The following is a 144,179-nucleotide window of genomic DNA, read 5'->3' as shown; positions in this document are numbered from 1 at the left end:
CTCTGTGCACGTTAAGCAATGGCTCCCCAGCTCCCTTTGCCCCAGCTTCTTGTAATCTCTATTCTACTCTCTGTCTCTATAAATTTGCCTAGTCTAGGTCCCTCCCATAAGTGGAATCATACAATATAGTCCATTTACATCTGGCTTGTATCACTTAGCATGACGTTTTCAAGGTTTATCCATGTTACAGCCTGTATCACAACTTCATTCATTTTTATGGCTAAATAATATTCCATTGTATTTTTTTAATTTTATTTATTTATTTATTTTTGGCTGCGTTGGGTCTTCATTGCTGGGTGTGGGCTTTCTCCAGTTGCGGCGAGTAGGGGCCACTCTTCGTTGTGGTGAGCGGGCTTCTCATTGCGGTGGCTTCTATTGTTGCAGAGCACGAGCTCTAGGCACCTAGGCCTCAGTAGTTGCAGCACGTGGGCTCAGTAGTTGTGGCTCATGGGCTCCAGAGCGCAGGCTCAGTAGTTGTGGCGCACGGGCTTAGTTGCTCCACAGCATGTGGAATCTTCCCGGACCAGGGCTCAAACCTGTGTGCCCTGCATTGGCAGGCAAATTCCCAACCACTATGCCACCAGGGAAGCCCTCCATTGTATTTTTACTTTAGTATTTGGTTGAACAAAGTATATATTTGACTTTATTTCTTACTTTCTTAAGTTTCAAATCTATTTGATTTCTATTTTTATTGAGGTAATATTGTTTTATAACACCATATGTTTCATGTGTACAATATTATAATTTGACTTTTGTATACACTATAACTTGCTCACTCACCACCAGAAGTCCAGTTTCCATCCATCACTGTGAAATGGGAGCCTTTTTGGCTTGAAGACTATTTTGTCTCATATAAGTATAGTTACACACACTTTCTTTTGGCTGTCATTTGTTTGGAGTATTATCTTCCATCCCTTCACTTTGAGCCTGTGTCCATCATCAGACTGAGATAAGTCTCTTAGAGATAGCGTATAGTTTTATCTTGTTTTTTAATCTACCTCACCACTGTGTGTCTTTCAATTGATGAATTCAATCCATTTACATTTAGACTGATTGTTGATAAATGAAGACTTTGTACTGCCATTTTATCTTTTGTTTTCTGGTTGTTCTATATCTCCATTGTTCCTCTTTCCTTGTGTTTCTGTTTGCCATTTTAGTTTGGTGGTTTTCTATGATGTGTTTCTCCACTTCCTTTTTTTTTACATTTTGTGTTTCTGCTCCAGGTTTTTTTGTAGTTATCATGTGGTTTGTTTAAATGTCTTATAGATAAAATAGTCCTTTTTCTGCTGATAGCATCTTATCTTCATTTGCCCATACAGGTTCCATCCTTTTATTCTTCTCCTTTTATGTTTTTTTCTTGTCACAAATTATCCTTTTTTATGTTGTTAGTTTGTTACTAAATTGAAGTAGCTATATTTATTTTTAATGTTCTATTCTCTTTTACCTTTACATATGACCTAGAACATATGACTTAGCAATTCTGTTATAACTCCTATTTTTTTACCTGAGATATGAAAACATATGTCCACACAAAAACTTGTACACAAACATTCGTAGCAACATTTTTATAATAGCCCAGAATGTCTACCAATTGGATGTACAAAATGTGGTATATACATACAATAGAATATGATTTGGCAATAATAACAGATGAAGTACTGAATGAAGTACAACATTGATAAACCTTGAAAGTATGCTAAGGAAAGAAGTCAGTCACAAAAGATAACATATTGTGTGATTACATTTATATGAAATGTCCAAAATCAGCACATCCACAGACACAGTAAATAGATTATTGGTTTTATAGGACTGAAGGCGGGGGTGTGTATGGAGAGGGGAGACAGAAGGACTGCTAATGGGTATGGTGTTTCTTTTGGGAGCAATTAAAATGTTCTGAGATAATGTGTGGTATGCTTGGACAACTCTATGAGTATACTAAAAATCATTGAATCGTATATTTTAAGTGGGTGAATTTTATGTTATATAAATTACATCTCAATAAGACTTTTTAAAAAAAAAACACAAGAGGAAGGAAAGATGGGAATACAGAAAGGACCATCACTGTTTATTTTTTAAGCTTTTTGATGGTTCTACTAATATCTGCAATTACCCCCCTGCCTGCAAATGTGGGATTGCTTCTGATTAACTATTTCTGGGTGATGGATGTGGAGATTCAGATGCAGATTCATTGATTTTCACTTGACTTTTTCTTCCATAACTGCTCTTATTCCACAGATCAGTCAACCAATGTAAGAGTTCTGCCTGCAGTTAAATATAGTTCATTTGAAAAAGAATTGAAAGAGTATATTACATATACTTGTGGTCACACTCATGGTCCTTCATCAGAGTACCCAGCCCCTCTTTAATAAATTGGCTCTAGTTCTGTTGATAGGCTTACATCTGAAAACTGTACAAAGAATTGAGATTTCCCATCACACCTTCTGATGTCTATTCTATTTCCCCCCTGGTTTTATAAATAAAGAAACACCTCATTGGATACACATCTATCTCTGCCCTGAGAACCGTATGATCTTTTAACCATTCACCATAAATTCTTGCTGCTAAAATAATTTTTTTTATCAATCAGCATAATTCATTCAATTCCCTCAGACTATTCAGTGATGCACTTTTTAAATTCCTTCCCCTAAGCGTGGCTTGGACCTAGTGACTTGCTTCTAACTTGCATATAGCAAAAGTGATGGAATGTCACTTCCAAGATTAATTACAAAAAGGCTCTGACTTTCATTTTGCTCATACTCTCTTGCTGTCATACTCACTTACTCTAATGGGAATGAGCTGCCATGTTTTAGAGAGCCCTATATGAGGATTCACATGGCATAGAACTGGGAGGGGCATCTGGCCATTAGCCCTAAAGGAACTAAAGCCTTCATTCCAATAACCCACAAGTACTGAATCCCACAAGCAGCCATGTGAGTGAGCTTGGAAGTGGTTCTTTACTCAGTCAAGCCTTCAGATGAAATGACAGCCATAGTTACACCTTCATTGCAGGTTTTTGAGATATCCTGAGCCAGAGGACCCCTCTGAGTAATGCTTCTATGTCTGATCCATAGGAAATGTGAGATAATAATGTTTGCTGTTTTAAGTAGCTAAGTTTAGGAATGATTTGTTCCAGTGCAATAGACTCAAAACCGTATTGATGCTCAAAATATCTGTGAGTCAATGAAAATTTCAAATTAACAATAGAATGTGATGCAAATAAGAAATTTCAGCTGGTCTCCCAGTAGGAGACAGTTATGTATTGATCCATCCATCTTGACTGATGAATCAGTAACAGATTTTGAAATGGGTGATGGGCTGTGGAAAAGTTGGCTTCAGGAAGGGCCTAAAATGACACTGGTCAGTTCAGTTAACTCATCTCAGATAGATACATCTCAGAGAGAAGTGATGAAGACTTACCTTTAAGCACTTATATCCAGATTTCCATGGGAGTACTATGACAGATGGAACTGTACTGTTGGCTGGAGTGGGTTGATGAACACAGATTCCTACATAGATTATAAAAAGAAGTAAATGACACTGAGAGTTTGTGATGAGAGCAAATAGGATAGATAGCTTTGCAGAAGGATTGATAAATAAACTGTGGGAAGAGGTTGGAGAGTGAAATGGGGTGAGGAGGAGAGACTGATAGGGAAAAATTAGAAGAAGGGGTTAGTAAATGAAAGAATAACAAATATTATTAAATGAGTGTATTGCTTTTGGACACTCACCTAAACTTTCTTTGGCACTCTACTCTCATCGAGACCACTGAGTATCCTCACAGCAAGCAACTGTTAAGAGAACAGCAGAGACTATATAAATGGGATAAAATACAGTTCATTCTTTCCTCCTGTTGCCACTTTGCTTTTGTCTTCCTAGATTCCAAGATGGCTGACAATGGTGTATTTGATGCTATGACACCTACCATAATGGAGATGAGCAAAGATCCCACAAACTTCTACATAGGGCCACCTCTGTGGTGTATTACCTTTGTTTATATGTCAGTTGTGTGTGTGTAGTGCAAATAACCTGGCTTGATCTGGTCAAAGACTTCCAGTGCCACGGGAATATCTCTAAAACCTGTGTAGCAGAGTGTTATGAGAATCATTTCACTAGACCTGTCCTAGGAGTTTGGTATTTGGTTGGCTTTGCCTTTTCCTCCATCACTTTTGGGATGGAATTTTTTGTTTCGCAGACTACGTGTAAGGAAACTAAGGTGCTTAAGAATCAGTCTTTAAAAGAGAGCTCCAGCAGCACTGACGACAAAGCAGACCATGTTAATACAAAAGAAGATGAAATTTTTGACTTATCTAGGGAAAAGCCCCTGCTAGCCATGTACCTTTGTCTACTTTTTTGTACAGTTTTCTGTACAGGTGATATTCTTGGTCATTATTATTCACTATCACCTACCACTGATTAAAAACTCCATTTGGTGCAGTACCCACATGTGTCATGGACCTTATACATGCATGGTGATGGGGACACAAGGAAAGATAATGTCCATGATACTTCTGGCTACAGTCTCAGTGGTTATCATGACTTTCTGTATTATGCTCTTCCTATACACCATTAATGCATATGTAACTCTGTCTAAGAAATACAGAGTCTCTATAAAATCCTGACCCTAGCCCTGATGGTCATCACTGCTTATGAAATATGGAATGCATGCCAAAGAGGCCTAGAGTGGTCTTAAATTGAAGCAATACATTTTTAATCCTTATTTCATGTTCCCAGAATATGGGAACATAGATAATTTACACCTTAGAAAGATAAAACTTGGAATATGATAAGCCTGTTTTCTTCTCATATGGGTAATCACTTTATTTCCTAAAGAAAAAATTGAAATAGCTTTCAAAATATTTCTAAGTAAGGAATCTGAGGACATTTCACCCTACCAGTTTTTTGTTGGTTTGTTTGTTTTTTGCGGTACGTGGTCCTCTCACTGCTGTGGCCTCTCCCGATGCGGAGCACAGGCTCCGGACGCGCAGGCTCAGCAGCCATGGCTCACGGGCCCAGCCGCTCCGCGGCACGTGGGATCTTCCCAGACCGGGGCACAAACCCGTGTCCCCTGCATCGGCAGGTGGACTCTCAACCACTGTGCCACCAGGGAAGCCATCACTATCAGTTTTGTCATCCCAGCATAATGAAATTTTAAGATCTATTCTTTTCCATTTAATTGATTGGTAATTTAAGAGTAACATTGAGAGAATTTACATAATGAGAATTATAGAGGGAGGGGCACAGTGGAAAATTACAGATAATCAAACATTATAGCTTCTTTAGTGTATTAGTATAGTAGCTGCTACCACTTACACCATTCTTAAAATAGTAGCTTCTAAAGTTTCCTTAATACTTACTTAAGTGAACCTCAATGCAGATGTTTCAAAGAAGGTTAATTCCAAATACTTTGTATAAGTAGAGAAAATAAATGAATTAGAAAAATTGGAAATAGTACGTTCTTAGAGCTTCAAAGGAAATGATTGAGTTTCAGATATGCATTGAGAATAGGGAAATAAAAAAACAAAAGTAGCGCATATGCTTCTGTACTTGAACTATATCTATTTCCCTTGGCACTTTTTTTCATTATTATCATCTTAGTTTCAGCAAGTTGAACTAATATATATAGAAGTGATTACAATTTGAGAAGCAAATTCTTTATAGAATGATTGAAGATTCTACATTGGTGAAAGACTTGAAATACAGTCACAGCTGCTATTAGTGGGGTATGAATACATTTGGGGGCCAGGGAAATATCATATCAATCTTCAAAGGGCAACAGAAGTGGTTCCTTATGAACAAAGGTGGCTCATCACAAAATAAACAGCAACTTTGAACATGAGATTAGAAGATATTGTATGGATATATGTATTTATAGAGTCAGGCATTGACAAGTAGCACTTGAATGGCAGCCTGAGAATCCCTTTTAACATATGGGGTTGTTTTGAACTCTATCCAGAGTCAACAAAGTGAATTGGCGGATTAACTTCTGGTGATCGGTGTGCCCTTCCTCTTAAGCTCCTCCTCTCATGCTAGCTATGGATTATGCTTTAAATGATCCCAGATGTTGTAACCAAGCAGGACCCTATGAGGCCTTCCCAGAATAGACCCCCCCCATGTCCTCTGCCTGTCTTTTGTTTGTAGTAAAACTTTAGTCAAGGAATAAATTTAATCAGAGAAGTGAGAAAATGCAGAAAGAAAGGAAATCAGTCAAGCAAGCCAAAAAATAATAATACTTTAGCCGTTCAACGAAGTCAAGGACCTTTAATTCTACCTTAAGTACTATAGATAACATTCTGAGCCATGTCCTTTGAGCTGTTTTGCAGACACTGAAACCCCTACCGGGTGGAAGAAGTTAACTGTATGCTGCCCACAAGCACATAGACCCCAGACCAGTTGGAACCAGAAGGCTGATGACACTGCTTCCCAATTACCTCACCATCAACCAATCAGAAGACTGTCTATGAGTTGATCAGGCCCTGCTCCTTGAACCATTACTATAAAACTCCTCACTACCCCCTCCAGGGTGGGACACACGCTTTTGAGGGCAGCCCACTGTGGCCCCCTTTGCCTGGCAAAGCAATAAAGCTATTCCTTTCTACTTCACCCAAAACTCTTTCCCAAAATTCAATTCGGTGTCAGTGCACAGAAGCCGGATTTCAGCATCAATGTCTATAATTTTTGACAAAACGATACAAGACACAAAGTAAATGATCTTCATTGCCCGTTTTGGAAATATCTAAATCATATCTTCTCCATAGAAATTAAATAACTATCATGTTATGAACTTGCCATGTGTAGGTAAATTCTCCTCAGGTCTAATATCTGTCCAATTTTCTCCATCATCACTCTCACTCTTAGTACATGATCATGTCTCACTCAGGTGTTGCCTAATATTACATTATATTATTATATCTCGCAATATTAGTTGCCTAATATCAACTCCCTCCCATTCTCCACACTGTGGCCACAGGCTTTCTGTGGCAAACTTTGTTTTTCCACTTCCATACTTTGATTCCTCATTTTTCTAAGAAAAATCTTAAACTCTTTTAACACTATTTACAAAATCCTACTTTCCAAAAAAAAAAAAAATCCTACTTTCTTAAGTCCCTATTTAGCAATCTAATCTCATTTTTGACCATGACCTCTCAACACAGCCACACTTCATACTCCACCCAGATTAGATTGCTTTTTTGAAAAAAAATGAAGTAAAGTTAATTTACAATACAATATATTTCAGGTATACAACATAGTAATTCAATATTTTTATAGATTATGCTCCATTTAAATTATTATAAAATATTTGCTATACCCCTATGCTGTACATTACATCCTTGTATCTTATTTATTTTATACATAGTAGTTTGTACCTCTTAATCCCCTACTCCTACCTTGCCCTTCCACCTATCCTTTTCCACACTCATAATCTCTACTTTTTCTCTGTATCTGTGTATCTGTTTCTGTTCTGTTATATATATTCATTTATTTTTCAGATTCCACATATATGTGAAAATGTACAGTATTTTTTCTTTCTCTGTCTGACTTATTTCACTAGGCATAATACCATCCAGGTCCATCCATGTTGCAAATGGCAAAATTTCATTCTTTCTTTATGGCTGAGTAGTACTCCATTGTATATATATACACATCTTTATCCATTCTTCAGTTGATGGACACTTAGATTGCTTCCATATCTTGGCTATTGCAAATAATGCTGTTAAGAACATTTGGGTACATACATCTTTTTGTTAGTGTTTTTATTTTCTTCAGATATATATCCAGGAGTGGGATAGGTGGACCGTACAGTAGTTCTATTTTTAGTTTTTTGAGAAACCTTCACACTGTTTTCTATAGTGGCTGCACCAATTTATATTCCCACCAACGGTTCCCTTTTACATTCTTGCCAACATTTTTTATTCGTGGTCTTTTTGATGGTAGCTGTTCTGGTAGGTATGAAGTGATAACTCATTGTGATTTTGATTTGCATTTCCCTGATGATTAGTGATGTTGAGCATCTTTTCGTGTGCCCCTTTTCTCTGAGTCCCCTCGCAGGAGCACCAGTCCTGACCCGATTGTTCTTCTACCGTTCCTACCTGATTACGTGTATATCTTTCTTACAGCCTTGGTTTTTAGGAGTCCTCCTACTCCACCACCTAGATACCCACCTTCTGTTGGATTGCCTTTTACATATTATAATGTTCTCTTTGACCTCTCAGCCTTCACACATGCTTTACCTTCCAACTGTGATAATTTTCAAAACAAGTGCCTCTCCAAATCTCTTCATCTACCTATTTCTACTATTGCCCTGTTCTCAGTTTATATGCCACTCCCTGCAGGAGGACTTCCTTGATCTTCCAAGTCTGAATGCAGGGTCTTATTCTGTGTTCTTACCTAATCAGAGCACTTACAACAATGCCTGTTTATTTGCCTTTATCGTCCACTAAGGTACAACCTCTTCACAATACGTTATATGTCTTGTTTGCTTCCTAACTTATACCCAAGGATAAAGCACATCATATATGTTGAATAACTATTTGCTGAAAAAATTCTTAAGTGAAACATAACTGTTGCCTGTGTGATAAAAATGAATTTAGAAAAACCAGTGTATGATCTAGAGAAGTATTAGAAGGTGAAATAATTTCTTTTTAAGTCTCAGATACTCATTTAGAAATTCAATTGAGATCTTAGAAGCCAAGTTACACTTATATGGCATGGGAAGAGACATATATAGGATCTAATGGCTTTTTTATGTTATTTATTTGTCTTAATATACATACAGTAAAACTCACTCTTTCTGATGTACAGTTCTGGGTTTTGACAAATGTGTAAAATAGAGTAACTACCACCACAATCAAGATACAGAACAGTTCCATTAGCTCAAATTTTCCTCTCATGCTGTTCCTTTGTAGTTAACCTCTCCCCTCCACCCAAAGCACCTGCCAATTACTTTTCCATTCTCCACACCTATAGTTTTGTTTCTTCCAAGATGTCAAATAAATAAAACATACAAAATATACACCATTGAGTTGACTTTTCACTTGGCAAAGAGCATTTAGGATTTATCTACAACATTGTATGTCTCAAGCTTGCTCTTTTTTAGGGCTAAGTGATATTCCATTGTATGGATATACCACATTTTCTTTATTCACTCACCAACTGAAGGGCATTCGTAGTTATATAGAAATTAGGCCATTATGAATAAAGCCACTATAACTACTATAAACACTCACATACAGGTTTTTGTGTGGACATAAATTTTCATTTTTCTTGGGCAAATACTTTAGAATGGGATTGTAGAGTAGTATTATAAATGCATGTTTAACTTTATAAAAAACTGCCAAACTTTTTTCCTAAGTGGCTATGCCATTTTGATTCTCACCAGAAATACGTGAAAATTCCAGTTACTTTACATCCTTGCCAAGATCTGAAACTATTAGCTTAATTTTTATTTTTAAATAAACTCATTTTTAAGTAACTCTGTCTTACTTAGGTCCTCTTCCAGGTTTTATAATCATTCCTGTTTCTCATGACCCACAAGATTTATTTAAGCTTTTATACTTGACCCAAAGTGTGTTCCAAATCCCTTGTGAACGTGTAGATCAGGCATGACTGGTCACTCACAGCTGTAGTTATAAACCAGTTTCCTATACCTGATCTTTACATTTGATCATGTCTGGTTTCTAACTCTCCCCAGTTGTCCATTCATCATCTCATTTCCACCATTGCTTCATTCCTTTCATTTCAGGTACAGCTCCATTATCTCAGCAATATTCTGATTTCTTTGGATCTTGGTTCTCCTTCCTCTGGATCTCTGTCTCACTTACACTGTCTCGAGCTTCCTTGAGTAAACCCCCCTTTTGATTTCATTTGACGTTTGGACTCACTACTACAAACAATATTTTCATTAGAATCTTACCTCAAAAAGGTGTTGTCCAATGTGGCTCCAGTATCTAGACTGCCATATTCCAGCCACATAACTATCTTCAATCTTGCAAACTTCATGAACATTGTTTGCCTATGGTCTCTAATCAAGTAAGATGTTAACTTTTGATGTAATCGGTCATACAGTTTTCAAGTCCACAATGGATTAGATATAGCAAGTCTGAAGATGTTAAGGGAGAAAAAACTCGAAGAAGTGATAGCAATAAAAAGAAAGCCAGGGCTTCCCTGGTGGCGCAGTTGTTGAGAGTCTGCCTGCCAATGCAGGGGACACAGGTTTGTGCCCCGGTCCGGGAAGATCCCACATGCCGCGGAGCAGCTGGGCCCATGAGCCATGGCCGCTGAGCCTGTGCGTCCGGAACCTGTGCTCCGCAACGGGAGAGGCCACAACAGTGAGAGGCTCGCGTACTGCAAAAAAAAAAAAAAAAAAAAAAAAAAAAAAAAAAGCCAACATAGTAATAAATCAAAAGATACAACTGTTTCAGTCTGGAATTAAATAGTTCAGGAGCAAACAATCATTTACTACATGTCAATACCCCATTTCACTATTTTCATCTGTGTACAGAAAAGGTCATTTATAATGATGATTCTGAGTGGTTAAAAATTGTCAAATTGGGCTTCCCTGGTGGTGCAGTGGTTAAGAATCCGCCTGCCAATGCAGAGGAGACGGGTTCGAGCCCTGGTCTGGGAAGATCCCACATGCTGTGGAGCAACTAAGCCCGGGCTCCACAACTACTGAAGCCCTCATGCCTAGAGCCTGTGCTCCACAGCAAGAGAAGCCACTGCAATGAGAAGTCAGTGCACCACAACGAAGAGTAGCCCCCACTCGCTGCACCTAGAGAAAGCCCGCACACAGCAATGAAGACCCAATGCAGTAAAAAATGAATAAATAAAATAAATAAATTTATTTTAGAAATTGTTAAATTATCTTCAGTATATTCTGATTAAGAAAGAATGAAAATAAGTATCATTTTTAGAAAGATGTCCACCAAATGTATGTAAAACAAAACAAATTTTTTAAAACACCTTATAACAGTAATTAAATTACTTGAAATAAAAAAAAACCCTTTTTCTCACCTTGAGAAAAAAACTATAGTCTCTGAAAATAAATAAAGAAATGAGAAAGAAGAAAGCAGTCCCTGACATTTGGGAGCTGGCCTGATACTCACAGCTAGGCCTTAGTTTTCTCCTGCTGAGCATAAAAAATTTCAAAGGACATCAACATTAGACAAGGTCACTTCATGACCATGACGGATCAAGATAAAAATAAGACCACTCCACAATCATGAACACACAACAAAAGCATGAAAGCATGAACATTGTTCAAACCACAAAAATGACCACACATCCCCATACACTGGCTAATACGAGTAACTGCTGCTTCTTTACCAAATAAAGCTTTCGTCTTTCTAGTTCTCCTTCCTTCTAGAAAAGATTTATTAAGATAATCATAGAATTATCCCCACTTTCTGACAACATTTAATCCAGAGAGAAGCCGTGCCTCCTTAAACTCTCCCCAAAATCATCAACACAAGCTCAAATGCTACAGTAAATAACTTCTAACATCCTCATATGGAGCCCTGCAGTGTTCCCCAAGGTGTGCATTTTCCCTCACTACAAAGAGAAATAAACACAAATTCCTTAGCTGCAGCTATGTTTCTGGTGGTCTTTGGATGGAGGACATTGACAGAGGGCTGAAGGTATGCTGGTTAAGAGACTGCTGTCAGAAATAGGGTCACAGATGTAGAAAACAAACTTATGGTTACCAAGGGGGCAAGGGGAGAGGGATAAATTGGGAGACTGGGATTGATATATACACACTACTGTATATAAAATAGATAACTAATAAGGACCTACTGTATAGCACAGGGAACTCTACTCAATACTCTGTAATGACCTATATGGAAAAGAATCTAAAAAGGAGCGGGTATATGTATATGTATATGAATAAGTGATTCACTTTGCTATACAGCAGAAACTAACACAACATTGTAAATCAACTATATTCCAATAAAAATTAACTTAAGAAAAAAAGGGCAGGCTTCCCTGGTGGCGCAGTGGTTGAGAGTCCGTCTGCCGATACAGGGGACATGGGTTTGTGCCCCGGTCCAGGAGGATCCCACATGCCGCGGAGTGGCTGGGCCCGTGAGCCATGGCCGCTGAGCCTGCGCTTCCGGAGCCTGTGCTGCAGGAGAGGCCGCAGCGGTGAGAGTAAGACGCAGAGATCACCTTCCTCCCCACAGATACACCAGAAATACATCTACATGTGGTATAACTCCTACAGAACACCTAGTGAACGCTGCCAGAAGACCTCAGACCTCCCAAAAGGCAAGAAACTCCCCCACGTACCTGGGTAGGGCAAAAGAAAAAAGAAAGAACAAGAGACAAAAGAATAGGGACGGGACCTGCACCAGTGGGAGGGAGCCGTGAAGGAGGAAAGGTTTCCACACACTAGAAGCCCCTTCGCCCGCGGGTGGTGGAGGGGGGAGCTTCGGAGCCGCGGAGGAGAGCCCAGCAACAGGGGTGCGGAGGGCAAAGCGGAGAGATTACCGCACAGAGGATCGGTGCGGACCGGCACTCACCAGCCCGAGAGGCTTGTCTGCTCACCCGCTGGGGCGGGCGGAGCTGGGAGCTGAGGCTCGGGCTTCGGTCGGAGCGCAGGGAGAGGACTGGGGTTGGCGGCGTGAACACAGCCTGAAGGGGTTAGTGCGCCACAGCTGGCCGGGAGGTCCGGGAAAAGTCTGGACCTGCCGAAGAGGCAAGAGACTTTTTCTTTCCTCTTTGTTTCCTGGTGCGCGAGGAGAGGGGATTAAGAGCGCTGCTTAAAGGAGTTCCAGAGACGGGCGCAAGCCGCGGCTAAAAGTGCAGACCCCAGAGACGGGCATGAGACGCTAAAGCTGCTGCTGCCACCACCAAGAAGCCTGTGTGCGAGCACAGGTCACTATCCACACCCCTCTTCCGGGGAGCCTGTACAGCCCAGCACTGCCAGGGTCCCGGGATCCAGGGACAACTTCCCCGGGAGAACGCACGGTGCGCCTCAGGCTGGTGCAAGGTCATGCCGGCCTCTGCCGCCGTAGGCTCGCCCCACATCCGCACCCCTCCCTCCCCCTGGCCTGAGTGAGCCAGAGCCCCCGAGTCAGCTGCTCCTTTAACCCTGTCCTGTCTGAGCGAAGAACAGACGCCCTCCTGCGACCTACATGCAGAGGCGGGGCCAAATCCAAAGCTGAACCCCGGGAGCTGTGCAAACAAAGAAGAGAAAGGGCAATCTCCCCCAGCAGCCTCAGGAGCAGCGGATTAAATCTCCACAATCAACTTGATGTACCCTGTATCTGCGGAATACATGAATAGACAACGAATCATCCCAAATTGAGGAGGTGGACTTTGAGAGCAAGATTTATTATTTTTTCCCCTTTTCCTCTTTTTGTGAGTGTGTATGCATATTCTTCTGTGTGAGATTTTGTCTGTATAGCTTTGCTTTCACCATTTGTCCTAGGGTTCTATCTGTCCGTTTTTGGTGGTTTTTTTTTTTTTTTTTTACTTTTCAAAAAAATGTTTTTCTTAATATTTTTTATTTTAATAACTTTATTTTATTTTATCTTACTTTATTTTATCCTTTCTTTCTTTCTATCTTTCTACTTTTTCTCCCTTTTATTCTGAGCCATGTGGATGAAAGGCTCTTGGTGCTCCAGCCAGGAGTCAGGGCTGTGCCACTGAGGTGGGAGAGCCAAGTTCAGGACACTGGTCCACAAGAGACCTCCCAGCTCCATGTAATATCAAACGGCAAAAATCTCCCAGAGATCTCCATCTCAACACCAGCACCCAGCTTCACTCAACGACCAGCAAGCTACAGTGCTGGACACTCTATGCCAAACAACTAGCAAGACAGGAACACAACCCCATCCATTAGCAGAGAGGCCCCTTAAAACCATAAGTCCACAGACACCCCAAAACACACCACCAGACATCGACCTGCCCACCAGAAAGACAAGATCCAGCCTCATCCACCAGAACACAGGCACTAGTCCGCTCCCACCAGGAAGCTTACACAACCCACTGAACCAACTTTAGCCACTGGGGACAGACAACAAAAATAACGGGAACTATGAACCTGCAGCCTGCAAAAAGGAGACCCCAAACACAGTAACATAAGCAAAATGAGAAGACAGAAAAACACACAGCAGATGAAGGAGCAAGGTAAAAACCCACCAGACCTAACAAATGAAGAGGAAATAGGCAGTGTACCTGAAAAAGAATTCAGAATAATGATAGTAAAGATGAGCCAAAATCTTGGAAATAGAATAGACAAAATGCAAGAAACATTTAACAAGGACCTAGAAGAACTAAAGAGGAAACAAGCAACAATGAACAACACAATAAATGAAATTAAAAATACTCTAGAAGGGATCAATAGCAGAATAACTGAGGCAGAAGAACGGATAAGTGACCTGGAAGATAAAATAGTGGAAATAACTACTGCAGAGCAGAAGAAAGAAAAAAGAATGAAAAGAACTGAGGACAGTCTCAGAGACCTCTGGGACAACATTAAACGCACCAACATTCAAATCATAGGGGTTCCAGAAGAACAAGAGAAAAAGAAAGGGACTGAGAAAATATTTGAAGAGATTATAGTTGAAAACTTCCCTAATATTGGAAAGGAAATAGTTAATCAAATCCAGGAATCACAGAGAGTCCCATACAGGGTAAATCCAAGGAGAAACACGCCAAGACACATATTAATCAAACTGTCAAAAATTAAATACAAAGAAAACATATTAAAAGCAGCAAGGGAAAAACAACAAATAACACACAAGGGAATCCCCATAAGGTTAACAGCTGATCTTTCACCAGAAACTCTGCAAGCCAGAAGGGACTGGCAGGAGATATTTAGGGTGATAAAGGAGAAGAAACTACAACCAAGATTACTCTACCCAGCAAGGATCTCATTCAGATTTGATGGAGAAATTAAAACCTTTACAGACAAGCAAAAGCTGAGAGAGTTCAGCACCACCAAACTAGCTTTACAACAAATGCTAAAGGACTTTCTCTAGGCAAGAAACACAAGAGAAGGAAAAGACCTGTAATAACAAACCCAAAACAATTAAGAAAATGGGAATAGGAACATACATATCGATAATTACCTTAAATTTAAATGGATTAAATGCTCCCACCAAAAGACACAGACTGGCTGAATGGATACAAAAACAAGAGCCATATATATGCTGTCTACAAGAGACCCACTTCAGACCTAGAGACACATACAGACTGAAAGTGAGGGGATGGCAAAAGATATTCCATGCAAATGGGAACCATAAGAAAGCTGGAGTAGCAATTCTCAGACAAACTAGACTTTAAAATAAAGACTATTAGAAGACACAAAGGAGGACACTATGTAATGATCAAGGGATCGATCCAAGAAGAAGATATAACAATCGTAAATATTTATGCACCCAACATAGGAGCACCTCAATACATAAGGCAAATACTTACAGCCATAAAAGGGGAAATCGACAGTAACACATTCATAGTAGGGGACTTTAACACCCTACTTTCACCATTGGACAGATCATCCAAAATGAAAATAAATAAGGAAACACAAGCTTTAAATGATACATTAAACAAGATGGACTTAATTGCTATTGATAGGACATTCCATCCAAAAACAACAGAATACAGATTTTTCTCAAGTGCTCATGGAACATTCTCCAGGATAGATCATATCTTGGGTCACAAATCAAGCCTTGGTAAATTTAAGAAAATTGAAATTGTATTAAGTATCTTTTCTGACCACAATGCTATGAGACTAGATATCAATTACAAGAAAAGATCTGTAAAAAATACAAACACTTGGAGGCTAAACAATACACTACTTAATAACGAAGTGATCACTGAAGAAATCAAACAGGAAATCAAAAAATACCTAGAAACAAATAACAATGAAAACACGATGACCCAAAACCTATGGGATGCAGCAAAAGTAGTTCTAAGAGGGAAGTTTATAGCAATACAATCCTACCTTAAGAAACAAAAAACATCTCAAATAAACAACCTAACCTTACACCTAAAGCAATTAGAGAAAGAAGAACAAAAAAACCCCAAAGTTAGCAGAGGGAAAGAAATCATAAAGATCAGATCAGAAATAAATGAAAAAGGAATGAAGGAAACGATAGCAAAGATCAATAAAACTAAAAGCTGGTTCTTTGAGAAGATAAAAAAATTGATGAACCATTAGCCAGACTATCAAGAAAAAAAAGGAAAAGACTCAAATCAATAGAATTAGAAATGAAAACGAGTAACAACTGGCACTGCAGAAATACAAAGGATCATGAGAGATTAATACAAGCAACTACGTGCCAATAAAGTGGACAAACTAGAAGAAATGGACAAATTCTTAGAAATGCACAACCTTCCAAGACTGAACAAGGAAGAAATAGAAAATATGAACAGACCAATCACAAGCACTGAAATTGAAACTGTGATTAAAAATCTTCCAACAAACAAAAGCCCAGGACCAGATGGCTTCACAGATGAATTCTATCAAACATTTAGAGAAGAGCTAACACCTATCCTTCTCAAACTCTCCCAAAATATAGCAGAGGGAGGAACACTCCCAAACTCATTCTATGAGGCCACCATCACCCTGATACCAAAACCAGACAAAGATGTCACAAAGAAAGAAAACTACAGGCCAATATCACTGATGAACATAGATGCAAAAATCCTCAACAAAATACTAGCAAACAGAATCCAACAGCACATTAAAAGAATCATACACCATGATCAAGTGGAGTTTATTCCAGGAATGCAAGGATTCTTCAATATACGCAAATCAATCAACGTGATACACCATATTAACAAATTGAAGGAGAAAAACCACATGATCATCTCAATAGATGCAGAGAAAGCTTTTGACAAAATTCAACACCCATTTATGATAAAAACCCTCCAGAAAGTAAGTAAAGAGGGAACTTACCTCAACATAATAAAGGCCATATATGACAAACCCACAGCCAACATCATCCTCAATGGTGAAATACTGAAAGCATTTCCACTAAGATCAGGAACAAGACAAGGTTGCCCACTCTCACCACTCTTATTCAACCTAGTTTTGGAAGTTTTAGCCACAGCAATCAGAGAAGAAAAGGAAATAAAAGAATTCCGAATCAGAAAAGAAGAAGTAAAGCTGTCACTGTTTGCAGATGACATGATACTATACATAGAGAATCCTAAAGAAGCTACCAGAAAACTACTAGAGCTAATCAATGAATTTGGTAAAGTAGCAGGATACAAAATTAATGCACAGAAATCTCTGACATTCCTATAAACTAATGATGAAAAATCTGAAAGTGAAATCAAGAGAACACTCCCATTTACCATTGCAACAAAAAGAATAAAATATCTAGGAATAAACCTACCTAAGGAGACAAAAGACCTGTATGCAGAAAATTATAAGACACTGATGAAAGAAATTAAAGATGATACAAATAGATGGAGAGATATAGCATGTTCTTGGATTGGAAGAATCAACATTGTGAAAATGACTCTACTACCCAAAGCAATCTACAGATTCAGTGCAATCCCTATCAAACTACCACTGGCAGTTTTCACAGAACTAGAACAAAAAATTTCACAATTTGTATGGAAACACAAAAGACCCCGGCCAAAGCAATCTTGAGAACAAAAAATGGAGCTGGAGGAATCAGGGTCCCAACTTCAGACTGTACTACAAAGCTACGGTAATCAAGACAGTATGGTACTGGCACAAAAACAGAAATATAGATCAATGGAACAGGATAGAAAGCCCAGAGATAAACCCACTCACATATGGTCACCTTATCTTTGATAAAGGAGGCAGGAATGTACAGTGGAGAAAGAACAGCCTCTTCAATAAGTGGTGCTGGGAAAACTGGACAGGTACATGTAAAAGTATGAGATTAGAACAGTCCCTAACACCATACACAAAAATAAGCTCGAAGTGGATTAAAGACCTAAATGTAAGGCCAGAAACTATCAAACTCTTAGAGGAAAATATAGGCAGAACACTCTATGACATAAATCACAGCAAGATCCTTTTTGACCCACCTCCTAGAGAAATGGAAATAAAAACACAAATATACAAATGGGACCTAATGAAACTTCAAAGCTTTTGCACAGCAAAGGAAACCATAAACAAGACCAAAAGACAACCCTCAGAATAGGAGAAAATATTTGCAAATGAAGCAACTGACAAAGGATTAATCTCCAAAATTTACAAGCAGCTCATGCAGCTCAATAGCAAAAAAACAAACAACCCGATCCAAAAATGGGCAGAAGACCCAAATAGACATTTCTCCAAAGAAGATATACAGACTGCCAACAAACACATGAAAGGATGCTCAACATCTTTACTCATTAGAGAAATGCAAATCAAAACTACAATGAGATATCATCTCACACTGGTCAGAATGGCCATCATGAAAAAATCTAGAAACAATAAATGCTGGAAAGGGTGTGAAAAAAGGGAAAACTCTTGCACTGTTGGTGGGAATATAAATTGATACAGCCACTATGGAGAACAGTATGGAGGTTCCTTAAAAAACTACAAATAGAACTACCATATGACCCAGCAATTGCACTACTGGGCATATACCCTGAGAAAAGCATAATTCAAAAAGAGTCATGTACCAAAATGTTCATTGCAGCTCTATTTACAATAGCCCGGAGATGGAAACAACCTAAGTGTCCATCATCTGATGAATGGATAAAGAATATGTGGCACATATATACAATGGAATATTACTCAGCCATAAAAAGAAATGAAATTGAGTTATTTGTAGTGAGGTGGATGGACCTAGAGTCTGTCATACAGAGTGAAGTAAGTCAGAAAGAGAAAGACAAATACCGTATGCTAACACATATATGGAATCTAAGAAAAAAAAAGAAGTCATGAAGAACCTGGGGTAAGACAGGAATAAAGACACAGACGTACTAGAGAATGGACTTGAGGATATGGGGAGGGGGAAGGGTAAGCTGTGACAAAGCGAAAGAGTGGCATGGACATATATACACTACCAAACGTAAAATAGATAGCTAGTGGGAAGCAGCCGCATAGCACAGGGAGATCAGCTCAGTGCTTTGTGACCACCTAGAGGGGTGGGATAGGGAGGGTGGGAGGGAGGGAGATGCAAGAGGGAAGAGATATGGGAACATATGTATATGTATAACTGATTCACTTTGTTATAAAGTAGAAACTAACACACCATTGTAAAGCAATTATACTCCAATAAAATAAAAGAAAGAAAAGGCGAAAGAACCAGTTAAAAAAAAATGTGTTGGCCCATATTTCCAATACAGTGTTAAGTAGTAATGGAAATAGTGAGCATTCTTGACTTGTTCTTGACTTCAGTTGGAATTTCACAGCATTTCCCCTTTATATTAGACTCTGGTTTCAGGAATTACCAATTCCTATTTACTAAGGTTTTTATTAGGAATGAATATTGAATTTTGTCAAGAACTTTGAATGCTGAAGGCATTTATGGAGATAAATATAATTTTTCCTTTTGATTAAAAACAGAAAATAGCGTTTGAGGCATCAGATATATATAAAATAGAGTTTAAGAGGCATGGAATAACACTATCTGTTTTACAACCCCAAAAGGGGAGACAGAGACTAGGGGGCAAAATATTTGAAACAATAATGTTTGAGAATTTTCCTGAAATAATGAAACTTAATTCACATATTTAGAAAGGCCAGAATATCCTAGGCAGGATAAAAAAAAAAGAGAAAAGAAAAGGAGATCCACATTTAGTCATATTGTTGTGAAATCACTGAACCAGAGAAAAAGAGAAGTAAAAATAGCATTTCATTACAAATCAGGTAGTTGCAAGTTAAATAAAAAATACCATTTCATAATCTCAAAGTCACGAAATTAAGAGCCTGACAATGACCAACTTTTGATAAAGATGTGGTGCAATGCAAAATTTTATAAATAACTATTTTTTTTTTTTTTTTTTTTTTTTTTTTGTGGTACGCGGGCCTCTCACTGTTGTGGCCTCTCCCGTTGCGGAGCACAGGCTCCGGATGCACAGGCTCAGCAGCCATGGCTCACGGGCCCAGCCGCTCCGCGGCATATGGGATCCTCCCAGACCGGGGCACGAACCCGTATCCCCTGCATCGGCAGGCGGACTCTCAACCACTGCGCCACCAGGGAGGCCCTATAAATAACTATTGATATTAAAAACAAATAAAATCTTGATACAATTGTATTTATTTATTCTTTCAATAAAAAAATATTGAACACTTATGATGTCTGAACTGTTCTATGCTCTAGAAATACAGTGATGAACAACCAACTAATTCTATGTCATGTGGAGCTTATATTCTAATGGAGGGTGGTGAAGTTGTTCTTGGGAAAGCTTGACACATTCTCTACAATTTGGTGATAACTTATAAAGAGAGCTTGTACCTTTTGAAGGCAGGAAGCTGCTGGAGCTGTCTATACCAGCAAGGGAAAGTGTTTCATGATGTAGCGTGCCTGGAAAGAAGAGGAAGAAGAAGACCCCTGATTTCCTTGACTCCATATGAAGGCCCTCAAGAGTGTAAACAAGAAGAAAGGAGCCACATGGCTGCTCAGACAGCTTCCAAGTGAGGAAATTTCTCACCTTGAGCTATGGGTGTAAAATTCATTTCTTTGAGGCAGTATTAGGTGACAGAGACAAAAACTGAAACATGCCTCAAGAAAATTAGGTGCCAAAACTACACGTTATACCACTAGGGTGCAGTGGAACCAAAATAAGCCTAAGCAAATGCTTCCTCACCAGGAATCATTGGCCAAAACCATAAAATGACCACTCTCCTCTCTGTTTCTCCTCCGTGTGCCCTAAAACAGAGATGCCAAATGCAGAAGCTGGAAGGAGGAGGCTATTTCAAAGAGGAAGTGTATTCAAAGAGCAGAACACATCCTCCTTCCTTTGTTGCAGATCCCTCAGGCCATGGCCTATGCCTGTGGTGCAGTGGGTTAGAAGATCCATTGGAGAAGGGGAAAATAAATATAAATAAGATATGTAAAATTGGCTTTAACAAACAGAATGCAACAGCACATTAAAAGGATCATACACCATGATCAAGTGGGGTTTATTCCAGGAATGCAAGGATTCTTCAATATACGCAAATCAATCAATGTGATACACCATATTAACAAGTTGAAGGAGAAAAACCATATGATCATCTCAATAGATGCAGAGAAAGCTTTCGACAAAATTCAACACCCATTTATGATAAAAACCCTGCAGAAAGTAGGCATAGAGGGAACTTTCCTCAACATAATAAAGGCCATATATGACAAACCCACAGCCAACATTGTCCTCAATGGTGAAAAACTGAAACCATTTCCACTAAGATCAGGAACAAGACAAGGTTGCCCACTCTCACCACTCTTATTCAACATAGTTTTGGAAGTTTTAGCCACAGCAATCAGAGAAGAAAAGGAAATAAAAGGAATCCAAATTGGAAAAGAAGAAGTAAAGCTGTCACTGTTTGCAGATGACATGATACTATACATAGAGAATCCTAAAGATGCTACTGAAAAACTACTAGAGCTAATCAATGAATTTGGTAAAGTAGCAGGATACAAAATTAATGCACAGAAATCTCTGGCATTCCTGTACACTAATGATGAAAAATCTGAAAATGAAATCAAGAAAACACTCCCATTTACCATTGCAACAAAAAGAATAAAATATCTAGGAATAAACCTACCTAAGGAGACAAAAGACCTGTATGCAGAAAATTATAAGACACTGATGAAAGAAATTAAAGATGATACAAATAGATGGAGAGATATACCATGCTCCTGGATTGGAAGAATCAATATTGTGAAAATGACTCTACTACCCAAAGCAATCTACAGATTCAATGCAATCCCTATCAAACTACCACTGGCATTTTTCACAGAACTAGAACAAAAAATTTCAAAATTTGTTTGGAAAAACAAAAGACCCCGAATAGCCAAAGCAATCTTGAGAACGAAAAACGGAGCTGGAGGAATCAGGCTCCCTGACTTCAGACTATACTACAAAGCTACAGTAATTAAGACAGTGTGGTACTGGCATAAAAACAGAAAGATAGATCAGTGGATCAGGATAGAAAGCCCAGAGATAAACCCACGCACATATGGCCAACTTATCTTTGATAAAGGAGGCAGGAATGTACAGTGGAGAAAGAACAGCCTCTTCAATAAGTGGTGCTGGGAAAACTGGACAGGGACATGTAAAAGTATGAGATTAGATTATTGCCTAACACCATACACAAAAATAAGCTCAAAATGGATTAAAGACCTAAATGTAAGGCCAGACACTATCAAACTCTTAGAGGAAAACATAGGCAGAACACTCTATGACATAAATCACAGCAAGATCCTTTTGGACCCACCTCCTAGAGAAATGGAAATAAAAACAAAGATAAACAAATGGGACCTAATGAAACTTCAAAGCTTTTGCACAGCAAAGGAAACCATAAACAAGACCAAAAGACAACCCTCAGAATGGGAGAAAATATTTGCAAATGAAGCAACTGACAAAGGATTAATCTCCAAAATTTACAAGCAGCTCATGCAGCTCAATAGCAAAAAAACAAACAACCCGATCCAAAAATGGGCAGAAGACCCAAATAGACATTTCTCCAAAGAAGATATACAGACTGCCAACAAACACATGAAAGGATGCTCAACATCTTTACTCATTAGAGAAATGCAAATCAAAACTACAATGAGATATCATCTCACACCAGTCAGAATGGCCATCATCAAAAAATCTAGAAACAATAAATGCTGGAGAGGGTGTGGAGAAAAGGGAACACTCTTGCACTGCTGGTGGGAATGTGAATTGGTACAGTCACTATGGAGAACAGTATGGAGGTTCCTTAAAAAACTAAAAATAGAACTACCATATGACTCAGCAATCCCACTACTAGGCATGTACCCTGAGAAAACCATAATTCAAAAAGAGACATGTACCAAAATGTTCATTGCAGCTCTATTCACAATAGCCCGGAGCTGGAAACAACCTAAGTGTCCATCATCGGATGAATGGATAAAGAAGATGTGGCACATATATACAATGGAATATTACTCAGCCATAAAAAGAAACGAAACTGAGCTATTTGTAATGAGGTGGATAGACCTAGAGTCTGTCATACAGAGTGAAGTAAGTCAGAAAGAGAAAGACAAATACCGTATGCTAACACATATATATGGAATTTTTAAAAAAAATATCATGAAGAACCTGGGGTAAAACGGGAATAAAGACACAGACCTACTAGAGAATGGACTTGAGGATATGGGGAGGGGGAAGGGTAAGCTGTGACAAAGGGAAAGAGAGGCATGGACATATATACACTACCAAACGTAAGGTAGATAGATAGTGGGAAGCAGCCGCAGAGCACAGGGAGATCAGCTCGGTGCTTTGTGACAGCCTGGAGGGGTGGGATGGGGAGGGTGGGAGGGAGGGAGATGCATGAGGGAAGGGATGTGGGAACAGATGTATATGTATGACTGATTCACTTTGTTATAAAGCAGAAACTAATTTAAAAAAATTGGCTTTAAGATAGATAAGACTAGAGTGGAAAATTTTTTGTTGGTGGTCATACTACACAAACTTCCCCAACCAGGGATTGAACCCATGCTCCTGCAGTGGAAGCACGGAGTCTTAACCACTGGACTGCCAGGGAAGTCCTAGAGTGGAAATTTAACAAGTGTAAGTGACCTGAAAACCAAGGGATCTGCCAAAGTATTATTAAAATATCTGGTACTCAGCAGGGAAGAGAAGTTTGACACAGCACAATAGAGGACATTGTTTGGAAATAATAACGTCGTATCATGTACACACCCCCTCTGAGTTGTGACTGCTCAGTCACCTGATTGACCAGCTGACGGTTACCCAAGTCTCTCTATGTAGATACACAATATCTCTCTCCACCTACAAAAAGCTGGCCTGAGTAAGCTATTAGCAAACACATAACAGTTCTGATGGGTTAAACAAGTTTTTGTGTTAACTTGAGGGCCTATTTATTTCTATGGGGAGATATTTTACATATTCTAAATAATTTAAAGATTATTTAGTACTTATTAAAACTAATACTTTGGAAGCACACACAGTTGAAAATTAACAATTCCATATATCTATCCTAACTTAACTAAAGATGACCATTTCCACATGGAAGCAACCTAAATGTCCGTCAAAGAGGAATGGATAAAGAAGATGTGGTAAATATATACAATGGAATATTACTTGACCATAAAAAGGAACAAAATTGGGTCATTTGTAGAGACATGGATGGACCTAGAGAGTGTCATACAGAGTGAAGTCAGAAAGAGAAAAACAAATGTCGTATATTAACATATACATATGGATTCTAGAAAAATGGTATAGATGATCTTACTGGCAAAGCAGAAATAAAGACACAGACATAGAGAACAAATATATGGACACCAAGGGGGGAGGGGTGGGAGGAATTGGTAGACTGGGATTGACAAATATACACTATTGATACTGTGTATAAAATAGACAACTAATGAGAACCTACTGTATAGCACAGGGAACTCTAGTCAATGCTCTGTGGTGACCTAAATAGGAAGGAAATCCAAAAAAGAGGGGATATATGTATATGTATAGCTGATTCATCTTGCTGTACAGTAGAAACTAACACAAAATTGTAAAGATACTATACTCCAATAAAAATTAATTTTAGAAAATGATGGCCATTTCCACTCTCCTTAAAAATTCTGAACTCTTCTGTTCTCTTTGAGACCTTCTAAATCTTCACAGTTAGCCTTAGAAATTTCCAAATATTTCATCTGGTCATTGACAGTTGAACAGACCTGGGGAAACAAAAATTTCTCAGAATTTCTATGAAACACTCTCCTTTAACTTACACATCAACAGTCCCTCTACAACATGAAATTCCCAACAAATTTTATTGTCTTGGGATAATATAACTAAAGTGAAAGCAAAGCATTTCAGAAGCCTCTTAAAATTATATTTTGCCTTGAGAAAGAACTGAATCAGATTATTCACAGGCATTGAATAAATATTATTACAACAGCCTGTTTCACTCCTTAGAAACATGTTCCCGAGTTTTAAAACAGTTACACATAAAGATGTAAATTATTAAATCTGTTTGTAAAGTATCATTCATTGCAGCTCTCTGTTAATGTTGACCAGAATGCTCTATTGGAAAAAATCCCATGCCTCAAAATTAACCTAAGAAGGGACAGCTATTTAAGAAATGTATATGATTAAATGATAGAATAAGGAAAATTTTCAAAAGTTTCTTCTCCCAAAATTGTAACACTGAGCAATTTGGTAATTTAAAACAAAGAAAAACAAACAATCCAAGATGCAAAAATCAAACAATCAAAACAATATTAAAAGTCAACCAGGACCCCTGCAACTGCTTGTAAGCCCAGATCTCACCCTCTCTCCTTTCACTGGCCTATACCACTGGGCTGACTTACAGTTGGCCCCTACATCTACATACCTACTTGCCCCTGGGCTTACTCCCATCACTGACCTCCACTGCCAAACACATACCCATGGGGAGACTGTACAGCCACAGGAGGGCACATTGACAGCCATGGCCTCTACAGTTGCTTGTGGGCCCAAATCCGACGCTGCCTCTTGTCACGGGGTGTAGCACTGGGCTCACCTGCAGGTAGGCCCTCTAGCTGTATATCTGCATTCCCCCAGCCCAATCCCCATCACCAGAAGCCACTGCCATGAGCCCATGGTGGGAATCTGCAGCCACAGGAATGCACACCCACAGCCAGGGCTCCTGCAGCTGTGCCCCTGCAGTCGCCAGTGCAGTGGCCCCAGCACTACATATGTGTTTAAAACTGGCCCCTGCCACTATACAGGCACCTACAGGTGGCCCCTTCAGCTGAGTGTATGCACATCATCAGCTCCAGCCACTACAGCTGCCAGTCCTGGTCCATACTGTTGGACCTGGAGGTGCTACTGAGGATCCCAATAGCCTATATAGTCTCTGCAGGACCCCACTCCCTCAGTGTTCACCAAGGACCACACACTTGTTGATGATGTAGACCTCAGTGATCTGAGCTGGTGAGTCACCATGACCCCTTCACCAAAATAAAACCAACACAAGCCCCCACATTTGATGATCTGCACCTCTAGACCCAGGGTCAGAGCACACTCCAGCATGCCGCCACCTACAGGTGAAGGTCTTTCCTTACCAATCATACCATAAAATCTGGAAGAGGTGACTACTTCTTGAAATGTGCAGATACATATGCAAAGCTACAAGGATCACAAAGATTCAGAGAAACATGACACTACTAAAGAAACACAATAGAAAAGAAACACTGACAGATGTTTTTCAAGCTGAAATGAGAGTATGAAAATATACAAACACACCAGTAAAGGTAAGTTTAGAGTTTCATTCAGAATGCTGTAATTGTAATATGGTAGTGTGTTAACTACTTAACTCTACTATAAAGGTTAAGGGACAAGTGTATTGAAAATAGTTATAGCTACAATAGCTTTTTAATGGATAGAAATATGTAAATTGTGACATCAAAAAAATAAAATGTAGGTGAGAGAGTAAAAGGGTAGTTTTTGTATGCAATAAAAATTAAGTTGTTATCAATGTAAAATACTGTTATATCTATAAGATAATTCAAATAAATCTCAGGTAACACACAACAAAAACCTATAATAGTTCACACAAAATAAAGAGAAGGTGATTGACAAGAGTTTAATGAGAGGACTGTTTACAAGGTGTGGGCAGGGTTAAGGAAGCCAACAATGATGATGAAGCATCCGGGAGCTAGCAACAGCTAGAGAGGGATTATCCACGCACCCTATGACCTGAAGAGCAAGGGCTGCCATCACTACTAAATCTAGAGAGAGGATTCAGAACTGTAGGCAAGAGACTTGGATAGGCTCTGTACCCTTCAGCAGAAGAATACAGCCCCCCTCCCATGCCCTGAAGGTGCTTCCCATGGTCAATCCTAACCAGGAAGCCAGAGAACAGGGGAACCCACTGATGTCCTCCATAACGGTCAGCCTCTCAGGGCTCAGAACAAGGTGCAGAGGGTAGAGATTGGATTTGGAAGCAAATGGGAAATATTCACCACAATTAAATTGTATACTGTGAAAGTGTCACTTACTCCTAAATTAGTTTACAAATTCAATGTATTTCTATGTTAAAATATTATTTTTTGAAACAGGACTTTAAATTTTTCCCATAAACCTGTGATGCAGAACAAAAGTGTGGAAATTAAAAGCAATGAAGGTGTATATGTCTTACCAAATAGTTAAACACATTAACACACTACAATAATAACATAATTTTGAATCTAGTGAAGGAATAGTCCAGTAGTAATGTAAATATGTAAAAAGGGAATTTGATATACAAAACATGTGTATTTCAGTTATATGTGTAAAAATAAATAACCACTTATAAAATATTAAAGATGGATTCCTATGTCAATTCTTACATAAAATAAATTTCAATATTATTTTATAATACTGGTGAATAATTTATCATCTTGAAGTGCAGAAATCTTTTCTAAGCATAGCACAACATAAAGGAGTCATAAAAGAGATCTTAATAAATTTTACTACCTGAAAGTGTAAAAGCTTCTATACCACCACTAAATAAATAAATAGATAGATAAATAAATAAATAAAGTCAAAGGCAATAAACTGGGGAAATATTTGCCCCACATGTGAATAATATATGGATAATTCCTAAATATGTAAAGTACTTTTACAAATCAATAAGAAACAGATGAAATATACCCTCTCCAAAATTATCTATAGTTATGAAGAGTTTCTAAGAAAATAAAGACAAACAAGTTGAACTAAAAGATTATTAACTTCATTTATAATTAATGAAATGCAAAAAAAGATTGAGATAACATTTTCTGTCTCTCAGATGCGATATTTTAAAGTTTGATAGTGTCCAATGTTGGTAAGGGTTTAGAGAAACTTGTAAGTTATATACTATTAGGTAAGCGTGTAATTTGGTACAGAATTCTTAGATGGCAATGTATTGTTGTCTATTATAAATTTTAAACATGTGTACTTTTTAATAAGACAATTCTACCATTAGCAATTTATCCTGTGACTATAATCAAACAAGTATACAAAGGTAGGAGATGTGCTGTTGCCTCTAGGCTACCTTATCATCCAGAATCTGCATTTTCACGGAGGCCTTACCCTCTATCTTTGGAAGGCCAAACAGCTGAATGTCTACCCGTAGGTCATTTCTGGAGCCCCATGATTTGTGTGTCATCATTGTTCACGTAATCACATAGGTAATCATCTTATTTAACCAATGTCAATAATATAAACTTAGCATTTGTTTGGATTTATTAATATTTGTACATTTGTTTAAATATAATCAAGCCTTTGACCTGTAAGTTGAATCAAAAACTCTTTACATGATTTATATGTTGAAACTCTTTTCAGTGTGATGAAATATAAATCTGTATGTATTATCAATAATAAAATGCTACAGTAATGGTTTTGAAAAACCTGCTAAATTTATATACAAAGTTAAATATCAAGAACTTCATTTAATAATTAACTAATATTAAATAGAAACTTTTATTATAAAAGTTCTTTATTTTAAAATTATAAAGTTAATAAGGACATTGATAGTAGATACACTATTTAAAAAGTGAATTATCTTTGATAAAATCATTCATAAAAATTTAAATAATATACTTAACACACATTTATAAAATTTGAGAAAGTAATACAAATGTAATAGAAATTAATTGTACCATAATTCTAATCTTTGAAGAATACCTCTGTTAGACATAATAATCTTTAAAAATGAAATAAATGATTTTTGACACTTAATTTCCATTTAAGTCTTTTAAGAGGAATTCTATTGGGGAATCTTTCACATTTTACAAGGATAAATTAGCAGCAGAATATCAATTTTGCCACCTCAAAATATCATAAGGGAGAAAAATTCATGAAAAATCATATGTAATAAGGAAGAATGTTTCACTGTTGTTAAAGAATACGAATAAGAAGGGATTAAAGAAAAGTGAAGTATCCAAAAATATCTTGTTCTCTAGTCTCCCACAAGGAAGAGGAAGTGTCTGTCTCATATGGAAAATTTGTGGCATTGTGGTCACAAGAGTAATATACCACCTGCCCTGTTGAGTAATTAATGTTCCTACACTATAATGTCCTCGTGTTATATTTACATAATAAGGTTTCAATATTAAATTATAATGAAAAGAATTGCCTTCAGACAAAATATAAGATTTATTTTTATATCCCAGAAAGTTATTCTGTGAAAGCTCAAGCCAAGTATTGATTTTAACACTTGGCCATGAATCACTGAGCAGAAAATTGTTCACCTGCAAATATGTGTAAAGTTGTTGTCGCCTCATTTGTTAGAGTGACAAAAAACTGGACATGGTTTAAATGTCCTTCAAAAGTTCCTGGTCTATAAATTATGGAAAATTTTAAACGTTAGAAATAAGAAGATAAACTCGAAATACATTGATGAATATAAAAGTAATTTTCAAAGCATAAAAGCATGCATGGTATGATCTTATCTGCATAAAAATGGATAAATGAATAAATGAATACTGCATAAAAATGAATATACAATATATAGAAACTGCACTTATATATAAACTTTAAAAAATCTCTCAAAGTAGATACAAGAAATTGTTGACTGTGATTGACTTTACAAGCATGTACTAAGGATAGATGGGAGGTCTTTTACCTGTCATATTTTTCTCATATTATTAACTATAAAAATATTATTTTTATAATTTGGGAGAAAGTGATAAAACAAAGGATAAAATCATATACATATTTTGGGTGGTTAAAATGTGATGATTAATTATTAATATTGTTAATTATATATTCATTAAATTATTAATGCATAATTATTTATTAATATTGATTCCTGCTGATTGATAATAATAAATAATGGACTGTGGTCAGTGTGATTTATCATTTAATAATTCATATAACTCACCGACTAGATAATTTCTCTCTTTTTACCAGTCAAAAGCCATTTGCTGATAATTCACATTAAATTGCATATGTTTACAATATAAACGTGTATAATTTTTAAACATTCTCTAATTAATCTATGTAACTGTTAAATGGAGAATGCAGAGGGAATTGACCAATACACTGAAACAATAAAAAGTCCTTTTGCAAACAGGGATATTTTCAAACACATAGGAAGTCTGTGAGTCATTGGGTGTGGGGATTACCAGGTTTTATATATATATATATACATATATATATATATATATGTATATATATGTATAACTAATGTGAATTTAAATATTATATAAATATATATATAGGAAACTAACATGAATTTAAATCAACTGAGACCAGTTGATCTTATTCTTAAGTATTTTATAGTAATGGGACATTACTATATCCAGCTAATCTTCCAGAAAGACACTATATTCTAATGTGTAATTGAAATTGCTTCTTCTGACATTCAAATTCATTTTTTCCATTAGGAGAAATAGGCTACAATATAAAACAAAACCCCCCAAATAATCCAGAACAATAGAATTAAACTTCTTACTGAGCCTCCAAAGTCTCAGAAGCTGTGTTATGATGTAAGAAATTGAGCTGAGTTTCAAAGTATGTATTCATGCTACATGAGGCTTTCAACTGAGTTGGACCTGTAAAATAGCCTATTGGTCATCACTCGATAAAAGACATATAAATCCACAATAATAGACTGTTTAAGACCTGCAAATGAAAGAGGAAGGAAAAACATGACAGATGAAAAGAAATTCACATCACTAAGGTATAAATACATATACTATGTGCCCAGCTCTGTGCCAAATGGTGTGTCTCCTTTTCAGTTAACGAATGGGTAAAAGTAAAGATCAAAGTGAATAGAAAACTAGAACTACCATATGACCCAGCAATCCCACTCCTGGGCATATACCCTGAGAAAACCATAATTCAAAAAGATACATGCACCCCAATGTTCATTGCAGCACTAATTACAATAGTCAGGACATGAAAGCAACCTAAATGTCCATCAACAGAGGAATAGGTAAAGAAGATGTGGTACATATATGCAATGGAGTATTACTCAGCCATAAAAAAGAACAAAATGATACCATTTGCAGCAACCTGGATAGATGTAGAGATTGTTATACCGAGTGAAGTAAGTCAGACACAGAAAGACAAATATCATATGATATCACTTATATGTGGAATCTAAAAAAAAGGGTACAAGTGAACTTATTTACGAAGCAGAAGTAGAGTCACAAATGTAGAAAACCAAGTTATGGTTATCAGGGGATAATTGAGAAGAGAGATAAATTGGGAGATTGGGATTGACATATACAGCTATATATAAAATAGATAACTAATAAGAACCTGCTGTATAGCACAGGGAAATCTACTCAATACTCCGTAATGGTCTATATGGGAAAAGAATCTTAAAAAAAAAAAGTGGATATATGTATATGTATAACTGATTCACTTTGCTGTACACCTGAAATTAACACAACGTTGTAAATCAACTAGACTCCAATAAAAATTTTTTTAAAAAGAGACCAAAGATCAAAGTGAAATTGGGAGTGCAGAGGTAAGCTCCACAGGTGTCAAGGAAAAATTTAGGGATGAGTTAAGCCTGGAAGAAAGCAGAAAAATTTTATCGAGCAAAATAAAACAATATATGTATATTTTGTGTGTGTGGTGCGCGGGCCTCTCACTGTTGTGGCCTCTCCCGTTGCGAAGCACAGGCTCCGGACGCGCAGGCTCAGCGGCCATGGCTCACGGGCCCAGCCACTCCGCGGCATGTGGGATCTTCCCGGACCGGGGCACGAACCCGTGTCCCCCGCATCAGCAGGGGGACTCTCAACCACTGCGCCACCAGGGAAGCCCTAAAACAATATTTTTTAAGCCCCTCATATCTCCCTAAGGTCAGTCTGTTTTGTTGGTACTTAAAATGTTATCATTTCCCCATTCTGTTGTTTCCTGGAGTGAGGAGACTGATTTGCTGCCCAATAAACTCCCTGTCCTCCTTATGCAATAAAGGAAATCCTGACTTAAACACACAGCCACAGAGCAAGTTAATTTTCTTAAGTCTTAGGGTTGAGCTTCCTAAAATACAGTTAAAGTATTCATCCTTAAAGATTCTTTTTCTTTGAATCTTATCAACAAAACACTCTTATACTTAGAAACTGAGGAGAGAGACAGAGAGGAGGAGGGAGAGACAGAAAGAGAAAGAATGGATTCATCCAAATCATCTGCATCACAAAGCACAGGTAAAATTTGCAACTATCCCATTTCTTTCATAGATCTTTTTGTGGAAGACATGTTAAATATGTTGGGGATAGGACAATAGAAAATATCCAGTAGAGTAAAAGAGGAGAGACAGAGAATGAAAGAGAGGAAAATAAAAGAGGAGGGTTAGAAGACTAGATGTTACACTGGATTGCTGGAGATTGGGTTTAGGGAGAGCTATGCTTTCCATAGTTCATTGTGTCCCATTGGGCAAGTCACTTCACATCTCTGCAACTCACTCTCCTTGTAGGTAAAATGTGTGATGGGAGGGAGGAGGAGAGGAACTGCTAGATCATCAATGTTTTATCTGACTCACTTACAAAGGACTTGGTCAAGGAGACACTGAAAAGAGGAGTGCAGGAGAGAGACAGGAAAATCAGGGAAGAGGGAGAAAGAGAGAGAGAAAGACAGGGAAAGAAAGGGAGAAATCTGGGAGAGTTTGAAAGGAAAAATTGCACATCTATCCAAGTCTATGAGTCAGAGTCTTAAAGTTCGTAATGAATTACTCCAGTGGTTGTATAAGTGTGGTCCCCAGGCCAGCAGCGTCCTCAGCTCCTGGGAACTTGCTGGTTCCATACCAGCTCTACTGAATTTTTAACTCTGGAGGTGAGGTCCCACAATCTGTGTTTTAACAAGCCCTCTAAATGATTCTGATGCATGTTGAAGTTTGAGAATTACTCAATATAGACAATGCAAGTAGAAGGAGAGAAGCAGGGTAATAGGAATTTCTTGTATCTCTTTTGTAGATTTTAAGGGAAGATTGACCCTGTCTATGTCTTTCTCCAGAAAGAGGATGCTTCTCTTCCCAAGTGTTCTTATGGACCGTTGCTGGGCTCTGCATCCTGCTACTGAGTGCCTGTTTTATCACCAGATGTGTTGGTGAGTTCTGAAGGTCAAATTCAAGCTCCGTGGTGAATATTAGGAGTGAATTCTTCCTTGTTGCCTGTGAGTTCTCTTCTCCCACAAAGGGTATTTCTATTCCAATTTCCCCCCTATTTATCTCAAGCCAGAAACCCCAACCAGTATAAAACTGTTACCCAATTTCAGTGACCTGTGACACATTTTTCACGGTACGCATCTTTTATCTCCTTAGTGGCCCTGAGTCCCCCACCCACACCCCCGTACCCTTGTTATTAGTGTAACCCTGCTCTGAGATCCTAGCCAGAGGCGCAACAAATCACTTCTTGGAAGGAAGGTTTGAGAGGTTAGACTTGGCGTAAGAGAGAGCGCAAACACATTTGTTTTCTTTGGGTCTTTGGGCCTGAAAAAAGTACGTTTACTTTCATAAATCAGGAAAACCATGAAATGTGAAATCTCTCTTCTTTCTTTGAGTAAGTAAAGCTCGGTTCCTCTCCATGCTGAAGGAAAAGTAGATAGTAAGGAAATATCATAATTATTGGTACTTTTATAACTACAGAGATGATATAATGTATTTTTATCAAGAGTAATAACATTAACTGTGCCCCTTTCCTTACAGTGACATATCACACCTTTCAGCTCTGTGATGAGAAAAAGTTCCAGCCACCTGAGGATTCCACAGAGTTCTCCTGCTATAATGATGGATTAGGTATAATAGTCCTCAAATTTGAACAGCTAAATTTACACATCAACATTCTCTGGCTTCTAGATTGATTTGGGGATAAACAAAGTAGTCCTGTTAGGTCCTGTTTTTTAAAAGCAAAATGCAAAATCTTGCCTGTACTGTCAGAGAATAATGAGGAGTTGGGTAAGAGGACAGGAATAGGGCTTCCCTGGTGGTGCAGTGGTTGAGAGTCCGCCTGCCCATGCAGGGGACGCGGGTTCGTGCCCCAGTCCGGGAAGATCCCACATGCCACGGAGCAGCTGGGCCCGTGAACCATGGCCGCTGAGCCTGCGCGTCCGGAGTCCGTGCTCCGCAACGGGAGAGGCCACAACAATGAGAGGCCCGCGTACCACAAAAAAAAAAAAAAAGAGGACAGGAATAAAACTCTGGAAGTGCAATTAGCATTGGGGCAGGACACTTTGCAGACATTATAGCAAACTTTTAGAATAAATTTGAGGTATATGTCTGAAGAGTCAATCTAGAAGTGGAAGGTGTTATTCCCAGAAGTGCACTTTTTGTTTTCATTCATCACCTGCTTCCACAATGAGGTGGAGAAAAAAATGCATGGAGTAGGAAATTTGGAAAAATACCTTAGAAGTATGCTCCCTATACTCTTCCATATATTCCTCATCCAAGTCTTAGCAAAATGCTACATGACAGTAGAAAATGACTTCCTTCTCTGGGCTATAATTTCCTCACCATTAAATTGAGACAGACTATACTATTTATTTATTTTTAATTTTTTAAATAGATCTTTATTGGAGTATAATTACTTCACAATACTGTGTTAGTTTCTGTTGTACACCAAAGTGAATCAGTCAATGCATACATATGTCTCCATATCCCCTCCCTCTTGAGAATCCCTCCCACCCTCCATATCCCACCCCTATAGGTCATTGCAAAGCACCTAGCTGATCTCCCTGTTCTATGATGTTGCTTCCCCCTAGCTAACTAGTTTATATTCAGTAGTGTGTATATGTCGATGCTACTCTCACTTCGCCCGGCTCCCCCCTCCCACCCCGTGTCCTCAAGGCCATTCTCCATGTCTACATCTTTATTCCTGCCCTGCAACTATGTTCATCAGTACCTTTTTTTTCCTTTTTTTTTAGATTCCATATATATGCATTAGAATACAGTATTTGTTTTTCTCTTTCTGACTTACTTCACTCTGTATGACAGACTCTAGGTCCATCCACCTCACTACAAATAACTCAATTTCGTTTCTTTTTATGGCTGCATAATATTCCATTGTATATATGTGCCACATCTTCTTTATCCATTCATCTGTCAATGGACATTTAGGTTGCTTCCATGTCCTGGCTATTGTAAATAGAGCTTCAATGAACATTGTGGTACGTCTCTTTTTGATTTATGGCTTTCTCAGGGTATCTGCCCAGTAGTGGGATTGCTGGGGCATATGGTAGTTCTATTTTTAGTTTTTTAAGGAACCTCCATACTGTTTTCCATAGTGATTGTATCAATTTACATTCTCACCAACAGTGCAGGAGGGTTCCCATAAACTTCAAAGACGTAAATTCTATAAGTCTAAGAAGTGTAGCCCATCTGGACAACCAGTGTGGAGATTCTGTGGAGGGTAAATTGTTTGGGCAACATGAGAGGTGGTTGCTTAGAGGTCACTCAGATAAAATGCATAATTTTTCTCTGAACTTGGAAGTCTATGAACAGATAATAGGGTTCCATGTCAGTAGCATAACAGGGGTTCCAAGGCTTTGGACGATAAATGAGGAACTTTATGGGCCCAGAGGAAGGTTTCTGTTATCTTACCCAGTTCTGTAACTTACCCAGTTCTGTGAGGACCCTCACAGAAACTTCTCTCCTTCTAGGTTCAGTCAAGAATTGCTGTCCATTGAACTGGGTACATTTTCAATCCAGCTGCTATTTCTTTTCTACTAACACCATGACCTGGACAGCAAGCTTAAAAAACTGCTCGAGCATGGGAGCTCATCTGGTGGTTATCAACACACAAGAGGAGCAGGTAGTTGGGGTACAGCTTCCTCCAGTGCCAATGAAACACTCTTCACAGGACACATCCCTGTTTCCATACATGTGGACTGTATTTGGCCCACAGTTACTATTTGTTAAGTGAATTTACTGAAATACATGCTGTTCTTCCCATTTCTGTAAGTCAATACCAACTTTATTTTCATTACTAGAAGAAACTAGAAAAAAAAGGAACTTCCACGTTCAGTTCCTTAATTAGTAAGGCAGGAAAAAAGAGGGTTGGGACTTCATTTTAGAATGACCAGTATGTTTATAAACATGTGAAAGAGGGCAAGCAAAATGTCCATGATCTTTAAGCTATGATTTGTAATGTTTTGGGCTACCAATAACAGTAGATAAACTTTGACTGTGTTATTGAGAACCTCCTTCTCTGTTGAAGGTTCTTTTTCATTGGTTTAATTTTATGTTATGTATGTTTTACCACAATAAACAAACCAGGAGGTAATCCTCTATGATCTTACCATTTCAGGCCCATTTTTCTGTCATCTCTAGTCTAGATCCGACTTTATTTCTTTTAATAACAATTATGTTCAACATTTGTTCAGAATTGGAATAATTGATCTCCTCATATTTTGTGTGTATCTTCCATAGGAATTCCTTCACAGTATGAAACCTAAAAAGAAAGAGTTTTATATTGGACTGACGGACCAGGTGACTGAGGGCCAGTGGCAATGGGTAGATGGTACACCTTTCACAAAGTCTCTGAGGTAATTTCCTTCTTGTAGTAGAATTATAACACTAGCCCAAAGTGTAAAGTTAGACCACCATTGAGGAGAGTCTTCAGAACTTCCTTCTGGTCCAGGAGGTATATTCAAGTCCATTCTTGGTGATATTAGATGCAAGAAGGGAAAGAGCTGATGTGGAAGACAGAAAAGAGAAGCACAAGGATCTACTGCTCCCATCTCCTAGAACTAGCTCAAGAATAAAGGGGAAATAACAGATGAAATGAGAAGAGGCTTAGAATTGTGCACTAATTCATTGGAAATGCATGCAAGACAAAGAGTGGAATTCGTAGTCTTATGCCCACAAACTGCAGTCAATGAGACAAAAACAGTGATTTGAGAAAGACAGATTCTTATGGAGTAAAAGTAGGATGCTCTGATCCTTTAAAACATTGTTTCACTATAGCACTGTAACATGACTGAAGTATGTGCCTCAGTTAATACAAACTCTGTAGAATAAAGGGAACAAACAAGATATGAGATATGAGTATGAAGGAAACAAATCCATCAGGATATCAAACCTTCCCATAACATCTCATTCTGGATCTAAAGCCATGAGACATCATAGCAGAACAGAAAGTCAGAAAGATCCAGTTTAACTTCACTGTTCACAAACTCTGTGACTTAGAGAAATGGTTTAGCTTTTCTGAGATTCCTTTTCTTTATCAATAAGAGATTATAATCCCTGCCTCACAAAATTGTTGTGAAGTTAAATAACATAAATGTAATTTGCCTAGTTTACAGGTTACTTTACCTCTTGTAAATCTCCCATGTCTCTCTCTTTCAGCTTCTGGGATATAGGAGAGCCCAACAACATAGTTACAGTGGAGGACTGCGCCACCATAAGAGACTCTTCAAATCCAAGGCAAAACTGGAATGATATGCCCTGTTTCTTCAATATGTTCCGGATTTGTGAAATGCCAGAAAGAAATAGTTGAACAGAGAAAAGTCTCCAAGACAGAAGGCACAACTTAAACATATAAATGAGAAGGAACAAGTGATAATCACAGCCACACAACTCCAACATAAGAAAAGTGTGCATTGCACTTTATAAAGACTTCATAAGTGTTTGTTGCTTTGATGTAAATAAAAATACATAGTTTTGAATGTTGTAATTCATGATATTGACAGAAGTGCATTTTTCTCTACATCAGTCTCGGGATTTCTCAGAATTTACCAAGCTTCTTTAGCAATGTTGTGGTGGGGGGGGAAAGGAGTATTCCTTTCTCCTTTTGGTACATTTGCTTCAGTTATGAGTATTTGTAAGAAAATACAGGGACACAGAACAAGCTCCAAATCCAGCAAAGAAGAGGATTTTGGAAAGTGCCTTGAACAATTCGAAATCAGGCTCTGTGTCATGTCTACTTTTTAGTTCCTGAAAAGTCTGTCTTCTCTTCTCAATTTCATCCTGTTTTTCACTCCCTACCTAAGCATATCTCCTCCCTATGTTCTCCTATATAATAAGTAGGAAACTTCTTCAAGTCATGAAACGTATTCCTGCAAAAAAGACTGGTGTGGACTTTCCGGCCAAAGGCATTTACTGCACCTTCTTAGAAAGATCATGCTAACCTTCAGCTCCAAAGAGACTGTCATCCAGTCTACTCATCCCAGGAACTCCATTTCCTCTCTATTCTCTTCCATTGACTAACTGGATCGCACCCAAATTTGTATCTATTGCTTAGCCAGAACCAGAGTCCAATAGTCAAATTATTCTAAGAGAACAGTCAACTTGACACTTTCTTGTCTCAAGCCTATCCACTTATTCCATAATATTCTATCAATACTGACAAGATTATTCAAGAATATATAAATAACATGGCAGCTTTTGTAACTATGTTTCTTGCACACAGCACCATAAAGAGATCCTTGAAATCATTGGAATGCGTAATCATTGAATGGGAAAATTCAACTGAACAAGTGAATATATTAGCTTTCTTTACAAACATTTATTTCTCTTAGGCATACATAACAATCTGTAGTTTTGAAATCAATATGCCTTTAAAACAAAAGTTATTCAACCTGAAAGTAATCCAATAAAAATATCTTCAACTTTCTAATTTCTTTTTTTCATCTCATAAGTATCAATGAGGAACCATTGAAAAACGTGTGGAAATTTTTTGTTCATTGTTGTTGTACTTCAGGTGGCTATAATTATCTTACATTTTATATCGATATTGAAAGACATATAAAAATATTAATGTATATTATTTCACCATTTATAATTTAAGTTATACAACTAACTCTGTCTTCAAAGCTTGGCAAGAAAAGAAACAATTGTTAAGGGTTTATTTGCTAAAGTAAAGATCATTAGAACCTAAATTATTTATCAGGAAAATTCTTCTTTGAGAAGGAAATCATCCAACTGAAACTGTTTTTAAATATCGTATTTTATAGGACTACATAAATACTTAGGCACCAGAAAACCCAAAAAGTTGCAAAAAATAAAGAGTATTTAATCATTCATATTCCCAAGACCATATTCCCCAAATAAACCACTGTTACAACTTAAACACTATTACCATTGGGGTCCCCAATTTTTTTAAAAATAAAAATCACTGTACTACATCTTATAAAAATGATACATATTTATTATTAGAAATTCCTACAGAGCACAACTGTATAAAGATGAAAGTGAAAAAAAATTCAAACCCCAAGTTGATATAGTTAGAAATCATACAACAGATGAGTCTTTTAAAACATTAAGTTTAATTTTACTTGAATTTAATGAATAAAAAAATTGAGGTGAAATTTAAGAATTCTTGAACTTCAAGAATTTTATAGGTCTTATAGATTACCACAAAAAAAATTTTCCTGAAGGGTCCCTAAAAGAAAAGTGATAAGGAATCAAGTAAAATGTTCTTCTTGCTCTCCTATTTCTTCCTCTTCCCACCCCCTTTTTCCTTTCTCAACAATATAGCCCTAAAATCATTCATTGGATGGCGCATAGCTAGGTAGCTTTTGCATGTGCATGTGTGAATGCATGGGGGGAAATAGAAACATATATAGATATACATATAAGAAACCAATAATCATAGTTACTTTGAAGAGGCATTTAGGGGTTCAGGGTGGATGAGAGATTCACCTTATACTTTTATTAATGTTTTTTACTGTTTGCCTTTTTAATGCACACATACATTACATTTTCAAAGATAAAAGGTGTTTAGATTTTTTAAGTGTTTCAAAGCTCTAAGACTCTTGCAATGTCCTAAAGAAATAGGCAATTATTTTTATAAAATTACTATCAGCTGTCTTAAAGAAATTGTGAAGACTAGGAGAGGTGCCATGAGACTTGAGAATAGACTGAAAGGGACCAAGTGTGGAAACAGGGAGAACAATCAGAAGGCCATTGCAATAATCCAGGTAAGAGAGATGGTAACTTGGTCTGTGATGGTAGCCATGGAGGGAATGAAAAATGAACATCAGCGGGAGAAATAGATTAGAGGTATAGATGTAGACACAGATGTATAAAATCACAAACAGGTCATATTTTATCGACAACTGAATCTTTAAATACAGTGAAAAATGGATAATATTAACTATACAAGCCTATTATCATTTACATAAATTTATTTCAACATGTTTTGTAGATTTGTGCTATGTAATTTATGGCTAACACAGTTAAAGTCACTTGTTGCTATTTCAGTTAAAAGTATCAGCTTTAAACAGAGACACACACAAACATGCACACAATCAATCAAACACTAATATTCCAAACTTACAAGATCACTAATTTACAGAATAAATACTATTTGTTTGTTTGTTTGTTTGTTTTTTGCGGTACGCGGGCCTCTCACCGCTGTGGGCTCTCCCATTGCGGAGCACAGGCTCCGGACGCGCAGGCTCAGCGGCCATGGCTCACGGGTCCAGCCGCTCCGCGGCATGTGGGATCTTCCCGGACCGGGGCACGAACCCCTGTCCCCTGCATCGGCAGGCAGACTCTCAATCACTGCGCCACTAGGGAAGCCCTCCCCTAAAATTTTTTTTTCCCCTAAATTTTAAAAAAGAATTTAGAGGTAGGGATGAAGTCAGGACTTCAGGTGAATCATGAGATCTTGTTCTGTCCAGTGGCCCTGGATAGGCGGTCGGAGACGAATGGAATGATAAAAAGTGGTTAGGGGCTTCCCTGGTGGCGCAGGGGTTGAGAGTCCGCCTGCCGATGCAGGGGACAGGGGTTCGTGCCCCGGTCCGGGAAGATCCCACATGCCGCGGAGCGGCTGGGCCCGTGAGCCATGGCCGCTGAGCCTGCGCGTCCGGAGCCTGTGCTCCGCAATGGGAGAGCCCATAGCGGTGAGAGGCCCGCGTACCGCAAAAAAAAAAAAAAAAAAAAAAAAAACAGTGGTAAGGAAGTTAGGTTAAAAAGCTGTCGCTTGAAATTTTTTCGCTTGGATGTAGGAAACATCAGCAAAATGAATATATGTACGAAGACAGCCTTATTTCGTTGATGTTGGATATGACTGCTTCACAATTAAAACTACACACATCGCAAACGCATAACTTTAGGTTGTTAAAGCCATGATTTCTTTGCTAGTTTGAACTGCAGCTGTATAGCTCTAAAGAAGCATGCTAACAATTTACATAAATGGATTGAAAATATAATTTTTTTCTGATTCAAATTAAAAATACAGAAACACTAATACAATGTTGCAAGAATAATTAAAAACTATTACCTTTCAGCCAAGAGGCCACAGCACCTCCAGTAACTCTCCCGTAATACCAAAGGGAACACATTTCACTTGCTATGAAAGGTAGATATGGGCCATAGTCCTGTTTCTGTCATACACTAGACATGTGAAGGTGAGCTCTTTGGCTTCCCAAGTGTTTTGTGCCCACAGCTATAGAATTAAAGGAGTTTGGTAAAGGTGGCCTGTAAGGGACTTTTCCACTCAAAAAGAAATTAAGTCAGCTTGAGACTCCCCACTATGGGAAGACTTTTAAAGTGGAGAAAGAAGTAAATTTTTGAAAAGGTAAATAGACTTTTTTTTCTACCTGGGCAATACCATAATTCTAACTATTCTATTCTGTTATTCAGAAAATATTTTGCTCGTGGAATTTCAATCTAATGGCATACTATTAAGAAGTCTGAAAATGAAGCATCAGACAATAAAAATGTTGCTTAAAAACTTTAAAGAGTTTGTGATATTTGGGTTAAAAACAATGATACACCACTACCAGTAGGAATATCCCACCTTTGAACTTTAAGAGCTAAGAATTGGAGCAGAGGAAACAATGACTTATAGATTTCACCATTCAAGCTACTCTTAGATACGTTAATCAATACACACTAACTGAAAAGTAAATACCTTGAAATACTATCAAGAAAGCAAAGTTAATGAAAATTGATTCTCACAGAAAAATACGATTTTTTTCCACCAAAACACTACACAAAAGCACATTATCTTGAATGAATTAAACAAGAATAACTAAGGCCATAATGACTGAAAATGTGCTATGACTGAGAATGTTTTCTCTGTTCCCACAATGCATGTACATTCTTCCCTAGTCTAATTGGTTCTTCTTTTCTGTCCTCATAACAGGGACCCCTTCCTAGGCTTCTTGTTGAATGCTGCTCCATGTATCTTACAAATCCTACTTGTCTTAAAGTCACAAGGAAAATCATTCCAGGCCCAGTTGTCTTTGTCATTAAGAAAGACAACACATTTTTCTTTCTGGTAGTTGTTGGGTTCACCCTCGTGCCAGAATCTGAAATGTGTGTGTGTGTGTGTGTGTGTGTGTGTGTGTGTGTGTGTGTGTGTCTATACATGTTGGGTATGGTAGAGGCCAGAGGACAAGGCAGAGAAAATGCTCCAAGTGAAACATTTAGAGCTGCACTGTCCAACACAAGCATAGTAGTCGCCTAGTATAGAGGTTATTCAACACACAATGCTCTATTCTGAGTAAGCTTTCTTACATTGGTATACTCCACCCCAAAATGAATTCTGCTTGCTGTCTTCTTCTCACCTTTGCCTATAAAGCTCTTTTGCCCCAGTCAGTATACTCACACCATCTGTGGGTTAAATGGTGTCTTGTCCACCCAATGCCACTGGCCTTCAAGGTTCTCATCTGTAAGTCCCAGGAAATATGAAAATCGTCTATCCAAAAATTGAGTGATAACATTCTGCATAAAAATGTGAATTTTTATAAGTATATTTGCCTTTATCAGGTGATAGCTGTTATGTTAGGAACAGAGGAAAGAAGTCAAAGAAATTACTAGTTAAGCACAAAAGCATTGGCATCAAATCTGTTTCCACATCCCGCCTCTGGCGTTTATTCCATAATGTTAACAAGTGCTTTAATTTCACCAAATCCCAGTTTTCTCAACTCCAAAAGGGATGACTCCACTATTTCATAGAGTCACTGTGAAGATTAAGTGAGATCAACTTGCAAATCACTTAGCACAGTGCTTAATAGGATTGGATTTCTAGGAACTTTTATTTTTAAAATTGCCTTTATCAATTGTTTGTGTATTTCATTAAACTCCACTTTATTCAGGAGCTGGTGAACCTACAGTTGCAAAGCCATGGAAACAGAATCCTCCAGGAAACCCTGCTAACCAAGAATAGAATCTGAGTCATGGTATCGTACATATATGGAAATATATTACTTGAGGAAATAAATTTCAGTTCAAATTGAATTTACCTTGAGATTTTTTTTTATTTAGAATGACAACCATACTTCTTAATTATTTTTCCTGTGCTCTATTCTGAGAAGCTATATCAATCCTGATTAACCATTCATTTATTTACTTACTCATGAAATATTTATCAGGACCTATCTAAGTGTGCCTAGCACTGCACAGGCCATTGGAGATGCAAAGATGCTTAAGGCATGGCTCCAGCTCTCTACAAAGTAGGACTCATTGGAACACTGAAGTAAGTGTCATGGTCACACGATGCACAAAGTACCACGGAAGTATCTCCAAACGAGAATAGGAAAGATGGAGCAGAGAAGGTGGTCAGGGTAGTTTTCTGTAGAAAATAACACATGAATCAAATCTGGGAAGACCAGAAGAAGTTGGCCATGTAAAGAAAAATGAGAGAGGAAGAAAAGTCTTTCCAGGCAGTTGGAAGAGATGAAGCAAAGGCACAGAGGTATAGCAGATCATAGAAATTCCTCTTTCTCTGCAAAGAGATTCAAACCAGCAGAGAAACTGATGTAAGCCTCTCAACATACCTGCTCAGCTTCTGTGCTGATGGTGGCCAGATGAGCCCCCATCCCCATACAGTGGCTTTCACTCTGAGCCCACGTCTTGTTGTCATTAAAAGGAAAATAGCAGTTGGACTGGAAGGCTCTCCAGCCCACAAGACAGCAATTCCAGGTGACCCCTCATGTGAAAATTGAAAGGAAAATTAGTTATACCATGTATGTCATCTGTAACAGATTGCATAACTATTTCACCACCTAATATCCAACTAACATTTATGAGAATAATACCAGGATTACCAAAGTCATTCTGTCCCTCCCTTTTTAAAAATCCTGAAAATTATTTATTGCCATACTCGAATGTTTGCAGTGGTATCTCATTGTGAGTTGAATTTGCATTTCCCTGAAAACTAATGAAGTTAAACATATTTTTATATGTTTATTAGACATTTCATTTTTTCTTTTTTATAATGCCTCTTTAAGACTTTGCCCATTTTTTCTGTTGTATTGTCAGTATTTTCCTATTGATTGGAAAGAATTGTTCTTATATTCTGTACACTAATCCTTTATTAATTATATGCATTACAAATATCATCCTGTGGCTTTGTTTTCACTCTTAGTGGTATTTTTGTTGTACAGTAATTCTTACTTTAATGTAGTATACTTTGTTGATACTCTGTTTAATGGCTAGCACATTTGGTGACTTGTTTAAGAAATCATTCCCTGTCTCAGGGTCATGAATATGTAGTCTCCATGTATTTTCTAAAAAGTGTTTTTAATTTGCTTTTTACATTTTGGCCGATAATCCAACTTACATTGGTTTTGTACGATATAAGGCAGGAGAACAATTTCGTTCTTAAAATATGGATAATCAATGGTCTCTACCACATTAATTGAACAAAACTGTCCTTTCCCTACAACTCTGCACTATCCCCTTCTGTTTTATATAAAAAGTTCATGGAAGATCTGTAACATAGCTCTCTATTCTTTTCCTCTGGTCTATTTGTTTACACTTGTATCTATACTATATTACTTTAACTATAATAACTTTATACAATGTCTTGATATCAGAAAGAACAAGTCTTCCAGCTGTTCTTCTTTTCAAAGTCAGACTACAGTCCATCTGAAAGTTGTTTTTTGTTGGTTACTCTTTACTAGTAAGATGCAGTCCTTTGAAATCCTGGTCCAAAATGGGGAATGATTTACTACAGTCACCAAACTTCACACGTATAGATATGGTCTAAATTCCATCTTTCATTCCCTGACACAAGGCAGCATCATCAAAGAATATAAGGTCAAGTATGTAGCTCTGAATATTAAATCCAAGCCCCTGAAGGCATTCTGGATTGGTATGTTGGGGAAAATCATGATAACAAAAAGTTTAGAGTAACTTTATAAATGGTGTTTGGGTAAATAATTCAAGGAGTTCCACTTTTGCTAATAACTTACCCACACAGCTTTCAATAAAACAGGCACTTAGAAGTGACATGAAAAAATAGCAGTGGCCCAAGGTATCAGCTGGGAATGCTGGCCTCCTTCTACTAAAATAAAAAGAAAGATAAATAGGTTATCTTCTTCTCAGCCACAAGAACTAGGGAAGCTAATTCCACCCAGGAGAAAACTAAGGATGAGATCATCCAAAATATTTTAGATCTGGAAGAGAGCTTAAAGATTTCCCCTGAATAAATCAATTTTAGAGCTCACTGATAAATAAATAAATAAATAAATAAATAAATAAAATGTAAACAATTTTTTTTTTGTTTTTTCGGATTAGGAAAAGGCTTTTTATAAGCAAGACTCAAAACCCAAAAATCATTACAAATGGATAACATGAGTACATAAAAATCAAAGCTTCTATACAACAAAAGTAATGTTAAAACACAAGGAACGCATGGAAGAAAAATCTTGTTACAATGTTAATATCCAGACTATAGAAAGAATTTCAAAAATCAATTTGAAAACTGAGCAAAAATTTGAGCAGGAAATTTGCTGAAATTATCAAAAATCCATTAAACAAACTAACAAAAAGCATGCTCGGAGAAATGTAGACCAAAATATTATGGCATTGGGCTTCCCTGGTGGTGCAGTGGTTGAGAGTCCACCTGCTGATGCAGGGGACACGGGTTCGTGCCCTGGTCCGGGAGGATCCCACATGTCGCGGAGCGGCTAGGCCCGTGAGCCATGGCCGCTGAGCCTGCGCGTCCGGAGCCTGTGCTCCGCAACGGGAGAGGCCGCAACAGTGAGAGGCCCACATACCGCAAAAAAAAAAAAAAAAGTAAATTGAAAATATGTAGTGTAGCAAGGCTTAGGGGAAATAAATATTCAGTGAGGAAATAAATGCTACTGCCAAACTGTAAAGTGGAAAGCCTTTTAGACAGATCAACTTAGGAACATTTATAAAATTTTAAATGCATTACATTTGCCACAATTTCAATTCTAGAGATCAAGCCTGTAGAAATAACAGGATATTCTTGCAGCAATTATGGAAATAGAAAAAAAAAAACCACCTAGAACCTAATACTTGCATGTGTATCATCAGTAGCAGAGACTCTAAATCATGATGAATTCATATGATGAAATTCTACATATCAATTAAAATAATCATGTAAACATGTATGTATTGACAGAAAAAATCTCCAAAACATATTGTTACATAATTTTCAGACTTCCGTGGTGGCGCAGTGGTTAAGAATCCACCTGCCAATGCAGGGGACACGGGTTCGAGCCCTGGTCCAGGAAGATCCCATATGCCACGGAACAACTAAGCCCGTGCGCTACAACTACTGACCCCACATGCCACAACTACTGAAGCCTGAGTGCCTAGAGCCCGTGCTCTGCAACAGAAGCCACTGCAATGAGAAGCCGGTGGCCACAACGAAGAGTAGCCGGTGCTCACCACAACTAGAGAAAGCCCACACGCAGCAACGAAGACTCAACACAGCCATAAATAAATAAATAAATAAATATTTTTTTTAAGTTAAAAAAATGTGATTTTCAGGACCATTGTACGTCGTGATCCCATTGAAGTTTGGGTGGGGTGATAAACATTAATTTTAAAATTATATATTTCTGCATTCATTCTGTATATTTCTCAAAAGCATTTTTTTAATATTCTTGTAATACAAGTCCATTTGTGTCACTTGAGTAGAACATAAAACGAGATAAAGTCACAGCCTCAGGTACACTGTTTCCCCAGTGTTTTTTCTGTATCTTTCTTCTCTCTCTTCCCTTAAAAGAATCTTCCCAAATTACCCTCTTCGTTTTCATCTTACTTTTTATATACTTGGTGTCCTCTCTTGCCCCAGTTTACATTTAGTAAAGAAGTTTCTACTACCCGAAATCTTTGAACTGATGTCCTTCCTCTTCACCAAAATCATGTTCACTTTCTTCATCCTCCTCCTCCCCATCACCATCTTCAATCTGCACAACTACAACTATCATCAATTCATATTTTAAAATCTTAGTCATAATTAAATATGCTTCTTCAAAACTAAAAGGAGAAAAAATACTCACATTTATTTTGTGGTTCTTCTTGCCCCATTGTGTGTTAGATCTCTTATGCTTCAGAGGTTGGGAGAAGCAACAGCCTCAGCAGCCTCTTATATTTTTTCTCCAGGGTATATTTCTGCAGATAAAGAAATAAATTCAGGGCCGGAGGGCAAGACGGTGGAAGAGTAAGATGCGGAGATCATCTTCCTCCCCACAAATACATCAGAAATACATCTACACGTGGAACAACTCCTACAGATCACTTCTGAATGCTGGCAGAAGACCTCAGACCTCCCAAAAGGCAAGAAACTCCCCCACGTACCTGGGTAGGGCAAAAGAAAAAAGAATAGAGACAAAAGAATAGGGACGGGACCTGCACCAGTGGGAGGGAGCCGTGAAGGAGGAAAGGTTTCCACACACTAGAAGCCCCTTCGCGGGCGGAGACTGCGGGTGGCGGAGGGGGGAAGCTTCGAAGCCGCGGAGGAGAGCCCAGCAACAGGGGTGCGGAGGGCAAAGCGGAGAGATTCCCGCACAGAGGATCGGTGCCGACCGGCACTCACCAGCCTGAGAGCGCGGACCCCAGAGATGGGCATGAGATGCTAAGGCTGCCGCTGCCGCCACCAATAAGCCTGTGTGCGAGCACAGGTCACTCTCCACACCTCCCTTCCGGGGAGCCTGTGCAGCCCGCCACTGCCAGGGTCCCGTGATCCAGGGACACCTTCCCCGGGAGAACGCATGGCGCGCCTCAGGCTGGTGCAACGTCACGCTGGCCTCTGCCGCCGCAGGCTCGCCCCGCACTCCGTACCCCTCCCTACCCCCCCGGCCTGAGTGAGCCAGAGCTAAGGACCACACAGTTGTTGATGCTGTGGACCCCAACAGCCTGAACAGAAAACACATCATGCTCTCACCCTGACCCTGACCCAGTGCAACTACACACCCCAGCACTTGGCACCTTGCATCACTAGACCTGGGGTTACAGCATGCTTCAGCATGCCCCCACCCACAGGTGAAAGTCTTCCCTTACCAAAATTGGTCCATAAGTCTGGAAGAAGTGACTGCTTCCTCAGATACTCAGACAACTATGCTAGGCTACAAGGATAACAAGAACCAGGGAAACATGTAAAGGAACACAGTAAGCCTCCAGTAACTTGCCCCAGAGAAATGGAGTTCCAGGAATTACCTGACAGAGAATTTAAAATAATTGTTCTAAAGAGGCTCAGGGACTTCCCTGGTGGTCCAGTGGTTAAAACTCCATGCTTCCACTGCAGGGGGCATGGGTTCGATCCCTGGTCAGGGAACTACAATTCCACATGTCATATGGTGCAAGCAATAAAAGAAAAGAAAAGAAAATGGCTCAGAGAGCTATAAGAGAACGCAGATAAACAGTTTGATGATATCAGAAAAACAACAAGAAAAACATCAGAAGTTCAACAAAGAGCTAGAACATAAAAAAGAACCAAACAGAAATTTTGGAGATGAAGACTACAATGACTGAACTGAAGAATTCAATGGAGAGCTTCAACTTCAGACTTAACCAAGCAGAATAAAGAATAGTGATGAAGACAACAGATCAATTGAAAGTATCCAATCAGAGGAGCAAGAAGAAAAAAAAAAGCATGAAAAGGAAGAAAAGAAGCCTGCAGTACGCATGGGAAACCATTAAGACAAACATTCTACCTGTTATTAGAGTTCCAGAAGGAGAAGAAAGAGAGAAAGGGACAGGAAGCTGTTTAAAGAAATAATGGCTAAAGATATCCCAAACCTGGGAAGAGATTAGACATCCAAACTCATGAGGCAAAAGGTCACCCCAAAATCTCAATCTAAAACAATCTTCTCCAAGTCACGTTATAGTAAAACTGTCGAAAATCAAAGACAAAGAGAGAATTTCAAAAGCAACAAGAGAAAAAATATTTCTCTCATACAAACAAACCCCCATAAGGCTATAAGTAAGTTTGTCAGCAGAGACCTTGCAGGCCAGGAGATAATAGAATGATATATTCAAAGTGCTGAAAGAAAGAAACAGCCAACCAAGAACGCTTTACCTATCAAAGTTGTCATTCAGAAATGAGAAAAAGTCTTTCCCTAACAAACAAAAGTTGAGGGAGTTCATCACCACTAGAACTCCCTTGTAATTAATGCTGAAAGGAGTTCTTCAAGCACCAACGAAGGGATGCTAATTAGTAACACAAAAACATTCAACACACTGATACAAGTAAGTATATAGTTAGATTCAGATATTCTAATACTGTGATATGGTGGTATGCTAACCACTTAACTCTAGTATAAAGGTTAAACACAGAAGTGTTAAAAATAGTTATAGCTACAATAATTTGCTAATGGACACACAATATAAAAAGAGGTAAATAGTGACATGAAAAACATAAAAAGGGGGAATAAAAGGGTGAAATTTTTGTATGCAACCAAAGTTAAATTGTTAACAGCACACAACACTGTGACAGATAGATAGATGATTGATAGATAGATAGATAGATAGATAGATAGATAGAAGGAAGGAGGGAAGGAAGGAAATGATGTTTTATGTAAGCCTCAGGGTAACCTGAAGCAAAAACCTACAGTAGTCACAAAAAATTAAGAGAAGAGGATCAAAGAATACCACTAAAGAAAATCATCAATTCACAAAGGAAGGCAGCAAGAGAGGAAGAAAGGAACAAGGGAACTACAAAACAGACAAAAACCAATTAGAAAGATGGCATTAATAAGTCCTTATCTAGCAATAATTACTCTAAATGGATTGAATTCTCCAATGAAAAGACACAGAGTGGCTGAGAAAAAAAGACTCAGCTATATGTAGCCTATAAGAAACTCACTTCAGCTTTAAGAACACACATAGGCTAAATGAAGGGATGGAAAAGATATTCCATACAAGTGGAAACCAAAAGAAAGTAGGGGTGGCTATACATATATCAGACAAAATAAGACGTTAAGCCAAATATGGTAACAAGAAACAAAGAAGGTCATTATATAATGATCAAAAAGACATAACAATCATAAACATATATGCATTCAACATCAGAGCACCTAAATATATTTAGCAAATACTAACAGATTTGAAGAGAGAAACAGACTAATAGTAGGAGACTTCAATACCCCAATTTCAACAATGGATAGGTTATCCAGATAGCAAATCAAAAGGATACATTGGACTTCAACCCTACTTTAGACTAAATGGACCTATAATAGACATATACAGAACATTCCTTCCAACAAAAGCAGACTACACATTCTTCTCAAGTGCAGAACATTCTCCAGAATAGATCATTTGTTAGACCAAAAAACAAGTCTTAGCAAATTTAAGAATGCTGAAATCATACAAAGTACCTTCTCCAAACACAATAGTATGAAACTAGAAATCAATAACAGAAGGAAAGCTGGAAAATGCACAAATGTATGGAAATTAACACACTCCTGAACAATCAATAGGTCAAAGAAATAGAGAAGAAAATCAAAAAATATCTTGAAACAAACAAAAATGGAAACACAACATACCAAAACCTATGCAAGGCTACCAAAACAGCTCTAAAAGGGAAGTTTTTAGCAATAAATGCCTACATTAAGAAAAAAGAAAGACCTCAAATAAACAACTCACTTTACACCTCAAGAAACTAGAAAAAGAAAAACAAAGCCCAAAGTTAGTAGAAGGAATGAAATAACTAAAGTCAGAGTGAAAATAAATGAAACAGAGACCAGAAAAACAATAGAAAAGATCAACAAAACTAAGAGCTGGTGTTTTGAAAAGATAAACAAAATTGACAAACCCTTAGCGAGACTAAGAAAAAAAGAGAAAAGACTCAAATAAATAAAATCAGAAATGAAATGAGGGACATTACAACTGATACTACAGAAATACAAAGGATCATGAGAGACTACTATGAAAAATTACATAGCAACAAACTGGATAACCTAGAAAAATAGAAAAATTCCTAGAAACATATAGCCTACCAAGACTGAAGCAGGAAGTAATAGAAAATCTGAACAGACCAATAACAAGTGAGTATACTGAATCAGTAATCACAAACTTCCCAACAAAGAAAAGGTCAGGACGAGATGGTTTCACTAAATAATTCTACCTAACGTTTTTAAAAATTAACAGCAATCCTTTCCAAACTCTTCCCAAAAATTCAAGAGGAGGGAACACTACCAAACCCATTTTACAAGACCAGCATTACCTTGATACCAATGCCAGATAAGGATACAAGAAAAGGCCAATGTTCCTGATATATGGATACAAAAATTCTCAACAAAATTAACAAGCCAAATTCAACAGCACATTTAAAGGATCATACACCACGATCAAGTGGCGTTCAACCATTACAAGGATGGTTCAACATACAAAAATTAACAACTGTGACACACCACATTAATAAAATGAAAGGCAAAAATCACAGGATCATCTCAATAGATACAGAAAAAGCATTCGACTAATTACAACATTCTTTCACGATAAAAACTCTCAACAAATTGGGTAGAGAAGGAACATACCTGAACACAATAAAGTTCATATATGATAGGACCACAACTAACATCATACTCAGTGATAAAAGCTTTTCCTCTAAGTTCAGAACAAGGCAAGGGGGGCCACCCTCACCATTCCTACTCAACATAGTACTGCAAGTCCTAGTTAGACGAATCAAGTTAAGAAAAAGAAATAAAAGTCATCCAAATCAGAAAGAAGTAAAATTGTCTCTGCAGATGATATGATCCTATATATAGAAAATCCTAAGAACTCCACCAAAAAACTGGTAGAACTAATAAATCAGTTTAGTGAAGTTTCAGGTTACAGACTAAACACATAAAAATCAGTCTCCTTTCTATATAATAACAGTGAAACAACCAAAAAAGAAATAAAGAAAATGATCCCATTCACAATGACATCAAAAACGATAAAATACTTAGGAATAAATTCAACTAAGGAAGTGAAAGTTCTATATATCAAAAACTACAACTTAGATTAAAGAAACTAAAGGCACAAAAAAATGGAAATATATCCTGTGTTCTTGGATTGGAAGAATTAATATTGCTAAAATGTCCATGCTACTCAAGCCAGCTATAGATTCAATACAACCTCTATCAAAATTCCAATGGCATTTTTCACAGACATAGAAAAAATAATCCTAAGATTTGTGTGGAACTACAAAAGGCCACAAAAAAGTAATAACCAAAGCAATCATGAGAAAAAAGAACAAAGCCAGAGGCATCACACTTCCTAATTTCAAATTATACTACAAAGCTATCATAATTAAAACATTAAAAAACTAGCATAAAAAGAGACACATAGACCAATGCAACTAAATAGAGGTGCAGAAATAAACTCCTGCATTTACAGTCAACTAATATTTGACAAGGGAGCTGAGAACACTCAATGAGAAAGGACAGTCTTTTCAACAAAACTATGTGTTGCAAGAACTGGATAACCACATGCAGAAAAATGAAATTGGACCACTATCTTAGACCACTCCCCAAAATTAACTCAAAATAGATTAAAGACTTAAACTAACACGTGATACCATAAAATTCCTAGAAGAAAACATATGGAGGAAGCTCCTTGACATCGGTCTTAGCCACAATTTTTTAGATATCACACCAAAAGCACAAGCAACAAAAGCAAAAATCAGGAATTGGGACTACATCAAACTAAAAAGCTTCTGCACAGCAAAAGACACAATCAAAAAAAGAAAGAAAGAAAGAAAGAAAGAAAAGACAACCTACGGAATAAGAGAAAATATTTGCAAACCATATATCTGATAAGAAGAAGTTAATATCTAAAATATACAAAGAACTCATACAACTCAATAACAAAACAAACAAAAACAATCCAATTTTTAAAATGTGCAGAGGAACTAAACAGACATTTTTCTTAAGAAGACATACAAATAGCCAAAAGATCATTTTTCTAGAGTCACAAGCAGTTGACTGACTCAGTGTGACTCAAGACCACAAAGAAACCATTTCTAATTCACACTGTTCTGAGTCCTGGGGTTGGGGCCCAGGCTGGCAAGAATGATGCTTGGGACCCATTCCCATGAAAACGTACTCAACATCACTAATCATCAGGGAAATGAAAATCAAAACCACAGTGAGATATCTTCTCACATCTATTAGAACGGTTATCATCAAGAAGACAAGAAGAGATAACAAGTGTTGGTGAGGATGTGGATCAAGGGGAACCCTAGCACTCTCTTGGAGGGGATGAAAACTAGTACAGCCACTCTGGAAAACAGTACGGAGTTTCCTCAAAAGATTAAAAATAGAACTACTATATGATCCAGCAAGTCCACTTTTGGGTATATATCCAAAGGAAATGAAAACACGATATTGAAGAGATATATGCACTCCCATGTTTATTGCAGCATTATTCACAATAGCAAGGTATGGAAACAACCATAGGGTCCACTTGCAATGAACGGATAAAGAAGATGTGGTATACATATGCAAGAAAATATTATTTGGCCATAAGAAAGAAGGAAATCTTGCCATTTGCAATAACGTGGAGAGACCTTGAGGTTATTATGCTAGGTGAGAAAAGTCAGAGAAAGACAAATACTATATTTTATGATACCACTTATATGTGGAATCTAAAAAAGCCAAACTCATAGAAACAGAGAGTAGACTGGTGGTTACCAGAGGATAGGAGGTGGAGGAATTGGGGCGATGCAGTTTAAAAATGCAAATTTTCAACCAGTAGATAAGTTCTGGAGATCTAATGCATAGTACAGTCATTATAGGCATACCTTGGAGAAATCACAGGTCCACTTCTAGACTACCAGAATAAAGCGAATATTGCAATAAAGCAAGTCACACAAATTTTTGGTTTCCCAAGGCATACAGAAGTTATGTCTATACTACACTGTAGTCTATTAAGTGTGCAGTAGTATTATGCCTTGAAAAACAACATACATACCTTAATTTTATTTTATTTTTTTAATAAATTTATTTATTTGGCTGTGTTGGGTCTTCATTTCTGCGCGAGGGCTTTCTCTAGTTGCGGCAAGCGGGGGCCACTCTTCAACGCGGTGAGCGGGCCTCTCACTGTCGTGGCCTGTCTTGTTGCGGAGCACAGGCTCCAGATGGGCAGGCTCAGTAGCTGTGGCTCACGGGCCCAGTTGCTCCACGGCATGTGGGATCTTCCCAGACCAGGGCTCGAACCCGTGTCCCCTGCATTGGCAGGCAGATTCTCAACCACTGCACCACCAGGGAAGCCCCATACCTTAATTTTAAAATACTTTATTGCTAAAAAATGTTTTCCATCATCTGAGCCTGCAGCAAGTCATAGTAGTAACATCAAAGATCACAGATCACCATAACAAATATAATAATGATGAAAAAGTTTGAAATATTGTGAGAATTACCAGAACATGACACAGAGACACAAAGTGAGCAAATGCTATTGAAAAATGGCACTGATAGATTTCCTCGATGAGGTGCTGCTACAAACCTTCAATTTGTAAAAAACATAGTATCTGCAAAGTGCAATAAAGCAAAGTTCAATAAAATGAGGTATGCCTGTATAGACAATATTATATTACAAACTTCCAAGTTGCTAAGAGATTAGATCTTAGTTGCTCTCACCACAAAAAGAAATGACAATTACGTAAGTGTTAGCTAACACTACGATTATTGCAATAAATGTATCACATTTTGTACACCTAAACATTTACAATGTTATATGTCAATTATAACCCCATAAAAATTAATTTTTTAAAAAAGGAAAGGATCTCATCATTTTGCCCTTATACTTACCATGTTATTGCAATCCTAATAGCCAGAATTAGGATAGCCAGCCAAGCAGCAGTAGTGGAAGCAGTACTAACAGAGAATTTACCATATGCCAGGCTTTGTTCTAAGCACCTTAAATTTTTAACGTATTTTATTCTGACAATAACTCTATAAATTAGGAACTATTATCCTCATTTTGCATATGAGGAAACCAAGGCAAACAAGGGTTAATTTGTCCAAGTCAAGAAGCCAGTAAGTGGCAGAGTAAAATTTTGTGCCAAGGCAGTCTGTCTCTTTCCAAATTCATGCTCATAACCACTCCTCTTTACTGCCCATTAATCACCTATTTTGGTGGGACTGGGGTGGGGGGGGTTCATTAAAATCAACAAGTATATTCCCCATTCAAAGATTTATTTAAGTATTAAAGTCTGAAGAAAGTATTATTCTGTTCTTCATTTTCCACCTACCCAAACAGCTGTTTTTCTACATTCCCAACAAACTTTGGATCGGGTACATGTTTATAGACTCCATAGATGAAATGTCCCTTGACAGTCTTCATTTATGTCTTTAGGTGTCTCCCCTGCCACCAGGAAATCTGAGCACTATTTCCTACCACTGTGCTAGAGTTGCTAGGGGGAGCCCGTCCTCTAGTGGTCCCATGCTGATATGCAGCCAGTTAAAGCATCCACAGAAATTGCCTCAAAGACATTTTTTTACTACTATTAGGTGCAGTGGCAGAACACACATAAGACAAAAGAATATATTAAAAAGCAAACAGAAACATTCATGGTTGGTCTTAATGCATTATTGTGTTTAATTGAGGGGATGACACTAGTCTTAGATTGATAGGGCAGAACATGAGGTCTCAAAGGACAATTATTTCACTCCTGACTGAGATGCAGACTTTAGTATACTAGAGCTTTTTCAAAAACATACCACCCCCATATCTTAGTAACTTTCAAAAAGGGACTGAAAATGACAATTCTTATTCTGAAATAAATGCCATACGACATGGTTTCAACCATGGTTGCTGTGAAAACCATACCAAGCCTACACATTCCCCAGGCTTAAGGGACTTGCAAGTAAATGTAATCCTCTTCTTTTTTCCTTTCTTTCTCAAGAGAATATGGGATTGATGGGGAGCTCCTGAGTATGAGTTCTAGTCACAAACCATATGTATTTTCCTCATGTACAGTCAAGAGGCAATAACAGAAATGATTTTTTTAAAAAGCTAAAAAAAAGCTAAATATAACCAAGTGCAATCTTAGCCAGTTGTGATAACTGAGATCAGACAGTAAGCTGCCAGATTTATCAGTAGCTGTGCCACATGATATCCAGTTTTCCTTTTCCCAGGCCATAGCGTCTATGTACCAAAGTAAAATTTGTCTTCAATGCTACTTTCTTGGGCCCTAATATTAACTGACTCTGGAGCATATAACTGAGACCTTCTTCAACTATAACAAAGCATATAAGGAATACTTATGTCCTGTAGCTAGGAACAACCAAAATGAGAATGAGTGAAAAAAGGAAAAACCCAACTTTCTGATTTCTAGTCCCTCTTCACTGAAATCACTGTTGATTCAACAAGTGTATACTTATGGCATAAGGAAAGTATTGAGTAGATAAAAATGAAGACATGGTCCTTATATCAAAGAGCTCACAAACTAGTAAGAAGAGAATTTCAACAGCAACCCCAAAAAACAAGGGAGACCACCTTTCAGACTGAGGGGATAAGTAACGTTTCACAAAGCAGCACTTGAGCTTTCCAGGATGGGAAGGATTTCACCAGGCAGGTAGAGAAGGGAAGGAATTCTAGGCAGAGGGAATTGCAAGCATTCAATGCCCAGGGTGCTGATGGCATCTGCAGAATGACTAGTGTGCGGGAGCAGACTGAGAGAAAGGGAAAACTGAGGGCTGAGGATGAAACCATACTTTGGACGTTAATCTGTAAGCAAAGGAGAATTATTAAAGGTAATCAATGAGTAGGGGAGGAAAGGGCCTGAGCAGGGTTTGGTTTCAGGAAGGTTATTCTGGTGTCGACATGTAAGCTGAACTAGGGCTGAGAAAGCTAGAGGCAAGCCAACTACCTAGAAGGTTAGCGGAATGGAGGAAGTAAGGAGTAATAAAAGCTCACATGACAACCATGAAGGCAGATGTCAATGTCTCACCAAGGGGGTTGAGCTGGAAAAATTATTATCTGCATCTTCTGCCCAAAAAACCCCCTGCAGTTTAGGATATATGCTTATCCATGATAGTGCCTCACAACCTCAGTAATGGTAAGAAAGGCCATGGTTGGGGAAGCCATCCAAGCCCTTCCCTGGGAGGGCGAATGGGGCCGGTGTATCAGAATCTCTGGAGAGAGCAGTATGTTATTTTAAATTGAAAAAAAAAAAAAAAAAAAGAAGTACCCATATCATTCTGATTCATCTCCCGTGACAATCACTGAATGAGAACTCCAAGATCCTTCTGGCTTCCAAAGTCTATGACTCTCACTTTAGTTCTATCTCATGCGTTGATTCCCTTCATTTATGCTGACCATAGTTCTGGGATCTGAAAGGTGGCCTAGATCACAAAGATAAATTGAAGCAAATGAAATTAACTGTACCAGCAAATAAATAATAAATACAAATGATCTCGACAAGGAGCCTCTGTGGGTTTAGAAACATGAGGACAGACAGAGGTCTAGCCTTAACTTCTTAAAACCTCCATTTCTTGAAAATGAGTAATAGATATAAAACGTCCTTTTATTACCTACTGGCCACCTATATTGGGTCAATTAAATAAAAAAGATAATGAAACAGGCAAATAGATAAAAGAGACACTACCTCTTTCCATATTTTTAATTACCATTATTGCACCAATACAGCATACATATGCTCTATATACATATATCTGAAACTGCATTTTCAATTCTTCAGCAATTCAAATACATAATATATTATCATCTCGAGAATACAAAGAACACAACATAGAGGAAGATTGAGAAAATAGGCTCCCAGCAGTTAGTCACTAGTGATTCTATAGGCTTTCCTTTTAGTGTTTTCTATTGGAATTCTTAAATGTCCTGTCATGGCTCTGCAAGAGAAGAGCTGCCTGGAACGGGAAGCAATGAAAAAAAAAAAAAAATGGACCCAAAGTTAAAAAGAGTCAAGAAGGAAATCCAAGAGAGAGAATCTATTTTGAAACTAAATATAAGGACTCCCTTCAGCCAGAGGGTACACATCCAAATAGGTGCTAAGGGAAGAAGTGAGATCCACCCATTTCATTCTCAAAATTGCCCCTTAGCAGACAAAATAGCTGGTGCCAGTTCATCTAAGAGCGGGACCCCTTCACAGCACTGTAAAAGGAATGGTGGGCAGAGAGAGGGAAAGTGGTGGGGGGCAACTTGCTTCTGAGATACTCCTGGTGATGGGTATTGCAGCCGTTGTTTGGGCAAAATCTACCACAGCTAAAGCCATGGCTCTCCAGCTTGCTTCATAAATGATGGTACATGTAATAGCAGCTTTCTGTTGAAGAGCTGGTGGACTGAAAAAATAAATGTGTATGAAAAGGAGCCAGATACCCAGGCAGCAAGGCAATGTGGGTACTGTACAAGAGTTAAGTGCTTTCAACCTCTCTGCTCTACAAATTAGGTTAAAAACTCTAAACCCTTTAACTTTAGGACAAATAATGGGGCCATTACAAAGTAACGCTGTGCTTCAAATGCAGCAACTAGATGGAGCTGCAAGAAAAGTAACTGCTTCTCTAGAAAAGAAGTAGGAAAACATAGTCCCTTGAACCTCCTTCATCCGAGAGACACCCACTGATCAGAGATGCTGCACTATTCAACAAACGGAGAGTGGGGTGCCACCAACACAACCCTCTTGTCACAGGAAGAGACATGTAAACGCACTAGAGGGTCAGGGGGCTGCACCCAGCACTGGATGTTCACTGAATAAGACAAGCCTGAGGGAGGATATATAGCAGAGACCCAGGAAACAGGTCTTTCTTCACACCTACCCCTATCAAAATTCTGAATCTGTAAACACTGTGATCAGTCTGTCCATTGTTAGAGTCTTCAGTTAATGGAAAAGGAAGTTCTGAGGTTTTTGTCTCCCCTGAAATTGCTAAACAGAGCTTCACAAAGAGGCACACAAGGGTCATGAGATGATTCTGAAAGAAGTTAAAGAATTTAAAGATGGGGAAAATTTTACAGATGTTGGAGGTTATTTCCCCACCAAAGAGACCCTGGCCTTTAGAGCCCTGCAATAGTCAGCCACAAGTATCATAAGACTCACTATTCCCCTGCCCTGATAGTGAACAGGAGATAAGAAATACTTTCTTGGCTGTACAGCAAGGAACACCACCGGGGAGTGACACACCAGCCTGAACGCAATGGAGAAGCCATGAAAACAACTGTTCAATAATTTTGGTTCTGGGGAGGGAAGGGGTTCCGAGCTCCCCTCACAGATGGGTGCCCTCAAGGTCATTTTGATTCTTCAAGTCTGTCCTTAACATCCTGCCAGTGCTCCTCAGAACTGGACCCAGTTGGATGGCTGTGGTGCCTGGTTTGCAACAGAGCTGCAAGACAGAACAGAGAGATAGCCAAAGGCATATTAGGATAGGGACTCCATCCTTAACAGTAAGAAATTTCTGCCCAGAATTCCTGACACTATACTTCACGGCAATTCTACTTATTAAGGCCTGAGATACTCCACTCAAGCCTCATGCTACAGCTTTCTTATCCCACCGTCCCCAGCACTCCTCTACTTTCTTACCTAGAATTCCTGCTGAAGACTCTATACGACCTACAGATGCCCTGCCTTCCCAGATCAGAGACTTCATTTGACTGTACATACATCATCGATACCCTGGTTGAGAGTATGCTGGTTTCCCTACGCTAATACCTGGATGCAGTGCTAAAGTCACCCCACAAGTCATTGCTTGCAGAAACTGGAGCCGGTGCTGGTGTCGTTACAGGAGCAGGAGAATCCAAATCTAAAAGGATATCTGAATACAAGGTAAGAGAAGAAGTAAGAAAAGGGGAAACATAATAAAACTTTTAGAAACAAAAACATGTTCACACAAAAACCTATACGTAAATGTTCACAGTGACTTTGTTTGTAACAGCCAAAAACTGGAAACAACCCAGATGCTTTTCCATGGGTGATGATTAAACATACTGTGGTACAACCATACCATGGAATACTACTCAGCAATAAATAGGAACAAACTGTTGATATATACAATTTGATGACTCTCAAGGGAATCATCCTGAGTGGGAAAAGTCAATCCCAAAGGTTATATACTATATGGTTCCATTTATGTAACATTCCTGAAGTGACAAAATTAGAGATGGAGAACAGATTAGTGACTGATTGCTGAGGGTTAGGGATTGTGGGGAGAGGCAAAGAGGTGTGGCTATAAAAGGGCAACACAAGGGATCCTTGTCGTGGTAGAACTGTTCAGTATCCTGACCATGGTGGTGGATCCAGAAACCTACACATGATAAAACTGCACAGAACAACAGCCAACGCTTGAACGACATGGGTCTGAACTGCGTGGGTCCACTTACGCAGGGATTTTTTTTCAATAAACACTCACTATAGTACTACATGATCTGTGGTTGGCTGAATCTGCAGATACGGAGGGACAACTATGAAGTTATGCACAGATTTTTGACTGCATGGGGGGGCGGGGGGGGCGGGGAGGAAGTGGTCAGTGCACCTGAGCCCTGCACTGTTCAAGGGTCAACTGCACACACAAATGAGAATATGTAAAAATGACGAAATCTGGACTTCCCTGGTGGCGCAGTGGTTGAGAATCCGCCTGCCAATGCAGGAGACATGGGTTCGAGCCCTGGTCCAGGAAGATCCCACGTGCCGCGCGGAGCAACTAGGCCCATGCGCCACAACTGCTGAGCCTGCACTCTAGAGCCTGCGAGCCACAACTACTGAAACCTGCATGCCTAGAGCCCATGCTCCGCAACAAGAGAGGGCACCGCAACGAGAAGCTCAATGCAGCCAAAAAAAAAAAAAAAAAAAACAACAGACGAAATCTAAGTAAGATGAGGAGATGGTCTCAATGTCAATTTTGCAAAATGTTGAGGGTAACTGGGTAAAGGGTATGTGGGATTTCTTTGTATTATTTTTTACAACTGCATGTGAATCTACAATCAGCAAGTTTAATTTTAAAAAATAAAAATAAATAAACCTTAGATACTATCGTCAGTGCCTTCTGGCAACACTTAGCAAAAGAAGTAGCCTATAACCACTTTTACCTCAAAAATTCCAGAAGGAGAAAGTTTGCTCTTAGCAATCAATTACAAATGATTAATGATATAATTTAAAACTTAAATTATATTAAATTATAATTAACTAATTAATGACATAACTTAAAACTCGCAGATTCTAATACTAGGTTCTCTAATCTTAGGAAAATTCCTTCCCAAGTTCTAATTTCTCATCCTTTAAATGGAAATAACTATATCTATTCTTTTTTCCCACCAGGCAGTAAAGAAAAACGAAAATGTACTCATAAACTCAGATGGCGTCTCATTTCCTCTCATGGCCCTTGTGAAGAAATGGAACAGATTAAGAAGTGACATTCACTGAATGGCTACTATATTCCAAGAACTGGGCTAGGTGCCATCACATCATTTCACCCTCAGAGTCTTGGGGTAGTTTTACATCTCCATTTTACAGGTAAGGATACTGAGACTCAAAGAAATTAAATAATGTTACCCAACACATTCAGATAAAAAGTAGCAGAGCCATGACCAAAATCTTGGCCCATCTGACTCTCAGGCCCACTAGCATCTCTCTCACCAAGGTACAATGAAGGAAACAGTCTTCTCAATATCTACTCATTTTCGGCCAAAGAACCACCCAGAACCATGACTCTCAGCTCACTAGAAAAGCTTCAATGCCTTGCTAGGGGTTTCCAGGATCACCTTGTCAGTGTCAAGTGCCATTTAACAGCAAAACCATCGACACTCTCCTTGGCAATTAGGTGTTACCCAGTTAAACCCTAAGATATGATTTCTCAAGGTTAAAGTGCTAGAGACAGTTACCTGCATCAGTACCTCCATGACTGGATTTTGGTACAGGCGGTGGAGTGACATGATTGCTGATGGCAACTGAGGAGGACGGTGGGGGAATTGTGACTCTGCCTCCAGGCGGGGGTGGGAGTAAGCTTAGGCCCCCAGCCGCTGTAGTCTTGGGCCTAGAAGCACCTCCTTTCTTGGTTGTGATGTTCTACAAAAGAAAAAAAATGGAGCAGAGTGAGAGAAAGAAAAAGAATAAGTCACAGGCTTATGGAAATACAAGGGGGGTGGGGGGAACCATACTCACCCCAATACTCAACTTGATGGTCTGCCCCTCCTTGAAGCCCAGATCCAACTTAGGACGATTATCCATTTCCTGAGATTCTTTGGAAATCTCAGATTCCTGCTTTACCCACCTTCAGTAAAAGAGTAAGTTATTTTAATTGGGATTCCCTGAAAGTGGAGTCTGACACACAAATTTGAGTGTAGCTAATTTATGTGAAACATGATTCCAGAAAGTAGAATAAGGGAACATGAGATGTGAGAAAGGAAAGGAAGAAAAGCCAAGAGAGGGCAACTGGGGTTCAATACCGCTGAGGAACCATTCAAAATGCCTATTAAACTTGTCCCTCCAAAAGAGGGCACTTAGCCACCAATTCCCATCCCCCATGGTTGAGGGCGGCCCCTGAGGGGGTGTTAATTCCTCAGTCCTTCCAGGTTGCCCCCCTTGCTAACTGGGTGGCCTTCCACAATTTCAGGAAGTCCTAAGGCAGAAAAGCCTGCCCTTGAGGTAGGAAGCTGACAGTGTGCATGGTGCTGTCTACCACAGCTGAGCCAAAATCGAATGGGCTGAAGAAATACTGCAATAGGCACAAAACATGTCAGCTATGTGGAGTAACAAAACTGGCACATAACTCCCCACATATCTCACAGACAGCCCTGCTGTTACTGTTAGGCCTCCTTCAGCCACCTAAAAGCAAGGGCAAATTCCCCAGAGGCATAAACAAAAGCCCCATCTCAAACCACTGTACAAGGGATTAAAAACATATTCTAGCTATAAGGAAAGGATAGAATAGATACAAATATAATGTAAGAAAACAGAGTGAATGCAAAGATTTATATTCACGTGAACTAGTTTACCAAGTAAAGAAACCAGGAGGTAAAAGAGATAGTGCCCCCTCAACTGAGGAGCAGTATTCCCCAAATATTTAACCTGGTAAATAAAGACAAGCTTCACTCACTTGAAGTGATCTTGCAAAGAGACATTAAAGTCAAAGGCATCACCCCGATCTGAGAAGCCAATGCCAATGAAAGCACTACGCCCTGTGAAAAAGACAGGAATCTTCAGAACAGGAATTATCCCTTAGGGCAAACTCTATCCAATGAAAATATCAATGTAATATTTACCCTAACTAGATAACATCTGTGAATGTGAAATATTTTCTCATGGACCAGGGATCGGCAAACCGCATGCAGCCCATGGGGCAAATGCTGCCAGAGCTTGTTCCTGTAAATAAAGTTTCACTGGAACAAAGGCACACCAGTTTGTTTACATACCATCCATGGCAGCGTTCACATTACATCAACAGAACTGAGTCGTTGCAAGAGATCATTTGGCCCACAAAACCTAAAATATTTATTATCTGTGTATTTCCAGAAAAAATTTGCCAATCTCTGATTGGAGAAAAGATGATTGCCATAAACACAAATGATGTAAGATAGTCCCACCAAAAAACCACCACAACAATGAACAGGCAATATGTGTCAATTCTTTGGTTAGATAAACATTTTGATTTATTTATGTCTACTTTTAATAACCACATCTTGGAACTTGTGTTCATATCAATTACAAACATGTTAATCCTTCTCCTTTAGCAACTAGAGTTAACTTTGGACAAAGGGGAGGAAAAACTTAGTAAACTGAAGTAAGATAAATGCATTGGGGCACACTTCTGTTGAAGTGCATTAACTATTTTCCTAATCTCAACCCATTCAAAATCCCTGATCCCTTACCAGTACCATCCTGGATCCGGATTACAAAGTAGCGGCTGGAATCTGTCACTGTCTCCACAGCAATACCAGGATATTGTTCTACTGGTGCTTGAGCAAAGAGCTCCCCTGACAGGTGAGGAAAAGACTTCTTTGAGCAAAGGAAGCAAAAATTTAAAACTCAATGAACAAGTATTTGAACTCCAGTCCCCAATTTGAAAGTATTTATAAAAGAATACCAAACCAATATCCTTAATATGTTAGAGAGTCACCAGCACAGATTACCTGAAACTTTATCCTCAAGTTTGATATAAGCAATCTTCCCTTTTGAAGTGATTCGGAGGCGACCAGTCCAATCAGGTTGATCTAATTTCCAGTCAGATGCCCTAGGATAGGAAAACGGAGAAGCCTCAGGCCTCGGGTCCATTTCTTTAATACACTAAAAACCTACGCAGAATCATTTGCTATATTTTTATTTCCCTCTTCTGAATTGCTTACTCCTTCTACGTATTAAATAATCAAAAGACTAACTCATGATTATCTCTATTCAGATGCCTCATGTTACACACAGTCCAAAGCAAATAGAAGAAATGTTACTACTGAAGTCCAAAAAGCATCAATAAAAGTATAAAGTACAAAAAAAAGCAATTTAAAAATGTATCACAATGACACTATTTTATATAATACTGTAGATGGTATTTTATATAATAGTGTTTTGCTGATCAGGGAACAACAAGGTCTACTAAATGAAATATATTAGGCACAGAAGCCTCCCAAATCCCTAAACATATTATCTTTCACTGAATTCAATCAATATTTACAGAGTGTGTATTAAGTTGCAGGTACTGTTCTAGGTACTTGGGATACAAGAGGGAACCAAATTTAAAGCCCTCATGAAGCTTTCATTCTAATAGAAGATAGATAATAAAAAAGAGCAATAAATAAGTAAAATAACATCTCAGAGGTGATAACTGCTATGGTAAAAAGAAAATGCAGAGGCAGAAAAGGGAGATCGGGAGGGTCGTGGGAGAATGAACAGGTTGCAGCATTCAAAAGGGTGGTCAAGGTTAATAAGGCAGGCCTCACTAACAAGGTGAAATGTGAGCAAAAATGTGAAGGAAGGGGCTTCCCTGGTGGCGCAGTGGTTGAGAGTCCGCCTGCCGATGCAGGGGACACGGGTTCGTGCCCCGGTCCGGGAAGATCCCACATGCCGTGGAGCAGCTGGGCCTGTGAGCCATGGCCGCTGAGCCTGCGCGTCCGGAGCCTGTGCTCCGCGACGGGAGAAGCCACAGCGGTGGGAGGCCCACGTACCGCAAAAAAAAAAAAAAAAAAAATATGTGAAGGAAGTGAGAGTTACCCATGCAGACATCTGGAGGAAAAGCATTCCAGGTGTAGGAAACAGCTAGTGCAAAGATGCTAAGATAGGAGCATGCCTGCCATTATCTGCCCTCAAGCAAGGAGGGCCACTGTGGTTAGAATAAAGAGATGAGGTGGGAGAGCTAACTGAGGGACAGATCATGTAGGGTTTTGTAAGCCATTGTACGAACTCTGGCTTTTACTGTGAGTGAAAAAGGAGCCATTTAAGAAGAGGTGTGACATGATCTCCCTTCTAATTTAAAAGGACTACTCTGCCATCATAGCAGAGATGCAGCAATATGAACACTGAAGCAGGGGGATTAGTTAAGAGACTACTGTGCTAATCTAGGAGAGTCACAATGGTGACTAGGAAGAGAAAGGAGCAGAAGTGGCTAGACTGTGGATATATTTAAAGTAAGGCAGCGGGATTTTCTAATGGAATGGATTTGAGGTAGAAGAGAGAGAGAGACATCAAAGATAAATCAAGGATGGCTCCAGGGTTTTTAGCCTGAACAGAGGAATTGCCAATAATTGAGACGAGGAAGGCTACAAGTAGAGCAAGTCTGGGAAGAAAGATCAGGAGTTCAGTTTTGGCTATGCTGAGTCTGAGATGTCTTACAGATTTTCAAGAGGAGATACAGAGTATGCGTTTGGATATATGAATCTGGACTTCAGGAAGGACATGTGGATTAGAGATACAAATGTCCACGGAAACAGTACAAACACTGAATCCTTATGATCTGTGTTATAAATGAATCTGAATGAAATCTAAGACATTATTTAAACATGAAACAATTTTACAAAACATTGTATTTGTGATTTTGTTTTGCCAGCAGTGTGGAAAAGGGAGGGCAAATAAGAGTTATTAATAACTCATCCCTAAAAAAAAATAAAATAAAATAACTCATCCCTTGGGAACCTAAAGACTAATACTTGCAGGTTAGGAAGGTAACAATAAAGTATACCTGAATAAAAATAATTTTCACAAGGTGGTAAGCAAATGGTGGAAAGGAAGAAATGAAAATTTAAATTAGGACAAGTTCTGAATAGGATTTACAAGATAAAATCTTTGTCACGCCCTTCTCTCTTGATGTCCCGCCTCAAAGACCCTCAAGTACCTGAATCTGATCCAGATTAGAGCAAGCTCTAGAGGTCCCTGTCTATGAAATTTTTTTAATGAGTCATTACTTATTCCACTATACCGCCATGAGCTAGACATAGTGTAAATGGGCTACTGAAAATATTAGGAACAAGCCTACTAGGCACGCTTCTTTGGACAGGTTCCTAGGCTTATTTGTGTGTCTGGTGGCCAATATTTAACAAATCCTCAGTAAATGAATGGATACTCATGGCAGCAGTTTCCCTCAGCCCTGAGCCTTACCTCCTCTCCCACTCCCCTGACCTAGCCTGAGGAACTCTTGGTTTTACTGATCTTCTAAACCAACCTCACAAATTTTCATCTACCTTGGCAATAAATCTTATAGCAGCCATATGGAATAGGCATGAAAAGTCTACCACCTCTCTCTAAATGAAGAAATAGACAATAACACACTAAGTAACAATCCCTAACTTCAAAGTCCAGCATTCTTTTCATTACATTAAACCACACTATAGGGTTTAATACTGATGTAGCTGAGGAGGAGGGTAATGATGAATAAAAAAAAGTTTTATAGGTTGGGAAACCATTTTCTAATCATTTATAAGTTTTGCATCAACCTAAATTCCATAAGTCTGGTCAGTGAAAGTCTGGGGAGCAATAGCTTATGCTAGGTGAATCAAAGTCAATTATTCCCTCTCATCTTACTAGTCACTCAAAGAAAGCATTTCTCCTGCTTCGTACAAAGTCCAGTTTTTCCTTTAATGGCAGCCTGGAGAACAAATCATGCTCATAATGTAAAATGGACACAGACAAAAAGGGAGAAAAGTAATATTTATCAAGCACCTGTTCCAGGCATTATGCCCATTCTTGTGAAAATTGAGAGGATCTCACAAAGTAAGTAATTTTATATCCATTTCTATAGACGAGGAAACTAAAGTTCGAAAGAGTTAAGTGACTTGCCAAAGGTAACCCAGCAAATAAATGAGAATCACAATTCAAATTCAGTTCTGCTCTCTTCACTGACTAAGAGAGTTTGATGTAAAAAGCCTCTTGTAGGATAAGATGTCAATAATAAGGATGGAAAACACAGAATGACAACAAGAAAAAGGGTAAAAGAGGAAAATTAAGAAATTGCTTTGATGGCTCAATGCAGTTAATTGACATAAGGATAAAGGATAAACCAGAAGTGAAGATAGAGAAAGCAGACGGGTGAGAGAAGCTTCAAGCTTTTAAAAAGCTTGAAATAGAAGAAAAAGAACAGAACCTCACTTCAACGTGTATCATATCCTTTAGGAAGTCTCAACGCGTAAACTTGGAGGTCAGGAGCTCCAACTTATTTCACAGTTCAATCAATGCTAATTTAAATGTAATCTACTAATTTCTTTCAGTCAACATTTACAGAGTCTCCACTATGTGCCAGAAACTGTGCTAGACCCTAGGAATATAAAGTTTAAAAAGACCTCAAGTTGTTCACAGTCTAGTCTGGAGAACTGGAAGACCAAACAATCAATGAGAATGCAGAAGGAAGAGCTCTGTGATAGAGACAAGCCCAGGTGCTATGGAAGCACCAAGAGCACACCTAAGCCAGAATGGAGGGTCAAGGAGGGCTCAACAAAGAAGGAGAGTTCTCAACTGACGCACACATATTAGTACCTGTGACTACCATCAAAAAGCATGTAGAGTCTTATTCATGGTCAATTTGGGGTCTGATTGAAAGTTTGAAATGAGGACTACCTCTTTGCCAAAAGGTACAACCCACAGGGTCTAGCGCACAGGTCAGCAAGCAGAAAGATACTGATTCATGATGAATGAACCTCTGATAAGGAGGCAAAACACTGGACACAGGGAGAGGATAACTTTTCGGCCAAGGTAATAATAAATGCCAAGAGGAAAATCATCATGGTGATGTGAGTCAGAGAGAGAAATCAAAACAGTATCTCATGTTTATATGCTGCTTTACTGTTTTCCTAAATTCTTTTTAGGAAATTTATCTTAAATTCTTTTTCACGAGGCCGTGCCGCGGGGACCACCGAGATGGGCCGCCTCCGGGCGGCCTAGAGGGGCGCTCGATGCCCCTGCTTGGTTCTGTGTCGGCTTTCGGAGACTCACCGAGAGGTTCTGAGGGGGAACAGGCTCGGTTCAGCTTTTAAGGTTCTTGCTCTTCCAAACCCAGAAGACAGTGCACGGAGCCAGGGAACATCAGCCATGCTCCAAACCACTTGGCCTCAGCACTTCCATTCCCCACACCTGTTCTGATCTCCCAGCTGGAGAGAGGGGAAGCACCATGGGGCCCAGATCCCTGGGAAGCAGAGATTTTGAGAGGCATCTGTCCAGGTGGTGAGTCCTGGACTAAGACAGAAGAGCCAGTGGTAAAGCAGGAAGCCCCTGAAGAAACAGAGGTGCACAGCATGCCAGTGGGAGGGCTTTTCAGAAACGTGTCTCAGCACTTTGATTTTAAAAGCAAGGCACCATGGCAGACTTTCAGTCTGAATCCCAATCTAATACTTCGAGGTGGAATGAAGTTCTATGAGTGTAAAGAATGTGGGAAGATCTTCAGATATAACTCAAAGCTCATTCGGCATCAGATGAGCCACACTGGGGAGAAGCCCTTCAAATGTAAGGAATGTGGCAAAGCTTTCAAGTCCAGCTATGACTGTATCGTACACGAGAAAAATCACATCGGCGCAGGACCCTACGAATGTAAGGAGTGTGGCAAAGGTCTGAGCTCCAACACAGCCTTGACCCAGCATCAGCGCATCCACACGGGCGAGAAGCCCTATGAGTGTAAGGAGTGCGGCAAGGCCTTCCGTCGGAGCGCAGCCTACCTTCAGCATCACAGGCTACACACTGGGGAGAAACTCTATAAATGTAAGGAATGTTGGAAAGCTTTTGGGTGTAGGTCACTCTTTATCGCCCACCAGAGAATTCACACCGGGGAGAAACCCTACCAGTGTAAGGAGTGTGGCAAGGCATTCACCCAGAAGATTGCTTCCATTCAGCATCAGAGAGTTCACACCGGAGAGAAGCCTTATGAGTGTCAGGCATGTGGGAAAGCCTTCAAGTGGTACGGCAGCTTTGTTCAGCATCAGAAACTGCACCCCGTGGAGAAGAAGCCTGGCAAGGCTCTCGGGCCGTCCGTGCTGTGTCCCCAGGGCCCCTCTTCAGCCTTAGCTGCCATGCCTTTCCAGGGCCCCTGCTCTGCTCCGGCTGTGGCCATGCCTTCACTCGCCTTGCCACACACTGTCCTCATTCCTGCCTCCGGGCCCGTGTTAATGCTGCTGCCCACCTCTGGAGTCCCTTCTTCTGTCCAGATAGTACGAGTCTTCCAGGGTCTTCCTCCCACTGTGAAGCCTTCCCCAGTTATTCTGACCCCTTCTCCTCACCCCTCGTGAGCTCTGTCTTGGCACTTCTCTGGCTGTTACACACAGCAGATCTCCAACCTAACTTAGGCTTGATTTTTGGCTTTTACACTGTACACGTGTTACAGCTGTTTCGGCATAAACGCCATTGTAATCGAGATATATTTAAAGACTGTGTTTGTATGATATATTCTGTTTTTTTCTGGGTAGAAAATGGAAATACTTGACCTTCATATTGGTCCCTTTCAGGCTTGAACAGTAACGGTCATGTCTGCATTGTGGGGCTGCTGGTGGTCAAAGTGCTAATAGGACGCTTTGGTGAATTAGGGACGTTTGAGAGAGAGGACATCCCCGTATTAGGCCCCCGTGATTAGAGAGAAGCAGCCTGGGAGAAACAGAGGAGGCATTTAAGACCTGTCAGAGTTGAGAATTGGAATGAGCTTCCAACCATGGCCTTTAGAAATGAATGCAGATTGTTCAGTGGGTGAAGTTGTGGTGTATTCATGCAGTTGAAGTTGGGTTGCTATTGACACAGATCATTGAGGATCTTGTACGTCTCTGCAAAAGATCATTTGAAATAACCAATTTTTAAAAAAAGAAAACATACAGTGATAATAATCATTTATATGATGAATAGCAATCATGTCTTTAAACATGAAGTTGTTTTTTTTTAATCTTTAGCTTTGCTTTTGATATCTAGATGTTTCCTTGTAACTTTGGTTTCCTAAGTAAATATACACCAAGACATTCATCTTTGCTCCATCTGTTGCATAAATTTTTCTTGGTGTGCATTCTGGTTTCCTGTTTGCAAGCACTGGTTTCTACATTGACTTTTCTCCAAATTGTAAACATGAACTTTGGCAAATTACTAAAGAAATAGGAGCAACTGATTTGGGGGAAATCTGAATATGCCTGCAGAATTGTATTTTAGGAATAAAGAGGGCTATGTAACGGGTCAGTGGTTAAGCTTATGTGACAGGTTAGTGAAGTGGAATTTTGGATTGCTCTTCCTTTTGACCTTAGGTGAGAATCTTTTATAACTGTGCAAAGGACTGTGTGAAGTAATTCCTGGAAAAAGAACTTGAGTTATGTGTTACAGGCACACCTTGTTTTATTGTGCTTCACTTTTTCCATTTCACAGATACTGTTTTTTTACAAATTGAAGGTTTGTGACAGAACTGCATTGTTGGATAATGGTTAAGATTTTTTAGCAATAAAGTATTTTTTAATTAAAAAAAAAAAAAAAAATTCTTTTTCACATTTATTATATGATTTCATTTAACCCTCTAAAAACTTCTACAAGGTACGTAGCTATTGCAGGTTTTATTACCACCTTTTTTTTTCTATTTTACAGATGAGAAAACTGAGGCTTGGAGAGGCTAAGAGATTTGTCTCAAATCATACAGCTGTAAAGTTGCGAGGGCTCACACTCATATTTTTTAACATGCAACCCAGTGAGTTACATGTGAACTCTTTGGACTACATGACTTGGTGACTACCTACAGCATAAGCAGACCCTCCCAGTCATTGGATTACAAGGTGGTTAGTCAGCCCTCCAGTGAAAATGCTGCGTTAACTGCGGAAGTAAAAGCTATAGGCGAAGTGGAGAGAAGGGGGTAGGGAAGAAAGATTGAAAATACTATAGTATCACCAAGAAAACATATTGAAAAGAGACAGAGCGGACAACCATTGGAAAACTTACGATCATAACCTTTGCCCACTGGCAAAAGAGCTGAAAGGAAAAACCATATGGTGGATGATGAGATTTGGTGACAAGACGGAACAGCACAAAAGACAAATTAGCTCATCCAGAGAGGGGCCAACGACACAATGATTACCCACAAATACGCACGAGGTACTGGAAATGGGGGGCAGGGACAGACAGCGAGGGGAAGATGAGGGTGACAAGCTAAAGGACGCAGGGAAGAGCGAAGCAAAGGTGACTGGCGATGAAGCAGACACGACTGGAAACGGATGGAGAGCAGAGGGGCAACCCAGAGGGATCCGGGGGAGGAGGGGTGGGAGGATGCAGGATGGTCATTTTTTTAAGCGGCGGAAACAAGGAGGACAGTAGTCCAGAGTGGGGGAAGAGCAGGAGGACAGGGTGACAACAACCCAGGTGGGGAGCCCAGCAAGGTGACAACCCAGAGGTGGCAGTGGCAGGGACGGGCAGCGTGCTACTGAGGAGCAGTGTCAGCCCCGACCGGGTACGCGCGTGCCGCAGTACCTCGGGCTTAGTACCTGTAACCGCGGTTGGAGGCCCGGGGCGGAATCCGGTAGACGCTGACGTCGGGCTTCACACACAGAACAGACTCATACTCCAACTCCGCCGCCATCTTGGCTCTGCTCACCGCCCCGCTGGGGGACCGGCGTAAGCACGGGGGCGGGACGTGGAGGCGGGGAATCGCGTTACGCAACAACTTCCGTTTACGCTACTTCCGCGAGAGTTCCGCTGGGTTCCTGAGATTAACCTCCGGTGCCGCGGGTCCGGGAAGCCATGTTGAAACCTGGAAACGGTGAGTTTGCGCGACTCACCATCTTGGGTAAGGGCAACGGTGGCCTCCAAGTGAGTGATTCTCGTTAAGGAGCTCTCCATCCCCGAGAAGCGAGGAGGGAAAGCGCCATCTTGCTCCGGGCAAGGGTCCGCAGTGCTGTGGGAGGGTGCCGACCTTCGTGAATTCGGGCGAGTTTCTTTCTTCCAAGAGTCACTTTAAGACGTGACTTAGAAACCGTAGTTTCCAAGCAGAAAAGGGGAATCCGCCCGTCGGTATTCCCAAATTGGGTACCTCCAAAAACTGTATGACCCAGGCGTAGACAGACGTGGATTTTAACCTTCCAGAGTCCAAACTTCAAAAATGGCCGCCCAGCCTGATCCATTGCCTTATACCACCTTTTTATCTCAGAGTTTCGAGAACGGCACCTGTTGAAATAGTCTGCCACACTTTCAGTGTGTATTCTGGTTATCTTTTTTTGGAAATTTTGCCCGTGTTAAACTGTAAATGGGATCAACTCATTCCTGACCCATTGGGAAAGCACCATGAACTATTTAATAGCCAATATTTGCTCCCAGTTTTATTATAATGATAGATTTTACTGTCTCCATAAACACATGACTCGTACACTCCAAAGGTATACTTGCCACCATTCCATCACTTAATTGATTTAAGTAGCACAGACAGCAAATGGAAAACCGAGATACCAACTCAAGGCTGTCTGACTACAACAGCGGTGATCTTCACCACCTCATTATGTTGACTGGTTGGAAACCTGTCTCTAATTTGTCTACCCTGCGTAGCAAAGTGATATCTTAAAATTCAAAGAGAAGCATAATATCTAGCCCTTATGAGGAGGTGTGTAATCAGCTACTCTCGTACACTGTGAGCAGGAAGGTAATTTGGTACAGCATTTCTGAAGGTAAATTTAGAATTGATCAGAATATTGTGGTAACCTTCAATGTAGCAAATCCACTAATAGCTATTTTAGAGAAGTTTTTAATGTGTGCAAAGAGGTATGTACAATAATGTTTATTACAGCATTGTTTGTAATAGTGAAAAATGGAAACAACATGAATGTCTATCAACAAAACGGGTAATGGCATATCCATTGCTATAGGATGTTTTGAGGTGTGTGTGTGTATAATATATATAGTAAATAAATAAGTATAGGTATATAGATATTAAGGCCATAAAAGAGATCCAAGATTTTTTTAAAAGCAGACATTCACTTAAAATTTCAGTAATCCTCAACTACTTAAGGTTTCCTGAGTTGTCCATGTTCTTCATATTCTTCATACCTTTGCATGCATTAAACCTTCTGTCTTAAACACTCCCCTAGCTTGTTAATTTGGCAAACTAATATAGTCACATATCAGCTCAAATTGTACCTCCTCCTGTGTTTTTGCCAGGTCCTTTAGATGAACTTTCTCTAATGCTTCCACTTGCTTCTGTTATACCTTTTCATTGTATCTAACGTGTTATTATTCTTCAAATATTTCTCACTAAACCATCAGCTCTATAAAGGCAAGAACTTTGCTTTTTCAGCACCCAGCACATTGCCCTTCACATAGTAGGCAGTAATAATTGTTGAATAATACAAGATTTCTGCTTAAGTCCAATCATTTAACTTATTAACTTGGCCATTTCCCCAAATCCCCCAATGTAAGGACTCTACATATACTTTGCAAAAAATTCAGAGAATATGAAATTATAAAATGAAACGTGAACTTCCACATCTCTATATTATTAACAACTTTGTGCCAACAAATTTAATAACTTAAATGATAATGGATGTACACAATTTACCAAAAATAATTCAAGAAGAGATAGAAAATTTGAATAGCCCTGTACCTGTTAAAGAATTTGAATTTATAACTAAAAACCTTCCCACAAAAAAACAAACCTCCGTGCCCAAAATGTTTCATCATTGATCAAACATTTTAGGAAGAAATAATGTAAATCCCATACAAATGCTCTTTAAAAAAAAAAGAAGAGGTAAGACACTTTCCAACTTTTTTTTTTTTTTTTTTTTTTTTTTTTGCGATACTCAGGCCTCTCACTGTTGTGGCCTCTCCCATTGTGGAGCACAGGCTCCGGACACACAGGCTCAGTGGCCATAGCTCACGGGCCCAGCCACTCTGCGGCATGTGGGATCTTCCCGGACCGGGGCACGAACCCGTGTCCCCTGCATCGGCAGGCGGACTCTTAACCACTGCACCACCAGGGAAGCCCCTCCAACTAATTTTTATAAGACAATATTACCTTGATACCAAAACCAGAAAAAGATGTTACAAGAAATATATATATATATATATATATATATATATATATATATATATATGTATATGTATATATACACACACACACACACACACATATATGAAACTACAATGAGACAACACAAAAAGAACCTGGGTAAGGCAAAAGAAAAAAGAAAAAACAGAGAAAAAGAATAGGGATGGGACCTGGACCTCTGGGAGGGAGCTGTGAAGGAGGAAAAGTTTCCACACACTAGGAAGCCCCTCAACTGGCAGAGACGGGGTCGGGGGGCAAGCTTCAGAGCCACGGAGGAGAGCGTGGAAACGGGTGCAGAGAGCAAAAAAATTTGATCATTTGACCAAAATGCAGTGACCAGAGGCTGGCAGAACTCAACCCCATACATCCCCTAGCAGCAGTGGTCCAGTGTCTGCTAATTCAGTGTTCCTGGTGACATTATAGAACATAACTTCCACGAACACGGAGACAGTAGACCAGATTAGCATTCACAGGGCAGCATGGTGGCTAAAAGCATAGGCTCTGGAGGCCAGCTGTCTGGTTCTAAGTCTTCCATTTACATAGTGGTGTGAATTTGGATAACTCATTAGCCTCTTTGCATCTCAGTGTCCTTTTTGACAATGAGGTACTAATATTAGTACCTATCTCATCATTGGGGTGTCGTTAGAGTTAAATAACATGCAGCCAATGAAGCACTCAGCACAGTGTCTCGTAGATGTCCTCAACGTGTAAGTTACCACTATTATTAATATTAATTTATATTTGGAACAAGAATGATCATGTTTGTTTAGGTAATTATAAACATAGACACATTCAGTTTTAGAATTTCAGGAGCTGCACAGCAAAGAACATAATAACTAAAATGGAGTTACCATTCGAACACCATTTTTCCCTAAATGACTGACAAATATGGCCAGTGTAGAAAAAAACATTTCACCTGAAATGAGTATGCGTGCTACTGTGATTTATAATAGGAAATATATATATATCTTGATCTGTGCTCCCGGCTCCTAAAACCCTTGTAAATTCCTAGGTGACAAGAGCATTAGGAGCAACTTTTGTTCTAGTATTTGGTCACTGATCCTAGTTTCTGACACAAGGGAAACCCTTGTAATTTCCTGGTGATAGGAGTGTCTTTTGATCCAATGAGGTGACTGGGTGGGCTCTTGGATGGCTTCTGGATAAGGGCTCTGCAGAGACCAAGCCATGATTAGAAGCTTAGAATTTTCAGTCCCACCCCCCATGCTCTTGAGAAGGGAGAAGGACTGGAAATGAAGTTAATAATTGAACTTGCCTGTGTGATGAAGCCTCCAAAAAAACGCAGTAACATGGGGTTGAGAGAACTTCCAGGTTGGTGAACACATCCATGTACCAAAAGGGTGACACACCCCAACCCTACTGGAGACAGAAGCTCCTGCACTCAGGACCCTCCCAGACCTCGCCTTATGTAGCTCTTCATCTGGCTGTTCATCTGTGTCCTTTATCATATCCTTTAATAAACTGGTAAACCTAAATAAATGTCTCCCTGAGTCTGTGAGCCACTCTAGCAAATAATCGAATCCAAGGGGAAGAAAGTCATGGGAACCTCTGATTTGTAGCCAAGACAGAGAGAAGTTGTGGGTAACCTGGGGATCTACAACTTGCAATTGGCATCTGAAGTGGGGAGCAGTCTTGTGGAACTCAGCCCTTAAGCTGTGGGATGTGACGCTATCTCCAGGTAGATAGTGTCAGAATTGAGTCAAATTGTAGGACACCCAGCTGATGTTACAGAATTGTTTGATGTGGGGGGAAAAAACACACACATTTGGTGACCACAAGTGTCAGAAGTGAAGTGTCCTGTGTGAAAGTAAAGGAGACACATGGGAGATGGAGACCTGTGGTTTTCCCTGCACAGAAGGAAAAACTGGGTGGTTTTCAACCCAACATCCTTTTGTATCACCACTTTCTTTGCCCACATTCTAGTGGAAATGAAATGGGGAAGAAAAGGCAAAGGATAAATGAAATGGAGAAGACATTTTCTAAATAATGCACAAATAGGATAGCTAACCTAAAAAATCCATCAAAATTTACTCAAAAATTTATCTACACTTAAAACATTTATGAGAGCCATCTACCCCTCGATAATCCTGAATTCTGTCCCCCCTAAAAAATTTTCTTATGTCTTCTTATTAGGTCAGATAAACACAAACTGAAACCTAGTCCCTGGTCCATTTTGGGTTTCATGGAACTAAAGTCACAAAGGGTGTTCATGAAACACTCAGTTTACTTCCCCTTCAATCTCTCTTCCTTGGCTAACTGCCCTGGATACATATTATAATAGAAAATCAATCATCAATAAATCAATAGAAGAAACAAAGTTTGCTAAATTTTCTTTAAACCACTCAGATTTGAATGATTCGTCATGCCAAATTTGGCTGGGTTCTTTCAAGATCCAGGCATCAGTTCATCAGATATTTGTTATTATGATTGGATTAACAGTTTTTGTTTGTTTTATTTTATTTACCTTTCAACTGAATTACTTTAATTTCTGGGTGACTTTGTCCTTCAGTTTGTGCTCTTACTTTGTTTTATTATAACTATGTGCATAATTAGGCAGCTATACTATAGGGAGTAGAGAGTGTGTCAAATCTACATCCTTGAGGGCTATGGGTTAGAATTTGATTCGACAGAAATGATGTAACTTAACAATGTGAAGGGAACATTCTGTAAATTATTTTCTAAGAGTCCAAGATGGGAGAATAGTTTTGATACGATAAGCAACTGGAAGCCACATTAGTTTTTTGACCTAATAGCTGCTAACATTTATTGAATGCTTACGTGCCAGCAGTGTCTTAAGCGCTTTGCATGTATTAATTTATTTACTCCTAGCAGTCCTATAGAGTAGGTACAGTGAATATTCCCCGACTGTCATTGCCCAGCCAGGAAAACAGAAACCATTGTAGGTATCTCAAACAAGGTATTTAATACAAGGACTTGGTTGCAAAAGTGTTGGAAGGACTAGAGGAATAAAGGGGGAGAAGATAATATAACTTCAGGAAGGTACTTCCCTAAAATTGGAAGAGAAATACTCACAGGGCTGTAGCTGCTGCTGAAAGCAGTAATCCTGCCAGAGCCCACAGTTGCCAGCAGCTGCCAGGGTCACACCTGCCATCTCTGTTACAGAAACCCACCAGAGTTGTCTGCTGCTGAAGGAGCCAGAAAATAAATGATCCCCCTTTCAATCTCTCTCTTTTATATTTTAATATTTTTAATGTTTATTCTATTTTATGGTTTTGTTCTTTTATTTTTAAAACATAGTTGCAAACTCTGCACAAACTAAATGTCCATCGACGGAGGAATGGATAAAGAAGATGTGGTACATATATACAATGGAATATTATTCAGCCATAAAAAAGAATGACATAAGGCCATTTGCAGTGACATGGATGGACCTCGAGATGGTCATACTGAGTGAAGTAAGTCAAACAGAGAAAGACAAATATCATATGATATCACATATGTGGAATCTAAAAAAGTGGTACAAATGAACCTATTTACAAAACAGAAATAGAGTCACAGATGTAGAAAATAAACTTACGGTTACCAGGGGGAAAGGGTGGGGAGGGATAAATTGGGAGATTGAGATGGACATACACACACTGCTGTATATAAAATAGATAACTAATAAGGACCTACTGTATAGCACAATGAACTCTACTCAATACTCTGTAATGGCCTCTATGGGAAAAGAATCTAAAAAAGAGTGAATACATGTATATGTAGAACTGATTCACTTTGCTGTACAGCAGAAATGAACACAACATTGTAAATCAACCATACTCCAATAAAAATTAATTTCAAAAAAAAGAATCAAATGCAATGATTCCCTTTTCTCTTCACTTTCCAAGAGCACATGAACATGCCCCTCTGGCAGAGCCTAGGCAGACCCTGCCTGAGAGGCAGTCTCGGAGATGCAGTACCCAGGCTTCACTTAGAGAAATAATAAGAATGGGAATGGGCCTGAGTATCAATAAAAAAAACTTGACACAATCCCTGTTTTGCAGGTGAGGAAATGAAAACACAGAGTCTGAAAAATTCCTGTGCAGCCACACAATTAGTCAGTGACAGAGCTGGGATTCAAGCTCAGGCTCTCTACGCACCTTCTATTGCTCCCTGTGTGCTTTTTACTCCAGTCAGACCACTTTACCTGTGTCATTCACTCACACTGGGCTTCCCTCCACCTTAATGTGTGTTTTCCCCCTACTTGAAATGGGAGAATTATAGATTGTTAGATGTAAAAGAAACCTTAAAGATCACTCGAGCCAGCCCTTTAATTTTACATCTAAGAAAAAAATTCTAGGTCAAGCATCCAGCCCAAGGTCAAGTATTTAGTTATTACTAAAACTAGAACTCAAATTCCTAGTCTAGAGCAGTTTTCACCTCAAGAATGTTCTTCCTTGAAAATTTTCCAGCTAATTCTAACCTCCACCAGGTTTCATCAGATTTGTCCTTAGCTAACTAGCCATAGCATTTGTCTATGTCATCCATAGTTTTTGGCACTTGGTTATTTTTTCATTTAGAGTATAATTATACTTGGTCTAATAATGAATCTAATCATTTTTCATCAAAGTCCTTAAGGACAGAAACTTTGTCATATATTTATTTTTAATTCTCTCAGAGCAGGCTAGAGATTATACAATTCTAAAATTTTTATTTTGGCCAAATGACTACAGATTTCCATCATTGAAAATGTAGAATTAATCAGCGACTCATAAAATGTTGTAATATGACTGTGTTTGCAACATATATTCAAAATTTCACTCTTTCCAAAGCATCTGATCTCTGCTTAGAAACTTATAATTAGATATTAAAAAGGAACAAAACAGAAGAGAATCACATAAATTCCCCCCAAGTTTTCCACCTTATACCATAAAACTAGTACTTTATAAGGAGGGCAGAAGCCATCTAGAAATACAAGCCCTATTCACAAGGTGTTTTCAGTAATTTCCTTCCTGATCTGAAAATCCAAGTAATACAGCTGGAAGTCTCCAACTGGTTTTAATTGCTGTATAATCTTTAGAGAAAGAGGAATCAGTAAAACTGGATCCACACCAGAAACAACTTTAAAGACTCAAATTAATTCTTTGAATTATATTCAAAAGCCACTATCCTTTTCAACCAAACTTTCATTCATTCATTCATTGGTGCCCCAGACATGTATTATTCCAGGCATGGTAGCAGGCTCTGGAGATAGCCACAAACTCTTGGCCTAGTAGGAAAGAGAGACAGATAAATTATTTTATAGCACTATTAGTGTCTGTCAAATTTCTACCCAGCCTTAAAGCCCAGCTCAAGTGTTATCTTCATGTTTGTTTCAGTGAGAATGTCTTTCCCTCTTCCATGTTCCCAGGACTACCCTGCTAGCAGCCCTTACTCAATTATAATTATATATTTACATCTTTCATTTCTTCTGCATCTCCTACAGTGCAAAGTATAGTGTCTATATTAAGAGCAGAGTACTTGTTTATGATACTGAACTTAATGATAAAGACCTTACCTTTTGAAAATGGAATAGATACCCTCGCCACCGTTGATGGAAGTGTAAATTGGTGGAGTCTCTTTAGTGGGAAATGCCATACCTTTCAAAAATGTAAATTCACATACATAGATTTAGCAATTACAGTCCTAGGAAACTATTCTACAGAAATTTTCACAGATGTGTAAAATGCAAGAGTACTCATTGAAACATTGTTTGTAACTGTTGTAAAATTTGATAAAAACAATATCCATGAAAAGGGGAATAATTGACTAAATGGTATAATATAGAATAATTTAAAAAGTATGACGTGGGGACTTCCCTGGTGGTCCAGTGGTTAAGACTCTGCACTTCCACTGCAGGGGGTACAGGTTCAATCCCTGGTCGGGGAACTAAGATTCCCACATTCCCTGAAATGGCCCAAAAAATAATAATAATAAAGATAGTAAAAGTAAACAGCTTGTCACCTCTTTCTAGAGAAGTCCCATAATTCTTGAAGAACCTGCCCAGACCTTATTTCTACCTTAAGACTTTCCTAGATTGCCCCAGGCTAAATATACCCCTACATGTCATTTTCTACTCTTTTACTTCTACTGCTATTTCTGTCATTATAGTCTGAATTGTATTACAGGTGTTTTTTGTTGTTGTTGTATGGGTACATATTCTCACCAGACTGTGAGTCTCTAGAGATTAGAACACAGTTTAATTCATCTGATTTTTGCACGACAAACTTCTTTGACACATATTAAGCATATAAGAGATGTTACTTGAAATTCATTACATGGGGTTGTCCAGGTCATTCCCCCCAGTTACTCCCCACCCCCACTCTCACATACCATAGGATCATTTTTGTGCATTTCCAAAACAAAGCAAATCCAAAAACCTATAAAGTGGGAAGCTGATGTAAAAAGTACTCTCTCTCTAAGCATACTCTGTGTCCTGCAGAAAATTTTTGAGAACCATGCTCTCCCACTTCTGTCTTTCTTACTTTTCTTATATGAAACATTTAGAAATGACTCACTTTGAAACTCTTCTTGTGGAGCCAGATAGTTGTCAAAAGTGTTGGGTTTAATTTATCATCAGAAACGAAGAGAGAGAGGAAAGAGGAGGTGCTCAGCAAATTTCCTAAACATACTTGACTGTGGTCAAGACAGGACTCGTGGACACCTCCAGATCCATGCTGAAGTCTTCAGCTACTATCTCGGGGTTTTGGTAAGTTGAATTTTGGTTTCAGGATTTTACTTATCTTTTTAATTACTGGTTGGCCAATTCAGTATTGAAAACTAAAAAAAAAAAAAAAAAAATGTAGAGGTACTTTTCGGCCAAAACACTTGTTGAAATATAAAATGTTATCTTGCCCAGAAAGATTTTTAAGATTCTGATTCATATATACTTTCATTTCAAGACAGATACTATGTAATATTTAAAATATAGCTCACGCCAGATGACTCAATTTCTTTGTATTGGAATTTCGCTCTTTTTAATCTTTATCATTTCCTTATTATTCTTAATTATTGTGTGGCTCTTGGTGCCTTTCCCTTTATTAGCAATACCAAAGGCTTTTCAGTTATGTGATTATTTGTAGTAAAAAGAGTATTGGCCTGACAGTCATTGGACCTAGGATATGACAACCCTCCTAGTTGTGAATATGTAAAAGTCCCCTAATTTGCTGAGTTTCAGTGTCCAAAACTACAAAATAAAAATAGAGACAAGAAGAGATGATTGCTAACTTTGCTTTCAGTCCTAGAATTCTATGACTCTATCGGTCTCTCAATATTTTATGGGTCTATGTGTGAATATGTGTGTAGGACAGTGGATCAGGGTAGCTGCCACATACAACAGTGAAGGAAGTGACCCTGACAGGACTTGAATATTGGAATAAGCAAGGTTACCGAAAGGAGAATGAGAATCACTTCTTCTTTTTTAGTATTCTGTTGTCTTAGTTATTTTAACTTCTGCTAATCCCTATGGCAGCATGTAGTTAACTCAGCAGAACAGCTTCAAGTCACACAAGTATTTTGGACTTCTACAAAAGGAAACATAAAATGCTGTTACAGCCAGTAAGAATTAGGAACTGGAAAACAAAAAAGGAAGTTAGAAGAGACAGCATCCTTACTGGATTAAATGGACAAGAATAAGAATTTTTCATTTAGTTGAAAAAGAAAAAAAGTTAACCCCCAAAATGAGCATCTATCCATTCAAGTAATCTTTAATTGTGCTAAATTCTGTGGAACGAGCATTTAGGAACTAGATTCTTTTTTACCATTATGAAACTTAAGGCCAGAATGATAGATAGGACAGACACAAAAAGAATTATAATACAAGATGAAATGCATCATTGCACAGAGAATATGAAAAGAAGTTCAACCCCCCCACACACCCAAAAATAGGAGGCTGAAGAAATTAACTATGACTGGGATTATAAGAGAAGTTTCAGGGAAGATATATTTGAGCTTGATCTTAAAGAATGGCTAGGATTTCAACAGATAGAGATTAAGAATGGAGGAAAGAGGAGGTTAAGGTGGAGGATATAATTCCATATAGAAGTAAACAGCACTAGCCAAGGAATAGAAAATGGTATTGACTTGGAATAGTGAGTTGTTCAGGAAAGCTATAAATTAGGGTATGTTTATGGGAATGTTGAAAATCAGGGAAGGGTAATGTCACAGAGGCCAAGAGAAGAAACTGTTAAGAAGCCAGTGTATCAAATGACATGGATATTGTGGAGGATAAAGACAGAGAAAAAGGTGCTTGGGGGGCTTCCCTGGTGGCACAGTGGTTGAGAGTCCGCCTGCCGGTGCAGGGGACACGGGTTCATGCCCCGGTCCAGGAAGATCCCACATGCCACGGAGCGGCTGGGCCCGTGAGCCATGGCCACTGGGCCTGCACGTCCGGAGCCTGTGCTCCACAACGGAAGGGGCCACAACAGTGAGAGGCCCGCGTACCACAAAAAAAAAAAAAAAAAAGATGCCTGGGTTTGTTATCTAGAGTTAGTTTTAGCAGCATGATGGGGAAGAAGACCAATTACAAAGGGTTGTGAAGTGAGTGGTGAGAACAACAGACCCCAAAACAAGCCAGTATCCTTGAAAAAGAGAAACAGTGCTACATTAAGAGACTTAAGAAACATCCTGATGCAGTGTGATCCTAGACTGGATATAGTTGTTGACAAATCAGGTATAAAGGATTATTTTGGCAACAGCTGGAAAAAATGGATAAAGTCTGAGTATTCCTTAAGGTACAATCTTACTGTATAATGTGGAGACTGCTAACTGATAAAAGTGATAAAAGAAAGCAGTTTATATAAAACAATATGCATTTACACGCATGTTCATAGCAGCATCATCCACAGTAGCTACAATGTGGAAGCAACTCAAATATCCATCGACAGATGAATGGATAAACAAAATGTGGTACATCCATACAGTGGAATATTATTCAGTCTTAAAAAGGAGGAAAATTCTGACACACACACTACAACATGGATGAAACTTGAGGACATTTTGCCAAGTGAAATAAGCCAGTTACAAAAAGACAAATGCTGTAGGATTACATTTATATGAGGTATCTAGAGGAGTCAGATGCATAGAAACTGAAAGTAGGATGGTGATTGCCAGGGGCTGCGGGGAAAGGGAAGTGAGGAGTTGTTTTCTAATAGGTATAGAGTTTCGGGTTTACAAGATGAGAAAGTTCTAAAAATTGGCTGCACAATAATGTAAATATACCTAACACTACTGAACTGTACACTTAAAAATAGTTAAGATGGTAAGTTTTACGTTATATGTATTTCACCACAATTAAAAAATTTTTTAAACCAATATGCACAGTATAATCTAATTTTGTTAAATTTTGCTTAACAAAAATATACATACATATAGTATACATGTATGTATGTGAAAAAAAATCCAAGAGGATGTAAATTAAGATACTAAAATAGTAATCCCTGACTAGTGGTATATGACATTTTTATTTTCTTATTTTTGCTTGCTTATGTTTTCTAAGTTTCTTCATGAATGATTTCTTTTTTTGTTTTGTTTTGTTTTCTTGGCCATGCCAAGTGGCTTGCGAGATCTTAGTTCCCCGACCAGGGGTGGAACCTGTGCCTCTTACAGTGGAAATGTGGAGTCGTAACCCCTTGACCGCCAGAGAATTCCCTATCTCCATGAATGATTTCTGTTTCTGCAATAATCAAGCTATTTTTCTCAAGTTATACTCATAAAAAACAAATAAGAAAGAAATGATGAGTGGTAAGGAAGTCAACGCAAAGAGGGAAAACAACTCGATAAATTTGACAGCAAAAGGAAAAAATGAGGTTGTATCTAAAAGACGTAACGGAGGGAATTCCCTGGTGGTCCAGGGGTTAGGATTCTGAGCTTTCACTGCCGAGGGCCTGGGTTTGACCCCTAGTCGGGGAACTAGGATCCCACAGGTGGTACAGGGCATGGCCAAAAAAGAAAACATTTTTTAAAATTTTATTGAAGTATAGTTGATTTACCATGCTGTGTTCATTTCTACTATACAGCAAAATGACTCAGCTATAAATAAATATATATATATATATATATATTCTTTTCCATTATGGTTTATCACAGATATTGAATATAGTTCCCTGTGCCCTACAGTAGGACCTTGTTGTTTATCCATCCTATGTATAATAGTTTGCATCTGCTAATCCCAAACTCCCAATACTCCCCTCCCCCACCACCCCCTTTGGCAACCACAAGTCTGTTCTCTATGTCAATAGAGTAGATTTTAAATTGTCTTTCAGAGAATGTTTTTGTGTAATCCAATGTGAAGTCGGAAAATAAAACTAAAACAGTGTGAGGGTCTTTGTGACTCTACATCTTTATGTGGGGAGGTTAGAATTCTAAGAATATGCATTTTTTTTAAAGATAGTTTTAACATTTTTGTTTATATTTTTATAAAAGTTTAGCAATGGAGTCTTTCTCTGCTGAGACCAATTCAACTGACCTACCATCACAGCCCTGGGATGAACCCCAAGTAATTCTCTCCATGGTCATTCTCAGTTTCACTTTCCTACTGGGATTGCCAGGCAACGGGCTGGTGCTGTGGGTGGCTGGCCTAAAGATGCAACGAAGTGTGAGCACAGTTTGGTTTCTCCATCTCACCTTGGCTGACTTTCTCTGCTGCCTCTCCCTGCCCTTCTCCCTGGTTCACTTGGCTCTCCAAGGACGCTGGCCCTACGGCTGGTTCCTATGCAAGCTCATCCCCTCCATCATTGTCCTCAACATGTTTGCCAGCGTCTTCCTGCTGACCGCCATTAGCCTGGACCGCTGTCTTTTGGTACTCAAGCCAATCTGGTGCCAGAATCATCGCAAAGTGGGGGCAGCCTTCACTATCTGTGGATGTATCTGGGTGGTGGCTTTTGTAATGTGCATACCTGTGTTCATATACCGGGAAACATTCACTATAGACAACCATAGTATGTGTGGCTACAATTTTGGTCTCTACAGATCATTAGATTATTCAGACTTCAACTTTGATCTACTGGAAAACGGGTCTCTTGACAACTCCATTGTTGAGCTGCCTGAAGAAATGGATGATAGGTTAGATTCTTTCTCTCAACAAACAAATGATTGTCCCTGGGCAGCCACCGCTGGCCTCCGTTCTCAAATATTTCAAAGAACTTCTGGACATTCACTCCCTACGGATTCAGCTAGATTATCTGTTCAATATCCATATTATAATGTGTTTAAACCAGCTGATGAGTTCTCAGCTACAATCCCCAGTGATTTTCCCATTGAAGATCACAGAACTAACCCACTGGAGAACTCTGATGCTTTTCTTCCTGCTGATTTAGACCTTTTCTCTAGTGCCTCCGGCAGCTCCTCATACACATCGGAGCCATTGGAAGATTTCCAGTATGATGATTTAGGCCAATTTGCATATGGCCATCAAGTGCCAACACCCCAGGTAGCAATAACCATCACTAGGCTAGTGCTGGGTTTCCTGTTACCCTTTATCCTCATGGTGGCCTGTTACAGCCTCATTATCTTCAGAATGCGTCGGAGCCGCTTCACCAAGTCTCGGAGCAAAACCTTGAGAGTGGCTATGGTGGTGGTGGCTGTCTTCCTTGTCTGCTGGGCTCCGTACCACATTGTTGGAGCCCTTTTACTGTTTATTGACCCAGAAACTCCCTTTGGGGAAGCTCTGTTGTCCTGGGACCATGTGTCTCTTGCTTTAGCATCTGCCAATAGTTGCTTCAATCCCTTCCTCTATGCCCTCCTGGGGAAAGATTTTAGGAAAAAAACAAGACAGTCCATGCAGGGAATTCTGGAGGCAGCTTTCAGTGAGGACTTGACACACTCTACCAGCTGCCCCCCAAACAAAGTCTCTTTGGAAAAAAACAGTATCAGTACAGTTGTGTGAAAATATGGAGTAGTTGACCCAAGCAGAGGTTCTAAGGCATTCACCCAGCGCATCATATTTCTAAAAAGACGACAGAGATGGGGAGCAGGGGATTTCAGAAGCTGTCAGAGAATCAATCCAGAGGGTCTTAAAGTGTGGTCCCAGACTAGTGGCATCGGTATCACCTGGAAAGTTGATAGAAATACAAATTCTCCAGCCCCACCAGAGAGTTGCTGAATCAGTCTCTGGGGGTGGGGCTCAGACAGTGTTTTCACAAGCTCCCTTGTTTGGGATGAATGCTAAATTTGGGAAGCATTGTAAAAATTAGTCTATTTCTATCTCAAACAAAGCCACGTGAAATAAATGCGAAGGCAGTCTCCTTTAAAATGTTTCCATCATTAAATTTCTAATTTCCTTCCAGATTCAAGTTAAAACCATTTCTTCTAGTCCTACCTGAGTGAAAGGTGATCATTTATTCTATGGCTTTGGTGTGGTGATGGTGGTGGTGATAGTTTTAAATGAAAAAAAAAAAGGTGCATAAAGAAAGTCTATAAAAACAAGGAGTTATGAGTCTGAGTCTGGAGCAGAGTACAGTGCCAGATGCCTGCAACTTGGAACACGCCTGGATACAGGACGTAGGAATTCTGAGTTTCCATTAGTACAACTAAATAAGCATCTATTGTGTAAAGACAGACTACTTAGGCATCTAAAGACTTTCTCATGAAACAGTATGTAAGCCGCAGTTCGGGGCGTTCTCTCTTCCCTGTTTTCTCTATCTGCCTATTGATAGAATCATCTATCTTTCATTCCTTTTCTTAAGCTCCTTAATTCCCTTATTCCTCCCCTGCCTCTAAATCTTCTTCCAGACTTTATGCCTCTAGTAACCAATAGTTTCATAAGATGCCAATTACTCCCCTCCTCTAGCTCCACATTAGTACTTTCCAAGAAACTCATTTCAAATGAAAGGAGAAAGACGGTGGAGGATAGGGCAGCTATTCTTGAATTCACTGCAATATAACTGAGTACCCTCTGGGCACGTTATCCAACTTTAAAAGAAAACATGACTGTAGGTGTGTATCTTTCATGCCAAAATTACCAGATATATCTTCGGGTTTTTTTTTAAATTAATCTTTATCTTTACCAAAGTAATACGTGCACGTAACTTAAAGAGAACCTAAGGCTTATAATGAAATCTAACAGGTTTCCTGCCCAGCCCCTCCTTCCTCCCACTCCCACTTCCCAGGGATAACCTTTGAAACGATTTTAGATGTTTCCTCTGATATTCACCATGATATTTCTAAGTCATGACCTTATGCTGCTAGTTTTTGTAGACGTGATAAAATGACTTCTTGTTTTGAAAGATGACGATTTTTATCCAAACACATTCATATTTTTTGTTTATTCAGCATCCCAATATTCATTACCCATCATCCTTTCATTTGTTCATGATCACACATTTTCTTCTACTTTGTCGACCCATTCCAGCCCCCCTTCTCTTTTTCTTTCATTTTTTTCAGAAAACATTATTAAACCCCCATCACCTTCTCATTTTTCTCTGTATATAAAGTTTTATGTGTTAAACCTGTAAATTTTCAGGTTTTGTTTGTACTACAACATAGCCTCATCTGCGTACAGTGATTTAATCTGAAAAAATAGAAAATGAGATGTCTTAGACTTTACAAGGCACTATCCTTTGTTCACTGGTTATGGGGAGGGTCTGGACTGCAAATAAGTTATAAAGTACTATGTGGAAAAATTTCAAATCACTAGGAATGCTTTCAGTTGTGCAGTAATGATATCTGACATGATGTGAGATTTGCCATGCTACCTTCCAATTTAATCTGATCATACATTTGATGTGAATAAATGCTTTCTTTCTGAATGGTTCCTTGCAAGGCTGAGAGATTCATGGATCCTTTTAATTGTTTGACCCTCAGAATATATCATAATCTCTAAACATACAGCAAATATAAATCTCATAGTGGGTAGCTGTAGGCTTGCTATAATGATGATTAGCTGGGCTTCTGGAAATCCCAACATTTCTCACGGGACCCTGGGTATAAGTCCCTAACTTCTAGGGTTACTGTATAGGATACCAGGGTGAATGATTCTGGCATAGTTATAAAGATTCAATAGTTCAGTAGTTGACATTTCTGGACTCCTTTTGAGTTCTATTTACCCTGGAAATGTATTCTGAAGAAATCCCTACAATTGGAATTCCCTCATTTCCAATGAAAAACTCTGGCGAGTACCTGTAAGTGTTCACTGGAAGTCCCAGAGGGGGACCCAAGTCCTCCTCAAATTGTAGTATCTTTAATCTTTAAAATATCCCAGAATGCAAGCAAGATGGCTTAGCCCACACAAGCTGCAAGGGGGGACTGCCTCTCCCAACAATATTTCGCTATATTTAATAGCATTTGAAAAAAAGAATGTTAAAGCCATGCTTTTAATTCTTTTTTCCCATCAATCTTACCAAAAATGTCAGGGTCAACTAATCAAACCCAGTGAGGGGTGGTGAGGAGGGGCAATAGAAGACAAATGCTTTCACATTTCTCTTTTCCTACCCTGGCAAAAACAAATTTAAGACCAGCGCCAGGAAGATAAAACCATAAACATTCTTTTTTTTTTTTTATTAAGAAAGCATGCAAACAACAACAACTTGTGAGACCATACACCCCCCGCCCCAGCCTGCACCAATGCAAAGCATTATGGGTGGTATGAAGGACTCACCAAACCAGAAACGTGGGGGTTGAAGAGAGAAAGGCAGGGATGGGCGGATCAATACCAAAGAATTGCTCCTTCCGTCCCTCTCCTCCACTTTCTCCCTTACTTCCTCTTTTAGGCAGTGAGCTCCTGCAGTTTTGCACACATCACCCAAGACAACAACAATGACAAAACTTTCACGGCCAGCAACGCTGGACCAACAAGACAAAGTAGGATTCTTTCCATTTCATGGAGGATAGGGGAAACCGAGGCCCAAAGAGGGTCAGGTTTGTCCTGTGCCATTTAGCAAGGCTGGGTTTAGTGAAGAGGAGCTAAGATCCCAGAAGGGCTGACGGCCAATCTCCAGCCCTAGCCCCAGACTTCAGTTACTCTGGCTGCCTGCCAGAGTTCTTAATGACCCTCGTTTTCAGAAGACACAGATGAAATATAAACAAGAGACATTTACATGTCTGATTTAGTCTACCCTTGCAAATCCTGTATGGATCTGGGTAGTAAAGGGGTTTAAAAAAGAGTGATGATTTGTCAAGGGGGAATCTTAGGGAGAACAGATGGGATGTTGTATGTAGGAGGCACCTTGATTGGAAGGGTAAGGAAGACACGCCTCAGATAAGGACACTGGGCAAAGGCGTGTCACCACCCTCAAGAGAAATTCTCCTTTCCCCAAGGGGAAATCTCACGGCATACGTCAACCCCACTAACTGCCCTCCGACACCATGGGGGATTCACACCACTCACACCCCTACTTCTTACAAAGAACTTCAAAGAAATAAAGTGCTGTTTAGTTAACTGCCCTTTCTTGCCCCCTGACTTCAGCCTCACTGGTCGTCTTCAACAAATTCTCATACAGAATCCCTTACAAAGAAAGGAAGGGGCGGATGAGGGGGAAAAGCAGGAGAGCAGAAAGCATGGGTAAATAAAAGAATATGAACACAAAGCAGAAATCACAGAGAGAGTGGCCTTGTCCATTCGGTACATTTTGTCCTGCAGCTCTGAGAAAGTGAACATTCAGCAAAATAAAAACGGAAGTAAAATTGTTCTTCCCTCTCATAACTAAGATTCAGTGATTAATATCAAATATACACCAAGTACTTTGCAGCCATAAATCATGGCCACTCCTTGTTAAAGGAGGTTAAGTTATCCCTGTACCTTTCTCTGGGGGGGGTCTCCCTTGGCCCTCATGGAACTCTTTGCTTTAGGTTACTTATTCCCCCCTACCAATTTCCCTTCACCCCTCAAAAGCCTGATGGCAAAAGCCTCAGCCCCAATGATCTGGATTCCAAGAGAAGCATTTGCCTACGTCGTTAAATAACTGAAATATTCTCCACCCATGTCTATGCCAGCTCCCCTCCCCTCCCCGCACCCTCCTGCCACCAGTCCTGTAGGTATGGTTCTGCTGTGATGGGTGGGAAAGAGATTCTCGTCTTGCCCTAGGACGTGGTGAGACTACAAGCAATAATGGGTTACTCTCCTTTCTTGAGAAAGCCACAAAATGGGGGAAGAAAATACCATGGGTGGAAGAGGTGAGCAGACAACTACAGAAGGACCAAATAATATTTGCTGAATGAGATAAGGGGGTGAAAGGATAATTGGTAAATGCAAATAAAAGCCACAGTTGATTTCCACAGAAAATGATGTTGAAAAAGTCAAAATGGTTCAATTGAAACCATCTCCAAAAAGCTGAACCTATGCTGAAGAGTAGTCCTCATTTCCACCAGAGAAGCAGAGCTCTGGCTAAGCCCGACTCCATCTCCTACAGAGAGCAGGCCAGGAATAAGCCAATGGCAGTTCATCTGACAGAGTAGCATAGACGCAACTTCTGTCTGTTTTATATTCCATCACCCCTCTACGATATTCTACCCGACCCAAGCCAGACCTCTTATTCCACTAGGGTTTTATTGCCACCACCATCACGTTCACCCTTGATGGGGAATGATGGTCACCAGAAGTAGGATCGGAGAGATAAAGGGACAAGGAAGAGCTCAGAGGACAAAATTAGCACCATTGAGTAAAACCTGCAAATTCATGGTTGCCAAGCAGTGTTTTAGATCCCTTCTACTTGATAACGTGGCTTCTCCAGTCCTGGATTGAACGGATATCCACAGAAAACAATGGGGGACTGAAAGCTGGGACTAGCGCTGACTTTCCCAAAACGAAAGAGGAATCAAAGTTTGAGACCTTTCTCTGCGGCTCTCATGGCCTCACCTTCCAGCCAGATGATTTTAAATTAGCAAGAGGTGGACATGGTCCATGGTGGAGGGACAGGAGACCGGAGACAGCATATAACCAATAATAATAATAATAATAAAATAAGAATAATAAAAGAATTAGGAAAAAAACAAGAAGGAAGAGGAAGAATGAGGCAGAAAAGAGGGGGTAATCTTCGGCAGCATCTTGCGGTGGCTTCTCTGGCAGAGAAAAAAAAAAAAAAAGAGGATATATATCTATATACAGGCAAGGGTGGAAGGGATGGGCTGGGACTGTGCTTTCCCCACTGCCAGACTTCACCACCCAGCCCTGGGCTGATGGCCAGGCTCCCAGATGCACTAGGTAATCAAGTCCCAGTCGAAGTCATCGGGGATCTCCTCATTGGCCCCAGGAGGTGGAACTGATGGCCGAGGAACCATGTGGTGTGCTGTGGGAAGAGAGAAGGAGATTAAAAGGAGAGTGGATGGGAAGCCGTTCTATCCATCTCAATGGATGGTGGTCAACCCCAAACACGACCATGGGGAAAGTCTGGGGAAACTATGGTCCTTATCAGCCCAGAGTTATTTTTGTTTCCGGCCACCACTTCAGTGAGATCTCAGGAAAGACTCAGAGTAAACTAGGCCACATGGCAATGTCACAGTATGCAGCCATTAAAAATTATACTCATGGGCTTCCCTGGTGGCGCAGTGGTTGAGAGTCCGCCTGCCGATGCAGGGGACACAGGTTCGTGCCCCAGTCCGGGAGGATCCCACGTGCCACGGAGCGGCTGGGCCCGTGAGCCATGGCCGCTGAGCCTGCGCGTCCGGAGCCTGTGCTCCGCAACGGGAGAGGCCACAGCAGTGAGAGGCCTGCGTACCGCAAAAAAAAAAAAAAAAAATTTATACTCATGGGGACTTCCCTGGCAGTCCAGTGGTTAGGACTCTGCACTTTCACTGCCAAGGGCCCGGGTGTGATACCTGGTCGGGGAACTAAGATCCCGCAAGCCACAATGCACGGCCAAAAAACAAAAAAAAAAGAAAAAAAATTACGCTTATGAAGTCTACATAATAATGACAAAAAAACATACAGAATATACTATTACATGAAATAGCAATACAGAAATTTGTATATAAATCACACGGAGAAGGAATACATGGACAAAGAGCTGAACATCGCCTCCAAAACTGAAAACACTGTGGTTAGGCAGCATGAACAGTGATTTTTCTCAAATGCATTTAAAGGTGAAGGATCTGTTCGTTTTGTAGTATTTATGGCAATTTAGGGTCTCCCCACCTACTCTCACCATCAGAGGTAGTTCAATCCCAGAACCCTGATACTAGAGGTCAGGAGGACAAGAAAGCAGACGTGGGCACAAAGCAGGTACATTTGCATAACATGTTCATGTCATTTGTCTGAGCGTATCTCCCACCTAGATTCCGAAGCTAGGCATAAATGTTCTACACGTCTATCTTTTGTTTATAGCCATGCTTCTACTTCCTTTCATCACTGCAGGCACGAGCTCATTTTAAAGTCAGTTGGTCTTCTTTAGTCTCCCATGACGTACACCTCCCTAGCAGGTGGACCACCCTCCAGCCTTGAGAATCAGGAAGGCTCACCCCCTCCCAGCAGGTGCAGGCAACAGAGCCAAGAATGCAGGTTCGGAGCCATAGGAAAGCCAAACGACTCGCTGGTGGTGAAACAAGCTTCCTGGCTCTTACCTGGGCGATTGTATCCTGCTGAGTCCTGGGTGGCAAGTGGGTACATTGGTGATGGACCCGGGTAGAGGTGGGGGGCTTGAGGGTGCACATAAGAGTTCACTGCCAAAGCAAGACAAGAGTTAAGTGAGTGGGACCGTCGTATTCAAGGAAGCAGAGTCAGATAGAGAGGGAGGAAAAAGTACTCCTCCTCCCCTTCATCTCTTCTCCCTTCCCTGCTCTGCTCTGTGGCTCCTGTGGGCATCAAGGCTTTCTGCAGAAGCTATCAGTCCTCACCACTTAGGGCACAAAGGGACCCGATACTAGTGGAGTTCAATATCACAGCTATCAGAAGGGTGACAAATATAGAACCGTGATCATTGACTCTTACTTCACCAGTTTGAAGACCATATAACTGGAGAGAATCACAACTCCACCTAATTACGATCCAGGGAAGGGTTACTGAGACACAAATTTGGAACAGGGACTTTCTCCTCCCTTTTCTTCAGTAACCCTGACCTCCCAGATCAAGATCTAAAAGGAATCATACGGTCCATTGCTTCGGCATTTGGATCGCGGCTCATGAGCTGATGTTTCTCAGTTCTCTCCTGCCCTTCTCGTCCCCCCTCCTTTTCATCATCCAGTCTCCACCTCCTTGGCAGCTTGCTTTGTGCGGTACCTTGGTTCATGGCTGGCTCCTGTTTGCCACTAGTGAGGGCACAGGAATCAGCAATGCGGGCGGGGGCGGGTGGCCGGTGGGAGCCCCCCTGGGGGGGCACGTGACCAGTCTGAGTGAGGAAGTGGTTGAGGGAGTCACACAGATTGGCAATGTGATGCTGGTCCAGGCTCCAGTTCTTCTGCTCTGCCTGCCGCAGACTCTCCATCAGCTCTGCAAACAGAGCAGCAAGAAAGGCTAGCTTTGCAGACGCCCCAATGCCCCCAGCGGTTCTATGCCCAACTCACTGCTCCAACTACATGGCCAATCAACACCGCTGATTGTATGGGCTACCAGAAATTGACATCTGTTAGAGTCCTACATTTTCAAACTCTCACTCTATTTCTTCCTTACTAAATTCTTTTCTTTTAATTTTTTTTAACATCTTTGTTGGAGTATAATTGCTTTACAATAGTGTGTTAGTTGCTGCTGTATAACAAAGTGAATCAGCTATACATATACATATATCCCCATACCCCCTCCCTCTTGCATCTCCCTCCCACCCTCCCTATCCCGTCCCTCTAGGTGGTCACAAAGCACCGAGCTGATCTCCCTGTGCTATGCAGCTGCTTCCCACTAGCTATCTATTTTACATTTGGTTCCTTAGTAAATTCTTATTATAATTTCCATCTTTCTGATGAATAAGTTTCAAAGTGACTGAGTGAATTAGCCGTGGTCACAATGTCAGTAAATGGTGACAAAACTACAAAATAGTGGTCCAGGGTGATGAATTCCTGAGAGTCTTGTTCTCCTTAAGATAAAACTCAGTGGAATAAACCACCGTCATATTTTGCATTAAGGCAAAAATTAATTAAAACTAACTTGAAGAGGGCTTCCCTGGTGGTGCAGTGGTTGAGAGGCCGCCTGCCGATGCAGGGGACACGGGTTCGTGCCCCGGTCTGGGAAGATCCCACATGCCGCGGAGCGGCTGGGCCCGTGAGCCATGGCCGCTGAGCCTGCACGTCCGGAGCCTGTGCTCCGCAACGGGAGACGCCACAGCAGTGAGAGGCCCGCGTACCGCAAAAAAAAAAACAAAAAACAAAAAACTAACTTGAAGAGAGCATCAATATTATCCACCCTGTGTAACATGAAATCCTCCATCCTCAAGCTTCACTTAACCTCCTGGTTCCAGTTTCCATTGGGTTTTTCCACTTCCGCTATATCCCTCTTCCCTCCAGGCACCATCCTTTGATCACTAACCTGAGAACTGTGACTGCTCAATGCTGGACCAGTTGAGCCGGTTCACCATCTTGAAGCTTTCCTTTAAGGAGTCAATATTGGAGCACCAGTCAGGAGGAAAGGCTGTAAAGAGGAGGGGGACGTGGTAATGAGACAGAGTGAGGGGTAAGACAGCCGCCAACTGACAGCAGATTGACTACTGAATGCAAGATTCTTGCGTCTACGTAGGTTTTCAGCTGCATGACCAAGATAATTTTGGACTCTCCCTCCCTGGAGATTTAGGACAAACAAAGCTATTGATGCTTTAATTACAGACAGCCAAGCTCATGGGCAAAAGAATATGGAAAACCATCCCAATTTATCCAACAATTCTCTAATATGGAGCTCTAAGCAGCAACCTCCGTGGCTCAGACGAGCTCTCACGGGAGAGAGGCTACAAGACTCACTGTTAACTTCCTAACCAGTCGCACCTGCTGCCAGAGTCAGAACAGGGGGCTCAACCCGCAGTCCTCTAGGGTCTCCCTGCACCCTCCCTACTCACCAAAGCCAGTGCTGTTGATGGGAGCCTGGCCTTGTGCCTGCGGCGGCGGCGGTGGCGGCTGGGCAGGGTGGGTGGGGGGATGGTGCTGATGAGGGTGGTAGCCGCTGTGCTGCAGCGGGGGTGGGTGCATGGCCATCACAGGGGGCGGCCCGTAGCCCTCGGCCCCTGTTTGCTTCCCCCCTGGTGGGGCACAACCATCTGGGCTTGGGGTGTGCAGGGGGGGCGCACCGCCCACAGCGGAGGGGCCCTGGGCGGGTGCCTGCTGCGGCTGCGGCTGCGGAGGCGGCGGCGGCGGCGGAGGCGGCGGCGGCGGCGGCTGCTGGTACATGTAGTAGTTGTTAGAGGGCGGCAGGTCCCCCAGGAGAGACGAAAAGCCTGCGGGGAGGGGAGGGGTGGAGGGGGAAGCGGGTACGTGAGCGGGGCAACGCATCGCTCAGGACGTCCACTGGGTGGAGACGGGACGTTCTGGGACAGTAGGGTCCCCTGGGCCCCCTTCCTCCCCCCGGCAGGGATAACCGACAGACGGAGGCCCTCGACAGCACCGACAACCGCTGAAATTTTAGCCAAAAGGTCAGCATGCACCTTTTCATGCTATTTTTCAAGGATCTGGGATGTAGTCCTGGAATCACAGTTTCAAAAGACATCGGACATCAGGTAAAGTTCCAAAAGCAAATTATAAATAAAACAAAGCCATGGGCTTCTGTTCTCTCCTTTTCCTTATTGTCCTACACGCTTCTGCCTCTTGCAGTCGCTACGAAAAACGGAGTCTGGGTACGCAGTAGAGTGGGGACGGATGAATTTCTCAAACAGATGGGGCAGGGAAGAGCTCGAGATGGAGACCCGGGCTTTCAGCCGTAATTAAACTTGAGTGAACTCTCTGCTGTCCTCGCTCCATCTAATTTTTCCCTTTGTTTCTGGGAGCCCTCCAAGCTCCCTACTTCCAATCAACCAAATCACCTGAGTTGGACTCATTTCTCAAGCAAATGCTGCAATCTAGCAACACAACTCCAGATAGGAATCCCCTGGGATATAAAAGACAATTAATGACAATTAATACAAATTTCCCCAAAGTGACTCCTAACCTTTTTTTTTTTTTTTTTTTTTTTTTTGCGGTACGCGGGCCTCTCACTGCTGTGGCGTCTCCCGTTGCGGAGCACAGGCTCCGGACGCGCAGGCTCCGGACGCGCAGGCTCAGCGGCCATGGCTCACGGGCCCAGCCGCTCTGCGGCATGTGGGATCTTGCCGGACCGGGGCACGAACCCGTGTCCCCTGCATCGGCAGGCAGACTCTCAACCACTGCGCCACCAGGGAAGCCCCTAACCACTTTTTATCATTCCATTCGTCTCCGACCGCCTATCCAGGGCCACTGGACAGAACAAGATCTCATGATTCACCTAAAGTCCTGACTTCATCCCTACCTCTAAATTCTTTTTAAAAATTTAGGGGAAAAAAAAAAATTTAGGGGAGGGCTTCCCTAGTGGCGCAGTGATTGAGAGTCCGCCTGCCGATGCGGGGGACACGGGTTCGTGCCCCGGTCCGGGAAGATTCCACATGCCACGGAGCGGCTCGGCCCGTGAGCCATGGCCGCTGGGCCTGCACGTCCGGAGCCTGTGCTCCGCAACGGGAGACGCCACAGCAGTGAGAGGCCCACGTACCGCAAAAAAAAAAAAAAAAAAAAAAAAATTTAGGGGAATTCCCTGGTGGTCCAACGGTTAGGACTCCACGCTTCCACTTCAGGGGTCATGGGTTCAAACCCTGGTCGGGGAATTAAGATCCCGCAAGCCATGTGGTGCAGCAAAAAAAATAAAAAGTAAAAATAAAATAAAAAATAAAAAATTTAAGAAACAGGAATCACAGAGCACTGAACCAGACAATCTCTCAAAAGGTCTCCCAATAACGACTTCAAATCATTCTCATATGCTAATTTGGGAAATCTGAGTACGGATGAGATATAAACTGATATTAAGGAAGCATTATTTACTGTGTTAGGAGTCATCATGGCAATGCATAACTAAAAGAAAAGTCTTCATCATTAAGGATGCATACTGAACCAGTGTTTGCAGGTAGAATGATGTGCATTAAATTCCACCACTTAAAAGAAAAGCTGGGTGGTAAACAAAACAAGCTTAACATATCGGTAACTGGTAAAGTTGGGCAATGAAAATATGAGGGCTTATTATACTATTTTCTCTATTTTTGCATCTGTTTGAAATTGTTCCTAATAAAAATTAACATAAATACGCTAAAAAATAAAATTAAATTGTTCTCACAGTGAAACGCAGGGATTCTTAGGAAAAGGAAACTACTGCTGTCCCCTAGTGGCCATCCTCAGAATGACTTGCTGGCAGCCTTAAAATCATGGTCCTTAGTTCTAATAGACAGGGGATTCCTCCAACTCACTTACTGAAACTAATGACCCAGCTCGCCTCTTGAAACAGCTGTCCTTCAGAACTAAGCCAGAAGAGCTCTGACTCCAAGCAGTTGTGGCTCATGACATGCTTTCCCTGACCAGTGATCAACCTCTCCCTGTGTTACAAGTAAGAAAGAGGGAAAGAAGAGAATGCCCCCATCTGTTCAAAAACCCAAGGACGTCTCTGCTCCCCTCCCCACTCCAGACTCACCATGCTGAGAGGAGGAAGAGGACTTCTCCAGCATGGATTTGTAGAGGTTGCGGAAGGACCAGCTTAGATCCTGAAAATTGATCTCTGAGTAGGAGAATTTGAAGTCATGGTTGGTGTTGTACAGGGGAGGGGCACCCTCGGTGCTCTCTCGGCCTGGAGCCCCTGCTGCCACTGCTCCACCATCCACAGACCCTGTGCCCTGCAGAAAGAGGTAAGAAAGACTCGATCCATGTCCTACGTGAGGGACCAATACAACCCTTTAGTGGACACTGAGTTCTCCTGCCTGTCCTCTTCATCCTCTCCCACCTTTTCAATGAATAAGCATCATTTTCTCCTTCTTTTCTCATTCATTCCTATCTTGATGTAGCTTCTTGCCCTTTTCCTGTGCTACATCCATAGTCATCTTTCCTTTCTCATAACCTTTTTGGCTCTCTTTCTTGTCTTCTCACCACTATTTTTCTGATCTTTCTTAAAATTTTGTTGTCTCTCTCTCTCTCTCCATCTCTCTCTCAGCTTCCCTCTTTCCCTTTCTCCTTCTTTCCCAATTTATATGCCTACTACAGCACAGATACTCAACATATAATTTTGAACCAACAGATATATGAATCTATTCAACCATTCCATCCATCCATCCATCCATCCATCCATCCATCCATCCATCCATCCCTATATCCCCTACAACCTCCACCTCCTACCTGGCTGTAGCTGGAGATAGATGTGGGGCTCTGAAGTGGCATCTGAGGATTCCCCTCGGGAGGCAGTGAGGCTTCTCCACTCCCTGGAATGCCTCCCCGTGGGCTCTTGCTTGCCTCCTGTTCTGGTGAGTCCTGGGATAGCTGAGGGTTGTGAAAGAAGAGAAATCTATAAGCACATGCTAAACATCCTCCCAAGACCAATGGTTCCACACCTGCTGGTATTTGACCTTGGCCTCAAATTTAGGAAACGACTGAAAAAGCAGGCAAAGATGTGGAAGGAGCAGCTGGCTCATAAATGGCATCTCATTGAGGTGGAGACTTACATCATCATCGGGAGGGTGTCTTCTCTTTCGGGAGATGTCAGGGCAGGTATCGATTGTCCAATAAGAGCCCTAGAAGGAGAACCCATCCCCATAAAGAAAACAAAAAATCATTAGATACGGAAATTCCCACCTTTGGAAAAGTAGACATTTGAAGGGATTTTCACATTAAATAAGAGTTATATTTTTTAAAATGACCGGACTGAAATTCAACTATACTTCAATTTAAAAAAATAAATAAATAACATTAACATTAAAGAAGATCATCTATCTGGAACCTTAAAAAAAAGAAAGAAAAGAAAAATGACTGGAAATTCACATAGAATCCTGAGGGTACCAGCTATTTTTGAGGACTAAATTTGTCCTAACAGCTCACTGAGGCCTCGATCATTCTAGAGGGACAGTACACAGCATCTAGTTCAAAGAGCTGGAAATGTCCAGACCAACCCTTCCCTTCCACGTGATCTGAGGCAAAACTCTCTTGGACTTGAGCCTTCACAGCTGTCAAACAAAGAGGATGATCCATCCCTTCTCTCTTATGAAGGTAAAATCATGGGATTTTTATATAGAAAAACTCCTACAAAGGTTATTAAGCCCAACTTTTACATCTAGAAAGAGCACCATGCACAAAAAAGGGGGCATCAAAGTCCATTTTTTAAATAAATATTTCTATTTAAAAAAAAATTCAGTCTTCCTTAGTCGTTCACTCTCATGGGGACCCACTAGCTTGATAACCAAGCTCTTCCTTTGAGGAAAAAAATAAAGCTGCTCCTCTAACATGATTTCCTCTTCTGGGTAATTAAAACAGCCATAGGACTCTAAGCTGTCAACTATTTCTCGCTCCTTCCTCCCTTCCCTTCACCGCTTACAGCAGAATCTCACCTTCCCAGGATCATCCCGAGGTCTGGGCACCTTCCGGAAACACTTGTTGAGAGAAAGGTTGTGCCGAATTGAATTCTGGGGAAGCAGAGAAGCAAGTTAGATTTGAGCATTGTGCAAAGCAGAAAATTTTTCAGTAGTGCACAGAGGGACACAAAGGGATATAACACACACTAAAGTTCAAGTATTAGGGTGAACAAAGCACCTCTTAACTATACTGATAGAGGAAATTACCTATCAGATAGCAAGAGCAATGAGATAAGAAAAAGGAAGCAATTAAATTGATGAGAGGTAATGGCTGTAAATTTGACTACCAGGTGCTTCTAGAAAGCTGATTATATACTTTTTCAATCTTTCCACCCAACTAACAACACGTATATAAATGCCTCAAAATCACATCTGCCCAAACCTAAGTGTCCATCAACAGATGAATGGATAAAGAAGATGTGGGTGTGTGCATACACATACACACACACACACACACACACACACCAGAATACTGCTCAGTCATAATAAAGAATGAAATTTTGCATCTGCAGCAACATGGATGGACTTGGAGAGCATTATGCTTAGTGGAATAAGTCAGACAGAGAAAGACAAATACTGTACGATACTGCTAACATGTGGAATCTGAAAAATACAACCAACTAGGGAATATAACAACAAAGAAGCAAATTCACAGATATAGAGGACAAACTAGTGGTTATTAGTGGGAAGAGGGGAGTAGGAGCAATATAGGAATAGGGGGGTAAGAGGTACAAACTATTGAGTATAAAATAAGCTGCAAGGCTATATTGTACAATATGGGAAATACAGCCAATGTTTCGTCATAACTATAAATGGAGTATAACCTTTAAAAACCGTGAGTCACTATACAGTACACCTATGACTTATATAATAGTGTACAGCAACTATACTTCAATTAAAAAAAAATCACATCTGCCCAGTTCCTTCATTCATTCTATCAGTAGTAAAAGAACAATGTTTTAAAACTGATGATGTGGGAACTCCCCAGCGGTCCAGTGCTTAGGACTCGAGCTTTCGCTGCCAAGGGCGTAGGTTTGATCCCTACTCGGGGAACTAAGATCACACAAGTCGAGGGGTGTGGCCAAGGGTAAAAAAAAAAAAAAGCAAAAACTGATGATGTAAATGATAACAAAATATAAATTATGAGTGAAACAAGTCACAACTTTGCCTTTGTCTTCTCAACGTCCCATGGAATGGTCACACTTGGAGGAAAGAAATATTGCTGCTACATGTCTTGGATGAGGTGGTTGGAGGCTGTGGCAGCTAGCAGGAACATATTTCTAAAGGAAACACTAAATGCTTTCAACAGTCTCCAGCTCATCATCTGGTTTGTATGTCAGCCGGTGATTTACAGAGTGACAGACCTACATTAAATCCCCATTCCTACTCAACAACTGGCAAGCGAGTGATTGCTCCAAAGGACTGAGAACATCAGTCTTCCTTCTTCGCTTGGAAGAGGAGGCCCCTTTTTCCTTTATCTCCAGCCAAACAACTTATCCTCTCCTTCCTTGCATGGTGGATGAGCTGTTGGGGAAGAACCTAATTATATTATTCTTTTTCTTCATACACAATTTTTTAAAAGATGATGACTATGTGGAATGAAGCTCTGCAAACCTGATGAGATGCTACCTCTAGGTAGGATGGAGCAATGCCACACTTTGCACGTGACTTCAACAGAGTAGAGTGGCAATAAATATCTGTGAAATGAACCAGAGGATAAGAGGGTCTGAAAAGCGTCAGCATCCTGTTGCCCCCATAACTATACTTAGTGGCTCGGTATCACTGGCGTTTCCCCGATACACCTTACGGAAGTTGTTCAACTCTGGAAAAAAAGTAACGGATGGGAGATTTGAGATTTTTAAGTTCACACATCTCTGAGACACTCAGAGTGAACTGGACCAGGTTATAGGAAGAAATAAAAGTAGAGGAAAAGGTTGTCAGGGCTAAGAATCATCTCAGGGTATAGAAGCCGTCCCACCTTCCAACCAATGCCAGCATTCTTGTAATAGGGGAAGTTATCACAGATCCAGCGGTAAATCTCACTGAGGGTCATCTTCTTGGCTGGAGAGGAGTTGATGGCATAGGTGATGAGGGTGGCGTAGCTGTATCGGGGTTTGCCATCCTGGTGGACGGCTGCCTCATCTTTGCTCAGGGTGGCGTTAGGATCTGTGGGTGAGCCTGGTGGACATTTGCGGCTGCCGCCTGGAGGCCCAGCCTGGGAGGCACTCCCAAGCTTCTCAATGGTAGCCCGGAGGGTCAGCTGGGGGAGCCAGTCTATGGAGGTGAGGCTGCTCTCTAGGTCAGAAGCCATGGTACTTCTGGGTTCTGCAGAGAAGAGGAAAAAGAGGAAAACAGAATAGACAAATATTACCTGTGGTTACTGGTGGCAAGTAATACACAAATCCTAGGGCTTTAAGGGAAGGAGAGGTTCTTCCCACTCTAATTCCTGTAGAAGGCTCCTCTCCTGGGATAGCCCTCGACCAGGTGTTACCAGAACCCCCAAACGGATATGTCACCAACTACCTACCAGGTGATAGACTGGTACTTATTCTACATCTTCACGTGGAACGTGGCCAAGAGGCCTCTCCCTTCGCACAGGACTAAAAAGGAGATCAAACCGCCCACCAAACTGAGCTATTCCCTCAATTCTTCTCACTTAAAGCCCTATAACATAACTTTTTAAAACTGTGTAGAAATAAATTTTAAAAATAAAATAAAATAAATAGCAGGTAAAATCAGCCAAAGTCTATTCTCCAATTATGTGATGCTTGTTATATTTACATTCAACATCCACAGATAGATAGCACGGGTGAATGTGCAAAGAAAAACAACCAGAGTAAACACAAGTATACACTAATGAAGCACACACCAACACTTTTAAAGATGTTTCACGTTAGTTCCATACCCGTGCTCACCCTTTTTATCCCACATACGCGTGCACATGAGGCATATTACATACTTCCCAACATAAGTTCCATGTGACAACCAGCCAAGCACAGATGCAGGACAGACACATCAACAGTGGCTCACGACCAGAGATCACAATGAGATACACGGCATAACGTTACCCATAGGGCACAAAGTCACACACAGAGCGAACGGAGCCCGAGCACAGCTGCCCTGGCACCTTTAAAGCTTCCCCTGGCGAGCTCCCGCCCACAGACACCAACACCAGGAAGAAGTCACTGGCAAGGCCCTCCCACCTCTCGGCCTGCCCTGCTGCACTGAGCCAGGGAGACACCCAGCTGCGCGCTCACCGGTAACAATCAGATCGCCGGGCTAAAAATAACCACTCTGGGGCTAAGGGCTAACTCCCCTTCTCCCGCCCTCCTCCTCTCTCCTTCCTTCCCGGCCTGGCACGCACGCTCGCTGCACCTCCATGCAAACTCCTGACGCTGCCAACCCGCCCACGCCTGCTGTCTGCACGCCCGGCTGCCACCCACGCAGCCTGGGCGCTCTTGCAGGCGGAGAGGTGCAGCTAGAGTGACGTCTCGGTGGGGGAACGTGAAGAACGGTGGGTGAGATCTGTATCGCAGAATCTGGAAAGGCTGGCAGGAACCACTTGGTAGCCATTTGGCTCTCCCCTGGGGTCGATGCCAGCCACCCCCCCAAAGCGCTTGCTGCCTGACCGGCTCGTGCCTGCACAGCCGGCCAGATTCCAGCTAGGATTTCTTCCTCTGGACCCCTGCTGAGGGTCCATCGAGGCGTCCAAGGCTAACATGCCTCAGAATCCTGGACAGAAAACCTATTCCGTATATAACCTCTAAATCCACACCCAGATAATACGCACCAGCGTTACATGCAACTACACACACAGCCACACACTTTATAGTTAGAAGCTCAATCGCAGATATGCCTGCCTACCCCAGTCTCCGCCTCCAACACATCTTTCAGGCTATTGGCTCACTCTTCTAGTTAGGGACTCTTCTCCCCTGGAGACATTCTCCGAAGGGTCAGCATTCTCACTCATCTCCCAATTCCCCAAGTTCCCCACCCACGCAGTCTCTGCAAGCACGCGCATGTCCCCTGCCCTGCGCGCCAGCAACACGCCCACTCCCGAAGGCTCGAGGAAACACCTTAGCGCCTCAGGCGCTTGGGCAGCGTGAGACCAACTGCAACCCAAGAATTGCTTGACAGGAGGAAAAACTGTAAAGGCCCCGTTCAGAAACAGCACCACGATGGGGTTTCCCCTTTACCCTCAGCTCCTCTCCCCCCCACTCTCCTTGCCATCCCACCGCCACCATCTTGCCCTAAAACCACGGAAACTAAAGGGACATTTAAGCATTACAGGAAGCCTCAGACCTCCTAGCACTTTACTAAGTCAAAGCAGCACAGCTTCTGGGGTAAAGCAGGGTGCAAAGGGCAGCCACCCAGTCCTGCAGCTGGGTTATCCCAGCTGAACGGTAACATGGCAATGAGCGGGTTCGCGATGACCAGGGTCCTCCTGGGTCTGTAAGGAAGTTTTACCCTATTCCCTATTGTCTCCTGCTAAAGATCCTTGGGAAGTCTCACCTTAAGTACACAGAAGCCTTCAGGGGACATTTCATTTGAAAGTCTCCAGACACTGGACAGGGAGGGACATGAGAGAACAATCAAAGTGGTTTACAGAACCCATTTGGCAGTGCCAATCACTGTGAATTCCAGAAAGCGAAGCACCCTTGGCCTTCTGCTACTTGTTCTATGACCTTCCCTAGCACTTCCCCAGTACCAGGTTAGGACACTGAGGTTAAATTTAACCTTTCTCCAGCACCCTCCCAGCCAGCCCTCCAGATACCGCCCCAGCACTCAAAATATCTTCCGATAGACGCAGCAGAAGATCCTTCTGATCTTTCAGCACCGTTCTCCCTAAACCCATCCCATTTCCTCACCCCCATCACTTCCCCATTCTTGAAGGGCAGCCCAGTGTGTGGAACCTCGGAGAATGAGGTTCCTTGATTCTATTCCGAACCTTGACATTAACTCACTAAATGTCCCGAACCGCCCCTTGCTCCCTGAAGTCTTCCTGCCTCAGTTTCCCCCTTTCAATAAAAGGGATGCAGTCATAAACACTGTCCAAGCTTCATTCCTGGAGGGACGTGAAAGAAGCTTAAAGAGCCAGTGGCTGCCACACATTCCACACTCCCCAAAATAATGGCACCAGGCTAATGTTCAGGGCTATTATTAGAAAGGCACACAAAAGGTACTTCCATTTCTCAGTCCAACCAACCTAGTTACCCAGACCTCTCTCTCCAGGTGGGCCTCGTGCCACTGGGCTGGGGCAAAACCTGAGTCAGGCTACATTCTTCTCTTCGAGCTGGAAGACTGAAAGGAAATACCCGTAGAAACTGGGAAAGGCCGCCAAAGGGCAGGCTCCATCACATCCATGGAACGTCTAATGAACACCACACTACTGGGAGAAAGGCAGAGAAGAACAGAAAGACATTCTGTGGGGGTGGGGGGACCTGATCCTGGGTGAGACATGTAAGACCCAAAACAATAGGCACAGTTTTCTTCCCATTTTCTCTGAAAGGTCAGTAATTGTTCTCTGTATGGTGCCAAGGTCAGACATCAAGGAATGATAACTTCCTGCTCTGTACATAACGCAGAAACTAACAGAGCAGTGGCTAAGTCTGCCACATTACCGATCACCAGCCAGGCTGCCTGGGTTTCAATCCTGGCTTCACGACCTACTGGTTGTGCAACCTCAGGCAAGTTACTTAACCTCTCTGTGTTGTAGTTTCTTCATTGGAAAACAGAGGTGACAACCGTACCTACATAGGGTTGTTGGGAGGATTACCTTGAGTTAAAAATTTTAAAGCACTAGTGTTATGTAAGTATAGCAATTACCATTTTTGAATGAGAAAAAAAGGAGAATATTAGAAATTGAAAATTAGAAAATGGACAGACCATACAGGTAAGCCTGGAAGTAGCAAACTCGCAGTGGTTTACACCTGCACTGAGTTCTCAATAGTTTTCAGGATGTCAGAATCTCAAACTTTTCCTTTGGGGGGAGTGTCGCCCCAGGACTGACCAATGCCAAGACTAGTAAACTCCCCAGGATGAAGAAATGGGGGAATATCATCCCTTATTTTTCAGGGGGAACTAGATCTAGTCATAAGACATGATCTGGAAAATAGCACCCTCTAAGTCATAGTTACTCCAACTCAATAGCCATATGCTTCTAACTGATTCCACGGACGCAAGGAGGACTAGGGAAACTCAGTCCCAGCAGGGCCAGTTCCACTGTGTGCCAGTGAGACACCTGCAGGTGTTGTGGTCCAGCTCACTCGGAGCCATTCAACAAGTAGCATTCCAGCATCTGGTAAAGTACTTTGTGAGAAATAGTCTGCTGTTCCACAGAGCTGGCTCTTTTCAAAACATGGGGGAGGGAGTTCTAGAGTTAAGAGCCAAGGATCCTCATGCTTTTTCGACCAGAAACATCAGAAATGAAGCTCTCTTATCAGTCCTAGAAGTGGTCCTAGCCTGAGACTGGGCTGCCCTGCTGCGTGGGATGACTCTCGTGCAGCCATTCATGAGGGCTCCCACTGGACAGCGCAGGCCAAGCCTTTCCTCCCAGCTGGGCGTTCTCACCAGCACCCTCTCCACGTTCCTGCACAGGGGCACCTGCTCTTAGAGGCCTACCAGAAACGCACACTTCTAGGTAACTGGAGGCTTAGTCTGCAAAGCACACATGTACCTGTCCCCGCACCTTGCACGGATGTGGATAGAGCCACATCCACCTGAAGTAAGAAACAGACGCACATCACTCTACAGCACAGCCATACAAACCTGAATTAGAGCCCTGTCTCACTGCCCGCGACTAACAGGTAACTTCCAGGACCCAGTGGATGTACTTAGAGACTCAGACAGTCCACCCAATGCCCAGACAGAGAAAGGAGGAAACATAAAAACCCAAATAAGATGAAGCCTCCCACTTGGACTCTCTGTGGGGTCTAATGCCCCTTACAGGAGATGAGGTATTTCCTAAAGGTGAGGCAGGAAAGCAGGCACCCAGCTAGGGATCCCAGGTCGAAAGGCAGAACACTACTAAACCCATAGCCCAGGCTCAGCCAGAAGGAGTTCCTGGCACCTTTTTCTTGCCTTTTCTGAACAGCCTGGGCTTTGATGATTCCTGCTATTATCTTATGAAAGAAAACTTACATACAAGGTTCCAGAGACCCAGAACTGAACAAGAAACAGGAAGGCAGAGGGTGAGACTATTAGGTGCTTTTCTGAAAGGAAACTCCTTGGGGGGGTCAAATCTCCCTGGCAGTCAACTGATTTTGATGCAAGACTGGAAGGAGGCTGAGCAGCAACCCTCCTCTCCTCCTCTCCAGGATCTGCTTTTTCCTGGGGAACTGTCAGCAAGACAGGAGCGGTGTAGGGCACTGGGGCAGTGGTACCCGGCCAACATTAGGGAAGAACTTCAACCCAGGAGCTGGCATTCCCCTGCACCCTTTCTTCTTGTCTCGGGACATGGGATCCCCATTTTCCCTGTGGACTTTGTGCTTCCGGCCAGGAATGGAGATGTCATGAGAGGAGGCCTCTTGGTGCTGGAGGCGGGGTGAGTGGAGACAGACTGGTTTTCTTGGCAGGGAGCAGTAATCACAGTGGGCTGCAGAGAACAGCTCTGGTGGACATTAAGTGACCTAGGGTTACAGGTAAGAAAATGTAATAGCAACGGAAGCCCCAGACAAGGCCAGGCCACCAAATGCCACCACGACTTTAGTGGGAGCCCACTCTCTGCATGAAAGGGCCCAAGGATGGAGAGTGGCACGGGAGTCTGGCTGGGATGTGGCTTGCCACCATTATTACACCGTGTGGATGGAGTGCTGAAGATGCAGGTGTTTTCTGATATCCCTTTGCCCTCAGCATGAAAACATACACTTCCCTAGGGACCTCAAATGAATCCCATCCCTTTAATCCCCCAACACTAAGAAACCCACTTCTCAGAGCCTCTGCAGCAAGATGAGGGCTTGAATCCAGTAGGTTCAGAACACATTTCCCAGAAGGTTCTGAGTTGTTACTCTACCTTCCCCAGTAATGAAACCCAAGAGTCACCACCTCAGCCCCCTACACCCACTACTGCCTAAAGATGACAGAGAGAAGATGAAGGAAAGAAAGCACTGACCTGTCTCCAAGTCTCCCCCAGCGGAGGGAGAGGACCACTTGGTACTGGAGTTTGGGGTTGCAGGGACTCCCCTCTTCAGAGGCAGATGAAGAGTCTCATCCTCAGTGGCTCTTCCTGTACTTGGCTGAGCCTCCCAAGCTGGGGAGGGGAACTGGGTCCCCTGAGGAGGAGCGGGGGGAGGGGGAGGGGGAGGAGAAGGAGGTCCCACCTGGGGAAGGTGGCACAGTCCCCACACTCGGCCGGTGACCCTGGGGACGAGGGGAGGAGCCTCTCCCAACCGGGAGTTGTCTCCTCCCCCTTGGGGGAGTCCCCCTCCCCCCCAAACTGAATCTGTCGGGAGTGGAGGGCTCCTTCTGTCCGCTGGCGATCTGAGCGGAGGGGCTCTGCCCTGTTCCACCGTCTAGGTACAAGGAAGTTGGGGGGAGTTCTTCCCCTCTCCTGAGAGGCTGAGAGCCGAGTCCTCTCCCTGGAGTGTCCTCTCCCCTGTGGATGGGAGGGAGGGTGTCTACTCCACAGGCATATCCCCCTTGCTTTATGCCTCAAAAGTCCAGAACTGAGGAGAGTGGGTTTGGAGGAGCGGAGGCTCGCCGGGGCGGTCTCACTCGCTGCCTTTGGTAAGGATCACCCCTCTCTACTTCGGGAGCTCCATCCCCGGGCCGGTACGGGGATCTTCCTCGCCTCTAGGAAGAAGAGACTCGTCCCCTAGAGAGGTCTCTTCTTTCCCTCGCCCGAACGCGAAGGGTCATCTCTCCGGCCGGGGGAGAGGTGGCTCCCGTCCCCGCTCCCGCCTCCGCTCCTGGGGCGCCCCCGAGGGTGGGGTTCTCGTACTCCCCGCTCTCCCGGAGCTGGCCTGGGCAGCTGGGGCCGGGAGGCCGCGGCTCCCGACGCCCGTCACTGCTGCTGCGGCGGCCGCGCCTCTTCTCTGGTCCCGTCCCGTCCGCTCCCGCCGGCGCGTGGCGCTCCCCGCGCCGCCACCGCTCGGATTCCGGCCAGTCCGGGCTCCGGGGGAACCAGGAGAAGGACGGACGGTGTCAAGATTCGGCCGGGGCTCGGGCTCCGCTCTGCTCCGCTGCAGGCCCCGGCTCCTCCCCGGCCTCCGCGCCGCGCTCGGCGCTCCTCCCCCGCCCCCGCCCGCCCGGCCGCCGCCGCCGCCGCCTCCCCGCGCGGGTTAAGGAGGAGCGGGCCGAGCCGAGCCGCGGGCCGCGCCGCCGAGGATGAGCTGCGCCGGAGGAGCCGCGCCACCGACCCCGCGCTCCCTGGGGACACGCCGCGCGCCTCCCGCGGCCCCGGGGACGCACGCCGCGCTCGCTGCCCGCCGGCCGCCACCCCGGCACTTGGCCCCGTGCAGCTTGCCATCCACCCGAGATGACACCCCCCTGCCGTCTGTCAGGAGAGTCCCTGTTTCGCGCCGCAGGAACTGTCCATTTCAGTTCAACGCTAATTCTGCCACACTGACCTTTTTTCATTGTCTTCTATACGCAGATGAGCATAGGTTTTCTCAGGAATGTCTTTGATGGGCTTCTTTTTCCCCTGGGATAGCTTTGAAAGGGGTATGGAGTTGGGCCGAAGTTAGTCTGTTACCTTGATATCATCCCGGAGTTCAATAAATGCCTGTGGAATGACTGAGTGTAGAAAGGGAAAAACGAGCGTGCAACGGAGAAAACTCTGGACTAAACATCAGAAGGTCTAGCTTTATAAATTTGTGCAAGGCCCTCGTTCTATGGAATCTTGGTTAGCGAAGAGGGGATCCTGATGCTCGCCCTGCCCACCCAATAAGGCTGCTGCAAGGATCAAATGAGTTCATTTATGTGAAAATGCTTTTTAAACTGTACAGTATACAAAGGATAAAGGATATTGTTCAAAAAAATATTGTTCAGTTCACTTGACAATTCTATAACAAATATTATCCAGGTCACAGTATAGAATGTTCACATCCTCTGCACCTTATAGAATAATCCTCACCGAAAGACAAAAAACGCCATCAGGAAGACCACCTCCATTTTTCCTCCTGGAATCATATTATTCCTCTGCAAATTCTTATATATTTCAGCCTCTGGCCTATTAAACTTTTCTCAAAGTACTCTACTTTCTGTCACATAAAATAATAAGAAAGCAAAAATCTCCATGAAATATTTTAATTGCTAAAAAAAATGCATACTCAGGATTCCAGCTTGATCACTACATTTCACATTTAGATATTAAAGGGTTTTTTTTTGTCTTCTAGCTAAATATATAATACTATATATATATATATTACATTATATTTACAATGTGCTAGGAATTCAGCTATGCATGCATTATCACATTTAATTTTTCCCAATCCCATAAGGCACTATTATTAAACCTATTTTACAGATGAGAAAACTGACTTAGAGGCATTGACTTTCTGAGTACAGATGATTAGTAAGAAGCAAAGTCAGGACTTAAATCAACATATCCAAAATCCAAATGACTCTTAACTTATATTCCATTTTCCTGAGCCGTCAGAATTAAAAGTCATTCCTTTAAATGTAATTAAAGGCAGTAAATTCCAATTGAGCCTTTTCTTTCTTTCCACCCTTGCAATACCCAGGATTAAAACTGTATTTTCCCTTCCTCTTTGAAACATTAACTCATTCTCCCATACACAGATAATTTGTCATCAAATGTTTCTTGCTATGTGTTACATGTTTTGTTATGTTTCTTTTTCCAACCCTTTTCTGACATTTTTTATGTATATGAAATTTGAGGAGCAGGGGTAGAGAGGTCAAAGTACTAAAAATGGGAAAGTTAGGGAAGGATTAGACTCTCTTTTCCTGGAAACTGAGAAAAATAAAAAGCTCAAGAACTTATTTGACATATACTAGACATTTGCTGCAGCATTATTTATAACTGTAGGAAATCAGATAAATATCCATAATAAGGTAACTGTTAAATATACTATGGTACAGTTACATAATAGGATACTACTTAGCTTTTTTTTTTTTTTTTTTTTTTTTTTTTGCGGTACGCGGGCCTCTCACTGCTGTGGCCTCTCCCGTTGCGGAGCACAGGCTCCAGGCGCGAAGGCTCAGCAGCCATGGCTCACGGGCCCAGCCTCTCTGCGGCATGTGGGATACTCCCAGACCGGGGCACGAACCCATGTCCCCTGCATCGACAGGCGGACCCTCAACCACTGCGCCACCAGGGAAGCCCCACTACTTAGCTTTTAAATGAGTAATTTTATTTAACTCTGGGAAGTAGAGTTAGTGAGGAATTGTTTTTCTTTTTATGTCTTCTTTACCATTTAGATATTTGCAATAGTCACGTATTATTTTAAAGAACGAATTTTTTTTTCATGTATCTAAATATATTCCAGTGAGAAAATCATGTTAAAAAACAGTTCGTAGGGAGGCGCCGAATGTCCCCTTGGCGGATGCGCCGGATCACAGGGAACTCGGGAAGGGGAAGGTAGAATTAGAAGATCATGTGATGCTGGAGTGTGAGGATTTATCTTGGTGACTAGGTTGCTGGTTCCACTGCAAGTATAATTCTGCAAAGCTAAGAATCCAGGAAAGACTTGACAGAGAAGGAATTAAAAACAAGATTTTATATGAAAGTACCCACCTTGATCCTGAAAGAAAACAAACCAACAGCGGCAGCAGCAGCAACTGAGCAGTCTTGAGCACAGAAAACCCAGATACAACTCACTTCAGTGGGAACAAAGCTGAGATCAACTATAGAAAGCATTTTATGTACCACAAGGCTTTCAATCAAGTAAATAAAGTATGTGTAAGTTGTAGCTTTTTTACACATGTATGAATATTTACAACCTTATTCTGGCCCTGTATCTACAGTCAGTATAGCATATAGTGGACTCATAGTTAAAATAAACCTCGTGTTTAACATGCTTAAAAAAAAAAAAGAAAAAACAATTTGTATAATATGATTATATAGTTGCTTTTTAAAATATATATGTATGTGTATGTGTATATTTGTGTATGTACATACACACAAACACATAGATGGATATACACCAAAGATGTAAGCTTAAAGATTATTATAATTTACCTCATTTTCTACTATATCTATAATTAGCGTTTGTATGGATTTTGCTTATGTGATTTTTTTAAATAAAAAAAAGAAACCAATAAGCTAGTTTTGTTTTGCTTTTGCCCTGAGACAGGGAGAAGCACTTGCATTCATTTTCTATTTACTTTCTATTAAGGAGGATGATATGGAGCAGAATAAAAATATAGTCACTGAAACATGCAAGGAATCAAAATGTAAAAGATTCACTCTTCTCAATAATAGAACATATTATATAATTCTTCATGAGTGCTAGTCTACCTTGAGCGAAATGCTTCTTCATATGATTGGTGACCAATATGCCACAGTACATATTTTGGAAGCACTTATGAAAGACCTGTGTGTTATATGAAACATGGTATAGTGGATAAAATTTGTGTGTTCAAATCCCAGCTTTGACACTCAATAACTGAGAACTTAAGTCATTTAACTGATCTGGTAGCCAGTTTCCTCATCAGTAAAATGGGGATAATAATATTACTTACTTCATAGTGTTGGGGAGGGACTGTGTGATTTCATGCCTGGAATGCACTTAGATAAGCGCATGAAGGAAGAGTAACCTAGAAATTGAAAGAGGCTTAAAAGACAAGGCAACCAAATGCAATCTATATGGATCTAGAGACGTATCTGTCAAATACAATATATGGACATTTGGGGGGGTTCCTGATTTGAACAAAGCAACTGGAAAAAACATCAAGCAATTGGTGAAATTTCAATCCTGACTTCGGTGATATAAAAGTATTACTGTTCTATTTTAGATATGTTAATAGAATTGTGTTATTATTATTTAAAGATATTTATCTTGGGCTTCCCTGGTGGTGCAGTGGTTGAGAGTCCGCCTGCCGATGCAAGGGACACGGGTTCGTGCCCCGGTCCGGGAAGATCCCACATGCCACGGAGCGGCTTGGCCCGTGAGCCATGGCAGCTGAGCCTGTGCGTCTGGAGTCTGTGCTCCGCAATGGGAGAGGCCACAACAGGGAGAGGCCCGCGTAAAAAAAAAAAAAAAAAAAAGATATTTATCTTTTCAAGATGCATACTAAAGTATTTAGTCATGAAAAGCCTGAAATTTGCTTCAAAATAATCAAGTGATGGGGAAGAGAGGTATAGGTAATAAATGACTAGCCAAGTGTTGCTTATTACAACGTGGGTTTTTTTCATTTGTCTTTTTTTAATACTATTCTCTCTACTTTTGCATATGTTTGAAATTTTACAAAATAAATAGTTTTTAAAAAATACTGTTTAAAAGCACTGGAACATAGTAAGGACTCTGTAAATGTTTACCACTATTACATGCTTTATATTTATAATATTATCTAATGTTTGTTTACACCTTTCAGATCACAGTGTGTTTTCATTTACACGAAGTCTTTTAGTACTAACACTAAACCTAGAAGGTATCCCCATTTTACAACTGAGAAGACTGAACTAGAGGCAAGGCTGCAAGGCGGCCCGATATACCACCTCCGCTCTTCCAGCTTCCAGGGGACCCTCGGTAAAAGGACTAGGAGGTAACTCGCAACCTCTAAGCAAAGGGTTCTTGCTTCCTTTAGTGGCTGTCGTCAGATCTAGCGGGGAGAGAATAAACAAACATACAAATGATTCACTTAAAAATATTTATCAGACAAAATCTGAGCCCACATTTGAGCATCAGAAAAATTCTAGCGGCTACTTTAAATGGTAATCTCGGAAGAAAAGAATAGAACACAGAAGAAGAGATTACATCGTAAAGGAAAAGTTCTCTCCGTGGTTTGTATTTCTTTTACATAACTTTATTATTGTAAGTTTCATTAGTTTACCTACCTAACCTGTTTATTCTTTCTAAAAATAAGACTAGGACTAAGGTTAGGGGACCAGAGATGAGAAACTGCGTGGGAAGCGAAGTTGGGAGGCAGGAGGACGTCACATCCCAGTTGTTTAGAGGCCCAGCCACCTAACAGCTCTGCGCCACCTTAAGAAGCGTTAGCCTCTCCCCAAGTCGAGCAGGCCCTCGGCTCCTCCCACTCCCGTGTCAGCTCCGACCCGGGAACGTGGGGAAGGGAGGAGAGACACACTGAATGGAAAGATTGGCGCCGGGGTCTGCAGGGTCTCCCCTTCCCCCTACTCTACCGGCGCGGGGAGGAACGTGTAAAGCACGGGCCTTTGGGGTTTGGTTCCTTTCCTGATGATTCAGGATGGGAATGTGTTCTACTGAAATGGGGGGCGAGCGGGGGGAGGGATGTGAGGGGTGGGGCTCATCTTGGGGTGAGGTCGAAGGGGGACAGAACTGGGGCGTTTGAGACACGCAGTATGCAGTGATCGCTGGTCGAAAATTGTTAAGTTCAAGAGATCCGGACGCACCTCTTCAAACCATTTCCAAAAGAGGGGGCAAGTTTTCCATTCTCCGCCCAATTCTCCGTCTTCATTTTAATTGATTGGGTTTAAGGTAGGCCGGGCCCAAGGTTGCTTGTTGATTGGCTACGTACGTAATCTATCAGGATGACGCAAGCAAGAGGCGGATGTTTGGGAAGGAAGTGAAGATTATTTTAGTACCTCCCACCCCAACTACTGATTGGTTGGGGTTTGCCGTGATGTAAAACAAGGCGTAAAGATGTCCACGAAAGGGAAGGGCCAATTGGCCATTCTCTCAGGGACGATGTCTACGGTGGGATTGGGAAGAGTGAGACGAAGTCTGCTATCGTAGTGAAGGACCAAATGGATTGAAACCCGGAAATGAGTTTAGAAGGGAACTGAAGTAGAAAGGGAAATCCGCGAAACCTTCGTTGCCCTCAAACAAGGCCATTTCCTGCGTGGGATCGATAGTTTCCTGTTTACTCAGCGAAGTTAGCGGCTACAGTGGTTTTCTAAAATATACGTGATAATTAAATTCGTATGAGCCTTTGGTCCCAGACTTCCCATTTACTTATACTAAAGAGATGAAAGAGACAGAAGAAAGGAAAAGCGTGGGGTTTAGCCTTGCCTTTAGGGAAGGATGGGGAAACCGAGGTTCTCATACAGAAAGTTAAGGACTGACCCTGGATCACAGTATCCGAGCAGGTGGGTTCCTAAAGAAACTATTCACAAAATAATTGGAGAGGCTGCGTGGAGGTGAAGGAAACTGTAAAAGTTTGTCTGAAGGAAGGGCATTAATCACATTACAGAAACCTGCTTGGATATGGAGTGTATTTTATTCATCGTTGCATATCCAGTGTCTAACAGTGTCTGATACATAGCAGGTTATGAACCGAACCAAAATGAGAAGACTTTTACAAAGTATGCCAGACCTTTAAAATATGTTTTTAAAGGTATCTGTGCCAATTTTATGATCCTGGAAAAAATGTTTCACACTCACCACCTGGGTTTTTCCAGCCATAAATTGAAAGATAAATCTGCTCCCACAGATCTACCTAGGAAGCTACCTACCTGTGAAAATGCTACCATTTCCTCCTTAACACCCTGAGGCATTTAAAATTTGAAAGTAGATTTCCCCTCAACCTACCTTCCTAGAAAAATTGAAAAGATAGATGGAATTGGAGAAAAGATATCCTCTACATCCAGTGAATGAAAAATAAGGTGTTTAACCTACAATCTGCAATTCCAGGGTAGGAAGAACTATTTGAGAGTGTTGAGAGATGTCATCTATACTGTAAATTATGGAATTCCCTTGCTTCCCAGCACAAATGGACCTTTTTTTTTTTCGTAGTCCAGACTTTTTCTTATAGCTACATTTCAGCAAAGCTTTTAACACTGTCTAAAAATTGTGCTTTGAAATTGAGGGACCAGAGTAAGGACTTCCCATTAGTATTATAACTGTCCCCACTGCAGAGCTGCAAGGGCTATGGGTCAAGATTCAGTAACAGGTACCTTCTGTTCATCCAAAGTGATTCCATCTTTTTATGATTTTCCAGGATCTCCTAGGCCAGGTAGTTTACAAGAGAGTATATCATATTAGCCCTTCAGTATCGTTATGGCCATAGTTTAGAAATAAGAGGAGGAACAAGAGGCAGCTGTATTTGCAATAATAAAAGTACCATGGGAAAATTATTACTAGACTGTAAATAATTCTAGCTTAATAAGGTATATCTTGCTTATGCCAAAGTGGGATTGAGGGTGGGGCAAGGAAGGGGGAGGATGTTAAAATTTTTTTCAAAAATTGTCTAGGCTTCCGGGCGCGTCGGTTACTCGGCTGGGGGAACCGTTGGCGTGGTGGTCGCCTGGGTAGTTCCCACCGCGTGAGAGGAGGACGAGGAGGGTTTGAGCATGAGCGTGGGAGAAGGGGACACCCTGATATCAGTTGGTTATGAATCTGGGGGGAAGGCACACGGGGTGTTTTTCCGCAAATATACTCAGGCTGAGGGGCAAAAGCTGGAATTTGGAGGCTGGGTCCAGAATACTGACCAGGGCACAGTATGAGGGCAATTTCAAGGTCCCATCTCCAAAGTGCGTCATATGCAGGGATGGTTTGAAAAAGAGGGAAACCCAAAACAAACGTACGTCGACAAAGCAAACTTCTACAATGAGAAAGTCATTTCAAAGTTGGATTACTCAGATTCCTAACTTGTAAAATAATGGCCAGAATTTAAATTTTCCAAGATAAACTAAGTGGTTTTGTTTTTTATTGTTAGTAGAGATAGAACTATTCTGTGTTCAGTATTAGAATTTATCAGTAAGTTATTTTAGTATCAGATATTTGATTATTACTGCATATTATATGTATGACGGGAGGATTACAACTACAATTCTAATCAATAAAAACACATTAGAACCTTTAAAAAATTGTGTTATGAGAGTAAAGGGCATTTTGTTCTTAGTAATGTTAAATGAATATGTGGAAACATGCAATATTATTTTTAGGTTAATAATTCATATACTTAAAGAACTGTCACTTTTCCTGTGATGAGGCCCAATAAGCAAAAGCAGAAATTGTCTCTGAAGAGACCTGGATCTCAAGGAAATAAAACTGCTGTTGTTCCTCATCACAGGCCCAAGCCCTCCAGTGAGTAAAGATAAACCGGTGGCATCTTGATTAGTGAGAACATGAGACACTGAATCAGATAGCCTCTTGGGCATCAGGAAAATCAGGAAAAACACCAGGACCTGCTTAGGATCTGCCGAATGAACTTGGACAAGTCACCTTACCACTGGGCCTTCATTTACTGCAAACTAAAATTAGTATTACAGATAAATATTAACATTTAAGAAAGGAGGGCGGAAAAAAGATATGGAAGAAACAGTTTGTAAAAGGAACATATACAGTAGTACCCTCTTAGCATTTTCACCTTCTGAGGTTTCAATTACCCATTGTCAACCGCTGTCTGAAAATATATTAAATGGAAAATTCCAGAAATAAACAATCCACAGGTTTTAAATTGCGCGCCACTCTAAGTAGCATCATGAAATCTCAAGCCATCCCATTTCATCCTGCCAGGGATGGGAATCATCCCTTGGTCCAGTTTATTGATGCTGATTACTCACTTGGCAGCGGCTGCTTTATCAGATGTACTGTCATGGTATCACATTCACATAAATTTTATTACAGTATGTTGTTACAACTGTTCTATTTTATTGTTAGTTACTGCTGTTAATCTCTTACTGTGCCTAATTTATAATCTTTATCATGTGTATGTATGTATGTATAAGAAAAGACATAGTATATATAGGATTGGGTACAGTCTGTGGTTTCAGGCATCTGTTGAGGGTCTTGGAAAGTATCCCCCGTGGATAAGAGGGAACTAGTATAATAAGAAAAAAATATTTAAAAAAATAAGGAAGGGGACTTCCCTGGTGGTCCAGTGGTTAACAATCCACCTTCTGATGCAGGGGATGCAGGTTTGATCCCTGGTCTGAGAACTAAGATCCATATGCTGTGGGGCAACTAAGCCCACGGGCCACAACTACTGAGCCCGCACATTCTAGAGCCCGTGCTCCACAACTAGAGAGCCCACATGCTCTGGAGCCCATGCGCCACAGTGAAAGATCCCGCATGCAACAACTAAGACCCGACGCAGCCAAATAAATAAATAAATATATTTTTAAAAAAATAAGGAAGGCATTAGATTAGTGAAGCTCTTAGTTCCCTTAAGGGTCTGAAAGTCTATTATTTAACTTTTTTTCTGGATTCCTAATAACCTTCTACATGGAACTCAACTTGTAGACTTATGCCAACCCTACTTAGGCCATCTAGTCCTGTTCAGTGACCCAGATTTGATGAGGAGAAACACAGATTTTTTTTCATGTCACTGTATTTGTTCAAAAGCATTCCATAGCTACCAATAAAATATAAAACACACTATTCAGCTTGGCATTCAAAGCCCTCCTCAACCTGTCCCTAACCCATATTTTGCACAATTCCTGCTCCCAGAAAACAACTGGCATCACCTAAACAGGTGCCTTTATTTCTGTTAACATTTTCCCCCACTTCAACAAATATTCATTGAGCTTATTAATCAACTTCTATGTCCCAGACTTTATGTTGGAAACTTCAACAAGTTCAAAGATGAATCAGACTCAGCCCTGCTAGAGTGTGCATCCATACCAGGTTGCCCAAGACTATCTTGGGTTTAGTGCTAAAAGTCCCCTCTTGTGAGAAACCCCTGAGTCCTGGGGAAAGTGAGACAGTTGATCACCCTGGTCCCTGCCCATGAGAAATTATGAGCCTCTTAAGATCCCTTCTAACTCAGAAACTCTGCATAGATGCATATTCTTTTCCCCAACTTTCTTCCAAGGTAATTATTTTGGACTTCCCTAACAGCATAGTATTAAAGACTACGCCCAAGCAATGACTTTTATTTTGTAACACCTCCTAGATGATGAACTCCTGGGAGGCGGAGCCATCATTCCAGGACTCCACAGTGCCTCCTATTGCCTTATTTACTAATATAGTGACTATAAAATGAATGTATGTTGAATTGAATAGAGGAGAACTTGGACAAATTAATAATAGTTAAGGCTTTTTTTTCTTTTTTAAATAAATTTATTTTATTTATTTATTTTTGGATCTGTTGGGTCTTCGTTGCTGCGCGCGGGCTTTCTCTAGTTGCGGCGAGTGGGGGCTACTCGTCATTGTGGTGCACAGGCTTCTCATTGCGGTAGTTTCTCTTGTTGCAGAGCACAGGCTCTAGGTGCGTGGGCTTCAGTAGTTGCAGCACGCAGCCTCAGTAGTTGTGGCACAAGGGCTTAGTTGCTCCGCGGCATGTGGGATCTTCCCAGACCAGGGCTTGAACCTGTGTCCCCTGCATTGGCTGGCAGATTCTTAACCACTGCGCCACCAAGGAAGTCCCTTTTTTTTTTCTTAATTAAAAACATTTTTAAGTAAAACACACATGGAAAAATGCTCAGTTCGATTATTGTTTTTACAAAGTTAACAGCACCCCAACAAAATCACAGAACACACCCCAGAAGTCCTGGTGTCCCTTCCGAGTCACAACCCTCCAAAGGGTAACCACAGATTTAGGTTTATGACACCACAGCTTAGGTTTGCCTGTTTTTGAGCCTTTATATAAATGGAATCATTCGATATGTCCTCTTTTGCACCTGGTTTCTTCCACTCAACTTTGTGAGATTCATCCATATAATTGCAGGTTGCTGTAGCACATTCACTTTCATTGCTGTATAATATTCCACTGTGTGAATATAACACAATGTAATTATCCATTCTTCTCTTAAAGGACATTTGGATTATTTCCAGTCTGGCATTGTTATGAATACTGCTGAGTGAGATGAACATTCTAATACCTATTTTTTGATGAACGTGTGTATGCATTTCTATTGAGTATATATCTAGGGGTGGAATTGTTGGATCTTAGGGCAGGCATATGTTCTGTTTGGTTTTTTAAAAATAATTTTTACTGAAGTATAGTTGTGTTTCTTATTGAAGAATGTTGTGTTTCTGGTGTAGAGCAAAGTGATTCAGTATACATACTTTTTTTTTCAGATTCTTTTCCATTATAGGTTATTACAAGATATTGAGTATAGTTCCCTGTGCTATACAGTAGGTCCTTGTTGTTTATTTTATATATAGTGTGTGTATATGTTAATCCTAAACTCCTAATTTATCACCCCCCCCCCACTTCCCCCTTTGGTAACCATAGTTTGTTTTCTATGTCTATGAGTCTATTTCTGTTTTGTAAACAAGTTCATTTCTATCATTTTTTAAATATTCCACATATAAGTGATATCATATAATATTTATCCTTCTCTGACTTAACCTCACTAAATATGATAATCTCCAGGTCCATCCATGTTGCTGCAAATGGCATTGTTTCATTCTTTTTTATGGCTGAGTAACATTCCATTATATACATATGTTCTGTTTTAATAAATATTGCTAAATATTTTCCAAAGTGCGCCAGTTTATCAACTTGTACCCCCATTAACCGCGTATGAAAGTTCTGGCCTCTGGTATTTGGCATTCTCTCTCTCTTTCCTTTTCCTCCTCCTTCATTTTAACCATCCTAGTGGGTGTATGGTAGCATCTCCTGTGGTTTTAATTTGGAGTTCCCTGATATGACCAATTCAGTTGCACATCTTTTTCCTGAGTTTATTGCTCACTGGGAATATTCCCTTTTGAGAAGTGTAATGCAGACATTAAAAAAAAAAAAAAAAAAAAACACCTTGTGGGCTTCCCTGGTGGCGCAGTGGTTGAGAGTCCGCCTGCCGATGCAGGGGACACAGGTTCGTGCCCCGGTCTGGGAAGATCCCACATGCCGCGGAGCGGCTGGGCCCGTGAGCCATGGTCGCTGAGCCTGTGCGTCCGGAGCCTGTGCTCCGCAACGGGAGAGGCCACAACAGTTAGAGGCCCGCGTACCGCAAAAAAACATAAAAAAAAAAAAAAAAAAAACCTTGTCACTACTGACTCAGCCCTTGCTAAAGGCCATGCTATCACTATGAGGCTCTAAATAATTCCAAGTTAGCTAGGGGACAAGGGGGAGAACAATCTCCAAAGCACCGGTCCCTCTCTTGCCCACCAACCCCTCCCCGGACAGCACCCACGAGGGACGACCTTTATTGCTCCTAACCCCAAATTTTAAAGAGTCCTTTCCAGGAGGTGGAAAGAAAGACATTTGGGGCTTTTCATTAGAAAAGAGCCACCGGGTCCAAAAGAACCACTAGAAATTGCCCTCTGCCTTCTCAGCCTCGACCCCGGCCCACCCCGCAGAGTTGTCTGAGGGCAACACCCCCGGGGCGCGGAGGCGCTGAGAGGGAACCGCTATCTCTTAAAGCAGAAATGTTAACACCTTCTTAACGGCGGCATTACGGATGGTGGGGCCCAGAGTCGTTTCCCCGTAAAGGGTTCCCCGCTCTCTCCTCGAAGATGCCGGGGCGCCGGGTGGGAGCGGGGTGGGCTACGGCCCGGCCGGTCAGTTTGGCGCGAAGGTGAGAAGTAGGACTGGGGCCGCGGTTGGGGGGACTCAAGAGCGCGACCCCTGCTCACGCCGCGGGTGGCTGCCTGCGTCCCGCTTAACGGAGGCAGCCGGACCCACAAGTCACGTTTTCCTCCCACATCAACGGATCGTTCAAAACAGAATCCTGGGCATCTCGTAGCTGCGCGGGGGTCCTAAAGGCCGCGCAGCCGGGCGGGCGGAAGCGCAGTGGCGGCATCGCTGTCACCCCCGGGCGTGGCCTCTTGGGACCAGCGGAACGGCGTGGGTGAGCCCGGAGATGGGCGGTTGAGCGGAGCCGCCGGCCCCAACCGCAGCGCTGTCCCTGTGGCTGGCAGGCGGGAGGACGAGCTTCCGAGCTGGGCTCGGGTAGAGGTGGGTGGTGACTCACGGTTGGGCGGGCCTAAGGGAGAAGGGGGTCCTGGGGCTCTGGAGAAAGGAGCAAGTAGCCTCAGAGTACTCGAGAGAATATTTGTTATTTCCTGAGCACCTACCGTGTCCGAGCCCTGCTCCAGGTGCTGGAGACCTCACAGTGAACGACGTGGGCAATGGCCCTGTCCTCCTGGAGTTTGTACTCTAGGGAAGGGATAGACAAGAAAATGCGTGGATGTGTAATAAAATGCCAGACAGTGATAAATCTTATGAAGAAAGTATGTAGTAAGAAATGGGGAGGGGACTGGCATATTCAATTACGGGTGGGGGAAGGAATGGGTCTGAGGAAGTGTCTTTTGACCAAAGACCTGAAGAAAGTGAGAGCCGTAGAAAAACCATCCAGGCAAAGGGAACTGTGCTGGCCTTGAAAGATACCTACTGGGAGTTTAAGTGCTATGCAAATGATAGCTCTGTAGGTTTTTGAAAGATGAAAATTGAAATTTCCTTATAAAATTATGGCTCATTCATTCATTCACTGCAAGTATAGCACATTACTTTTAAAGTATATTTATTTGAGAGTTGTAGAGGTTTTTGTTTTTTATTTTTCCCCGAATGATGATGACCTGGAAGCCAAGAACTAGCAGACAGAGAAAAGGAGAGACACTGGGGGGCAGGGGCTGCAGAGAGAAATGAAAAGGAAAGGGTGGGCTTCCCTGGTGGTGCAGTGGTTGAGAGTCCGCCTGCCGATGCAGGGGACACGGGTTCGTGCCCCGGTCCGGGAAGATCCCACATGCCGCGGAGCAGCTGGGCCCGTGAGCCATGGCCGCTGAGCCTGCGCATCCGGAGCCTGTGCTCCGCAACGGGAGAGGCCAAAACAGTGAGAGGCCCGCGTACCGCAAAAAAAAAAAAAAAAAAAAAAGGAAAGGGTAATAAGGAGACTGTGGAATAGTCAAAGGAATGGTCTGTCCTAATTCTCCCCTTCCTCCTAATAAACTCAGGAGATAATACTAGTGTTTCACCATACATCTCAGCTGATCCCCAACTATGCATCCAAGTCAGGAGAGCTGGTCAAGGAGGAAACACTCGGACTTGATAACTGGTTAAGCACAGTCCTGATTTCTGACTCCACTGCAGCTCACTGATGCTGTTTAGGCTCAGGTGAAGCTGTGAGGAGGTGGTTTATTTCAAATATTTTATTAATTTTATATGGCAAAATAAGCCACAGAGTTTTATGACAGCAAGTTCACCTAATCCCTGCTCCTTTTGCTGATGGGGAAACTGTGCTAGTTGGTGACAGAGCAATGACTCAAAATATAGAGGTTCCATTTTGCACCATATTCAGCTCTTTCCGTTTTCTCTCCCTTTACTTGATAAAATTCTTCCCACTGGCTACTGAACAAGTGGAGAGAGCTTTGTTGAGGACCCCAGAATGGAGTTAATCTAAGACACTAGAATTATGTGAGGTTTCACCTACTTCCACAAGTACTTATTGGTGTGCCAGTGGGTCAGGGGGCTGACACAGCCTCATCTCTCAAGGAGCTTAAGTAGATAAAGCAAATAAATAACTAGCCAATTACAATTTACAGGAAGCAATACCTTAAAGAAGAATTGGAGGGCGAGTCAATTCTTAGTATAGCAGAGAGATGGAGAGCAACAAACAGGATGTGAGTATTAAGAATTTATGTCAGATTGGTATCAGCTTGTTTTGTCATGGTTATGTTAGTAATCTCAATACCTGTCATTTCCCTAAACTTTTGTTGTCTTATTAATGTGGACCTACATAAGTGGTGGTGGGAGAGACTGTTGCAGCCAATAGACTTGGTACATTCCCATATTATTTTTATTCACAATGAATTAGTATTTGCCATTTGTGGCATTTTGTGCTTTAACATCAAGAATAATAAAAATGATAAAATATCCATGTTCAGCATTGTAATTGCAAACAGGCCTCAGTAAAATTATACACAACTGGACGAGAGGGAATTTCCTTAAAAACTGCCATGACTATATAGGTGTGAAGAATCATAGCTGAATCTGCACCATGATAAGAACTCTTCTTATAGAGCAGACTCTAAAGTGTTACTGAGTCATATTACTTGCAAAGCACTGTGATGAAGAGTCACAAAAAGATATTAAAGAATTTATGACCCTTTGGCCTGGGATGGGGACAGGGTAGGCTTCATCTGGTGACTAAATCACATATTGCCTGAAGCCAAGGGTTTAGCCCATGTGATCGTATCCAGAAAGACTTTAAATAAGCTCGTTCTCAGGGAATTCACTGAAATCTTGAATGGTGGTCTTATCAGACTGCCAGATTCTTTCAGGGGATTCACTGGAATCTTGACTGTCGGTCTTATCAGACTGCCAGATTCTTTCCCAATTTTTTTATTGGTCAAACTAAGGAAAGCAGAGCTGGGGAAGAACAGGGCGGGCAATTGCTCTTCCTTAGCACATTTTCCAAAACGTCGCATCTTTTGGAAAATCTAAAAAGTCAATTTTTAAAGATGGTACGTTTACATGATAGTTGTTAAGGCTATTTTGGAAAGACATTGGTGGAAACACTGTGAGGACAAGGTGTGAGACACAGAAATCAAGGAGTGATCCTTTTTTAAAATGTGTTCACCCCTTTACCAATGGTGAGCAAAGCCACTGTGCCCCCTGTCCACCCCAGCTCCCACCAAGCTCCCCCTGCTGCATAATTATTTAATAATTAGATTTGGCTATTTAAGATTGGATACTACTGTGTTTTTCCATTTCAAAAATCATAGGGTAGTCTACCTCTCTTATTTGTGGGCTTCCTAATTATGCCAACCTTATCGTTATTAAGATATCATATATCGCCGTTGTGGTGGTTGTTTTATTAAAAAACAAGTACGTGCCTGCGAAACATCTCAATAATAGAGAAATTAAACGACAGAGTCCCCAGAATTTTAGTGGGAATTAAGGATAAGCAAAGTTTTAAGATAGTTGTTGCTGTTGTTACTGGCATTAAAAACAGTGATTTTACATCAGCTATACCCCAAGAAAGACAAAAAACAAAAAAACAGTGATTTTACTTTTGACAAGGCCATTTTGACATAGCCAGATGCAAATGGCTGTGAAAGTTTGTCCTATTTCATACCTATTAGCCAGACACTATAATGAACTCTTTGGATGACATCGATCTTTGCTGATTATTGTGACAATTAAATTAGATAATATATTCTCAGCACTTAGCAAAGCATTTGGCTGTAAAGGAAAAAAATCTCAGTTTTTCTGCACACCAAGCAATTCTCTGTGGCTCCAACTGGATGTCCTAAAATTTAACTCAATTCTGATACTATCTAACCAGGTCCCACAAGTAAAGGTCTCGGTCCCACAAGTAAAGGTCTCAGTCCCACAAGACTGCTGCTGCCCCGGCCCCCATACACACATACTTCAGACGCTGGTTGCAAGCCCAGGTTATCACCTGTGCTTCTGACCAACCAGCTATAGATCAGAGGTTACAGTGACCCCCTCTTTGGGTTCCATTAATTTGCTAAAATGGATCACAGACCCCAGGGAAACACTTATGTCTACCAGTTTATTAAAAGATATGATAAAGGATATAGATGAACAACCAGATAAAGAAATACATAGGGCAGGGTCTGGGAGGGTCCTGAGCATAGGAGCTTCCGTCCCCATGGAGTTGAGGTGCGTCACCCTCCCGGTGTGATGTGTTTACCAACCTGGAAACTTTCCAAACCTCCTACTACTGGGATTTTATGGAGGCTTCCTCACGTAGACACGATCAATTATTAACTCCATTTCCAGCCCCTCTCCCCACTCTGGAGGATGAGGGGTGGGCTGATAATTCCAAGCTTCTAATCACGGCTTGGTCTTGCTGGTGACCAGCCCCCATCCAGGAGCCCATCCACACTCACCTCATCAGAACAAAAGATGTTCCTAGTGCTCTTATCACTTAGGAATTTACAAGCATTTCAGGAGCCCTGTGTCAGGGACCTGGTCAAAGACAATTATTAGAATGAGAGATGTTCCCAGTGTTCTTATGACTCACGAAATTACAAGGGTTTTAAGAGCTCTATGCCAGGAACCGGGGACAGATATATATATAATCTCACATTGGCATATAGAAGATGTTAAATAATTGGGAATTAATTATTATTTACATACATTTATTCGTGAGGCAGATGTTACTATCTGAAAACAAGGTTTAAGATCTTGAGATATGTTTTTAAGGTCACATAACTAGTGCTAGAGCTGGCCTGTGACCAGTATCTTTATGTCAAAGCTCTCTTTCCTTTCCTCTGTTCTACATTGTTCCCCTACAGACAAACCAAGGGGTTCAGAATTCAAGAGCAGTCAGGAGAAATCAATTGTAGTGTGAAAAAGATAACCTACATTATTATCGACCCATTGAATTTCAGTTCAGGCTCAAGAGGAGATCAGGAAGGAATACAGAGTTAGAAAACAAATGTAAAGACTTACAAACATCCTTGCTCCCCAGCCATATGTAACTCTTTAGCTCGATACGTTAGGGAATGCCATGGAGGTAAAATGACACATAAACATCATTATACAGTTCATGAAGGGAATCAGACCTATTGTTCTTTCATTCAAGTATTGTTCCTCTGACAAAATAGTTTATGGGATAATAAATATCAATAGAATTATTTTTCCTGGAAAGACATGGTTTCCACATATTTCTCTGTAGTTCTCTGTGACTCACTTATTTATTCAAGTATTTCTTGAGTGATATTATATGACAGGCACTGTTGGTGCCTGAGACTGCCCTCATGGAGCTTATTCTAGTGAAGGAAGTGATAAATTCTATGAAGAAAAATAAAGTAAGGGAGTAGATGGTGGAATGATGGGGAGGGTTGCGTATTCTAAATAATATGGTCATGGAAGGCCTCTCTAAGGTAAATTTGAGCAGAAACCAGAATAACACTGGAGACAGCCGTGAGAAGGAGATCCAAGGAAAGAGTGTTTCAGACAGAGGGAGTGTGTAAGGGCCCTGGAGTGTAAAGGTTTAGCAGATTAGAGCAGCGGGTCAAGAACTTCTTCTGTAAAGAGCCAGATAGTAACTGTTTTAGGCTTTGTGGGCCATGTGGTCTCTGTTACAACTATTCAACATGGCTACTAAAGCAGCCACAGACATTATGTAAGGAGGTAGGCATGGTGTGTTACAATGAAATTTTATTTACAAAAACAGACAGAGGCTTGACATCAAAAGCACAGGCCTAGATAGATAGATAGATAGATAGATAGATAGATAGATAGGGCCTCACTAAAATTAAAAGCTTTTGCTCTGCGAAAGACCCTATAAAGATAGTGAAAGATAGGCCACAAAAAATATTTGCAAAGCACATATTGACAAAGGACTTGCATCTAGAAAATAAAAAGCCCTTTCAACAAAGCTTAACAGTAAACTATAATCAAGACAGTGTGGTATTAGCATAAGGTTAGACATATAGATCAATGGAAAAGAATTGAGAGTACTGAAATAAATCCCATGCATCCGTGTTCAACTGATTTTTCAACAAATGTTACAGGGTCAACTGGATAGCCACATGCAGAAGAGTGAAGTTAGACCCTTACCTCATACCATATACAAAAAGGAACTCAAAATGGATCAAAGACCTAAGTTTAAGAGCTAAAACCATAGAACTTTTAGAAGAACACATAGATATAAACATTTATGGTCTTGGATTAGGCAATGGTTTCTTAGATATGACACCAAAAGTATGAGTAACAAATGAAAAAATAGATATGTTGGACATAATCAAGATTAAAAACATTTGCATGTCAAAGGACACCATCAAGAAAGTGAAAAGAGGGGCTTCCCTGGTGGCGAAGTGGTTGGGAATCTGCCTGCCAATGCACGGGACATGGGTTCAATTCCTTGTCCAGGAAGATCCCACATGCCGCGGAGCAACTAAGCCTGTGCACCACAAATACTGAGCCTGCGCTCTAGAGACCGTGCTCCACAACAAAAGAAGCCACAGCAATGAGAAGCCCGTGCACCACAACAAAGAGTAGCCCCTGCTCTCTGAAAGTAGAGAAAGCCTGCGCACAGCAACGAAGACCCAATGCAGCCAAAGATAAGTAAATTAATTAATTATTATTATTTTTTTAATGAAAAGGCAATCCACAGAATGGGAGATAATTTTGGCAAATCACGTATATAATAAGGGACTTGTATCTAGAATATATAAAGACTATTACAATTCAATAATAAAAAGACAAATAACCCAATTTTTTAAATGGGCAAAGGATCTGTGTAGACATTTCTCAGAAGATATAAAAATGGCTAATAAGCACATGAAATGATGCCCAGTATCATTAGCCATTAGAGAAATGCACATCGGAAATCACAATGAAATATTACCTCACACTCACTAGGTTGTCTATAATTGAAAATACAGATACTGGAGTGTTTTGGCAAGGGTGTGGAGAAATGGAAACCCTGATACAGTGCTGGTAGGAATGTAAAATGGTACAGCTGGCAGTTTCTCAAAAAGTTAAACATAGAATTACCCTACAACCCAGAAATTCCACTCCTAGGTGCACCCAAGAGAAATGAAAACATATGTCCACACAAAAACTTGACTTGAATGCTCATAGCAGCTTTATTCATAATAGTGGAAACAACCCATATGTCTGTCCACTGATGCTCAGATAAATGAAATGTGGTATGTCCAATAAAATGGAAAAATTTTTTTTTTGGCTGCACCGCGTGGCTTGTGGGATCTTAGTTCACCAACCAGGGATCAAACTCCAGCCCTCGGCAGTGGAAGCGCCGAGTCCTGACCACTGGACCACCAGGGGATTCCCTAAAATGGAATATTATTTAACAATAAAAAGAAATAAAGTACCGATACATGCTACAACATGGATGAATCTTGAAAACATTATATTGTACTAAGTAGAAGAAGCCAGTCACAAAAGACCACATATTATTTGATTTCATTTATATGACATATCTAGAGTAGGCAAATCCATAAAGATAAAGAGTAGACTAGTGGTTGCCTAAGCCTGGGAGTTTTGGGGAAATTGGAGAGTGGCTGCTAACAGGTAACGATTTTCTTTTGGGGGCGATGAAAGTGTTCTACAGTTAATTATGATGGTGGTTGCACAACCCTGTGAATATACTAAGAACCACTGAATTGTACACTTTAAATGGTGAATTGTATAATATGTGAGTTATATCTCAATAAAGCTGTTATTTAAAAAAATCAACAGTTAATAAAACGGGCAAAAGACATTGAGCAGACATTTCACTGAAGAAATTATACAGATGACGAATAAGCACATGAAAGGATGCTCAACATCATTGGCCACTAGGGAAATGCAAATTAAAGCCACAATAAGGTATAACTACGTGCCTTTCAGAATGGCTAAAATGAAAAATAATAACACCATTTTCTGGCAAGCATGCAGAAAAGCTGGATCCTTCATACATTATTGGTGAAAGTATGAAATGGTGCAATGACTCTGATATAGAATATGACAGTTTCTTACAAAACTGAACATGCACTTACCATATCACCCAGCAATTGCACTCTTGGGCATTTATCCCAGAGAAATAAAAACGTAATCATAAAAAACCTGTACTTGAAGGTTTATAGCAGCTTTATTTGTCAGAGCCAAAAACTAGAAACAACCTAATTGTCCTTAGGTTGATGAAAGGTTAACAAACTATGGTACATTCCTATCATAGAATACTACTCAGCAATAAAAAGGAACAAACTACTGATACATACAACAACTTGGATGGGTCTCAAGGAAATTGTGCCAGGTGAAAAGAAGCAACCTCAAAAGGTTACATGTTATGTGATCTTGTTATGGACTGAATGTTTGTGTTCCCTCAAAATTCATAAGTTGAAATCTAATCCCCAATGTGATAGTGTTTGAAGATGGGGACTTTGGTAGGTAATTAGGTCATGAGGATGGAGCCTTTATGGATGGGATGAGTGTCTTTATAAAAAGAAGCCAGGCGGACTTCCCTGGACACACAGTGGTTTAAGAATCCGCCTGCCAGTGCAGGGGACATGGGTTCGAGCCCTGGTCCAGGAAGATCCCACATGCCGCGGAGCAACTAAGCCCATGCGCCACAACTACTGAGCCTGCGCTCTAGAGCCCGCGAGCCACAACTACTGAAGCCCACGCACCTAGAGCCCGTGCTCTGCAACAAGAGAAGCCACCACAATGAGAAGCCAGCACACCGCAATGAAGAGTAGCCCCCACTCGCCACAACTAGAGAAAGCCCACACGCAGCAATGAAGACCCAACACAGCCATAAATAAATAAATAAATAAATAAATAAATAAATAAATAAATAAATAAGAAGACAGAGAACTAACTCAGTCTTCCTCTGCTGTGTGAGGACACAGTGAGAAGATGCCTGTCTGGAAACCAGGAAAAGGACCTTAACTAGAACCCAACCATGCTACTTTTTTTTTTCTAAATATGTTGGAAGGCCACTGGAAGGATTCTGACCAGAGGACAAGTAAGTGCAGATTTATGTTTTTAAGAGATCACTGTTTCTGTGAGTGGGAGAATGGACTGCAGGGGGCAAACGTAGAAGCAGAGAGATCAGTTATTGGCTGTTGTATTGGTAGAGAGAACGGTGACTTGGGCAATGGTGGTAGTAACGGGTGGTAACAACTTCCAGATTCAACAGGCAGGACTCGCTAATGGATTGGGCATGGGGTTCAAACGTAATACGGAAGTCAATATTAGTTCCTTGATTTTTAGCTTAAGCCATTGAGGTAGGAAATTGGAGGAAGAACAAGTTAGGAGAGGAGAGAGCAGGAGCCTGGGGCACTCCTGGCTTTGAGATTCTCATTAGCCCTCCATGTGGAGACATCCAAGTCTACAGCCTAAAGACCAGGTCCAACTGGAGACTGAGATTTGATGTAAATGGTATTTAAAGCCATCGGCCTGGAGGAGAGAACCCAGGGAGTGAGTGTGTGTAGAAAAGTGTCTTAAGGATTGAACCTTGGGAACATTCCAGCATTTAGAAATGCTGATAAAAGGCAGTAAGATAAATGAGAAACCAGAGCAAATTGGTGTATGAAAAGCCAAGGGAAGAAATTTACTCGAACAATGAGAGTGATGAGTTTTGTCAGATGTTTTGGAGTGGTCAAGTTAGAAGGATAGAGAATTGACCCTTGGATTTGATAAGATGGAGTTCGCTGATGACCTTGATAGGATTCGTTCAAGCAGAACAGGAGGGACAAAAGCCTAATTGGAGTAGGTTTAATAGAGAATGGTTTGAGGAATTGAAGGAATTTACATTAAAGGGGCGCTTACCTTGAGAAGGGACTTGAGGTCAAGAGAAGAATTATTTCTTTCATTACTCTGAAGGAATGGATGTATTATAAGAATTTTTTATGGTGAAAAATTTTATATTTATAATTAATCAGCTGGATTCAAGTTAGATGACCCTAATTTTGTTGGCAACCTCTAAAGCGTCATAATCAGGAGCCAGTCGGACACATGCCTTCTTCTGTCCATCAGGCCTGATCAGGGAGTTGACCTTGGGCCATGTAGGTGTCACAGAGCTTCTTCACAGCCTGTTTGATCTTGTGCTTGTTGGCCTTGACCTCCACAATGAACACAAGTATGTTGTTGTCTTCTGTCTTCTTCATGGCTGACCCAGGTCAGGGGGGCTTGATGATGGCGTAGTGGTCAAGCTCGTTTCTCCAGGGGGCGCTCTTCCAGGGATATTGGGTTGCCTTCAGAGGTGCAGTGTGTGGATGCCTTTCAGCGCTGCTTCCTTAGCTTTCAGCATTGTCTTTGTGAACAAGGCAAGAATTTTGCAAATGCACACCTTGATACCCACCCTGCTTAAGAAATCGAATCTTGTATGTATTGTAAGATTCTCCTCTAGCTTCTTACCATGCCAGAAGTATCTACTTTTCTGAAGTTTGTCTTTATCTAAGGGAGAGTGTTGTTAAGAGACATTATGATATGGATCTGGTAGAAAGGGAAAATTTGATGGTATAAGGGAAATGCTTTTAGGACAGAATTCTTGAGTAAGGTCAGAGGTAAAGGGATCCAATTCTGTGGTGGATGGGCTAGCATTAGGAGATGTTAGACAATCAGTCTATTTCAACAAGAAGCAAGCTAAGTGTGTGGATGCTGATTCAGTCAAATTCGATTTGGTAGGGAAGTAGGAAGATGAGAAATTTCTTTAGTTTTTCAAAGAAATAAGAAATGAGATTATCAGCTAAGTGTGAAAAAGGACAGGAGATCCTGGAAATTTGAGTCCAGAGGAAAAGGTGTGAAACTGTTTTCTTGGACAATAGGGAGTGAATTGATTTGGGAAAATAAAGCTTTGCAGAGCAGCTAATTTAATGTGAAACCAGTTAGCACCGCTGTGGATTTTTCTCCAGTTATGTTTATTTAGTTAGTGAATGCAAGCAAGCAGAGTAATTAGAGCTGGATTTAACAAGGGTTGGGATTTTACCAAGGAATACAGCAGGAGGGAAAGAAGTGCTAGGGAGTTGCAAGTTTATACAAAAGAGTGTTTAAAGTGATGAATCAAACAATTTAAGTTGGGAGGTATGGAAAGTAAAAATAGGAGGATGGCAGTGAAAATTTGATAGAGTCAATAGCTTAAAAATTCTACTTCTGTCCAGAAATTGTTGAAGAGGTAATAACAATCAGTGTGAGATGCAAGAAATAGAAGTTTCGGAAGGACTGCATTTATTACTAATAACCAGGGCTAGGGTGTCACCATGAGGATAAGTGACTAAGGTGGGCTGGAAAACAAGATGATTGGAAATGAGCGGATAAGACACTGAGGCCAGCGCATGGATGACGAAGTCACTAGAAATGAGGACAGCAGGAGTTGTGTAACCAAGAGAATGAGTCAGGTTTTTAAATTTCCAGGGAATGAGGGGAAGTGGCCCAGGAGATCAGCAGATTGCAATATCCTGATGGCATGTACTTCAAAGGACCTGAGTCTTTGAGGCGCTAGAGGAGGAGAAATAGTTCGGATTAGGCAATGCGGAGCTCCCTGACTTATAATGAAGTGCTGACCCCACTCTGGGACTTGTAGAGGAGTGAGATCCTCTAACTCAAAAGGTCAGAAAAAGGGATTGTGGCATTTACACTGGACTATGAAAGATGAAATGAATTTTGAGAGAAACAGATTTGGAAGGATGTTTCCAGCCAGAGAAGATGCTGTTACCCAAGCAGAGGGAGCTAACCCTGGCAGTTCCATCCGCGACTGGTACTTTTGCCAATCTGCCTTCAGGCCTGTCCCCGTGTCACTGAGAGCGTCCTGGTGTCACCAGGTCTGGTTAGCAATCGGCCGCGAGGTGGCGATGTGTGCCTTTGGGGCTCCCTTCCTGGTCCTGTGGGTTTACCGGGGCTGGAAATGAGAATCCAGCTGAGTCCAGATGAGGTGAGCTAGTGATGGGTTGGTGTATTTAGTTAGGCCTGAGAGTGCTGTCCTAGCAATGAATCGGCAAAGCCCCCAAAAGAAGAGTAAACTTGAGAACATTTAGGCAAAAGATCAGGCAGAAGGTAAAAGGAAAGGAAGCTGTTCATGATAAACTTTTTTTTTTTTTTTTTTTTTTGGCTGCGTTGGGTCTCTGTTGCTGTGCAGGCTTTCTCTAGTTGTGGCGAGCGGGGCTACTCTTCGTTGCGGTGCGCGGGCTTCTCATTGCAGTGGCTTCTCTTGTTGCAGAGCATGGGTTCTAGGGCACCAGCTTCAGTCGTTGTGCTGTGAGGGCTCAGCAGTTGTGGCTCACAGGCTCTAGAGTGCAGGCTCAGTAGTTGTGGTGCATGGGCTTAGTTGCTCCGCGGCATGTGGGATCTTCCTGGACCAGGGCTCGAATCTGTGTCGCCTGCATTAGCAGGCAGATTCTTAACCACTGCGCCACCAGGGAAGCCCCAAGGAAGAACTGGATTCTTAACCACTGCACCACCAGGGAAGTCCCCATACGATAGGCTTTGATGGGGTATAAGAAATAGAACCACAGAGAAAGGAAGAGATTTAGGGTGGAAGGTGGGTTCCAGAGCAACACAGAAAGAAAGAAGCAGTGATCTCCCTTTTGGCTTGTTTACTCAGAAAATAATTTTGAAAAACTCTGTACCCCCCACCTCATACATACACACTTTTTTTTTTTTTTTTTTTTTTTTGCGGTACGCGGGCCTCTCACTCGGCGGGCGGATTCTCAACCACTGCGCCACCAGGGAAGCCCAGTTTATGACTTTTTAATAGCCACTAGAAGATTTACTTTTCTAAATATGTTTCAGCCAATACTGAGTATTTTTTCATTTTTTTTTTTTCATTTCTGCGGCTAAGACAGATGGACAACAGGGAAAAATGAACCAGAAGTATGCAGGGTGACTGGGGTTGAACTTTTTTGCAGTCTATACATGGATGATTGAAATTATCAATATCATATTCCTCGGCCTAAGGGGAAAGCAAAAAGAACTTTTATTTATTATGTTAGGCACTTGCTCCACTTTTTCTGATTTAATCCTCCTAACAACCCATGAGATGGAACAGAACTTTAGCTCCCTGTTGAGAGTTGCCACATGAAATAGTTCTGTGGTATAGGTGTGTCCCAAACATTTCATGGGACATATTTATACTAAAAGAATTATTCATTGTTTACCTGAAATTCAAATTTAATGGCATTCTATTAGTTTATTTTTTTTGTTTTTGCTAGATCTGACAACTCTACCTGTTTCTTTTATCCCACGTATTAAAAATAAATTACTTTCTTCAAAACACATTGCACAACTTAAACAAATTCCCTAGCTAATACTCCTTATTTTACTGGTGTTTGGATTGTAAGACGGGCCAAAAGTTAAAGGCAAAAGGTTGTTAATGTTTTGGATAACTTTTATAGGAATCCACTGAAGGAACTGTAGGAGATCCCAGAAATGTAACTTCTATTTCCAGATTTATCTATGAGTCTCAGGTCCCCAATTCTAATTTTAATTAAGAATTATCTCGTTCTCTTTACAAATTGACCTTGTGAAAAGATATGTTGTGGAAATCTTACGAGAATTGTAAAATTTTAAAACTGGAAGGGACCTTAGAGATGATCTAATTCTTAGAGTTTCTAGAACCTAACTTAATCCTAAGCAAGAACCAGTGTCTCCAGGCAATGAGAGGTCTTTGGAGATGGGAACTCCTGCTCCTACTGCCAGGAGATGTCAGCCTACCTCACCTTTCCCCTTTTCCTGCTTATGCTCCATCCCAGACATCTCTCCTTGTCTGAGTACCTAACATTCCAAATATCTTTTGTTCTTAAATTATAAAGTGTTATCTATGGCTCCATGGGGTTGGTGATAAAAGCCAAGCAGGAGAGAGAAAGTGATATGGAACAGTTCAGGATGAAAATAAACATGCCCCCGACGTGGGGAAGTCCCTCTGGTAAAAACTGTGGCAAGTTGGAGGAGGAATAGTTTTTTCCAACATAGGAGAAAGAGAAGGGAAGGTCAATCAATCCACACAGCCTTCTTACAGTGGATAAACTTAAGGTTATCCTTCCAAACCCAATTCAAGGTGAGGAATGCTAAAGGGGATCACCCGATCATCTAACGAGTATGTAACCTTCCCTCTGCTCTAGAGAAACAAACTGAGAAATAGCTGAAATATTTTCTAAAAGATTTTATCCTACAAGGAGGGCCCCCAGCCCTCAGAAATGCTCTTTCTCCATGATCAGATAGCACATATCTTGAAGCTTAGCAGTCGCTTTAAGCCTTGATATGTCTTTCTATGGTATACGGAGAATTGTGCCTAGGACCCAATATGTAGTAGTTGATCAGTAGACGTTTATTGAAAGAATACCCCACCGACAGGTTTTGTATTTCTTTTTCCTGCTTTGTCACAACTATTTCTGTGTCTTATTTTCCCATCTGTATTTTCGGAAAAATAAAATCAAACAGAAAATCATAAGATCTGCCTCTCAAGGAAATTTCCTTGAGAACAGAGGTTTGCATTAAATGTTCTTTTTTTTAATTAGTTTCTGCTTTATAACAAAGTGAATCAGTCATACATATACATCTGTTCCCACATCCCTTCCCTCATGCATCTCCCTCCCTCCCACCCTCCCCATCCCACCCCTCCAGGCGGTCACAAAGCACCGAGCTGATCTCCCTGTGCTCTGCGGCTGCTTCCCACTATCTATCTGCCTTACGTTTGGTAGTGTATATATGTCCATGCCGCTCTTTCGCTTTGTCACAGTTTACCCTTCCCCCTCCCCATATCCTCAAGTCCATTCTCAAGTAGGTCTGTGTCTTTATTCCCGTTTTACCCCTAGGTTCTTCATGACATTTTTTTTTAAATTCCATATATATGTGTTAACATACGGTATTTGTCTTTCTCTTTCTGACTTACTTCACTCTGTATGACACACTCTAGTAAATGAACTTTTTAAGTCCTTTTGATACCTGATATTCTGAGCCCCCTGCCAGTACCTCAGTTCCAGCCATTGTCATCTATTATAGAAAGCTCCTAATTAGTTTTAGTACAATCAGTAATCTTTCTGAAATTTGTGTTCATGTTTTTACTGTACTTAACCTACTGGCTCTCTGTGGTCCTCAGAATAAAGTCCAGACTCTTTCACCTGGCATATCAGGCCGTTTGTGACGCGATCCCCGCTTACTTCCCAGCTTCTGCTCATCCCTTGACCCCCTACAGGTCAGCCATGGGGACATTTTTGCAGGATCACAAACACGCCACCGTCCAACCTTCCAGCCCGTTCTCACTCTATCCCCTCAACCTAGAACGCAAGTTTCTCCTATCTCCCTCCCTCCTGCTTTGTCAGGGCAACTACCACGGAGCCTTCAGGTCTTTCTCAACCTACCTTCTCAAAGGGGGAGCCTTCAGGACAATTCCACACCCCTTCCTCCTGTCTGCATTTTTTATTTCTCCCTCAGGTCCTCCATGCAAGACTAGAAATCAGGCACGGCTGGGCTGGGGGAAGGAAGGCTCTATGGGCATAAACCGTGACGTGAACGGGAGTCTGGGTGTGCAGACACAATTGGCACGATCTTATGTGGTGTCACCATGGGAGTTTATGAGTCCCATAAGTCTAATATTCTGTAGTGACATTGCCTATTGTTCTCCCCCTCGGAACTGCAATCTTGGTAATCTAGGCCCTGTTCTGAGCGCCGGAAGTAAACAAAGGGACTCTAAAGAAATTCATATGTGCACTCAACTATAGTACATAAGATTATAGTTAGTCCTACAATAGAACTGTAAAAAAAAAAAGGGGGTACTGTGTAAGCACGCAGGAGAGCATAATTAATTGTTCCTGAGGATTGGAAAGAACGCAAGTGGAGGAACATTTGAACTGGGCCTCGGAGGTATGGCAACAGGCAGAAAAGGTAAATAACCGTATTTCAGGCAGAGAAAATCACAATAAAAAGAGTACAGATGTAGTTTGTGTGATCAGATTAGATAGGAGTGAATGAAATTGTGTAAGGCCTTGAGTGCTTCCTGTATCCATGTGAGTTTTCTTCTGTAGGCAACAAATCATTGAAAAGTGTGGAGCACAGCAGTGATATAATCAGATCTGCGTTTAAAAGTATTTCTCACTGAAAACAAGGTATACTTATTCTTTTTTCTTTTTTTTAAGTTTATTCCAGAAAAATAGATATCAGATAAAGTGAAAGGTCTCTATAATCTTACTCACTAGAGTTAATCATTTGGTGTAATGCTCCATATTTTTTCCTGTGCACATGTGCATGTGTTTATATATAACTCGTTTATTTAGAAGGAATGAGATCATTCTAACCATACTTTTGACCACTGCCTTTTTTGTAGTAATGTTGTGTATATTCTATGGGGTGGCAGATCACACAACATTATCAACTACAACAAAAATGTGAGGCATGTGTAGTCATATTTTTACTACTTCAATAATAATGCACATAGAAATTATATCTTATTTTACCTAGGAGATGTGACAAATTAAAAAGGGTGATCAATATTCTGTTTTGGGAGTTTCCCTGGTGGCGCAGTGGTTAAGAATCCACCTGCCAATGCAGGGGACACAGGTTCGATCCCTGGTCTGGGAAAATCCCACATGCCACAGAGCAGCTAAGCCTGTGCGCCACAACTACTGAGCCTGCGCTCTAGAGCCTGCAAGCCACAACTACTGAAGCCCAGGCACCCTAGAGCCCAGCCCATGCACTGCAACTACTGAGCCCACACGCTGCAACTACTGAAGCCCGCGTGCTCTAGGGCCTATGTGCCACAACTACTAAGCCCACGTGTTGCAACTACTGAAGCCCCCTCACCTAGAGCCCGTGCTCTGCAACAAGAGAAGCCACCGCAATGAACAGCCTGCGCACCTCAACGAAGAGTAACCCCCACTCGCCGCAAGTAGAGAAATCCCCCGTGTAGCAATGAAGACCCAACGCAGCCAAAAATAAATTAAAAAAAATTTTTTTAATGTAGACAAGGACTTATAAAAATTAATAAATAAACAAAAAATTATACATGTATAAAAACAGAGCATGTGTATGTATTCTATAATGTATGTACATATATAACATGTGTGTTCATATATGTGTATACACACCCCCAAAGTTTTTAATAATGGTTAATCTTGAAATTTAATAAGAATGCAGTGTATGTCTTTAACTTTTTACTTTTTAGATTTGTGTATTTAAAATTTTTTTAATAATGAACATATGTATTATTATTATTATTTTTTTTTTTTTTTTTTTGCAGTACGCGGGCCTCTCATTGTTGTGGCCTCTCCCGCTGTGGAGCACAGGCTCCGGACATGCAGGCTCAGCGGCCATGGCTCACGGGCCTAGCCGCTCCGCGGCATGTGGGATCCTCCCAGACCAGGGCACAAACCCGTGTCCCCTGCATTGGCAGGCGAACTCTCAACCACTGCGCCACCAGGGAAGCCCCATATGTATTATTTTTAAAATATATACCTAGCCATGTTTTCGAGTCAATATATATAGTTATATTTCATTCTTTTTAACAACTACATAGTTACCATGTTACATGCATCAATAGCTATACCATTGATTTATTCTACAGTTATGGAGAGTCCACTCTCCTGCAGATCTCAGGCTGAGCATTGAAGGAAACAGCGAACACTTAAAATAGAAATTAACAGAGAATTCCCTGGAGTCTGGACTCTGAGCTCTCACTGCCGAGGTCGTGGATTCAATCACTGGTCGGGGAGCTAAGGTCCTGCAAGCGGCCAAAAAAACCCCAGCAACTGCAAGAGAAGGAGCTTCATAGGAAGGATGGCTAGGAAAGGCCTTTCTCAGTAGTGAACATGCTACAGTGATAAAAATACAACTTTTTTTTTTTTTTTGGCTGCGTTGGGTCTTCATTGCTGCGTGCGGGCTTTCTCTAGTTGCAGTGCGGGGGACTACTCATTGCGGTGGCTTCTTTTGTTGCGAAGCACGGGCTCTAGGCGCGCGGGCTTCAGTAGTTGTGGCACACGGGCTTAGTTGCACCGCGGCATGTGGGATCTTCCTGGACCAGGGAATCGAACCCGTGTCCCCTGCATTGGCAAGCAGGTTCTCAACCACTGTGCCACCAGGGAAGCCCAGAAGTACAACTTTTATCCGTATATGCTGTACCAGTATTTTGTAGGATTCCTCCAAAGCAGAAATTATGGATCAGAAAGTATGAAATTTTAAATATCAATAGGTATTGTCAAGTTGCCTTCTAAAAAGGTTAACAATTTAACATTCACTCCAAGTGTCTATTTTCTAAAACTTTGGGTATTGTCAGTCTTCATAATTTTTGCCCATCTCTGTAGGAAGAAAAAAATCTTTTTTTTTTTCATTTCTTTTATTGTTAGTCAGTTTGGATATCGTTTCATTTGGACCATTACTGATCTTCCTAAATGAATACTTGTTCCTGTGCTTGGCCTATTTTTGTGCATTATTGTCCAGTTTTCTTATTGTATGTTTTTTTGGGGGGTTTTACAATTTATTTATTTTTGGCTGCGTTGGGTCTTCGTTGCTGCACAGGCTTTCTCTAGTTGCGGCAAACGGGGGCTACTCTTCGTTGCAGTGCACAGGCCAGGGCTCAAACCCGTATCCCTGCATTGACAGGTGGATTCTTAACCACTGCGCCACCAGGGAAGCCCTGTATGGTTCTTATTTTATTGTTCCTTTCTCTTTGTATATTATGAAAATGAAGCCCTTGTCATGGCTTTCACACATTTTTGCCAGTTTTTCTTTAAAAAATTTTTGATGATGTTTTATCACAATAGAAAGTTTTAATTTTATGTGGTTTATCCTTTATAATTCACATGTTATATACTTTGCTTAAAACAGATATGTATTAAAAAGGCAACTATAGTTATATGGAGGTATATGATAGGTGGGTGGGGAGGATATGTTGAGGAAATTTAAGAAAATGAGACCATTTAGTTATTCACTGTAAACTGAGGCAGTGGCTATGAGCATGGGGAATAGAAGACAGATTTGAGGGATTTTTTTTTTATATAACACATTTACTGAGACATAGTTTACATATACAGTTCTCCTACTTAAAGTGTTACAGTTCAAGGGTTTTTAAGTATATTCACAGACATGTGCAACCATTAATCAATTTTAAAACATTTTATCACCCCCACGAGAAGCCCCATAACAATTAGCAGTCATTCTGCATTCCTCTTTAACTGCTTCCAGCCTCTGGTAACCAGTAAACTACTTCTGTCTATAGATTTGCCTGTTGTGGACATTTCATGGATGGAATCATAAAATATGTGACCTAATGTGACTGGCTTCTGTCACTTAGCATGATGTTTCAAGGTTCATCCATTTTGTAGCATGTATTAATACTTCATTTCTTTCTATGAACAAATAATATTTCATTGTATGATGATTATTACTGCATTTGTTTATCCATTGACCAGTTGATGGACATTTGGGTTTTTTCCATTTTGGGCTATTATGAATAATGCTGTTATGAACATTCTTGTTCAAGTTTTTATGTGGATATAGGCTTCCATTTCCCTTGGGTATATATATTGGAGTGTAACTGCCGGGTCATGGTAACTCTATGTTTAAATTTATGAGGAACTACCGAACTATTTTCCAAAGCACTGTACCATCTTACATACCCACAAGCAATGTATGAGGGTTCTAATTTCTTCATATCTCACCCACAATTGTTATTATGTATCTTTTTTTATTACAGCATTCTAGTGGCTGTAAAGTGTTATTTCACTATGAGTTTGATTTTCATTTCCTCATTGACTAAAGATGTTGAACATGTTCTTTGCTTATTGGTCATTTGTATACCTTCTTTGGAGACATGTCTATTCAAGTTCTTTGTCCATTTTTTAATTGTATTGTCTTTTTGTTCAGTTGTAAATTCTTACATATTCTGGATGTGCCCTTTTTCGGGTATATGAGTTATATTTGCTCATGTTGTATAGGTTGTCTTTTCACATTTTTGGTGGTATTCTTTGAAGCACAAAAATTTTTATGTTGATGAAGTCCAATTAATCTAATTTTCCTCTTGTTACTTGTACTTATGATGTCATATCACAAAAGCTCTTTCTAACTCAAGTCGGAAAGGTTTACGTTTAGATCTGTTATCCTTTTTTTTTTTTTAGATCTGTTATCCATTTTGAGTTAATTTTTATTTATGGTGTGAGGAAGGGATCCGACTTCATTCTTATGCTTGTGGATAGCCAGTTGTTAACAGAATCTTTTCAAAACAAGATTTGATTTTGTCAGTAACTATTCAGGGATTGAGGGACATTTTTTGAAAGCAGACTTGAAAGGACCTGACAACTGGAAGGTGAAGGAGATACAAGAGTGAAAAATTTTTGTTTGGGAACTAGAGAACTAGTAAGGCCATTAACCAGTGTGGACAAATCAACTAGAGGAGGAAGAGCAGAAGCAGCTTTGGAAGATTTGTTTGAGGCATGTTGAGCTTGAGATACTTACAAGATGTTCATGTGGAGATTCATGACAGGCCATTGTACATTTGGCTTGGAATTCAAAAGAATGTTTGGAGTGAAAAACCATAGATTTGGAAGTCCCCTTCTTCTGTGGGAAAAGTTGAGATAACTGAGAATCTGGTCAGAGATAAACCTGACATTTAAGAGTCACTGAGGGGGAAGAATCAATGAAAAAGTAGTAGAATTAGGAATGAGAGACGTTGAGAAGGCTACATAGAGAATGGTGTGGATGCTGAGAGAGGTTGGGGAGCTCATTAGCAATTTAAATGATGAAGAGAATTTGATTAGTATAATAGCCAAGGAGGTCACTGGTTCTGCAGTTAGGTCATTCCTGTTTTTTGCAGCTGAAGAAGCTTCAATAGAGATGTTGCAATGGAATGTGGGGAAGAGTGCTTGAACCTTCAAGCAAAAAAATGCATGTGTCCCTTGGAAATTATTGCTAAAGACTATAACTACCATCTTGGTAGCCTAAGGGAAGGAGCACGAAGAAGGCCGAATGCTTCTCTTTTCCTTTGATTGTGGCTGTATACTCTAGTACTTAACGCAGCTGAGATAAGCCTGGAATGTTGTAGCAAAACTTTCTAAAGACTAGGAGATAAAAGAAGAGAAAAGGAATACTACAAGAGTTATGAGTAATAGATGTTTTACTTTTAGCGAGGTGATTCATTACAGAGCTATCTTCCTGAGAAGCTTCTGGCCTAGTTCCATTTGTCAGAGGCCAGCGTTACCTTGTACCTCTTGGGAGGGCCCTCAAACACATCTAAACTCAAAGTCTAAGGGAGCAAGGTCAAGTTTCCTTATACATATGTGTAAGAGTTCTGGTTTTCTTTTTGTGGACCCACCTCTTTTCTCTAGATATGGGAATGTCCACTTTTTTCAGGGAGAAGCTACCTTCTCACAAAGGTGTGGCCATAGGATTAATCATTATTTCAATAAAATAAATAAGAATTCCAGTCACACCAAAAATATTGTTAGTAGCAGGTATGTAATTTCATATAGAGGGCTGAACGTCTGTGAGACCACTAGACATTCTGAAATAACTTGATGTTGAATGAGAGGGAAAGAAAAAGAAACTGAGTGTAGGTCACTCCTTGGAGGATTTTGGCAGTGAAGGACAGAGTACCTTATGGGAAGTAGAGGTATAGGAAGAATGAGAGTGCTTCAGGATGGTGGTACTTTAGAATCGCTTGGCAGCAGGGGTAGATAAGCAGGAAGTGAGAAATTTAAGGCAGAAACAGGAATAATGGATAGAACAGTGTCTTGAAGCATAAAATACGGAGAGGAGGATGGAAACCTCTAAAATAGGCAGGATTCTAGAAGGAATGGATTAAAGGTGAGGTGAGAGTAAGGAATGAAAATTAGCAAAATCTATTTTCTGGAAAAGCATGGAGTCTGGTCATCTGGGTAAATGGGGAAAACAAGGGTTTGAAGAGGCTGGGAAAAGGTTTATTTCTCTGAATGCAGTATTTTCTCCATACCCTAACACCTTGAGCAGTGCTTCTGCAGAGAGATGTCATTTCCTGTACTTAACCCTCCAAAGGTAAATGCTTGGTTGAATGAGTCCCTTGCCTAACAGTCCTTGTGTTTTACCCACCTGAAAAATCCCCAGGATTGGTTTAGCCTTCTTTGATACTACCCCCAGGATGCTAAAAAAAATAAACACAGGGCTTCCCTGGTGGCGCAGTGGTTGAGAGTCCGCCTGCCGATGCAGGGGAAACGGGTTCGTTCCCCTGTCTGGGAAGATCCCACGTGCCGCAGAGCGGCTGGGCCCGTGAGCCATGGCCGCTGAGCCTACGCGTCCGGAGCCTGTGCTCCGCAACGAGAGAGGCCACAACAGTGAGAATACCGCATACCGCAAATAAATAAATAAATAAATAAATAAATAAATAAATAAATAAACACACACAACCTGGAAGAGGATGGTACCATTATAAATTCATAGTCACCCATCTCACTGAGACATTAATAAAGTTCAGCAATCTGTAATCATCTAATCCAAGTTTTTACCAAATTGAGGAACAATAATCCAGTTTATCTGTATTATTATTTGGTTATTCATTTATTCAACAAATACTAATTGAGTGTCTAGTATGTACAGGCTCCTTCTAGATGTTAAGAGTATGGGACAAGTAATGTTGATAGACAAGGTCCCTGTTGTAATGGGGTCAGATAATAACCAAAGAAGTATTTCCAGATAGTGATAAGACCTATGAAAAAAATTAAAACAGACACGTCATAAATGGTGAGTGGGTAGGAGGACAACATGGACAGCCTGGTGAAGGAGACTCTGTGAGGAAGAGGCTTTGAGCTCAGCCTTAAATGACAAGAAGGAGTCAGACATTTGAAGACCTTGTGAAGACATCTCCAGGCAGTCCTGTGCCAGAAGTGAACCTGA

The 144,179-nt window shown here is 40.9% G+C and overlaps 6 protein-coding genes across 6 annotated transcripts; 3 read left to right on the top strand and 3 right to left on the bottom strand.

The window, feature by feature from the left end:
• Positions 1-32,179: 32,179 nt before the first annotated feature.
• On the top strand, positions 32,180-37,499 carry LOC307060800 (C-type lectin domain family 4 member E-like; the record flags this gene model as incomplete). Its single annotated transcript, XM_079715563.1, has 6 exons — positions 32,180-32,216; positions 33,022-33,114; positions 33,713-33,802; positions 35,662-35,813; positions 36,431-36,546; positions 37,349-37,499. The coding sequence occupies 6 exons, from the start codon at positions 32,180-32,182 to the stop codon at positions 37,497-37,499; spliced, it is 639 nt and encodes a 212-aa protein (XP_079571689.1).
• A 4,587-nt stretch (positions 37,500-42,086) lies between these two features.
• Positions 42,087-47,242, bottom strand: LOC307060500 (C-type lectin domain family 4 member D-like; the record flags this gene model as incomplete). Its single annotated transcript, XM_079714995.1, is given in 6 exon segments — positions 42,087-42,261; positions 42,561-42,676; positions 43,732-43,883; positions 45,151-45,198; positions 45,201-45,242; positions 47,215-47,242. Coding segments are annotated over 6 exon segments (561 nt in total).
• A 12,193-nt stretch (positions 47,243-59,435) lies between these two features.
• NECAP1 (NECAP endocytosis associated 1) lies at positions 59,436-72,087 on the bottom strand (the record flags this gene model as incomplete). The annotated part of the gene is made up of 8 exons (XM_079715124.1): positions 59,436-59,484; positions 59,811-59,913; positions 61,976-62,159; positions 62,256-62,364; positions 63,190-63,271; positions 63,962-64,066; positions 64,223-64,323; positions 71,993-72,087. The coding sequence occupies 8 exons, from the start codon at positions 72,085-72,087 to the stop codon at positions 59,436-59,438; spliced, it is 828 nt and encodes a 275-aa protein (XP_079571250.1).
• LOC307059964 (zinc finger protein 621-like) lies at positions 67,540-69,784 on the top strand (the record flags this gene model as incomplete). The annotated part of the gene is made up of 2 exons (XM_079714234.1): positions 67,540-67,601; positions 68,566-69,784. 2 exons carry the CDS (start codon positions 67,540-67,542, stop codon positions 69,782-69,784), a joined length of 1,281 nt encoding a protein of 426 aa, XP_079570360.1.
• A 9,125-nt stretch (positions 72,088-81,212) lies between the features above and the next one.
• Positions 81,213-86,422, top strand: C3AR1 (complement C3a receptor 1; the record flags this gene model as incomplete). The annotated part of the gene is made up of 2 exons (XM_079714365.1): positions 81,213-81,247; positions 84,961-86,422. The coding sequence occupies 2 exons, from the start codon at positions 81,213-81,215 to the stop codon at positions 86,420-86,422; spliced, it is 1,497 nt and encodes a 498-aa protein (XP_079570491.1).
• Positions 86,423-91,668: 5,246 nt separating this feature from the next.
• FOXJ2 (forkhead box J2) lies at positions 91,669-105,335 on the bottom strand (the record flags this gene model as incomplete). The annotated part of the gene is made up of 11 exons (XM_079715870.1): positions 91,669-91,757; positions 93,028-93,126; positions 93,683-93,892; positions 94,919-95,020; positions 95,439-95,813; positions 98,060-98,258; positions 98,755-98,895; positions 99,078-99,146; positions 99,957-100,031; positions 101,959-102,305; positions 105,296-105,335. 11 exons carry the CDS (start codon positions 105,333-105,335, stop codon positions 91,669-91,671), a joined length of 1,746 nt encoding a protein of 581 aa, XP_079571996.1.
• Between the last annotated feature and the right edge of the window lie 38,844 nt (positions 105,336-144,179).

This window comes from Hyperoodon ampullatus (genome assembly GCF_949752795.1).
Source record: "Hyperoodon ampullatus genome assembly, chromosome: 11".
Classification (NCBI taxonomy): domain Eukaryota; kingdom Metazoa; phylum Chordata; class Mammalia; order Artiodactyla; family Ziphiidae; genus Hyperoodon; species Hyperoodon ampullatus.
The sequence above is the reverse complement of the archived record's forward strand: the minus strand, read 5'-3'. Positions and strand labels throughout refer to the sequence as shown.